Here is a 144,179-nt window from a genome sequence, read left to right as displayed (position 1 = left end):
TGAAGTTACCATATGTTGTTCTGTGGACTATTTTGACATTGCTTCATAATCTAGGTGTAACTTTCTGATGCGAAGTCCGATCGAGATAATTCAAATACTGTGGAAAGTTGAGGAATTTCTATACAATTTTTGTGTTTTGAGCTTTGAGAGTTACAGGCTATAGGAAGGTCAAAACTGAAAAAAAAAAAATGAGGGGAGAAACAAGAAAAGAAAAGAAAAAAAATAAAAAATAAAAAAATGATTTGATCCAGCCATGCAGCTAGGTCCTCTTGGTGGGCATACACTGGAGACATACAAAGGAAACACAAAGAAAAAGAAAGAAAAGAGAAAAGAAAGGAAAGGATTTGGAAAAGTCAAAGAAAGGAGGATTATTCTAAGGCTTCTTGGGGATGCCGCATCACACACTGAGAGGATTATAATAGTTTTTTTTTTTGGAGACACAAGGAGGCCGAACTGGGGAGCAGCTGCAACTCTGGGGAGGAATTATTTTTGGGACACATGCATAGGAGGCTGAGAGGAGCATCTGGGAGGTTTTCTTTTGGGGTGTTGCGCAGAAACAACACACGAACAGCAAGGGTGGTTGGCGGTACACTGAAAAGTTAAGATCTTTGCGAGCACCGATAAGCGGCGAACAATGGCGGTGCTCGAGGTGTTCGTGGCATGCGACAGCGGTGCTGTGGTTGTTGTTTTGTCTTTTACTCTCCAAATAAAAGAAAACATGGTGAAATCGTTTATGTTTGATTTAATTTTCAGCATGAACTAATTATTGTATTCTAGGAAAACGTTGTAGCCCAGTTTTAAACTATACTTGCTCTACAATGTTAATCTGAAGTAGTTTTCTTTAATGTTTGTCTGAGTTATTTTGCACTTAATTCTTTTAATTAACTGGCCATTAATTAGATGATGTTGGTATTGTGATTTGCTATCGAAACGGGGAATTATAGGATAGATCTTGGATAATTTAGTGTAGGTGAATATAGAGATCGAAAGACTTGTATGAACTTATGTAGTATTAAAAAAATTGAGGGTCTAATTGCGTTCTTGCATTATTAATTAGCATATTCTTATGTTAGATAATAAACAAGAATAGGTTCTGATTGACTATCAAAAGAGACTTTTGGAAAAATTGGAGATTTGCTAACAAATAAAGAAAACGAAGTCAAATTAGCTAGATGAGTAAAGCATAGTGAGAAACTAGGTGAAATTGGTTTCCTAGAAGTTTTCATCCTTATTAATTTAATATGTGGCAACCAGCTTTATTTTCCCTTAAATAGTTTATTTAAAGTAGCCTTATTTCAATTTCGCATTCTAAAATTATTAATCTTTCTAAATAAAATCAAGGTTAGTACAATTTCGGTACTTGGTAAAATTAAGACATCAAACCCTGAGGATGTTACTCTTCACATCACTATATTATAAAACTATGACACTGTGCACTTACAGTTTTGCACCGATCAAGTTTTTGGCATCATTGTAGGGGATTGAGTTTTTCTTATTTTTTCCAATATCGATATAAAGTAATCTTGCTTTTAATTTAAAATTTTATTTTTTATATTTTTTTATTTTATTTTTTTATTTTATTTTATTTTATTTTTACTCTTCTTTATTTCAGGTGTGTTTTTATGTTGGATGCGTCGTGCTAGAACCTGTGCCATTATTCCTTTTGATCTAGAGATTGAAAGAACGCTCAGAGCACTAAGGAAAAGGAGAGTACTAGCTATTGATAACGGGCAACAAATGTGCAGTCATGCACCTTAAAGGATTATGTACGGCCAGTTGTGAATGACAACTATTCAAGTATCAAACACCAATCCATTAATGGCAAAAATTTTGAGCTCAAACCTGCATTAACCAGCATGGTGCAGCAGGCCCAATTCGGTGGATCACCACTTGATGATCCCAATATCCATCCGGCGATATTTTGGAATACTTGTGACATTGTAAAGATCAATGGTGTTACTGAAGACACCATTAGACTGAGACTGTTTCCTTTTTCTTTGGGGGACAAGGCAAGAGGTTGGCTACAATCTTTACAACCAGTAAGTATCACTAGTTGGCAGGACATAACAGAAAAATTTCTAGCTAAATTCTTTCTACCTACAAAAACAGCTCAACTCAGGAGTGAGATTGGTCAATTCAAGCAACATGATTTTGAGTCACTCTATGAAGCATGGGAAAGGTATAAGGATTTGATTCGGCGCTACCCTCAACATGGATTATCGGATTGGTTGCAAATTAATATGTTTTATAATGGGTTAAACAGGCAAACTCAGACTTTAGTTGATGTTGCGTCTGGGAGAACTTTGATGCCAAAGACACCTGAGGATGCTACTACTGTTTTGGAAGAAATGGCCTCAAATAACTATCAATGGCCAATCGAAAGAACTATGGCTAAGAAAGTGCTGGGATTCATGAATTGGAGCCGCTTGCTACACTTTTAGCTCAAGTTGCTTCTCTATCTCATCAAATTTAAGCTTTGACAACCCAAAGGATACCACAAAGTGTAGAATATGTGGCAGCAACAAGTAGGACAAATCCGAGCAACAAGCGAGTTAAGAACAAGTTCAATACATCAACAATCGGAACTATAATTATCGTGGTGATCCTTTGCCACAATATTACCATCCAAGGCATCAAAATCATGAGAATTTGTCTTATGGAAATACAAGGAATGTGCTACAACCTCCTCCAAGACTTGAAAGTCAACAAAGTGGAAACAAGATGTCAATTGAGGAAGCCATGGTATCATTTTTTGAGGAGACAAAACAAGGTTTAAAAAGAATGATTCATGGTTGGATAACATTGAGACTCATTGCAGCAATATGGGAGCCACTATGAAGAATCTTGAAACGCAAATCAGGCAACTAGCCACGACCATAAATTCCCAACAAAGAGGAACTTTTCCCAGCAACACAGAGGAGAACCCAAAGGAAGAATGCAAGGCCATCACACTTAGGAGTGGAAGAGAAATTGAGAAGTCACCAACAAAGGAAACCATGTCCACACCTACAACTGAAAATAATGGCTGAAGCAAGAATAAAGGGAAGAAAAGGAGATTGTGGATGATACACCAGGAAAGACTGACACACCACTAGAAATTTCATTTCCTGACAATCCTCCTATTCTCTCTACTCCACTTCCTTATCCTCAACTTTTTCAAAAGAAAAAATTAGATAAGTAATTTTCTAAGTTTTTGGAAATTTTTAAGAAAATTCACATAAACATTCCTTTTGTAGATGCCTTGGAACAAATGTCAAACTATGTCAAATTCCCGAAGGACATCATTTCAAATAAAATAAAATTGGAGGAGTTTGAAACAGTGAAGCTTACCAAGGAATGTAGTGTTATTCTTCAAAAGAAATTATCTCAAAAATTAAAAGATCCAGGGAGTTTCACTTTGCCTTCCATTATTGGAAATTCATTTTTTGATAAAGTTTAATGTGATCTTGGTGCTAACATTAATCTTATGCCACTTTCTATTTGCTGGAAATTGGGACTTGGAGAGATGAAACAAACAACCATTTCTTTACAACTAGAAGACCAATCCATCAAGTATCCATGTGGAATCATAGAAGACGTATTGGTAAAGGTGGACAAATTAAATTTTCCTACAGATTTTGTGGTGTTAGATATAGAGGAAGACCAAGAAGTTCTACTAATTCTTGGCTGACCATTCTTGGCCACTGAAAGGGCTTTAATTGATGTTCAAAAGGGTGAGTTAACATTGAGAGTTGACAAGGAAGAGGTTATGTTCAACATCTACCAAGACATGAGATTTCTAGAAGATCCAAGCACTTGCTTTTGAGTAGATGTCATTTAGCAAGGTGTAGAAAAAGCCTTTCAAAAATATGTACTAGCTCCTAAAATGATCCTTGCAGAAAATTAAAACACACTAGTGCGTAGGGAGGCTAGAACTTATGGTAGTAAAGATGGATTCTATAATCTCTAAAGAAAAGATGCAGAAACCTATATCTCTAGAGTTGAAGCAATTCCCTGAGCATCTTCGTTATGCGTTCTCAGGTGATGCATATGAAAATGCAAAAATCTACAAAGAGCGGACGAAGAAGTGGCATGACAAACATATTCTTAGGCATTAGTTTGCTCCAGCACAATAGATTCTACTCTTTAACTCAAGATTAAAACTCTTCCCAGGTAAGTTGAGGTCAAGATGGACAAGTCCTCGTACAATTGACAAAGTTTTTCATTTTGGAGCAATAGACTTGAAGGACAAGACAGGGAATATATTCAGAGTTAATGGTCAGAGACTAAAGCACTACTATGGAGAACAAATGGAGAGGAACTGTGCATTTATTCCTCTTGGAGATCCTGGTTGATGAAGATTGAAAAGACTGGCTGGTGACGTTAAAACAAGCGCTTATAGGAGGCAACCCAAAGAGTTTTTCTTTTATTTTTTTCTTTTATCTTTATTACTTTATTTATTTATCTATTCACTTTTGAATAATTTAGATTTTTTATGCAGCTTTATTTGGCACGAGTATAAAGCTGAAAATTTAATTCCTCGACGGATTCACCAAGAAGTCAGGGAAGTTTCTTTATTTTCTTCAATCTTTCTCATATTTTAATAACATTGAAAAAAAATGTGAATATGGAGGATTAGGCCATGAGTGACACTACTTATGCCCTTCACATACTTGCATATAACCTAGGAGTACACACTTGGGTCATTTATGTGTAGTTTCTCTTTATATGGCTAAACTAGGAAGTGTAACTCATTGAAGGTTGATTGGTAGTTCAATTGTGTTAATCTGGCTATATAAACTCTTGTATCTACATGGTATCTCTTGAAGCCAAAAAAATACATATTCACGTGACTTGTAGCACTTAGGGTTCCTTGTGAACACTGAGAGAACGCCCTGGCGACTTTGACACCTTGTGAGGTACTGTTGAGCCATTTATCATTCTTTTGAGTTTTTGACGTCAACTCATAGTTCATGAAACTCAAATTTCCCTATTTTTCTAGATACACTTTGTGCACTAGTCTTGGTTTTTGACTTGCCAGCCTAGGGGTGGCATCTAGTAGGGAGATAGAAACCAAGGTCCTGTAGCCTAATCAAGATGTGAAGGCTGAGTCACCCCTAGAAATAGACTTATTTCATGGACTCTTATTCGAGCTTAATGCACATAGGTGGTATGAAAACAATAGAAGAAGTGTTATGATTGTCCTAACTGACCATGAAAAGAAAGAAATTAAAAATTGAGTAGAAGAAAGAAAAAGAGAAATAGAAATACCCCAAAAGAGGTGAAAGATTAATACCTGCTCCACACAACTACAACAAAATTTAGGGACATGACACATGTTCTCCAAATATGAAGACTCTTCACCCGCCTAATGCCTCAGATGTATTCACGCCTAGTTTGTGAATAAGTTGATCTAGGGTGATCTTAGTTGGATATGGCGAGTAGGTGAGAAGATGCTAAGGTGAAGAACCTGACACCTCGTAAATAGGCTGGATCCTTTCTAGACTAGTCCACTCTGTACATTGAGCATTTGTTCCTTGCAATATGTGGGATGTTTGATCATGACACTCCTCCTCACATACGACAAATGAAACCATCCTTTTTTAGTGTTTTTTAGGGTATACCAGTTAGGTCGAGTCAAAATGACCGTTCTGTAGGTGTCCATGGATATTTTGGGTGTAATGAGTCATCCACATTACACATTTCTTGAGAGTTTTCCTATTTATACTTAAATTTATATGGCTACATTAACTCTGAATTGTGATTGCTGGTTAATTTTATGTGAGTATACTGCTCTTAATGGCTATACAGTGATGAAACTTGTATGAGCGACTTGTTTCCAAATTGCGAGTTAATTTTGGTGTACAAATGAGCTTGTGTGTAATTTGGTGATATTCCTATATATGAAAAGGTATGGTTGTGTTGCATGTGCGTTCATTCACTGAAATTGATATGGCACCACCTTGGATTGCATTCACGTTATTTGCTAGAGACTAACAAAAAACTAGTTAGGGGGTGTGACTACGTATCAAAATTGTGTAATTAGGTATTTAAATTTATGCATTAAAGATCATAATCTTAATTCAATGACCGATTTTGTCTAATATTTTAATCATTAAGCTCGCCCGATAATTTTAAGATAATTACCCTATTTGTTGCCGAACATTTATGGAAACTCGTGTTTTATTATTGCAGGATAATTTTTTAACATTAAATCCAAGATTAGAATGTTCGTGGGTTGTGAGCATAAAGAGGTGACGTGTATGTGAGGCAGAGTCCAAATCAAAGACCGTGAGCATCCGGGATTTTCATGAACATTTAAAGGATAATTTTCGGAAGCTGAGCTATGCACGCAAAGAGAGGTTGTTTTTGACACTACTTTGTAATCTATGTGTAACTCTCTCATATGATCTCTGATTCATATGATTCAAAATGATATAAAAACTAAGAGAATCCTCAACAACTTTCATGTTTTATGTTTTGAGAAATACTAACTACATCAAGGTCGAAATTGGATGTGAAGTTACCGTACGTTGTTTTATGGACTATTTCGACATTACTTCGTAATCTGGGCATAACATTCTCGTCCGAGTTTCGATTAAGATATATCAAAATATTGTGAAAATCTAAGGAATTTCTCTACAATTTTTATGTTTTGAGCTTTGAGAGTTATAGGTAGTAGGAAGGTAAAAATCAGGCTTCTACGCTGAAAAAAAAAAAAAAAAAGGAAGAAACAAGAAAAGAAAAGAAAAAAAATAAAAAATAATATATGATTTAACCCGACCATGCAGCTGGGTCCTCTTGGTAGGCATGCGCTAGAGACATATAGAAGAAACACAAAGAAAAAGAAAGAAAGGAAAGAAAAGAAAGGATTTAAAAAAGTCAAAGAAATGAGGATTATTCTAGGGCTTCTTGTGGAGGCTGCACCACACACGGAGAGGATCATAATATTTTTTTTTTTTTTTGGGAGACACAAGGAGGCCGAACTGGGGAGTAGCTGCAACTCTGGGGAGGGATTATTTTTGGGACACATGCAAAGTAGGCCATGAGGAGCATCTGGGAGGTTTTCTTTTGGGGTGTTGCACAGACACAACACACGAACAGCAAGGTGGTTGGCAGTATGCTAAAAAGTTAAGATCTTTTCGAGAACTGGTAAGCGCCAGACAACAATGGTGCTCGGGGTGTTCACGGCGCGCGACATCGGTACTGTGGGTGTTGTTTTGTCTTCTACTCTCCAAATAAAAGAAAGCATGGTGAAATTGTTTATGTTTGATTTAATTTTCGACATGAACTAATTCTTTTATTCTAGGAAAATGATGTAACCCAGTTTTAAACTATGTTTGCTCTCTTATGCTAATCTGAAGTAGTTTTCTTTAATGTTTGTCTGAGTTATTCTGTACTTAATGGTTTTAATTAACTGACCATTAATTAGATGATGTTGGTCTTGTGATTTCCTACCGAAAGAGCGAATTATAGGATAGATCTTGGATAATTCAGCGTAGGTGAATATAGACATTGAAATACTTGTATGAACTTACATGGTATTAAAAAAATTGAGGGTCTTACTGCGTTCTTGTGTTGTTAATTTTCATATTTTTATGTTAAATAATAAACAAGAATAAGTTCTGATTGACTATCGAAAGAGGCTTTTAAAAAATTGGAGATTTGCTAATAAATAGAGAAAACGGAATCGAATTAGCTAGATGAGTAAAGTATAGTGAGAAACTAGGTGAAATCAGTTTCCTAGAAGTTTTCACCCTCATTAATTTGATACGTGGCAACCAGTTTTATTTTCCCTTAAATAGTTTATTTAAAGTAGCCTTATTTCAATTTCGCATTCTAAAATTATTAAATTTTCTAAATAAAATCAAGATTAGTACAATTTTGGCACTTGGTAAAATTAAGACATAATCCCTGAGGACGATACTCTTCACATCACTATATTATAAAACTATGACACTGTGCACTTGCAGTTTTGCACCAATCAAGTGCAAAGGCAATTTGGGAAGAATTATAATATACATATGAAGGAACTGAAGAGAAGAAGGCTACCACTTGGGATGATTTGGACTCAAGTGATCAAGAAGTAGCAAATTGTTGCTTGATAGCATTAGATGATGAAGAGGTACACGTCTCTCCCTCTACCTCATTTTGTTAGCTTTGGTGCAATCCCAAGAGGGGGGTGAATTGGAGATTTAAAAATTATGCCTAGGTTTTACTAATTCAACAATCATTATTACGCAACCTAGGAGGCAGTCTAAACAGTTTCAAACCCAAGCATATATTTAACCAATAAACATCCAGGTGTAGAAAATAAAGTGTGAAAAATAGACTGACACCAGATATGTTATCGGGGTTCGGCCAAAGTGCCTACGTCCCCGTCTTGGCTCACCAGCATAAGGATTCCACTACGGCTCACTTAACGGGTGGAGCGGCACCTGTTACAACCAATTCAATTAGTGGGACTGACCTCAACCTTCACCTTACCAAGATGGTGTACCTAACTTTCCTAACCAAATCTAAGCCAATCCAGGACTATTCCACAAGGCTAGTTGATTACGCGCATAAACTACGTAATTAGGTGCTTTAATTCATGCATTGAGGCTTATATTTTAAATTAAATACCTAAGTACTCTAAATATTTTAAATTTGTGTCCTATTTATGATATTTGGGTTTTATTGAATACTTTATAAATTTTTGGTATATTTTATTGTAGGGCAACTATTGGAAGCTAAAAATTGACGGTACTTTATAATCTGTGCATAACTCTTTCATCCGACCTTCGATTCAAATGATTCAAGATGAAATAGAAAGCTAAGAAAACTCTCTACAATTTTTGTGTCTTGAATTTTGAGAAATACTAGCTGCAGCAAGGTCTAAATTAGATGTGAAGTTACCATACGCTATTTTTATGGACTATTCCGGCACTACTTTGTAATCTGAGCGTAACTTTCTCGTCCGAACTCCAATCGAGACAATTCAAAATTATGGGGAAAACTGATGAAGAGCTCTACAACTTTTGTGTTTTGATCTTTGAGAAATACGGACTTAATTATGGCGAAATTGGACTTAAAATAGGAGGGCAGATCAGGTGCTTTTGAAAAAAGAAAATAAAATAAAAATATACATAAAAAGTGATGTGACCCGGCCATGTAGCCAGGTCCTCTTAAGGGCGTGGGTGATACGCTGGGTGAAGGAAGAAAGGAAAGAAAGAAAAGAGAAAGGAAAGGAAAGAAAGAATGAGGTTGAAAAGTCAAGGGGGAAAGTAGGATATAGGTTTTGGGGTAGGGTTTTTTTCTTTTTGTTTTTTGTTCATGCACAAGACACGGCTGGGGGGCTGGAGGAGGCAACTCTCTCTCTCTCTCTCTTTCTTCTTTTCTTTTTCCTTCTCCTCTTGTTCTCTAGTTTTTTTTATTGCATTTAAATACTTGGTTGATCATTGTTAATTTTTAGTTAAATTTTAATTAAAGTTTTGAACTTTTAAATTTTTGTTGGGTTCTTATTATTAAATTCATTTTTTTTCTCTTCTTATTTAATATCATTATTAGAATTAATTTTGGTTGAGTTATTTTTCATTGTTAAAGTTCGGTTTGGTCTCTTAAAAAAAAATTCTTCTTTAGGATTTAAATTTTGTTTGGTTCTATTTATTTTAAGTTCCATTTAATTAAAGTCTAAGTTTTTATTGCATTTTAGTTTATTAAGTTCGATAAGTTTTGTTAATCTTTTATTTAAGTTTAGGTTATTTTATTTTTGTTTGAATCTATTATAGGATTAAGTTTAATTTTGTTTACTTTAATTAATTAGGTTAAGTTCAATTGTTTAGTTGGTGTTTAATTTTATGATTGAATGCTTTAGTTAATTAATAAAGTTTTCATCTTTAGGCTTTTGTCCAGAATTTCATACTTAGGATTTATTTATTATCTAAATAGGATTTAATTACCGTCATTTGTTTCTTGTTATTCTAAGTGTATTAGGTTCTTATTTTATGTTTTAATTTTAAGCTCATAAATAAAAGTTCACATTGTTTTATTTCCATTACAAAATCTCAAAAATCTCAAGAAACTGAATTTGAACTATGTTCAGTAAATTTTTCTTTTCTTAATTTCTTTGGGAATTACACAAGTTTGGAATAAAATGCATTCTCAGAGGAATTATTACACGACTAAACTCCTATACTTGAGATAGCCTTTGCGCTACTCATTTTTCAAGTAAGTCAAGTTTTTGGCGCCGTTACCAAGGAATGTCAGTTTTAGTTTCAAACTAGTGTTTTTTTTCTCATTATTTTAATTTTTCTCATGAAAAATAAAAATAAAAAAAATAAAAAAAAAATTTGAGTTTTGAAAAAAAGTATGACTGTACCTGCACCACGCATGCTTATGGATTTTTTGCAGCCCACACAAACCATACAACCATCTCACATCATATTGTCTGAGAATGCACAGAACTTTTACATTAAGTCTAGAATGATATATGTGATACCTCAATTTTATGGGATGGAGTATGAAAATTCGTATAAGCATTAAACTGATTTTGAGCTTGCATGTGTTACATTCATAGACGAGACTACTACTAATCAAGCAATTAGATTGCGTCTATTTCCTTTTTCATTGAAAGACAAGGCTAAGACGTGATTTAGTTCTCTTAGGCCTAATTCTATCTCTAGTTGGGCTAAATTTTTTCCGTTACAGATAACTCAATTTTTGCAGGAACAGATCAGTTAATTCATGCAAAAAGGTGACAAGACGTTCTAGGCTTGCTAAGAGAGATTCAAGGACCTGATGAATATATGTATACATCACGGATTCGAATCTTGGAGGTTAGTGAATTATTTTTATACTGCTCTAACCCTTGAATGTAAACAGTTTGTCCAGACTATGTGCAACAGGAAGTTTTTCAGCAAGGAACTGGATGAGGTTTTATCATTCTTCGATTATTTAGCTGAGAGTGTCCAACAATGGAACACAAGACATGAACAGGAACCAATGGCAGTACAACCACTCAGAGTGATCAGTGGTGAAGGCAGATACGAGGTCAAAAAGGAAACTAGTCTATAGTCTCTTATTGCTTCGTTGTCTAAGAAATTAGAGGTTATGGATCCAGAGAAAGTGAAAGCTAAGGATTGCTCTATCTGTGAGACCTCAGACCACAGAATTCAGGATTGTCATTTACTACCAGTTTGGCAAGAAAGTAGATCTGATCGGGTACAGTCAGTAAATTGGATCAACAAATCCCAAAATCAGCCATTCTCAAACACTTATAATCATGGATGGAGAAATCACCCGAGCCTCTCATGGAGGAATGATCAGTCTAGTCCATCTTCCTCACAGTATTAGCAAGTTCCTCAATCTTATGTAGCCCCTCCATAGCAGTTGCAGTATTAGCCACAATAGGTCTCTCAAAGCTACACACCTCTGTGATTTCAACCAAATTTAGCTCCTATTCCAGCAAAGAAATCTCCTAATGATAGCATGACACAGATGGAAAATATGTTTCAACAATTCATGCCGATTCACGTCACAACTAACAATCAGTACACTCATGCTATACATGAATTGCAGGACACCATTAATGAGATAAGCATGCAATTGAATATCTTAGAAAAAAGGGGAATTTCTGGTAGAACCTCAGCTTAATCCTCAAGAATACTAGCACCAACAGCAACAAGTACATCATGTTTCTCTTGAGACAGTGGAGGCTATTATTACTTCGAGAAGTGGAAAAAAAGTTTCCCAACCTGAGATACTAATCGACAAACTAACAGTTGTCCCGACACTTGAAGTTACAACTAAGATATATGAGGTCAAAGAAAAATCAAAGGAAGCGAGCCCAGAATTGAAAAATTCAGTTAACATGGAGACCAAGACCAGTATAGAGTACTAACCTATGGTACCTTACCCTTAGAGATTGACAGTCGTGAAACCATCATTCCCTACTGGAGTAAATGTCAAGGAGTGCAATCTCAAAGCAAATCCCCACAGTGGTAAGGTGATGGGTACACCCAAAAAAGAGGGTAAGCAGAATGGTGAATGTTTAAGGGAACCAGGTTAAAATTTAAATGTTAATTCTTCTGAAGAACCAAAGGTAACTGCTCTGATAACTTTGCCTCAAAGACCGGTTCTTAAAGAAGTGAATTTCCTGGAAAATATGCTGAATAAAGATCCTTTCTTGTTAAAACAAGGAAGGCAATCTGCACATATTTTTTCTGGTACCTTAGAATGTATTGATTTATTTAAGGCTAACTTTTGTATAGGTAACAAGATAGATTCATTGTGGCGACTCAAATTTGAAGACTCGCCGGTTCAATTTATAGAGCTACACCCACCAGATGAAATACCTCTAAAGCCTCCGCCAGACAAACTGTGATATTTTTCTTTCCTTTATTTTTATTTTGTTTTACCTTGTTTTATTTTTAGTTAATTTTTAGGTACATTTTTCCTTAGTTTCAGTTTTTCTTTCCCCTTACTTCTCCACCCAGGTATGCTCCACTTCCCCCGTGCACATATTTTCTATTTCCCCTATGCTTTCACATTGAGGACAATGTTCCCTTTAGTAGGGGGAATGATAAATTACATTGAATTTTTTGTTTCAATATGGATGATTAGTCCATGATTAACACTGACTGATACCCTTTACATACTTGCATATAACCTAAGAGTTACACACTTAAGTTGTATAGTGGGTTATTTATGTGTAGTTTCTCTTTATATGGCTAATCTAGGAATTGTAACTCTATATACGTTGACTAGTAGTTCATTCGTGTTAATCTGGCTGTATAAACTCCTGTATTACATGGTATCTTATGAGACTGAAAATGCACGTTCACGTGACTTGTAGCACTTAGGGTTCCTTGTGAGTACTGAGAGAGTGCCTATGACGACTATGACACCTTATGAGGTATTGTTGAGCCATTTATCATTCTTTTGAGCTTTTAACGTCAGAGTTCATAAAACTCAACTTTCCTTTTTTTTTTTTTGGATACTCTTTGTACACTAGTCTCTGTTTTTTACTTGCTAGCCTAGAGGTGACATTCAGTGGGGAGATAGAAACCTAGGTCTTATAGCCTACTCTAGATGTGAAGGCTGAACCACCCCTAGAGATAAAGTTAGTTCATGGACTACTATTCGAGTTTAATTCCAATTGGTGATATGAAGACAATAAAAGAAGTGTAATGATTGTCCTAATTGACCAAGAAAAGAAAGAAACTGAAGAATGAGCAAAAGAAAAAAAAATACAAAAGAAATAGAAATACACATGAATGAAGTGAAAGATTAATTCCTGCTCCACACAAATACAACAAAAGGTCAGGGACACGACACACGTTATCCACATATGAAGACTCTTCAACCGCTTAATGCCTCATATGTACTCATGCCTAGTTTGTGAATAAGTTGATCTAGGGTGGTCTTGGTTGGATATAGCGACTAGGCGAGAAGATGTTAGGGTGAAGGACCTGACACCTCATAAATAGGCTAGACCCTTTTCAGACTAGTCCACTCCATACATCTAGCGTTATTCCTTACAATATGTGGGATGTTTGATCGCAACACTCCTCCTCACATATGATGAGTGAACCTATCCTTTTTGAGTGTTTTGAGGGTATACTAGTTAGGTCAAATCAAAACGACCGTTCTATAGGTGTCCACTAATATCCTGGGTGTAATGAGTCATACACATTACACATACCTTGAGACTTCACCTATTTATACTCGAATTTATATGGCTACATTAACTCTGAATTGTATTGCTGGTTAACTTCATGTGAGTATATTGTTCTTAATTACTATATAACGATGAAACCTGCATGAATGACTTACTTCGGAGCTATGTGCATTGTATATGATGAGCTTGTGTGAAATTTGGTTATATTTCTGTATGTGAAATGATATGATTTTTTTGCATGGGCATTAATTTCATGTTAACTAGAATTAGTATTTGTGAATACCGCTCTGGAGTTCATTCACGTTATTTGTTAGAGACTAGCAAAATGTTAGTTGGGGGTGTGATTACGCACTTAAAATGCATAGTTAGGTGCTTTAACTCATGCATTGAAGCTTATATTTTTAATTAAATACCTAATTACTCTTAATATTTTAACATTGTGTTCTATTTATGATATTTGGGTTTTATAGAGTAATTTTTAAATTTTTGGTATTTTTTATTACAGGGCAACTATTGGAAGCTAAAAACCAACAGTACTTCATAATCTGTGCGTAAATCTTTCATCCGACCTCCAATTTAGATGATTCAAGATGCTATAGAAAGCTAAGAAAATGCTCTAAAATGTTAATTTTTGCACTTTTAGAAATACTGGTTGCATCAAGGTCTAAATTAGACATGAAGTTACCGTACACTGTTTTTATGGACTATTTTGGCATTACTCTGTAATATGGGCGTAACTTTCTCATCTAAGTTCCAATCTAGATGATTAAAAAATTTTGGGAAAGCTGAGGAAGATCTCTACAACTTTTATGTTTTGATCTTTGAGACATACAAGCTTTATTATGGTCGAAATCAAACTTGAAAGTGGAGGGAAGACTGGGTGCTTTTGAAAAAAGAAAAGGAAAAAAATAAAAAATATATATATAAAAGGTGATGTGACCCTACCATGCAGCCGGGTCCTCTTAGGGCCGTGGGTGATACGCTGGGTGAAGGAAGAAAGGAAAGAAAGAAAAGAAAAAAGAAAGGAAAGAAAGAATGAGGTTGAAAAGTCAGGGAGGAAAGTAGGATATAGGTTTTGGGGTAGGGTGTTTTTCTTTTTGTTTTTTGTTCATGCACAAGACACGGCTGGGGTTGGAGGAGGCAGCTCTCTCACAGCCACCCTCTCTCTCTCTCTCTCTCTCTCTCTCTCTCTCTCTCTCTCTCTCTTCTTTTCTTTTTCCTTCTCCTCTTGTTCTCTAGTTTTTTTTTTTTTTCTTGCATTTAAATACATAGTTGATCATTGTTAATTTTCAGTTAAATTTTAATTAAAGTTTTGAACTTTTAAATTTCTGTTGGGTTCTTATTATTATATTCAATTTATTTTTTTTTTCCCTTTTTATTTAATATCATTATTAGAATTAATTTTGGTGGGTTATTTTTCATTGTTAAAGTTCGGTTTGGTCATTTAACAAAAAATTCTTCTTTAGGATTTAAATTTTGTTTGGTTCTATTTATTTTAAGTTCCGTTTAATTAAATTCTGAGTTTTTATTGTGTTTCAGTTTATTAAGTTCGATAAGTTTTGTTAATCCGTAATTTTAAGTTTAGGTTAATTTATTTTTGTTTGAATCTATTATAGGATTAAGTTTAATTTTGTTTACATTAATTAATTGGGTTAAGTTCAATTGTTTAGTTGGTATTTAATTTTATGGTTGAATGTTTTAGTTAATTAATAAAGTTTTGATCTTTAGGCTTTTGTCAAGAATTTCATACGTATGATTTGTTAATTGTCTAAATAGGATTTAATTACCGTCATTTGTCTCTTGTTATTCTAAGTATATTAGGTTCTTATTTTATGTTTTAATTTTAAGTTCACAAATAAAAGTTAACATTGTTTTAATTTCATTGCAAAATCTCAAAAATCTTAGGAAACTGAATCTGAATTGTGTTTAGTAAATTTTTCTTTTCTTAATTTCTTTTGGAATTACACGAGTTTGGAATTAAAATGCATTCCCTGAAGAGTCGGTCTGGCCTTTGGGTTAATTATTACACGACTGAACTCCTATACTTGGGATAGACTTTGTGCTGCTCATTTTTCGAGTGAGTCACTAGTCTCCCTCTTTAGGCCCACGCCTGGAATACAACAAATGTATATGAAATTTTGTGTACATGGAAATATGCTTCTTCACAAGCAGATACGTACCACAGTATAGCTCAAATAATAATGCAAGCACGAATGATAGAAAATATGCTCAGTGCTTAATGATGTGTGCTAAACACTCAATCAAGTATAGATAAGCAATCAGGATCTAGAGTGTATATCTAAGTAAGCTTTGAAACACAATATTGAATATCACAATATCAGTTTAGGGCTTCAAAAGATGCTAGCAAGATGATTCAAACAACCTCAAAAATTTGTTTTCAATAAACTAAGCACAAGAGATGTTTGAATGCAAACTTGAAAACAATTTTTGCATACAAAAATACGGGCTATGGTAACTTGCAATGACAATGCAAGAACCGCAAGCCACTAAGTCTTCCCACACAAGATCTATTAAATAAAATCAGTGGGAGATCTTTAAGCTTTACTCTCAATGATAAAATCAATCAAAGAGCACAACAAATAAGAGTATTAAGCTAATGAGAATAGAGCACAAATACTCTAGCACACTCACAACTCTTGGATAATCAAGAAAAATGAGGTTTTTGAGTGTATGAGAGTAGTATAGGCTAAAATAGAATTTTGGAAATTTGAGAGAATTTGGCCTTAATTATTTTACTAATCGTTGCTAATTTTTGCAAATGAACTAGTATATATAGGCAAGGGGCAATTATAACCATTGGGAACATATAGGGTATTATTAATTTTGTTTGAAAACAAATTAAGAAAATTAACCCTGTTTACCCCTCTTTAATCTCGGTAAAAATAAAAACAACTTAAGAGTTTCGGGTGCCTGGTTCATGGTTCGAGTGCCTGAATAGACACAGTGCAAAAAGGTATTTTTATGGTTTGGGCACCTGAATAATAGTTTGGTTTGCTGAATCAAGTGATTCCTCAAAAAGATTGCGTTCTGAGTGCACGGTCTAAAGTTTGGTTAACCGAACTTGCAAGTTCGGTTCCCTGACGCTATTTTGAACGCTAAGGTTTGGGTGCTCGACTTGGTGAAAAGTGACTTGACACAGGTTCGGTCGACCATGGAAGATGTGTACAATATAGTTCAATTTGCCAAATACAGGTCAACATGTTGACCAGTCCACGATTCGGTTGACCGAGGCAATTTGAACTGCCAGGTTCAGTCACCCAACCACTCACAAAATTTGGCCTTTCAATCCAATTTTTCTCCAGTTAATTTTCCTAATAAATTATGTGATATTGGGGACTCAGTGCACTATGTGTAGGAACCTAAAGTCCAACTAAGGTTGTTTTAAGCGTACCTACCTATCATGCATGATGCAACTTATTATAAGTCATATTGAGGTACAGTTCATAATTAAATTACATCCTAGAATGAAGAAAATGAAAGTAATTACAACTACAACACAATTTTCTTCAATCTTCTGCTTGATCACCGTATACCATCATGATATGGCTTTCTGTTCGAATACACGTGTAAGGTGAACCTACATGCAAGCCTCAGTACAATCATTAGTACCAAATGTATTTGTCATTATCAAAACTGGGATATAACCAACTAGGTCAATAATCTCCTCCTTTTTTTATGATGACAAATACTTTATGCAAAAGTGGGTACGGCCAAGAAGGGGTCCCCCTCACTATATGCAAAAGAGAATTAAAGTTCAATTTAAATTTAATTTTAATTTATCAAATCAATGTACCCAATTTTGCTCTTCTCCCCCTTTTGGCAACAACAAAAATGGCTAAGAAATATAGTGTGAAGGCAAAAATAAGCATTAGATACAAAAGATATATTGGGAAGATTTTTGAAAAAATTCGGCAGCATGTCATTCGAAAATAGAGCATTCCGAAAATAACTTTGTACTTAAGTGACCTGTTTTGAGTTGCAACAAACAATATATAGCAAATTTCATTCAATCAACACAGTACATAAGTCAAAGAGCTAATATTATCATGCAACACAAAAGACTTAGGACATCAACTGATACCAATTATGAGTTGTTACCACTTTGTTTAAGTGCCTTTTCTTCCCCAATTGATGATTATGTAAGGATGAAGATTATTTTTCATTTAACTTTCACTCATCCTTTCAAAGGATTTTAATATTTAATCTATCATAATCATCTTTGATTTCTGCTTGTCAGGAAAAATATGTATGCCCACAAGATTTAAAGCAAGAAGAGAGATGTGGGACTAATTTATACCACTTATTAGAAAAATATGATACCAATTGTTACAGTTTACAAATGTACGCATTGATACCAATTATTAATATATTTCCACAAGATATAGAATTATAGTACTGAATACATTTCATTTTATTAGAGCTGTATGTTTTAAAGTAAAGTCGCTCCCCCTAAGATTGTGCATTTTCTTTAAGCTTATACCTTGAACACAATACAAGTATGTTATTCTAGAAGAACAACATAAGTTTTAAAATATTCAGTATTTATAAAAGATGTAGGATATGTGCAGTGATTTTGAAAAATTTCAGTAGCATTTTGTCTAAAAACGTGATTTATCCCATAAAAATCTGTCAATTTCAAAACATTTAAATATGTATGCACAAGCAACTGCAGATGATTCAAATTAAATGAGCTAAGTGTAGAAATTTTAAAATCGAAAAATGGATTTTTCATGCATATCCATTTTTATTTTAGAAAATATTTCAATATATTTAGGAAAATGTCTACCAAAAATCTGGCAGTATGCCGTTTGTAAACAGGGCATTTCCCATATTAAACATGCACAAAAATATTCTCAACCAGACATTATATCGTAAGTTTTGAGCATGCAAGAACCTAATATATCTACCAGCAGACAATTTCACATCAACTGCATCCTTCATGCAGGAGGCTTTCAATTAGATAAGCATGTGTATATATATATATCAAAGCATGCAAGCCAATAAACTATCAGATATATATAAATATAAGCAAAATGACAATCACCACAAGATAGTATCTGTATGTATCTATGTATGTGTGTGGTGAGTGTGTACGGCTGAAAAACAAAAATAAAAAGCTGTTTTAGGTATTACAAACCCCAAATATAAATGTATGTAAATAAAGTATAAGATAAATAATATATAAAGCAGCTGAACTCTAAGGACTCCTCTAAGTCTCACCATCATTGTGATCATCGTCCTCATCACCACTCACCTCCATCTGATCCTCGTCGATGTCCTCATCATTCATCTCTCTTGGGCGTTCACCGAGGATATGGAAGTTCGCCTGCATATCAGACTAAAACTCTGAGAACTCGCCATAAAGAGCATCAAGTTTGGCTGAGGAGGAGGATGCCTACTCTGTCATGGAGGTTTCAAACTCTTGAAATGATGCTGTGAAACCAGTGATGGCCACCATGATCTCAGCATTTGATGGCACATGGGGCTGCTCCTATGGAATCTCCTGAGCCCCTAGACCTCTCTCAAGAATAGTAGGTAACCACATATTACCTGCGAGCTCGTACCCCATCAATTTCAGAGTAATGGAGGAGAAGACGTCAATGCTCTTTATCTTCTTTAATACTGCATATGGAGTCCTCGTGACTCTCTCTCTCTAACAAACATCCTAGATAGGATGCCTCTATATGGCAGTATGATCCTCTTTCCTACAGTCTTCACAAACATCCACCCAAGGATTGGTCTAGGAAGATCCAGCTTCTACCTCGTAAATAAACACCACATGACAAAGCAGTCCAAGTATAAGACATGATCCCTAGACCCCAACTTCGGCAAGATATTATATGAAATCAAGTGGTGTACCACCTTTGCTTCCAAAGTCAATGATTTGTAACTAGGGGTGTGTGCCAGATCTACCACGGGATGAGACATCACAAGATACAAGAAAGTGCTCACGATGAAGTCCTACTCATTTATCCAGATCGAGGTGGAGTCAGGATTGTCAAAGTTGCCTTGTTGGATATCAAACACCTCAGGTAGGTATGCGTCATTAAACTGGATGTCTGTATCAAACACTCTGGACTAGCAACCCTGGTCATCCTACCTGATGTTGGCATAGAATAGCCTAACAAGTATGGGGTAGATCCCCCTGGGCTGGAAACTTATAAACTCATACCATCCCTGGTATCAGAACATGTCTAACACATTATTAAAATACGTCTACATAAATTGAATGTCCAGTACCTTACCAAGGATAGGATCCTTGAGCGGGAAAACTTTATCATACTTGATCTGTCTCTCAGGCATGCGGAACCACTGATCAAGCACAATGCCTACCTCGGTGCATCTCTGGTCTTTAGACATGGTGGGAAGAAGTTTTTCTAAGAGATACTAGGTTAAGAATAAAAATGGAGTGGTTGAAAGTGAGGAAAACTGAATGAGCTCTCAAGAGTGGAGTGAAAATGAAGCCTTTTCCGTGGGTGAAAATATTTATACAGCATGGTTTGAGTGCCTGAATAGGAATTCGGTTGCCTGAAGTGCAATGATTATCCCTGGCACTGAGTCTGTTCGGCTGACTCAACAAAGATTTGGTTAGCTAAATTTCAAGCATCTTTTCAGTTTTCCAATGTTCTATAGCCCGAACTCATTTGTTCATCAAAGTTCGGTTGGCTAAAATACAAATTCGATTACCCAAACTGTGTTCGGTTGCCCGAATGATTTTGAACTAAAAAGTTTAGCAACCCGAGTAACATCAACACGCTGGTCAACATTCTAAATTCGGTCACCCAATGAGAATAAGCTGAAATGGTTCAGCCGACCAAACTATGTTGATTTCTCTTCCTTTGACCTTTTCTTAATATATATGACCCCCTATGATTTAGATATAAGACCTAACATTTATGGAGTCTTCCTATTCTATTCAATTGGCACTTAGAATAGCTTCAGATCAAGAGGGGATGGAATTGGATTCTTCTTTTACTCTCCACACTTATTTCATTTTAACCCCTTTCCTTTTGAACAAACAATCAAACTTGGTATGTCCCTTCTTTTTACACAACGCACAGTAGATAAGGGTATAAGTACCGGAGGAGGTACTAGCATAACAATCAAATTCTCTCACAAAGTACCCCATATACGGATTTTTCTTCTTTCTATTTCTAATTCTGTTGTATCCTATACCTTCCCTATCTAAGGTCATCTTCTGTGATCCTAGAAACTTATCAAAGTTGTCCTTACCTTTAGTGAATGTGTGGATGATCTTAGACTGGTCTTCTATTTTCTTTTCTAGCTCTTGCATTTTTAAATTTTTAGGACCCTTGCAAACATCTTGTAATTTAATGAACTCTTTAGTCATATTGTTTGCTTTTTATTCAAGTTCTGCAATCGAAAGATCTTTATTATTATCACTAGAGATTTTGGATTTCAAGAAAAACATTTCTTTTTCTAATGATTCATTCTTGTTCACTAATCTTTTGATTTTTTGGTCATTTTCTCTTTCAGCAAGAACTTTATATTCTCATTCTTTCATACATGACTCATATTTGTTCTCCAAAACAGTATATTTCTTATTAGATTTAACAAGTGACTTATGAATTCTAACATAATCAATTTGAAGTTCTTCATAAGTAGGCATACTTTCACTATCATTACTATCACATGATTCAGAATCAAATACATCATTCAAATCATCACATGAATCATTTTCATATTTGTCTAATAAAATGGAAGGAGTCGAGATTACCTCATTATTAGTCAAAACAACAAGGCACGGGTTACCTCCTTCAAGATTTGTAGATCTTGAGTCACAAGGAGTGATCACTTTATTTTGCATGGATGCTCCATATCTCCTCTCAAGTTCATCCCAGATCTCTTTAACACTGCTACATGCCATAAGCTCACATAAAATATCATATTCTAAAGCATGCAGTAAGGTATTCATAGCATCAAAATTCACTTGCACTAAGTTCCTATCATTATCATCCAACTCATATTCAGATTTAGGAACATTAACACAATCAATGGTTTTTACATGAACAATATCACCCTATTCAATGACTTTCCAAAACTTCCAATTTAAAACTTTCACAAATACAATCATTCTAAATTCCCATGCAGCATAATTTTCACCACAGAATACTGGAGGGTGCGTAACTAACATTCCCTCGCATGAAAGCGATGCACTAACACGAGTCATCATGATCTTTTACTAAGTAATGTTTAAGTCTAAGTGACGAGGCTCTGATACCAAATGTTAGCTTTGCTGCAATCCTAAGAGGGGGTGAATTGAAGATTTAAAAATTATGCCTAGGTTTTACTAATTCAACAATCAATATTACGCAACCTAGGAGGCATTCTAAACAGTTTCAAACCCAAGCAAATATTTAACCAATAAACATATAGGTGTATAAAATAAAGTGCGGAAAATAAACCGACACCGGATATGTTATTGGGGTTCGGCCAAAGTGTCTACATCCCCTCCTTGGCTCACCAGCACAAGGATTCCACTACGGCTCACTTAACTGGTGGAGCGGCACTGGTTACAATCAAGACAATCGGGGCTGACCTCAACCTACACCTCACCAGGATGGTGCACCTAACTTTCCTTACCGGGTCTAAGATATTCCGGGACTATTCCACAAGGCTAGTCTCTCTCTTCAAGCCCACGCCTAGAATACAACAAATGTATATGAAATTTTGTGTACACGAAAATATGCTTCTTCACAAGCAGATATGTACCATAGTATAGCTCAAACAATAACGCAAGCTCGAATGATAGAAAATATGCTCAGTACTTAATGATGTGTGCTAAACACTCAATCAAGTATAGATAAGCAATCAGGATCTAGAGTGTATATCTAAGCAAGCTTTGAAACACAATATTGAATATCACAATATTAGTTTAGGGTTTCAAAAGATGCTAACAAAATGATTCAAACAATCTCAAAAATATGTTCTCAATAAACTAAGCACAAGAGATGTTTGAATGCAAACTTGAAAATAATTTTTGCACACAAAAATATGGGCTAAGGTAACTTGCAATGACAATGCAAGAACCACAAGCATCTAAATCTTCCCACACAAAATCTATTAAATAAAATCAGTGGGAAAACCTTAAGCTTTACTCTCAATGGTAAAATCAATCAAAGAGCACAACAAATGAGAGTATTAAACTAATGAGAATGAAGCACAAATACTCTAGCACACTCACAACTATTGGATAATCAAGAAAAATGAAGTTTTTGAGTGTATGGGAGTAGTATAGACCAAAATAGAATTTGGGAAATTTTAGAGAATTTGGCCTTAATGATTTTGCTAATCATTGCTAATTTTTGCAAATGAGCTAGTATATATAGGCAAGGGGCAAATTATGACCGTTGGGAACATATAGGGTATTATTAGTTTTGTTTGAAAACCAATTAAGAAAATTAACCCTGTTTACCCCTCTTTAATCTCAATAATAATAAAAACAACCAGAGAGTTTCGAGTGCCCGATTCATGGTTCGGGTGCCCGAATAGACATAGTGCAAAAAGGTATTTTTATGGTTCGGGCCCTTGAATAATAGCTTGGTTTGCTGAATCAAGTGATTCCTCAAAAGACCGCGTTTTGGGTGCCCAGTCTGAAGTTCGGTTAACCGAACTCACAAGTTTGGTCGCCTGAGGCTATTTTAAACGTTAAGGTTTGGGCAACAGGGTTGGTGAAAAGTGACCTAACATAGGTTCGGTCGGCCGTGGAAGATGTGTGCAATTTGGTTCAATTTGCCGAACACAGGTCAACATGTTGATCAGTCCACGGTTCAGTCAATTGAGGCAATTCGAACTGCCAGGTTTAGTCGCCCGACCACTCACAAAATTTGGCCTTTCAGTACAATTTTTCTCTAGTTAATTCCCCTAATAAATTATGGGATATTGGGGACTTAGTGCACTATATGTAGGAACCTAAAGTCCAACTAAGGTCATTTTGAGCATACCTACCTATCATGCATGATACAACTTATTACAAGTCATATTGATGTACAGTCCATAATTAAATTACATCCCAGAATGAAGAAAATGAAAATAATTACAACTATTACACAATTTTCTTCAATCTTCTTCTTGATCACCGTACGCCATCATGATATAGCTTTCTGTTCGAATACACACGTAAAGTGAACCTGCATGCAAGCCTCAGTACAATCATTAGTACCAAATGTATTTTTCATTATCAAAACCAGGATATGATCAACTAGGTTAATACATTTAACTATTGAAATGAATTCAGTGATGAATCATATGACGATTCTTGTGATGAAAGCATGTCTTCTTATGAAGAACTGCAAAAAGAGTTATTTCAAGTGCATAAGATTCTAGTAAAATAGTCTAAAAAGAATATTATTCCGAAAAATGTAAATGAAAAGTTAGCAAAGGAATTAGTAGATTTGAAAGAATCTCATGCCGCTCGTGAAAAAGAAAAGGATTTGAAAATCACTAGTTTAGAAAGTAAAGTGAAAGACTAGTCTGAAATAGTTTGTAAATTGACAAGTGAAAACGATAACTCAAAGAAATCCTTTGGAATTAAAAGAAATATCAATTTCGGGTTCCTCATCTAAATCCTATGGTCATAATTATTTTTATAAAAATAGGATTAACAAATCAAATCTCTCAAGCAAAACATGTCTATATTGTGAAAAGAAAGGGCACATTCATTATGTACACTTGCTCATTTAGATGTACTAGAGGCAAAGAAAGAAAGACAGTATGGGTTGTCAAGAAAACAAACCCCTTAGGACCCAAGGAAGAATGGGTACCAAAAATAATTACATATTTTTTTAGAATAGTTCTTCCTTAGATGTTAGGATTAGTTATTTAAAAAGAATTAAAGTAAAAGGGGATAGTAATGACTAAGCACTTGGATAATGGATAGCACGAGATGGCAAACAAAGTCTCCCTGCAGTTCTGTCCACAAAGCCTCCCTGAGATAACACCAATCTCCCTACAACTCTATCCACAAAGCCACCTTTGAGATAACACTAATTTCCCTACAGCTCTGTCCTTGCGAATCTTCAAACCAAGACCCTTCTTGGTCGTACCCAAAACCTTCATGTCAAATACACTTGTCAATAGATTTCCCAGCTGATAAACCTCAGTTAAAGCCTTCTCAAGCAATAACATGTCATTCACACATAACAGATACATCACTGACTCGCATCCTATCACCCTCTTCCATCCTGAAATTTCCACCAACTCCCATACCTAGCTCTTATGCAATACCTCCATTTCCTCCACCATAACACTCGTCCATCTTTTTTTAACGTTGTTGTGCACTGCAACTTGAAAAATAGTAGGAACCTTGCTGGTAGTAATGAATTCATAAAACACCAGAACGCCAAATTTATACCTAAGTGGTGGTCTGATAATGCATCTAGCCTCTCCGTGATCCCGCTAGTCTCCTAAGCTAAAACTCCCTGCAATATGATCAATGTCATCTCTGCCCTGATTTTATAGCTCCACCTGCATCACATACCCATTTATACTATAATACCGTTGACCCAAGATAGAACTCCCTGCATTTCTGCCCTAAGTATCTAACTCCACTTAAACCACATGTTCATTGTTGTTATAGTTTTCTAGCATTTGTTTCTCTTCCTTTACCTGAGTACGCTTGTAACACCCCGACCCCGAGGGGGCTGGGATATTAACTTTTTGCTACTAATTTACAGCGGAAGTAAATAAACTCAATTATTATTAAACCAGAGCACTAATTATCCATATTACACTCATTTATTTCAAAAAAAATAAAAATTTCATAAGCATAAATATCTGGCATCATACTAATATTTCTAAACAGTCTTTATTTTTCTATCTCCACCCGCATGCTTGCTAAGCCTGATTTCGAACATGCTCTTCAGAGTTATCTGAAATAAAAATATGATTGGAGTGAGACGACGCTCAGTAAGTAAATAAGATTATTATTAGTGTGTGGCAAAAATGAGCTTTTTAAAAATTTCGTAAAATGATATTTAATATTATAACTTCAAAACTAACTCTAGAATAAATATAAATTTAAAAATTTCTGCATAAAACTTTTGTCATCAATTTCAACAGTAAAATTTTATAATCATATACTACAACTGTTAAATTAAATTTTTAACTTTAATACTGTATAAATATTTAATGTTAAATATACATATACTTTTCCTTATACGTTTTCTTTAGATCGTCATTTAAGCACTAAAATGATCATTTTCATGTAAACTTATACTTTTCCTTCAAATCATCAGTAACTTTGTACACGTAATTAAATATGTATAAACATATATTGTAAAAACCACCCTTATGCCTATTTGCCGTAAGTCATGTTTACCCCCATGACTGGGTTGTGCGGTCCGAAGACTGGACTTAGCTAGCTGGCCGACCAAACTAAATCAACGTACGTAAACTTTAAGTGAGATTTTCCTTATTAAGTCCTGGTCCGAAACCAGGTGTGCACTCAGGAGAAATCCACTAACATAAATAACCACTCTGTAAACAGTGTGGGTGCACTCTGATCCGTATAAACTTTAAGCTACGGTACCGAGTATCTATAACTTTGAACTTTCGTTGCCATAAGGGGTTTGAAAATCATCTTATTATAATTTATGCAATTTAAAATAATATCGTGAAAATCTCATCTTTACTCATATTTACATAAAAAAAAATGTAACGTAAATAAACTCATGCCACACAATTTTTTGTGTTAAAAATATATATAATTTTATTTTTGAATAGAAAGAAATGCTGAAAATTTACCCAAGGGGATTGGAACATTTCTTAACCCAAAAATAGATGCAAGTATATTAAAGATAGAACTGGTATAATTAAATATGCGTAAAAATAAACTCATGGAAATTTTGTGGAACTAAGTAACATAATTAAAATTTACGTACAAAATAAGCTCGGGTATGAATTTAAAATAAAAAGAAACTAACATAATCAAAATTTACTTACCTTCTTCCTTACGAACACTATAACTATCTTTAAGAAATGAGATCGGAAAGAGTGGGTGATTGAGAACTTACTCAAAAATTTTCTCTCCACCACAATTTCTTTCACTCACTAATTCTTCTCTTCCTTGAAAAATTGTTGTGAAAAATGAAGGTTGAGAGCTTCCTATTTATAGGAAAATTTTGGGGAAGAAATGAAATTTATAAAAGTGTGGGGAGATGGGTGAAATTATAATTTTTAAAAATTAAAGAATGGGCAAGGTATGGGTTGTGTATGGGATAGGGATGGAGGCCATGTGGGAGTGCTTGCCACCATTCCCACTAAATAATTTTTTAATTAATTACTTACCTACTTAATTAATCAATTACTTAATTAATTATTTTATTATCTTATTATTTTTTTTTCCTAATCATTATTATCATTATTATTATCATTGTTATTAATTTTAAACTACTTTTAGTATTTATTTATTTTATTATTTATTTTTGAACAAGAATTAAATTTAAATTTTGAAAACTCATGTGGGCCCCACATGGTCTTGTGGGCCCCACACGGTCTTGTGCGCCCCACACAACTTCGAGACCCGAATGGATTCTACATAACTCGAATAACTCTTATACGATTTTATGCATCGTACATAGCTTTGAGACTTGTGTAAACCTCCATACGGCTTCCGGACTCATGTGGGCCCCACACAGTCTTGTGGGCCCCGCATAGGATACCTATATTATTATTATTTTATCATATATTTTTTCAAATTATATCAGTTAAAACATTATTTTATGTACTTATTTACGTATATAAACAATGTCTTGTGGCTCCGGGACTCATGTGGACCCCACATAGTCTTGTGGGCCCCACATATGATACCTATATTATTATCATCTTATGATGTATTTCTACAAATTATGTCTGTCAAAACACTATTTTATGTATATATACTTATTTACGTGTACAAACAGTGTCTATCCTGTTTATCCTATGAAATTCCATTTTGACCAGGCCGACCTCCAGGGAGCGACTGAGCCGCAATGGTCTCTGAGCACTCGCTAAGACAAGGTCTTTCTTAGGCATCAAACATGGAATCAAGGATCCTACAGAAAAACACTTCTGTATTGATATTACTATTTTTATTATTTTATTATTATTGTACTTTAATCATATATATATATATATATATATATTTTTGGGTCATCACAACGCTACTACCTCATGGCTTTCTCACCAAAAACCATGTCTCTACTGATCACCACCTTGTTTTCCATAGGATCACCTAACTAGAACCTACCTTTCTTATACCCTAAAAAGATGTACTATCTGGACATTACACCAAGCCTAGATCCCACCTCACTAGAAAAGTGCATTTGTGGACATCCACTCAAACCTAAGTAGTATACCGAAAAACCTGCCCACAATTCTCCTGCAACTCTACCATCTAGTGATACCTTTGGCGATTGACCAAACGAGAAACACGACATACTCACTAACTTCACCAAGAAGTCCCTTGTTGTCCTACTCACAAAACTCTTTGAACTGAACTAGCGTACTCAGTCCCAATGTCGGAATTGAGGATTTCTCTCCCAATCTGGTTTTCTACCTCAACCACAAGTTAAACCTGGCAAACACCTCAGATTTGTGCCATATGAGATACACCAAGACCTTTAGTGATAAACTCATGAAATACATATGTCTACCTCGTGATGCTATCGTCACCGGTTCCCAAACATCTGAATACATGTAGTCACCTATATGCCCTAACTGCATATGCCACAAAACATCTAACTCAAATTCTACAATTGGAGCTCCACCTACAACTATGATACCCTGCAGAGTATAGATATTTCCTGCTACCTTTTGTCCTTTCATCACCATCAAGTCACCTTCACAAACTTTCATTTCCCCACTTTCAAACTTGTAAGTATACCTATTACAATCTAAAGCACTCAATGAAATTACATTCTTCCTTAGATCAGGTACATGTGTTACATCATATAAGGTTCTCACAAAACCATTATTCATTTTGATTTTGACATTTCCAATACCAATTATTTTGCATGAAGTATCATTTCTCATCAAAACAAAACTAGTATTAATTGACCTATAGGTGTTGAACCATTTTCTATTTGATGTCATGTGATAAGAGCGTCCAGAATCTAGGATCCAAGAATTCATGAGGCACTCTGAACCCGATGAAACATATAGCATATCACCATCACTGCTACCTGAGTCTCCTTCCACTACATTTGTAGATTTTGATTAACCTTCGTGATTTCCAGCATTCCCTTTCTTCCATTCTGGACATTTCAGTTTTATGTGCCTAATTTTACCACACCTAAAACACTTTATGTCCTTCTTCTTCCCGAACTGCAATCGAGATCCGCTCCGGGAGTTACATCTCCCACGTTCCTAGATACCCTTCACCACAAGCCCTTCACCATGTAAAATTTCATCGTTGGCCATCTTTCTTTGATGAAAACCGAGCAATATGCTTGTCACCTCTTCCAAATTCAGGTTTTATTTGCCCTATGTCAAAGTGGTAACCAAATTCTTATACGTGTGAGACGCAAGTAGGGAATTCAATCAGCGTCTTATCTTCCTCCTCAAACTTTACATCAACATGCATCAAATCACTTACAATCTAATTTAATGCATTGATTTGTTGGTTCAAATTCAAACCCTCCACCATCTTAAACCAATGCAACTTTTTCTTAAGAAATAATTTGTTCAATAAAGACTTAGACATATACTGGCTTTCTAGTTTTTGCAAAACTACAGTCAGAGAATCCTCATCCATGACATGACACAACACGTCATCAGCTAAACAAAGTCAGATGTTTGATATATACTTCCTTTGCCTCCAATTCATTCAAACTCGCATCATCCATGCCTTCTAGTTGAATTCCATATAAGGCCTTCACCATACCTTGCTACACTAAGAGATCCTTCACCCTTCTTTACCATAAACCGAAACTTCCAATTCTATCAAACTTGACAATGTCAAATTTCATGGACAAAGTACCATAAGTCATTACAACATTGCTCTGATACCAATTTTTTGTATAAAATCGAATGCACAGTGGAATAAGTAATCATACAAGCATAGCACTTAATAGTGAATAATTCAAAAATAACAATCACAATGACTGTAATGAAAGCAATAGAAATAAAACAAGAAATTACGTGGTTCGGCACTTACATCCACAGGAGCAAACAACAATAATTCACTATCTTCTTGTCCAAAGGACATGAATAATACATCAACCCTCTGTACAACCATCCTCTACAAATAAATCACAAATGACATATAAATAGAGTTCCCAAAGGTTTTCCCTCCAAATCTCAACCAACTTAACATCCCTCTTTCAAAATTTGAAAATCTGCGATAGGTTCTCGAGCCAAACCGTCGATGATTTGCCTTGCTACACCCTGATTTCCTTCATGCTTTCCCTTTGTACATGCTTTCCACTCAATATGTGAGCCACATATCACAAGATGTGCCAACCTTTTTCTATAAATTATCCCCAACCAAGATTCTATTCCTAACTGCTAACCACATGAAAGTTGACACCTTAGTCGAAATGAATTTGTTCCAAATCATTTTGTGATCCAATCCTGAATGTCTACTCAAGCTAGCACACTAGATAGCATTATAGATGCTCTCCATTGTGAATCACTTACTTCTGGATGGTTTCAAACTACAGATGTCTTGCCTGCTTTGAACAAGATTGACATTTTTAAACATATCAAGCAATCCGTCCAGATCCACTGTATGATCACCTCTGAGTCTTCTATAAAAATAACATTCCAAGTTGGGTATTTTGGCTTGTCTCTGACCATAGTGGCAGCCTTGGCCTCTTTGTGAATGGCCCAATTAAACAAATTTAGGAACAAATATTTCATAGGTTTATCATCCACCCAAATATCTTACCAAAAGGATGTTTTGTGACCGTTTCCAATAGATATCTCCACTTAACTCCATAAAAACTCACTGTTCCTGATAATTCCCTTCCATAGACCATTGACATGTTTCTTCTTGCTAACTAACGGGTTCCAAGACTCAAGCCCATACCCATGTTTTAAACAAAACATGTTTCTCCACATTGTGTTTGCTTCGGAGCAAAAGCACCAACTCTATTTACTTAGAATAGCCACATTCATCCACTTCAAGTTTTTGATACCCAACCCTCCTTGCTGCAACTTCGAGTAAACCTGGTTCCATTTGATTATCATATATTTGAAGGACTCTGAGTTACCTTTCCAAAGGAAGTTGCGATGGAGTTTTACAATTCTTTCAGTAACACTTGGAGGCAAAGGCAGTAGAGAGAGAAAATAAATAGGTAGGTTAGACAAAGAAGATTTAATCAAAGTTATTCTACCTCCTAGTGATAGATATCTAGCCTTCCATTAGGTAACTTAGACTCTAATTTTTCTAACACTGGGTCCCATATATCTTTAGCTCCCTCCTTGTGGCCAAGAGGAAGTCCCAGATAAGTCAAGGGGAAACTACTAAGTCTATACTTGAGAATTTTAACACAATTTTAACGACCCAAAGAATTTTTCAGCTCCTCATCAACGAACACAAAGGATTCGTCGATGAGGGTATAAGAGGAGCTCATCGACGAGGACAAGATTCGTCGACGAGAAGATGCCGAGAGAGGATTTGTGAAAACCTGAAATTCGTCGATGAGGGTTGAAGTTCATTGACGAACTTCCTACAGGACTCGTCGACGAGGTGACGTGGCTCGTCAATGAATCCCGCTATATAAATAGGGTTAAACGAGAATTTTCAATCATTTTTCTGCGCCGAATCTCTCTCTCTCTCTCTCCTTATACGGTTTCTCCTCCTTCTCTCTAAGATTTTGGGCTGGATTTTTGTCGATTCGAGGATCTGAAGCTACCACGATGCTCCTAGAAAAGTTCTTTGCAAATCTATCGAAGCGGATCATCGGTGGGGTTGTGGTAGAAACCATCCCAAATCCAGGATAAGGTTTTCTACTCAATATTTGGATTTTTGACAGATGAAGAAAGCGTAGTACGCATAGAAATACAGATTTTAGTTCTGGGAAATTTCATTTTTAGGGTGTTGAACGGGGAACCCTGTGGGTGCAGGACATATTTTCTTAGGGGCTTTTCAAGAATCAAGTAAGGGGATAAACTAAGCTAGTATTTTATGAAAAATACGTATATTCTTATAGCATTTGATTTCAGGAAAATAAATATATTTATATATGATTTATATTTGGGAAAATACTGTTAAAAATGATGGTATGTTAAATATGCGAAAAACCTTTTAGTGCGGCATGAGTAGAAATTGTTAAGAAATTCTGTTTTCTGGGAATGTGTTAATGATACGGATTTTTATAATGGAAAACTGGCGTACGGGCCGAGATTTTTATATGTTTCGCCGCCGTACGGGTTGTGCTATGGATGTGATTTGCCAGCATATGGGCTAAGCTATGTATATGATTTGCCGGCGTATGGGCCGAGCTATGGATGTGATTTGCCAGCGTACGGGCTGAGCTATGTATATGATTTTCCAGTGTACGGGTCATGCTATGGATGTGATTTTCCAACATATGGGCTGAGCTATGTATATGATTTTCTGGCGTACGGGCTAAGCTATGGATGTGATTTGTCAGCGTATGGGCTGAGTTATGGATGTGATTTGCCAGCGTACGAGCTGTGCTATGATATGATTTGCCAGCATACGGGTCGAGTTATGGTAAAATGTGTAATATCGGCGTACGGGCTAATGATTTTCATGATATACGTATATATGCAAAGTGATATGATTGATTTGATAATTAATGATATGAAATATCCATGTATCATAGTTTCAGTATATGGTATATGATATCAGAACCTGCTTAGCTTGGTCTAGGCTAGCACTTGCACGGTACCGTTGCTATGTGTCCATGGTCATCATGATCATGATATCTGTGTTAACGTCGATGTACAAAGTGCTGTGAGATTGGATGGTCGATGTGGTTTTTAGGAAGGTGTGAGTGCCCCTAGTGTACGGACCAAGTCTGGTAGACCCATCATACTTACAGACTGTACTTTTGACTTGACAGTGGTCAGCCAACCATTATCAAGTCCCACCTTCGAGCCACACAACCCAGTCATGTGGGGGTGATACATGACAACATCCAGTTAACCTACCAGGAATGTTTTTGTATTATTATTGTATGAAATGAAATATGTTTATGAAAATGCAGTATGTTCCGCCATGTTTTTGATGATATATATGCTTTCCCAAATTTGACATAACAGTTACTGAATATGTTTTGTATGGTATATGTATAATACGGAATACTCATGTTGCCACACACTGATATTAGTTTATTTCCCTTACTGAGAGGTGTCTCACCCCAAAATTTTATAAACTTTTCAAGAGCCCCAGATAGGAGAGTGGGAAAAGCCCCGCTGATCTAGTGTTGTTTGTCTGCCCTCTTTGAAAGGTAAGTTTTAGTAGGGACAGTTGGATTTTGTGGGAAGTGTCCCTAGATCTTGTTCTTGGGATGTATATACTGAAATACAATAGATATAGTGACGCTGGTATTTATGGTAATGTGATGGATGTTTTCGTATTTATAATATTGTGATTGTATGTTTCCTGCTACTTAAGCTTCCGTTATGTGTTCTGATGTAACCCTGGTAGCCATGGGTCCAGGTGGAATATGATCTGCTGAGTTGAGTTTTGTGATTTTGTAATATGGAAAAAAATGTAAAAATTAAGCAGGTCGCCACAGTTTGGTATCAGAGCCTAGGTTGCTATAGACTTTAGAATGCAGCAGAAACAATACCAGAGTTTAGGAAATGATTTGAGGTTTTGTTCTACAGTCTAAAGGCAGGGCTTTCGTGGTAGTTTCTGTGTTTTCCCTAGGGTGATGATTTCAAGAAAACCATAGTAAGCTATTGTCGGGTTTTGTTCCTAGAATGTAGGACTAGGGATTAGAAATAAGTTGAAAATGTTGAGATAAGTGGTGAGGAAAGGTTAAGTTAGATAAGGATAGGATTTCTAAGTTGCGTTTGTTGTTTTCAGGATGGATCCAGGAGGCAGTAGTGCCCATGCGAGTGGCAGTGATGGAGCAATGCCTTCGGGTGCAGCTGGGACCGACTTTGATGCAGTATTATGTGGCGTGGCTCAGCAGGTTCTAGCTGAGATCGCTAGGAGCTCGAGGGAGCAGGGCGGTCCATCTGCAAGCCATGGGTGAACCATAGAGAAATTTACAAAGATGAATCCTCTAACATTCTCAGGTGGAGTCGATCCTGCAGCCGCTGAGAATTGGATGCAACAGACTGAGAAAGTTTTGGTTGTGTTGCAGTGTACCAAGGAACAGAGGGTCCTCTTTGCCACTTATAGATTGACAGGAGAGGCCGAGAGGTGGTGGACTTCGATGAGACTGCTAGAGCAGCAGAGGGTGACTCCTATAGCCATGACATGGGACCAGTTTAAGGAGTTGTTCTTCGATAGATATTTTCCAACTACTGTCAGGGAGGCTAAAGTGGAAGAGTTCCTGTGTTTGAAACAGAGAGAGTTATTAGTTCAGCAGTATGCGGCACGTTTCATCGAGCTCTCTCCTTTCACCCCGTACATTGTTCCTGATGAAGTGAAGAAGGCTAGGCAGTTTGAGATAGGCTTGAGGTGGAGTATATTCAAGTAGGTGGTGGTGCTGCGGATCTAGGACTTTGCTTAGTTAGTCGACAAGCCAGCCTTGGCAGAGATTGGTGAGCGTCTCGATGCAAAGGAGCAGGGACAGAGGAAGAGATTTGCATCTACAGGCTACTAGCAGGGTCATAAACCGGGTCAATGGAGGAGAGGAAATCATGGCAGAAGGTGGAGACAGGAGACTGAAGGACATGAGGTTCAAGCAGTGCAGGGTCCTCTAGTCTTCTAGACTTGTGGTAGGAGGCACTGGGGAGAGTGTCAAGCAGGAGGGGTGGTGTGCTATCGCTGTGGTAGATCAAGGCATATGGTGTGAGACTGCCTTATCCCACCAGATGCAGTTCCAACTCCCAAACCATACCAGGGAGGTTATCAGGCGCCACGTGAGGGCCAGCAGAGGAATATGGCTCCAGCCAAGGTGTTTACTCTGACGCCGGGTGAGACTGAGATGGCAGGTGATGTGGTGACAGGTATGGTTATTATGCTTTCTTTTAAAGTTATTGCATTGTTTGATTTAGGAGCTACACACTCGTTCATGTCTTTAGGGTGTGTTAAATTATGTGGGGCTGAAACACAATAATTAGATGTTGAATTGTTGGTATCTACACCGACTGGGTCAGCAGTGAGGTGTAGAGGGTGCTCAGAGGTTGTCCAGTTGATGTTCAAGGAAAGACTTTGTCTGCTGATTTGATAGTGTTGGACATGCATAGGTTTGATATTATTTATGGCATGGATTGGCTAGCAACTAATTTTACCAGCATAGATTGTCGAGCACGAGAAGTGACATTTAGACCTCTGGGGAAAGCGGAATTCAAGTTCGAAGGGTTGCAGGTGCAATCCTTGCCTCAGCTAGTTTCAGCTATCCAAACCAAGAGACTACTACTAAGTGGTTGTCAGGAGTTTGTGGCAATTTTGAAGGAGATGTTAGAGAATGAATTGAAATTTGCTAGCACGACTGTAGTAAAGGAATTTACAGATGTTTTCCCAGATGAGTTACTAGGCTTGCCACCTGATTATGAGGTAGATTTCCCTATTGATCTACTTCCAGGTATAGTACCGATTTCTAAAGTACCGTACCGGATGGTGCCAGCACAGTTGGCAGAATTGAAGAATCAGTTGCAAGATCTACTTGATAAGGGCTTCATACGACCCAGTGTATCTCTATGGGGAGCTCCAGTATTATTTGTGAAGAAGAAGGAGGGTAAAATGAGGATGTGTATAGACTATAGGGATATTAATAAAGTGACAATCAAGAATAAATATTCTCTACCCCGTATAGATGATTTTTTTACCAGCTCCAGGGTACATGGGTGTATTCAAAGATTGACCTCAGATCTGACTATCATCAAGTGAAAGTGAAAGCAAAAGACGTCTTGAAAATGACCTTCAGGACCAGGTACGGGCATTACAAGTTTCTTGTTATACCGTTTGGTTTGACGAATGCTCCTTCAGTATTTATAGACATGATGAACAGAGTCTTCCACCAATACCTAGACCAATTTTTTGTTGTTTTTATTGACGATGTACTGGTCTATTCGAGGAGCTATAGGGAGCACGAGATACATTTAAGGCAGGTTTGCAGACGCTTTGGGAAAAGAAGTTGTATGCCAAGTTCAGTAAATGTGAATTTTGGCTTGAAAAGGTCGTGTTCTTGGGGCATATTGTATCTGGAGACAGTATTTCTATGGATCCTAGTAAGGTTGAGGCTGTAGTGAATTGGGCTAGACCGAGAAATGTCTAAGAGATCAGAAGTTTCTTAGGGCTAGCTAGATATTACCGTCATTTCGTTGATGGATTCTTAGCTTTGTTAGGACCTTTGACACGACTGACGAGGAAGAATGTCATATTTGAGTGGGACGACAGTTATGAGCAGAGTTTTCAAGAACTGAAACAAAGATTAGTCATAGCACCAGTATTGGTTATCCCATCAAGGGGTGAGGGGTATGTCATTTACAATGATGCATCCTTAAAGGGACTTAGCTGCGTATTGATGCAACATGGCAAGGTAGTGGCCTATGCTTCCAGACAATTGAAAGAATATGAAAAGAACTACCCTACACATGATCTTCAATTGGCTACAGTAGTACACACATTGAAATTTTGGAGGCATTATCTGTACAGTGAACAGTGCGAGATTTTCTTCAACCATAAGAGGTTAAAATATTTCTTCACCCAGAAGGAATTAAATATGAGGCAGAGAAGGTGGTTAGAGTTGATTAAGGATTTTGTTTGTACCATCAGTTATCACCCAGGGAAAGCAAACGTGGTAGCTGATGCGTTGAGCAAGAAATCACGGAAACCAATGTTGGTGGTTATAGAGATCCAGTATCTGATCATGATAGATCTAGAGAGACTTGGCATAGAGTTGGTAGAGAGTGATCTTCCAATGTGTATTGCCAGCCTAGTAGTATAGCCTACTTTGCAAGAAAGAATTAAAGTCGCTCAAAAGGAAGACCCAGAATTAGCAGAGGTGATGGATAGAGTGCAAAATGGTCAGGGGGAGGAATTCAATATTGCAGATGACGGAGTTTTGCGGTTCCGTTCCAGATTATGCGTTCCTGCTGATACAGAGATCAGAAAGACTATTTTAGAGGAGGCTCACAGATCTTTGTATACAGTTCATCCCGGTAGTATGAAGATGTACAGAGATCTGCGAGAGTCATACTAGTGGAGTGGTATGAAGAGAGAGATCGTCGAGTATGTAGCCCAGTGTTTGACGTGCTAGCAGGTAAAGGCTGAGCACTAGAGGCTGACAGGGCAGTTGTAGCAGTTATTTATTCATGAGTGGAAATGGGATCATATATCCATGGACTTCGTGTCAGGACTGCCGATGGCGTTACATGGCCAGAATGTCATCTGGGTGATTGTTGATCATTTGACTAAGACCACTCACTTTTTACCTATCAAGATCAGCTACTCCCACAACCGTTTAGCGGAGATCTACATTCAGGAGATAGTTCATTCTTATGGGGTGCCAGTATCGATTGTGTCAAATCAAGACCCGCGTTTTACGTCACATTTTTGGAGAAGTCTGCAAGAAGCACTAGGGTCTCAATTGTCTTTTAGCATAGCATTCCATCCTCAATCAGATGGGCAGAATGAGAGGATAATACAGATATTAGAGGATATGCTCCGAGCATGTGTATTAGATTTTCGAGGTAGTTGGACTTAGTTCATGCTGCTGGTGGAATTTGCATATAATAACAGTTATCATACCAGTATTGGCATGGCATCGTTTGAGGCTTTATACGGTAGGAGATGTCATTCTCCTTTATTTTGGGATGAAGTGGGTAAGCGACGAGTAGTGGGGTCAAAGCTTGTGCAGCAAGCGCATGATAAGGTTCCGCTTATCAGAGATAGGTCAGTGCAGCTTAGAGCCAACAGAAAAGTTATGTTGATAATCACTGCAGGAATCTGGAATTTGATGTGGATAATCATGTGTTTTTGAAGATAGCTCCATTGAAAGGGGTTATACTATTTGGGAAGAAGGGTAAACTTAGTCTTAGGTTTATCGATCCATTTGAGATTCTAGATAAAGTAGGACCGGTAGCCTACAAGCTAGCTTTACCACCTCTATTGTCCAGGATCCACGACGTATTCCATGTTGCTATGTTGAGGAAATATGTCTCATATTCTTCTCATATCTTCAGTTATGGTGAATTAGAGCTCAGTGATTCACTGGTGTATGAGGAGGTACCAGTACAGATTCTGGATAGGAAAGTACAAGAGCTACGTAACAAGAAGATTCCTCAGGTAAAAGTTTTGTAAAGGAATCATGCAATTGAAGAGGCTTATTGGGAATCCAATGAGCAGATGAGGCAGAGGTATCTGCATTTATCCCAAGAAGTTTTATTGGGTAAAATGTAAGTAGTTAGGTAGTATTTCTTTTTCAAGTACATGTAATGGTTTAATTAGTGTAGCATTTTAGTTTTGGGAGAATTTTTCTTTTGTATATGTAATCTCCCAGGACTCAAAATGTAACCACGGTATTCCTCCGCCATAAGTGAGGGCAAGTAACAAAATAAGTAGACCCTTTTTCCTGTTAAGGGATGATGAGTTACGTGAACAGTAAATTTTGAGGACAAAATTTTATAAGAAGAAGAGAATGTAACGACCCGAGGAATTTTTCAGCTCCTCGTTGATGAACACAGGGGATTCGTCGACAAGGGTATAAGAGGAGCTCGTTGATGAGGACAGGATTCATCGACAAGAAGATGCCGAGAGAGGATTCGTGAAAACCTGAAATTCATCATCGAGGGTTGAAGTTCGTTGACGAACTTCCTATAGGACTCATCGACGAGGTGACGTGGCTCGTTGACGAATCTCGCAGTATAAATAGGGTTAAACGAGAATTTTCAGTCATTTTCCTGCGCCAAATCTCTCTCTCTATCTCTCTCCTCATTCGGTTTCTCCTCCTTCTCTCTAAGATTTTGGGCTGGATTTTCGCCAGTTCGAGGATTTGAAGCCACCACGACGCTCCTAGGAAAGTTCTCTGTAAATCTATCGGAACGGATCGTCAATAGGGCTGAGGTGGAAACCATCCCAAATCCAGAGTAAGGCTTTCTGCTCAATATTCGGATTTTTGACAGTTGAAAAAAGTGTAGTACGCGTAAAAATACTGAACTTTAGTTCTGGGAAATATCGTTTTCAGGGTGTTGAACGGGGAACCCTGTGGGTGCAGGACAGATTTTCTTATGAGCTTTTCAAAAATCGGGTAAGGGGATAAACTAAGCAAGTATTTTAAGAAAAATAAGTATATTGTTATAGCATTTGATTTCAAGAAAATAAATATATTTATATATGATTTATATTTGGGAAAATACTGTTAAAAATGATGGTATGTTAAATACGCGGAAAACCTGTTAGTATGGTATGTGTAGAAATTGTTGTGAAATATTGTTTTCTGGGAATGTGTTAATAATACGGATTTTTATAATGGAAAATCGGCATACGGACCGAGATTTTTATATGTTTTGTCGGCATATAGGTCATGCTATGGATGTGATTTGCTAGCGTACGAGCTGAGCTATGTATATGATTTGTCGGCGTACAGGCTGAGCTATGGATGTGATTTGCCAACGTACGAGCTGAGCTATGTATATGATTTTCCGACATATGGGTCGAGTTATGGATGTGATTTGCCAACGTACGGGTTGTGCTATGATATGATTTGTCAGCACGGTCCAAGCTATGGTAAAATGTGTAATATCGGCGTACGGGCCAATGATTTTCATGATATACGTATATATGCAAAATGATATGATTGATTTGATAATTAATGATATGAAATATTCATGTATCATAGTTTCAGTATATGTTATATGATATCAAAACTTGGTTGGTTTGGTCTAGGCTAGCACTTGCACGGTACCGTTGCTATGTGTCCATGGTCATCATGATCATGATATATGTGTTAACGCCACTATACAGAGTGGTATGAGATTGGATGGTAGAAGTGGATTTTAAGAAGGTGTGAGAGCTCCTGGTGTATAGACCAGGTCTGGCAGACCCATCAGACTTACAGACTGTACTTTTGACTTGGCAGTGGTCGGCCAACCATTGTCAGGTCCTGCCTTCGGGCCACACAACCCAATCTTGTGGGGGTAACACATGACAACAACCAGCTAACCTACCAGGAATGTTTTTTTATTATTATTATATGAGATGAAATATGTTTATGAAAATGCAGTATGTTCTGCCATGTTTTTGATGATATATATGTTTTCCCATATTTGACATAACAGTTACTAAATATGTTCTGTATGGTATATGTATAACACGGAATACTCATGTTGCCACACACTGGTATTAGTTTATTTCCCTTACTGAGAGGTGTCTCACCCCAAAATTTTATAAAATTTTCAAGAGCCCCAGATAAAAGAGCGGGAAAAGCCCCGCTGATCTAGTGTTGTTTGTCTGCCCTCTTTGAAGGGAAAGTTTTAGTAAGGACAGTTGGATTTTGTGGGAAGTGTCCCTAGATCTTGTTTTTGGGATGTATATACTGAAATACAGTGGATATAGTTACTCTGGTATTTATGGTAATGTGATGGATGTTTTCATATTTATAATATTGTGATTGTATGTTTCCTGCTGCTTAGGCTTCCGTTATGTGTTTTAATGTATACCTGGTACCCACAGGTCTAAGTGGATTATGATCTGCTGAGTTGAGCTTTGTGATTTTGTAATATGGAAAAAAAATGTTGAAATTAAGCAGGTCGCCACAAATATCACGTAATAAAACAAACAAAAGATAAACAACATAAAGCATTGACCAAAACCCACAGGAAATCAGCTAAACAAACCTCATATAAGCCATATCCATCTTCTCCAATTTATATAACTCATTGATAACTCTAGGGAGTTGACTACTGTTTGTAAATAACCTATTCCTCCCCCTAGCACCTTGACAAGCCAAGGCATCTGCCACTTTATATCCTTCTCTATACCAATGCTTTATCGAAAAGTCTACTCTCTCCAATAAACCAATTAGCTGCTCCCAAAAATCTCATAAATACCACAAGGAGCACCTACTTGATCTTATCCAATTTACAACAATCTTCGAATCACATTCAATATCAATACTAGTATGGTCTAAATGTTTGCAAATCTTTATTCCCTCCTACGCGGCTCTCAATTCACCTTCATTTTTTGAACAAAAATCAAAATATTTTGAAAAACCAAACACGGAAGAACCTGTATGATCTCTAAGGATGCCACCACCACCCGCTGGCCCTGGGTTTAGTTGCCTTGAGAATCATTTATGATAAAGCCTCCATAATTAGGATTAATAAAAAAAGGCAATAGTGGGTCGCCTTGTCATAGCCCTTTGGTGTTGTTAAAGCATCTTGTCGCTCCTCCATTAACCAAAATAGAGAATAAGGTGAAAGAAATGCAATAATATATCCTACCAATCCCTTTTTGCCCAAACCCTGTAATCTCCATTATGTTTGCAAGACACTGCCAATTCACATGATCAAAAGCTTTTTTCAAGTCTAATTTGCAAAGTAAGCCTTTCTATTTTGTCTTCCTCCAAAATTCAATGCATTCATTTTCCATTTAAGAAGCATCAAGAATATGTTAATTGCTCACAAACATCAATTGATTCTATGAAATTATAGAAAGCAGAACCTTTCTGAGTCGGATAGCTAAGGTTTTGGTCATAATTTTGTAGAAAATGTTGAGGAGATTGATAGGCCTGAAGCCTTTCACATTTTGTGCACCCCTTTTTTGGGAATGAGTACAATGAAAGCAGCATTTAAGATTTTTACGAAGCAACCCGCCAAATCGAACTCCCTAAAGGCTTCTATGGAATCATTTTTAAAAGATTCTCAAAAACTCAAAATGAGAGCAATGGACGTGCCATCAAGTATCGAGGCTTTGTCTCTCTTCAAGGATTTAATTGAATTCAACACATTTTCCTCTAAAAAATCCTTTCCTAATGACCTCCTCTCCTCCGCTGAGATTTTATTAAAGCTCTTGGCATCCAGTTTCCGTTTCCACGAGCTATTCTCCTTGCACAATGACTGATAATATTCAACTACCCATTTTTCATCTCCTCATAAGACTCACAAGACTTATCATTAACAACAATGTTGGAGATGTAGTTTACCTTTCTTCTAAAGGAATCCATATTGTGGAAGAACTTTGTATTTTTATTCCCTACTTTAAGCCAAATTTCTCTTGGTTTAAGTCTCCAAGAGGACTCTGCTTGATCGAGAATGAGCAGCAACTTCTTCATTAAATTATTCCTGGCATCTCTATCAGTTGCATTTAGTTGATTGCATTCTACCAAACCATTCCACCAGTCAATATCTTGTAAGAAAATTTTTATAAATATGTTGCAGTCAATGATTTTCAATTATCATGATCTTCACATCAATAACCTTTATGTAGGAAAATAAATAAATCATAAACTATAAACTTTACATACCGGAATCGGTCATATCGAACCTATCGAGAAGAACACCCGGAGAATCCGAAGAAATCGTTTCTCCCACTTTTCCTCTTTCTCTTTCCTTCCTTCACCAGATTTATGGGATCTCCTAATGATTAGAGAAGTAGAGGAAGAGAGAGGACAATCTCTTTCTTCCTATCTTTTCTTCGCAGCTAACACCACCATGTAACTATCCCTTTAGAGCTTATGAGCTTAACTCTTCCTTTCTCTTCTTTTGCTCTCTTTTTTACTCTTAGAGCTTAACTTGATGTATAACATGCCCTTCTAGCTACTCCCCATAATAGTAACTACTATATATATATAATATTATATACACATATATCTATATGTATTTATGTATAGGAATCTCTTCAAACTTCCACCATTAATTACTTATATTAAATAAGTTAACCCTTTAGTTAATCCATACAACCATTAATTATATTCTTATCATATGGGACACATACCCTACATGTGAGACCCATATCATTCATGTGGGACATATCCTTTGGGATATAAATCCTACATATCTTTCATTAACTTTTTTTTTTCTTTTTTTGGCAAAACTTTTTCTTTCTAAAATGAGGTCTTCCAACGTTTCATCTTGTACTTGAGAAACTTTAACTTTTGAGCCAAAATGTACGAAGTAAGTTCCTTCCACCAAAGATGGATGCTTTTTCGAAAATCTTATAGCTGGAGCCATGAATTGTCAAATTTAAATGGGGATTTTCCCCACATCATTCCCCCACAGTCAAGAAGTAACAAGTTATGATCAGAGATGCCCCTGGTGAGAGCTTTTTGGCACAAATTTGGATATGTTAATAGCCATTCCATTTTCCTGATTGTTTGACCATGTAAATGAAGCTCCACAAACTCCAATTTTTGTATCAACTCATTGAAACTATCCGTGCTTCTGTTTGATTTATGCGAGCCTACTCTCTCATGTGCAAATCTTACCTCACTAAAATCGCGGCAGATACACCAAGGCCCTACCATATTTTTTCTCTCTGACACCATATTTCACCCGAGCATAGGTTCTTCGATTTTATTGAAATTGAAAATTTGCCTTTAAAACAGCCTAAGAGAACAAACAGCTGAGATTATTATACCCACCACGTGAAACAGTCCATTTGAGTATGGCGAGCTTGGCTGAATCCTCAAATGTTGAATCAGTAAACTAATTTAATCTTAATTATGGGTTTCTTTAATGATTAAGACAAAACTTAATTGTCAAAGGCTAGCTTGCCATTAATTAAGACAAAACTTAATGATTGTTAAATGACTTTATGATAATTAAGATTGAAATTAAACAGTGATAGCTACATTGATTATTACAAAACATAATTGCTCAATAATTACTGAACATTAACTTGTTAAGCTTTTTATGCAGCACCGAAAGCAAAACAAAGCTCAAAAAATCCCCAACACAAGCTTGCAAACAGAAGCAAAACAGACGCAACTGATTAAAGCACGCACCTAAGTTTTAATCCAGAACCCTGCAACTTCTGCTCAGTAATTTGATCAAGACGTTCAATCATCTCATCTGTCAGATAGTTCATCCAATCCCCGACCACCCCTCGCCGGAAAAACGTATTATTTTCCTCGCCGGACGACAGCTTCGCTATTCTATTCACCTCCAGATTACTCAAATTGTCAAAACTACAGAGCTTCAAGATTTCATCCACCACCCCCTCTGTCTCTTCCTCTGCTGAGAATGGGCACCCCAAAAACTCAGCCAGACGCCTCAAGTTCACATCTGGTTTCTCTTTCAGGTCTTCATACTTCAAGAAAAACACCTTGTGAGGCATCTCCAAACTCTCTCTCCAGTACCCCAACACATGATCCCAAAAGGGTCCGTAAATGCTCACTCCCCTGCAGAACTTGTCGTACACCTCGTCGAGCGAGTTGGTGCCCATGTTGTGGAGCCTTAGCTTGTTGGTAAAGTGCCAGAAGGAAACAAAGACGTCCCTTGGATTCCTACACAGATACACAAGCTTGCAAGAGGAGGCAGTAACGGACTCCGGCAGCGACACGGTCGGCAAGTGCGTCGAGAAGAGCCTCGGCGACCCAAAGGGCGCGAGGTCGGGGCACTGGCCTTCGACATAGAGCTTGAGCTCCAAGAAGGGGACAAGATCATGAGGGTTGGCTGTGAGCAAAGGGTGGTTTTGGGTAGTGTCAGGGTAGTTTTCCCTGTTGAGTAGGGCGAAGGTGATGGCCTTTAACCAGGTTGTGCCTGATTTGGGAGTGGTGACAAGGAGGATGTCAGTGTCATGAGCTTTGAAGTGTTTTTGACATGAAAGGACTCCTTGCATATGCCTGGTCGCATACCAGAAGCCCTGGTATTGGTGCAAATGGGTTGAGAGCCAGCCCTTTTCTGTAGGAAGGATGGAGAGTAAGTCTCTGCATTCTTGGGTGAGTTGAGAATCTTGCAGATACTTGGGAAGATCAAGAGGAGGAGGAGGAGGAGGAGGAGGAGGAAGAGATTGGCTTGTTGGTGCGGCTGTGGAAAGAGTTGGGCTCATTGTCAGTAGTTTGGAATGTATGCAGTGGTTCAAGTTTCTGTATTGAGTTATTGTTTGTTTGATCCTTCTACAATATATATATATTTGTGATGTATGCAGTGGTTCAAGTGTCTGAATTGAGTTACTGTTTGTTTGATCCTTCAACAATATATATATATATATATATATATATATATATATATAGAGAGAGAGAGAGAGAGAGTAGGGGTGGCAAACGGGTTAGCGGGTCGTAAATGGGTTGGGATCAAATGGGTTCGATTTTGACTAACATATAAACCTAAATTTGCCTATTTAATAAATAAGTCATAAACGTGTACCCGTTAAGAATCCGTTTAAAATATAATTTTTTTATTTTTTATTTTTTATAACATTTCATATAAAGTGACATAATTTAAAAAAAAACAATACTTTTTATTTTATTTTTTAATATCTTAACAAAAAATAAAAAATGTAGAAAATAGTTTATCTCTTTAATTGATATTTTTTAATGTAATATACATACATACATATATATATCAAATTAAATGGGTCACCCAGTGGGTGTCCAACCTAAACCCGCCTAACCCATTTATTAAACAGGTTAGGTTCGAGTTGATCCGTTTCGTAAATGGGTCGCCTTCTACTAAACTCAAACTCGATTTAAACAGGCGAGTTATGGGTTACCCACCAAGTTGTGACCTATTTTGCCAACCCTAAGAGAGAGAGAGTTTAATTAGTTACTCTCATCCTTTCTTCTTTTCACGACCTCATTTTACCCTAATGAGAAGATTAACTTGCTCATTGACTTCAAATGGAGTATTTGCTTTGAATTATCTTAAATATCATTACAAAATTTCTTTCTTAATTATATATTTTAAGTCCACAAAAACTTATAACCAAAGATTTTTCCATATGAAATTTGGAACCCAAAAATTATAGGATGTCATGTTAGTACTTGATCTCATTCCCAAACAAATGAGAGATTTAATTTATTGTGGAATCTAGTGATGTGGATCCAATTATACTTTAATAGGTCCAAATATCTTGTGAATATTGGTGATTTTAAATTTCACATGAAGAAACCATTCTTTACAAGTAATTCTCTCTTATGTCTAGATTAGGATTACAAAATTATATATGATATTTGGTATGAATATTATTTCACACACACACACACACATATAAAGTAAGGGCGGAAAAGTTTCTGTTTGGGGCAAGAAAAAAACGCAAGAGGTTCTTGCTGAGGCTAAAAGACTCATCGATGTGGATTGCTGCAAGGTGCAAGCAGACTCGACGGCAAAAGCAGATATCCAGCCCCTACGCCTTGATTCGAAGCTGCAGGTTGCAAAGGAGTTGATTGAAAAACCTGAATGCAGTACAGTTCAGGAGTTGGTAGATGACAATGAGGTAAGCCTCGGAAAGAGTGAGGTAAGGCCTGAAGACCAACTACTTGCTTCTGAAACGTTGGGTTCTGAGGATACTGTGGAGTCTTTAGGGGACTTAGATGGTGAAAAGTCTGTTCGGGATCACCTTGATAGCATCGAACAGAACCCTGTTTTTGAGGAACAGGATCCCCTTGCAGCTCCGACAAGAAAAGGGCTCACGAAAGAGGAAAGTAAGGCCCCGTGGGTCAACCTGTTTGCTGGTAATAGGAATAAGGAAAGCTGTGGGGTTGTCCCAATGTTCTTTTCTGATCGTGCTGGTGCAAAAGTTGAAGATTTTGATTTGGAAAACCCTTCAGGTCTTGGTGATAACTGCTTGGTTGGGTATTTTGCTGGGAAGTTTCCGAGAAAAGCTGCTCTTCACCAGATTGTTGGGTCATGGAATGTTCAAACAGAGGTCTCTCATCATAGTAATAGTTGGATCATATTTAAGTTTATCAATGAGAAAGACATGGGCCAAAGGGGGCTGATGGGTCTCTGAAATGAATGATTATAAACTCTCATCTACCTTTGTTTATCCTTATTTTATTAAGTATTTACCATGGTTTTAAATAAAGGCCATGACCGTTACGTAACACCGTTACGTAAAGGTTTTTTGGGTTACCGATACCGTTACACACCGCAAAATCGGTGGGAAGAAAAATCACGGCCGTAGCGGCCATTACGGACCGCGACCGTTACGTAAAGGCCGCTACAGCCGTTACGTAACCGCTACAGGACTGTTACACCAAAAAAATATTTTATTTTTTACTTTTTCTTCTCACTTTTTCTCTCTCTTTCATATAGCATTCTCAATATACCAAGTGGCAAGAGGGAGAAAAGATTATAATGAGGATGACAATGATACAAAATTTACTTTTTCTTTAAATACTCACAATAGATGCATTAATTAACAATTTCAAAATACTAACTTGTTAGGAATTTTTTTTTTTTAATAATATTAGTAATGTGATATTTATGTTCTTTATTTTTCAACTTCAACCTTCTTTCTTTTCTAGCTATTTTATATTTATATTATTCGTATGTCTTATGTGTCTAATAGATTAATGGAGTGTATAGTGTATTTTATTTTATTAATTCATTTAGCACACATAAGAATTTATCACAGATAAGAACAATGAGAAGTATAAATATGCGCACACGTAATTTTCTATCAATGATGGTTTAAAACAAATGTAAACTTGTTGCCCTTACCAAATAACTTAGTTACTCGAACTAAAGGGTCCAAAATACACTAAAACCCTTTCTAAGAATGGCCAAAAGCTTAAAACATGCAAGTACACTAATATGCACAAGGTTGTGCGTGCATAAAAAAAATTCACGGCCGTTACACCCGCTTCCTGTTATGTAACATCCGCTACTCCTGCTTCCCGTTACACTTGTTACCGTTACGTTATGCTACCCGCTACCGCGATTTAAAACCATGGTATTTACCCATTATTATCATTGTTCGGAGTTATGCAATGTTTGTTGGTCTTTATAGAAAAAATAGGTTAAAACTAAGGAGTTAGGCATACAAAAAGTTTAAGGAATATTTGGAATACACAAAACTTGAAGTCAAATGCTCAGTCAAACTCCCAAAGCATCAAATCATCAGAGAAGAGGAAGTCTTTGTTCGAAGTGACCTAGTCTTCCACTGTAGACTTCGAAGTTCATAATGAGATTGAAATGCTACAAGGGTCGACCAAGTGGTCAACCATAAGACCTTCAGGGGCAACTAAGGTGAGATAATGAAGTCTCCTAAGCCTAGAAATACCGAGAGCATCAACCAAGCGGTCGACCAAGAGACCTTGAGGAGCGACTATGTTGAGTCCCTGAGAATTCTTGAAGATCGAGATCCTGCAAGTCTTAACCATCAACTCAACGAGTAAGACCCTGAAGTGCGACTTAGTCGAAAACACTGAAGATTCGAATTCCTGATTTCTTGCGAGTCTAGACCAAGGCGCGCACAAAGGGAGCATGGGAGCGACTTGGTCGACAACGATGATCTTCTATGCAAGATATGCTGCAGACTTTCCAAAACTGTGAAACAAACTTTGTAAACCCTAGAGCCTATAAGTATTTGCTACGATCATGAGCTCTAGGTTCCTTTTTGGCCTCTCTTAGGTTAGTGAGAAACCTAAGACATCATTGAGAGCCAAGTTAGAGTAGGAGTAGATTAAATTTCAATTCCTATTTTCAGTCTGTACATGAAGTGTTCGATGGCCCGTGACAACCGGTGGCGTTTATGTGCTCTCTGTTTATATTGTACGATCATTCTCTTGTACCTTCTGGCGTTAGTGACAGACATTCTGAATACTAAAGGGATGATCTTTTTACTTTATTTCTCCCTTACTGCTTTCCATTTACTTGCTTTGATTTGTTGCTTTTTTTATGATGAAAGGCTACATATAAGGATAAGCACTACTACAATTTCAGTCAGGTACAAGTGTTGGTTGTCCGAGCCCGGGAGTATATAGTCTAGAGGGGGGTGAATAGACTCTTTTCACGGAATACGTATTTTTCTACAAAATAAAAACTCTTGGCAAGATACAAGAAATTATATCACAATATAAATATAAATCATGCACAAGATATAAAATAAAGAGTGTAAGGAAGAGAAAGAATAACATCGGTATTTTTACGTGGTTTGGCACCAAGCCTACGTCCACGCCTTAGCACCAAGCCAAGGATTCTTTAATCCACTATAATCGCTCCTTCCACAGCGAAGCAAACCTTACAAACTTGGGAACAAATCCCTACCACTCACAAAGAGCCTTTACTGATTCGGTTCACAAAGAACCTTACAACTTGGTTCACAAAGAACCTTTCACAAGAAGATGGAAGATTACAAAGAATGCCCCTTACAATGAGCAAATATGATTTACAACTCAAAGTTCACACTATTCTCTCAAGAATTGAATCAAACACAATAAGTGAGCAAGAGAGAATGAGCACATGTAATGAAGAACTAATATGCAATGTGCTAAGTTTTGTATAAAATGATGTTTTTTACTAACAATGATCAAAGACATTCAAAACCACGTTAATACAAGTCTAATAGCTTGTATTTATAGCCCAAGAACCAAAGGAGCCGTTAACTAGCCGTTGGGAGGAAGAAAAACTATTTTATTTGGTAAACTAGCCGTTTTCCGCCCGTTGGAGCGCTTCTGCCCGTTGAATTCGTCCACTAAGCCCTGCACTCGTCGACTAATTTTACACTGCACTCATCGACGAATACCCTGTATTCGTTGACGAGGTCCCTGAATCAGAAAAAGTGATCAACATGAAAGTTGTGTAATTTTGTCTTATCTTTCCAGGGACACCAAGATCGTCTCATTTTGACTTTTTTAGAAAAAGTTATGTTCAAAATACCAAAAGGTATTTAGGACTCAAGATTGCACTACGGTAGTGACGATTGTTTTGTTTTTCCTTATCAAAAAGCATTTTAATGACTTAAAACATTCTTGAACAAAAATATATGAAATATATTGAGTTTAATGAAGATTAAAACTTGTGCAAGTGAGTTTCCCCATAAATATAAGATATCTTGTTTTATGAAAACATATTTGAAAACTTGTTTCGATATCTTATATGCTTAGTATGTCCTTTATTAAATATACTTGACTTTCTTTGAACCTTTAGGACATTAAACTTGTTTTAACACAATCGGAACTAAGTATAAAAATGTTCTTAAAACTAGAATGTTAAAAACTTGTCCCTTTGAAAACATATTTGAGTTTTAAGATTCATTTGATAAACTCTTGTTTTAACTTAGAAAGCCATGAAAGGTGAGTTTGCGTTTATGTCTTTAGTGCAATCCTATAAACTCATGTGTCCTAGTATGCATGTGCCTTGCTCAACTCTTACTCAGAAATCATGCAAGAAATACACTCACAAGAGTTACAAAACGTACTACCTCACACAACCCTTATTACAAATAATTCTACAATTAAGCTTCCTTTGGTTGTGCTTGGGTCATTTCGAGTACGTGTCTATTTGATCTTTCCTTCTTAACGTCTACTCGGTCCAATCTTTGCCTTCAATCCAATAATTCATGTACGAGTACCTATAGTAAACATGATATGCAAAGATAGGAAAACACTAGGAACAACATATAGGTTAATATCATCAAAACACATTAAACAATGATGGTGTAGCCACTAAGGCTAACAAGAAGTATTTGGCTATAGATCCGCGAAGGTGCTTGTGTGATCGTTGAGATAGGGTATACTCTGGTTCCCGACCGTACTCTGGACAATTAGTGCACCCTAGCACCCTGTGCCCTCAAATGACCCTCTCCTGCTTTGGCCTGAGAATCTCAAGTTAGTACTCTTATGTATATCTGGTTGAACGTAGTCAAAGGCAAGATGTCCAGCGTCTGATTCATGTCTAAGCATCGCTTTGTAGGAGTAATGTAACGTAGATTTTGTTTTCTTTCCCATAGTTGTTAGCACACTCATTGCAAAATGCCACCTTTTTACTTTTCTTTTACACAAGGCTACAATAAACTAATTTGGAAGTGGTTTGATAAATGCACTTTAAGTCCCAATGGATTGACACCCGACTCCCCCACTTTCTACTGAACTTGGGATTAGTTAGGTTTTATAAATATTTTTTTTGGTAGTTAAGGACCCAAGCCTTGGCGAGCCTACCAAATTTTGGCGTCGTTGCCGGGGACTTAGCTAGAGTTATAAGCAAATTTCCATTTTAGAGTATTGTTGCCATGTTTTCTGATTTTGTAATGACCTCAAAATTTACATCATTTTTTTTTATGAACTACTCTGATACCTCCTGCTATGAAACTCGAGCTTCGAAAGGCACCTGGGTAAATTTGAATATAAAATCATACCTATGCAACAGAAACGTAATCCATACATCCATACACATCATACAATACCAGGAATCTGTATTTCTAAACCATAACTATATAATACATCTCTCTCCAGAAATATCTGTCCCAAAACACAAAACCATGCACAAACTTACCCTCTAATCCAGGGTAATCAAATAAACTCTCTACCCGCGAGTCTGATCTGCTCGCCCAGCTGGCTCACCTGAAAAATGTTAAAGTCATGGGGTGAGTCAATGCTCAGTAAGTGGAAATAAGCTATTACTAGTGTGTGGCAACTAAGTATCATACTGTTAAAATAACAATTGAACTGTAATAACATAGTAAATCTGTAAAGCATGTCTTTCATTTTCACAATTTAAAATATAACTGTATCATCTGTATTTTCTACTTTTCATACTACTAATATCATACTGTACTCATCAAATACTGTAAAACTGTATACATATACTTAACTGTCCTTTATCCCTGGAACTCTGTATATCATGATTTGACTCCTCATTACAGGGTTGTGCGGCCCGTAGGCGGGACTTAATATGGTCGGCCCTCCAGATAAGTCAATATACTCTACACTACCTCAACCCAACCAAACTGCACACTCTCCTAGGCACGGGACTGACTGCTACCTCATCAAAATGGCCCCCTCAATTCAGCGAACTGGGGAGCTGCATCCTCTCCGAGCACAGTTGACGATACCCACACTATCTGAGATATATGGTTGCACTCTATCTGTATTAGCAATGATACTGTTCTCTGTATACTTTATATGTATCTGTCTGTAATCATTCCTCAAAGATCCGATACTATATATATACATATATACTTTTTTACTGTTTTCATCATGTTTCCAAAATTACCATAACGCTATCTTTTGTATTGTTAATACTGTAATATTTGTATTCTATATCTGTAGCATCTTGATGTTATCTCTATATATCTGTCTGTATACTCTGTCTATATACTCTATTTGTATACTCTTAATGTTATGGTAATAGGAAACATGGCATACTATAAATACTGTATATATTGTTCTGAATAAAGCTGTAATATACTGATTTGAGTAAAATTGTTATATACTATTCTAGATAAATATTTGTGATATACTAATCTGTATAAAACTATAACATACTGATTTGAGTAAAATTGTAATATATTATCTATATCAGTGTATTTTGTATAGTATGATATACTATAAAAACTATATAAGTTTTTCATCGCATAAATATCTACTCAGGCCACACAAGCATTTAAAACTCATATTCTGTAAAACTGGGTAATAAGCTAGTATATACATACGTGTAAAATCTCTGTTAATATTATCAAAATTCCTAGCATAGCATATTTCCCTTACCTAGTTTCTGAAAAGCCCTCACTGAGCTCTGACCCTACACCCGCAGGGTTCTCCACTCAACACCCTGAAAATGACATCCCCCAGAACAAAGCATCTGTATTTTCTCACATACAACATTTCCTATAACTGCAGGGCAAGCATATTCTGAATAGAATACCTTACCCTGAGTTTGGGATGAATTTCAAACTAACTCCGCCAATGATCAGCTCCAGCAGGCTTGTAGAGAACTTCGCTAGGAGCGTCGTGGTGACTTCAGATCATCGATCCGGCGTGACACGGAGCCGGGATTCAAGAGAGAAGGTGAGAGGTGCATTTTATATATATATTTATATATATATATATATATATATATAGAGAGAGAGAGAGAGAGAGAGAGAGAGAGAGAGAGAGTTTGCGCTGAAAATTCATCCAAAAATCTAGGTTTTCACTATTTATAGAGCTAGATTCGTCAATGAGACACGTCATCTCGTCGACGAGTCCTTAAGTACTTTCATCAACGAACCCTACCTCCTTGTCAACGAAATTCAGACTGCCCAAAAACCCCTCTCGGTATCTTCTCATCAATGAGGCCTACTTATGCGCTCGTCGACAAACTCCCTGTGTTGGTCGACAAGGCCCTGTGTAAAAATCTTTCAAGTTATTATCTTCAAAGTGCTTCACGTTCGTCAACAAAGCCTGCTGCTTCCTTCTGTTTTTGTTTCCATTTTCCTCCCTCTTTATTATTTAAATACCATTATTCTTCGGGTCGTTACAGATTTGCTCTCCTTTTTATTTTAATTTTTTTTTATTTTTTACTTTTGTTTACTATTTCTGAAGTCTTTAATCTATGTGCTTCAAGTGTGTATGTTTGGTTTGCATTCTCGGGACCCTGAGATAGTTCCTATAGATCCTAATATTGAAAGATCTCGTGGGTCCTTTAGGAAACTTACTTCTAATCCATAGATTGCTAAGTTGTCTGAGCCAAAAGTCATGGCCGAACAAGACCCACCAGTTGCCACTGATCAACTCCCGAAACCCAAGCTCCCCACCTACCTATGGTGGGAGAGCAACCACTTTGGCTGCTTAGGGACTACTTTGTGCCTAATGCATACACATCGTTGTCCTACATCTGGTTCCCAGATGTTCAGGTGACACATTTTGAGATTAAGACTTCAATCATCTTGATGCTGCCCACCTTTTATGGGAACTCCACAAAAAATCCTTATTAGCATCTAAATGAGTTCTTGGGGATCTGCTCCACCATCCGAATACCTAATTTTAGTGATGACCTTCGTCTTAGGCTCTTTCGGTTCTCTCTAAAGAATAAGGCCAAGTATTGGCTAACATCCTTAAAGCCAAACTCGATGCCAACTAGGCCATCATGTAGCATGAATTCCTAAAAAAGTACTTCCCAATTGGGAAGACTAACCAGCTACAAAGGGCAATCACGAGTTTCACACAAACAGATAGGGAATTTTCTTTGAGACCTGGGAGCATTTTAGGGACCTACTCCATAAATGCCCACACCATTAGGTCCCTAAGTGGCAATTGATGTAAACCTTTTACGAAAGGGTTAGCTAAGAGAGATAGGTCCATGGTAGAGGCCTCGTGCGGAGGTACTTTCCTCACAAAGCATGAGAATGAGGCATGGGTTCTCTTCGAGAATCTTGCTGAGAATTCTCAACAGCACACTGCTTCTACTCATAGACCCCCTAACCCATCCACTTCCAAACCTAAGGGAGTCTACAAGTTGGCTAAGAGCCATGAACTAGCCCTTACCCTACACTCCATATCCAAAAAGTTAGACCAATGCTTGTCCTTAGGACCAAAATCACAGACAATGGCCGGTGCAGAGGTTTGTGCAATCTGCTCAGACCCTTTCCATACATGTTACAATTGCCTATACGCGCCTTCCTAGCCTGAGCATGTGCAGGAGAAAGTGAAAGCCACCTACAATCGGTATAATAGGCCATTAAACGACCCCTACTCTAATACCTACAACCCCGGGTGGACACAACATCCCAACTTCTCCTGGTGGCCGCAAGTTTCGGGTTTTCAATCCCAAAGAACTCCACAAGCCCCTAATGCTCCACCTCCTTGCCTATACCAAAATTTTCAAAATCATCCTGATTCATCCCCTAGATCCTCACCCTTTCCACATTTTTCTCCCCCTCAAATTAAGTATAACACATTTTAGGAGACAGTGTCGAAAGCCCTTAAAAGCAATGAGGCTAATCGTCAAATGGATCGACAACTTCTTCATTCCCACTCCCAATCCATCGCAATGTTAGAAGCCACCCTAGGGCAACTAGCTACTTCTTTGATACGAAGAGACTAAGGAAAATTTCCAAGTCAGCCCTTAGTGAACCCAAAGGGACAATACAGGGTGGAATGTGAACTAGACGCTGGCCCCTCATCATATCCTGAGCAAGCCTAGGTAGTGACGACTTTACAAAGTGGTAAGATGATAGATAATGCAACCAAGGAGCAATCGAGTGAGGGAGAGAATAGGGAAGAAAAGAGGGTAATACCCCAAGCTGATTCTTGCACCCTATCTTCCTATAGTTTAGTACATAAACCCCTTAATCCCACATCTGCCACTGGAAGGACCAAACCTCACTTCACCCCTCATAGGGCATTTCATGTCCCTCCAGTAACTCATCCTGCAGCTTCTCTTGCACCTTTTATATTTAGGAAAGAGGCCTTAACTAAGTCCATTTGGGACATGTTTAAACAAGTAAGGGTTGACAAGTCACTCTAGATGGTATCAAGCAATCGCCTATGTTCACCAAGTTCCTTAAGGACTTGTCAACACAGGAACAAGAGTCAATAGTGCATATGGATGGATTAGTTAAGCAGACTGAGCACATGGGCTCAATGATATTAGGGCACCTCGTCCCTAAGCTAAATGATCTCGGCTCACCCACTATTTCACGTGTAATTGGCGATTATGCCATTGATGGGGCTCTTTTAGATTTAAGGGCAAGTGTGAACATCCTCCTGTACTTGGCCTACCAACAACTTAAACTCAGGAACCCCGGTCATATTGTGCTTTGCTGATCAATCTCTAAAAAAACTTCGGGGTGTGGTCAAGGATGTAGTGGTCAAGGTGGAAGAGTTCCATTACCCTATTGATTTTATTATCTTAAATATGGAGTCTTCCAAGAATCTGATCCCTGTCCTTTTGGGATGACCATTCTTAGCCATGGCTAACACTTGCATTCAATGTAGGATAGGGATTATGGACATCTCCTTGGGCCACAAGCAACATAGGTTGAACATATTAAATTCTCCCCAACATCCACTTAAAGTCATCCAAGTTGTGGACGAAGATGTGATCGATAAAATTGTTGGGGAAGCGGCTCCCTCAATTATATGGAGGAACCCTTTGGATAGTGCACTTCATCTTGAGAACCACCGCTGAACTAGGGGACCCTTTTAAGCAACCTTCTGCACATCATAACTCAGTCTCCTGTCTAGTGAACAAGTTGGGGGTAAGCAAGAACGGGTGTGACAAGGAAAAGGTGGTGGACAACTTTAACCTGAAACCAAGATGAGTTCGAAATGAGCTTAAGTGCGTCTGGCTGAAGACGATAAACTTAGTGCTTTCGAGAGGCAACCCGAAGCATCTAGCTGAAGATGGTAAACTTAGCGCTTCCAATAGGCAACCCAAGAATTTTTATTTTCTTCTTGAGTCCATATGTAATAACTCAGATAATTATTGGAATTAAATAATAAAAAAAAGAGAAGGGGAAAGAATTTTAAAAGGGAATGTGGCGGGGCCTTGTCGACGAATAGGGAGCATTCGTCAACGAACTGTCTGCTTCGGCCTGTCGACAAGAATTTATCGGGAGACTATTTTCAGGGCCTAAAATTTGTCAACGAGGGCACCATCTTCTTCTACGAACCACCTTCATGGACTCTTCTACGAGGTAACGTAGCTCATCGACGTGGCCACACGGACAGCATTTTTATATATAGCCTAAAACGAATTTTTTACGAGAAATTCATTTTATAACTTTACTTTCTCTCTCTAAAATGATTTCTCTCCCTTCTCTCTATATTTCTGGCACCAATTCTCCCCGGTTCGATGATCAGAAGCTACCACGATGATCTTGGGGAGATTCTCTACAACCTAACTCAAGCGGAAATTCAATTTAAGCAGTTTAGGAATCATTCCAAAATTAGGGTAAGTAGATTTTAGGTATTTTTAGTATTACCAATATTATTTGAGGCCAGATTTTATATACTATGAGAATATACTGGTACTTTGTGGAATAAATTTGGGGTGTCATATTTTCAGGAGTTGAGGATCCTAGCAAGTATCTATTCGGGAATCCAGGTAAATTATAGGTTAAGAAATTTATGAGTAGGCAATTTTTAGGAATTATGGGTGTGTTAATTTACTAAAGAATTTGTATATGTAAATGCAGGTTTTAGGGTTGGTACACCTAGGGTGCGAGAGTTGAGTGGAGGTCAACTACCCAGTAAATAGGTAAGGGAAATATGTTATGCTAAGGATTTTAGAAAGTATATCAGAAGATTATGTATGTGTATATATATTTATATCAGCTTATTATTCAGTTTTTCCAGAATGCTATTATTATTATAATTATAGCAGGAGTTACATATTTTAGAACATGAGAATCTAACTGCTTAAATGTGTGGCATGAGTCATAATAGTTTAGTAAAGTATTAATATAGATTTACAAATATCATGTTTTACAGTATAGTAGCCGAAGATATCAGTATGCAGTTCTCAGAAAATATAGTTTATAGTATTTTTCATAATGTCATGACTACATAACGATAACATTGAGTTATTCAGATATTCAAATATTCAGTTATTTAGTTATTCAGTCAGATATACAGATTATGCAGAACAGTTTTAAAATGTTATGGTTATTTCAATATTATGGTAAAAACAGTAATATAATTATATATATCATTACTAAATAGTATCAGACCTTGTGGAAATAGTCAGATTCAGATAACAGACCATGGTACCATTGTTATTTCATATCAAAATGCAACGACATATCTCATATAGTGTGTGGGTTACCATCTACCGTGCTTGGAAAGATTGCAGTCTCCCCAGCATTCTAGGTTAAGGAGGTCGGTTTGATGAGATAGAGGCTAGCTATTGTGCCCGGAGAGATTGCAGTGGGCCGAATTGTTGATTAGTAGAGTTTCAGTTTGACTTACCTGGTAGGCCAACCAGGGTTAAGTCCCTCCTACGGGCAGCACAAACTTGTTATGAGGGGTTAAATCATGACATTTAGATCCCAGGGCATTATCACAATCATTCATATATATATATATACAGATTTATAGTACAGCAGCAGATTTGTTATAATATTAGAACTATGTGTAACTAGAAAACCCAAATATACTGTTGTATTTTAAACTATAATAAATGTAATCTGTACAGTATACTAGACAATCAGTTTTACAGTTTCAGTATTATATCAGTACATTAAATGTGTAACTCAGTTGCCACACACTAGTGATAGCATATCTTCTCTTACTGAGCGTCGCCTCATCCCAGCGACTTAATGTTTTTTAGGTGATCCAGCTAGGTGAGCAGATCAGGCTCACAGGTAGAGAGGTTCTTACACTGCCCTCTTTAAAGGGTGAGTGTTTGCTGGGTGGTTGTTGTTTGGGTAGATCCCAGGGTTTTTGATGCTGTCACTGGGTACCTTGTGATGTATATTTTGAGATTTTAAATTTTTGGTATTGTAAATATTGTTTACAATTTATGTTTACCGCTGCTTAGGAATGTAATGTGAATAGTTTTTCCTCAATGCTCCCTTGGGCCTAAGATGTTTTCAGTAGGTAGTACAGAGAGATTTGCTATATATTTAGAAAAAAAAAATTTGCCTAAAAATCAAGTCGTTATAGTTTGGCATCAGAGCCTAGGTTGTTAGATTCTGTAGACTTTAAAAAATGCAGCGGAAACAATACTAGAATATAAGAAAAATCATTTGAGGTTTTTTTCAATGGTCTGGGCACAAGATTTTCGTGGTGGTTTCTGTGTCTTTCCTAGGGTGACGATTTCAGAAAAGTCATAGTAAACTATTGACGAGTCGTGTGTCTTGGTTACAAGATTAGATTTTGAGTAAAGAACAGGGGGCGATAGTTAATAGTGAATCTGAGGTTTTAGTTAAATGAAATAAATTAGATCTATGCGAGAGATGGATCCTTAAATAGTGTTCTTTGTATTTTGAAGATAGACCCAAGGAGCAGTGGTACCAATGTTAGAGGCGATAGAGCAGGACCCTCCAGTATAGGAGGTGGAGATACAGATGTTGTAGTGACCCGAAGAATAATAGTATTTAAATAATAAAGAGGGAGAGAAATGGAAACAGTAACAGAAGGAGGCAGCCAACTTTGTCGACGAATGTGACATTGCATTTTGGAGGTAAAATTTCCAAGAAAATTTCCTAGGCCTCGTCGACGAACACAGGGATTTCATCGACGAGGGTACTTCGGGAACTCGTCGACGAGGTACCGTCTTGTCAACGAGAAGATACCAAGAAGGATTTTTGAGAAGTCTGATGTTCGCCGAAAAAGGTGCAGGTTCGTCAACAAACTTTCTATAGGACTCGTCGACGAGGTGACGTGGCTCGTTGATGAATCCTACAGTATAAATAGCTTTAAACTGATTTTAATAGCAGAAATTCGGCTACAAACTCTCTCTCTTCTTTCCCTACGGCTTCTTACTTTCCTTTCTTCGATTTAGGCTCCATCAGTGGCCAGATTGATGATTTGAGTCCACCACGACGCTCCTGGCGGAGTTCTCTTCAAGTTTGCTGGGGCGGATCGTCGGTGGGATCGAATCGAATTTCTTCCCAAAATTAGGGTAAGGCCTTTTAGTCAATTTTTGGCCTTCCAAGTGTTGTAGGAAATTATGTAGGCAAAGAAATATTAATATTCTATTCTGGCGAATGTTGTTTTTAGGGTATTGAGTGGAGAACCCTGCGAGCGTAGGACCCGTTACAGTAGGAGGGTTTTAGCAGAAATCAGGTAAGGGAAGTATGCTATGCTAGGTTATTTGAGTATGATTTCAGTATAAAATTAGAAATGTTCCATCAAAGTATTGTTCATAGCAGAGATTTATACGGTTTATCAAGTATGATTAATATGTTTTAAAATTACTGTGTGGCTTAAGAATATAGTTATAGTACAGAAATACGTTCTATAGTATTTTCCTAAGTTATGTTTTACAGAATATATAAACAATGGATATGTTTTATAGTAATTTACAGACTACCATGATTATATAGTTGATACAGATACAATTTATAGTACCATGACATATAGTTTTACAGTTTATTTTAGAAAATGCAGTCGATACAGATACAGTTCATCACAGTGTCATGGTTTATACAGTTATTACAGAATCATGGTAAAATAGATAGTTGTATATAGAGATGTATTATATAGTGTCAGATCCTGTTGAACCATACAGTTTACAGAGCACAGTACCATAACTACATACAGTTTATAGAGTGCAACCACCTATTCAGATAATACGTGGTATAAAGGTCGATCACATAGAGCCCACGAGTGGACAGGCTCCCCATCCGATATTGGTAGAGAAGGGCTGATCAGACCTATCAAGTATAGTGATTTATTCCTGGTTGGCCAGCCAAGGTAGATCCCGCCTACGGGCTGCACAACCCTGTTATGAGGGGTTAAATCATGACGCACAGTTATCCATAGGGAAGATTTCAGTTATTACTATGTTTATACAAATTTACAGAGATAGAAAATATATATATATTTATTAGAAGTATTTTGAGTAGAAGCCTAAAGTATAGAAATGTTAAGCAACAGATAAAAGATGATGATTTATATTACTGGTATTGTACTTTACATATTCAGTGATACATGATTATATAGTAATAGATTTTCATAGTACTGTAACTCATTTGTCACACACTAACAATAGCATATTTCGTGTTACTGTGCGTTGGCTCATCCCAATTAATTTAACATTTTTCAGGTGATCCAAGTAAGCGAGCATATCAGGCTCGCAGGTAGAGGGTCTTCAATACTGACCTGTCAGTAAAGAATGAGTATTTGGTTTTGAAGTCTTTCTGTATAGTCCTAGCCAGTTAAGGGTATTTTGGGGAACAGTCGTGCATGTATATTTTGGGAAACATTTTAGTACTCTAGTATTGTATATAATTACATTTGGTTATGTTTATTTGATTTCTGCTTCTCGCTGCTTAGGTTGATGATTGGGTTTAATCCAGTATGGTATCGGGACATTTTAAATGTTATAGTATAAATAAATAAATAAATAATTAAGTTAAATAGCAGGTCACTACAATTTGGTATCAGAGCCTAGGTTGCTAGGTTCTGTAGACTTTAGAGTGCAGCGGAAGCAATACCAAAGTACAGGAAAAGGATTTAAGGTCTGTTTGGTCGTCTAGATACGGGATTTCTGTGGTGGTTTCTGCGTTTTTCCTGGGGTGATGATTTCAAGAAAACCATAGTAAACTATTGTCGGGTCATGTGTTTAGGTGACAGAACTGGATTTTGAGTTAAGGTCAAGGAAGGAAGTTAATTTTGAATATGTATAGGATAGGTCCGTGTAGGAGATGAGGTACTTAAGTGTGTTTCTTGTTTTCAGGATGGACCCAGGAAGCAGTGGCATGAATGTTGGGGAGGATAGGCCAGGACTTTCCAGCATGGGTGGAGGAGATATAGATGCTGTACTGCGTAACATTACTCAGCAGGTGATGGTTGAGATGGCCAGGAGCTCTGGGGAGCGTGGCTGTTCGATCGAGCAGTTTACGCGGATGAAGCCCCCATCCTTTACTAGAGGAGATGACCTGATCGTAGCTGAAAATTGGATCCAAGATATAGAAGAGGCACTGGTTGTGCTTCCTTATACGGATGAGTAGAAGGTAGTATTTGCAGCATTTAAGTTGATAGGAGAGGCGAAGCGCTGGTGGAGATCAGCGTGGCTGACAGAGGAGCAAAGGCCAGTTCCAGTACCAGTGACGTGGGATCGATTCAAGGAGCTATTCTTCGAGCTGTATTTCCCTGCTATCGTTCGAAGCGTGAAGGCAACAGAGTTTATGCATCTGGTACAGGGGCAGATGACCGTATCCCAATACACGGCTGGATTTATCGAGTTGTCGCATTTTACTCCGCATCTAGCACCTAATGAAGAGAAAAAAGCAAGGAAGTTTGAGGAGGGACTGAGACAGAATTTTTTTGAGCTAGTGATTGGCTTCAGAGCTCAGACATTTACGGAGGTTGTAGATAGAGCTACATTCATTGAGAGTGGTGTAGCAGCTCAGAGTCAGAGGAAGAGACCTGCGCCACAGGATTTTCAGGCTGGCTCCAATAGGGGTCCATGGAGAAGAGGTCGCGATAGGGGAGATCAGAGGCAGATGGCAGGATCTTGGGGGAACCAAGGTACACCAATCGTCCCGGTATGTCAGACATGTGGGAGACATCATTCAGAGGAGTGCCGGGTAGGGAGAGATGTATGTTATCATTGTGGGAGACCCGGCCACATGGCACGTGCATGCCCAGGTCCGCTAGACCAGGTCCCAACTCCCAGGCCCTATTGAGGAGGATATCAAGCACCTCGTGGAGGACAACAGAGGAATGTAGCCCCAGCGAGGGTTTATGCGTTGACGCCGGGTGATGCTGAGGCTATCGCAGATGTGGTGACAGGTACTTTTACTATTTTATCACATTCCATTATTGTTTTATTTGATTCAGATGCTACTCATTCCTTTGTCTCTACATCATACGTTAGATTATCTGGAAGTGAGACTCGGATATTAGATAGAGAACTGTCAGTAGCTACACCGTCTGGGTTAATGTTGAGGTGTAAAAGGGTGCTCAGAGGTTATCCTATAGAAATTCAGGGGAGAGTGCTATCAGCGGACTTGATTGTGTTTGAGATTTGCGGGTTTGATATAATACTAGGTATGGATTGGTTGGCTGCCAATCACACCAGCATTGATTGTCGTCAGAAATAGGTAATTTTCAGACCCCATGATACACAGGAATTTAGATTCGTTGGTTCACGGGTACGTGCTCCAACGCAGATGGTGTCAGCCGTGCAGGCAAGCAAATTAATCCTGGGCAAAGGTTAGGGGTTTATAACGTTTGTGAAAGAAGTACCCAAAAATGAATTAAAGATTGAAAATACCCCAGTGGTATGGGAATTTCCAAATGTTTTTCCAAAGGAGTTACCTAGGTTGCCTCTTGTGCACGATGTGGATTTTCCTATAGATTTACCTCCAGGGAACGCGCCGATTCTAAGGTTCCTTACCGTATGGCTCTAGCTGAATTGTGAGAATTAAAGGAATAGTTGCAAGGCTTGCCGAACAAGAGGTTTATACGAGCCATTGTATCACCATAGGGAGCTCCAGCGTTGTTCGTAAATAAGAAAGATGGGTCTATGAGGATGTGTATCGATTACAGAGAAATCAACAAGGTTACTATTAATAAATATCCTCTACCCCGTATAGACGATTTGTTTGATCAGCTCCAAGGTACACGAGTATATTTCAAGATCGACCTCATATACGAGTATCATCAAGTGAGAGTAAAAGCAGAGGACATTGTGAAGACAGCCTTTAGGACTAAGTATGGGCACTATGAGTTCCTCGTTATGCCTTTTGGTTTGACGAATGCCCTAGCCATGCTCATGGACTTGATGAATAGAATTTTTCACCAGTATCTAGATCAGTTTTTTGTAGTTTTCATTGATGATATACTGGTGTACTCGAGGAGTTTTGAGGATCATGAGATGCATTTGAGGCAGGTACGGCAGACACTCAAGCAAGAGAAGCTCTATGTCAATTTTAGAAAGTGTGAGTTCTCGCTTGAGAAGGTAGCATTTTTAGGTCACGTGATCTCAAGGGACGGTATTTCAGTGGATCCTAGCAAGATCGATGCAGTGGTAAGTTGGGCCAAGCCGAGGAATGTGTAGGAAGTTAGGAGTTTCTTAGGGCTAGTAGGTTATTACCGTCAATTTGTGGAGGGATTTTTAGCTTTATCAAAACCTCCCACGCGTTTGACCAGGAAGAATGCCAGATTTATGCGGGATGAAGAGTGCGAGCAAAGCTTCCAGGAATTAAAGCAGCGGCCCGTCACTGCACCAGTTCTTACGATTCCATCAGGAGGTAATTGGTATGTGATTTATAGTGACTTGTCTTTGAAAGGGCTCTGTTGTGTATTGATACAACATGGTAGAGTGGTAGCATATGCGTCTAGGCAGTTGAAAGAATATGAAAAGAACTATCCTACTCACGATTTGGAATTGGCTGCAGTTGTACACGCACTAAAGATCTAGAGACATTACTTATATGGTGAGAGGTGTGAGATATTCTTTAACCATAAGAGCCTAAAGTATTTCTTCACACAAAAAGGGTTGAACATGCGGCAGAGGAGGTGGTTGAAACTTATCAAGGATTATGATTGTACCATCAGTTACCACCCAGGTAAAGCAAATGTGGTGGCTGATGCTTTGAGCCGTAAATCAAGAGACACAACATAGCTAACAGTGGTAGTTCAGCATCCAATTCAGATGGACTTGGAAAGACTCGATGTGAAGTTAGTGAGAGATGATCCTCAAACGCTTATTGCCAGTTTGGTTGCACATCCTACACTTTATGAGAGAATTAAAGCTGCTCAGAGGGATGATCCGGAATTGGTAGAAGTGATAGCCAGAATACAAGATGGTCAAGGGGAAGAATTTAGCATTTCTGATGATGGGGCTTTAAGATTTCGTATTAAATTGTGTGTGCCTGTAGATGACAGCATCAAAAGGACGTTTCTAGAGGAGGCACACAGATCTCTATACACTGTTCATCCTAGTAGTATGAAAATATATAGGGATCTGCGAGAGTATTTTTGGTGGAGTGGCATGAAAAGGGAAATAGCAGAGTTTGTGCACTAGTATTTGACGTGCCAGCAGGTTAAGGCTGAGCACTAGAGGTCGCTGTCCATTTGCAGCACTTTTCATTCCTGAATGGAAGTGGGACACGTATCCATGGATTTTTTTACGGGGCTACCATCGGCGCCGCATGGTCAGAATGTCATATGGGTAATAGTTGATAGGTTGACGAAGACAGCGCACTTTCTGCCTATTAAGGTTAGCTACCCTATGAAAAGGTTAGCAGAGATTTAAATACAGGAGATTGTTCGACCCCATGGAGTGCTAGTATCCATAGTCTCGAACCGTGATCCACGCTTTACATTGCTGTTCTAGAGAAGCATACAGGAGGCATTGGGGACTCAACTAGTATTCAACACCGCTTTCCATCCTTAGACTGACGGTCAGACAGAGAGGACCATTCAGGTACTCAAGGATATGTTGTGAGCATGTGTTTTGGATTTTGGGGGTAGTTGGACTCAGTACATGTCATTGGTGGAATTTACTTACAACAACAGCTATCAGGCAAGCATAGGTATGGCTCCTTATGAGGCACTTTATGGTAGGAAGTGTCGTTCCCCTTTATACTGGAGTGAGCGGGTGAGAGGCGAGTAGTGGGGCCAGAAATAATACAATAGGCATACAATAAAGTTCGACTTATTCGAGACAAGATTAGTGTAGCGCAGAGTCGACAGAAAAGCTACGTGGATACTCGCCGCCGAGAATTGAAATTTGAAGTGGGTGATCATGTATTTCTGAGAATAACTCCACTGAAGGGGATCTTGAAATTTGGGAAGAATGGTAAGTTGAGCCCTAGGTTTATTGGCCCATTTGAGATACTTGAGAAGATTGGGTCAATAGCCTATCGGTTGGCTTTACCGCCATCTCTATTTCGAGTTCATGACGTATTTCATGTTTCTATACTAAGGAAATGTGTCCTAGATCCTTCCCATATCATCAGCCATGCAGAACTGGAAGTCAGTAAGGCTTTAGCATATGAAGAAGTTCCAAAACAGATCCTAGATAGTAAAGAATAGGAATTGCGCAATAAGAAGATACAGTTGGTAAAAGTCCTATGGAGGAATCACATAATAAAAAAAGTTTCGTGGGAGCTTGAAAGCGAGATTAGACAGAAATATCCCCATTTGTTTAGTGGGTCATAGCAGTGATGTGTAATTAAAATAGTGATAGTCTGGTTTTGTATAATGTAAATGTAATTTAGAGTATAGGATAGGTAATATTTCGGTTTTGAGAGAATTTTCTTTTATATTTGTGATCTCCTAGAACTATCCATGTAACCACGGTATTCCTCCGCCATAAGTAAGGGCAGGTAATAAAATAAGTAAACCATTTGCCTTTATGGGATAATAGAAGGTAATACAGATAGTAAATTTCAAGGACGAAATTTTATAAGGAGGGGAGAATGTAGTGACCCAAAGAAAAATAGTATTTAAATAATAAAGAGGGAGGGAAATGGAAATAGTAATAGAAGGAGGCAGCTGACTTCGTCGATGAATGCTTCGCGTTCATCAACGACATTGCATTTTGGAGGTAAAATTTCCATGAAAATTTCCCAGGCCTCGTCGACGAACACAAGGATTTCGTCGACGAGGGTACTTCAAGAACTCGTCGACGAGGTCCCGTCTCATCGACGAGAAGATACCGAGAATGATTTTTTAGAAGTCTAAAATTCATCGACGAAGGTGTAGGTTCATCGACAAACTTTCTACAGGACTCGTCAACGAGATGATGTGGCTCGTCAACAAATCCCGTAGTATAAATAGCTCTAAATTGATTTTAATCGCAGAAATTTAGCCGCAGACTTTCTCTCTTCTTTCCCTGTGATTTCTTCCTTTTCTTTCTTCAATTTCAGCTCCGTCAGTCATCAGATCGACAATCTGAGGCCACCACAACGCTCCTGGCGGAGTTCTCTTCAAGTCTGCTGGGGCGGATTTTCTGTGGGATCGAATCGAATTTCTTCCCAAAATTAGGGTAAGGCCTTTTAGTCAATTTTTGGCCTTCCGTCAGTTGTAGGAAATTATGTAGGTAAAGAAATATTGATATTTTGTTCTGGAGAATGTTGTTTACAGAGTGTTGAGTGGAGAACCCTACGGGTATAGGACCCATTACAGTAAGAGGGTTTTAATAGAAATCAGGTAAGGGAAGTATGCTATGCTAGGTTATTTGAGTATGATTTCAGTATAAAATTATAAATGTTCCATCAGAGTATTATTCACAGCAAAGATTTATATGGTTTATCAAGTATGATTAATATGTTTTAAAATTACTGTGTGGCTTGAGAATATAGTTATAGTACAGAAATATGTTCTACAGTATTTTCCTGAGTTATGTTTTACAGAATATATAGACAGTGGATATGTTTTATAGTAATTTATAGAATACCATGATTATATAGTTGATACAGATACAGTTTATAGTGCCATAACATATAGTTTTACAATTTATTTCAGAAAATGCAGTCGATACAGATACAGTTCATCACAGCATCATGGTTTATACTATTATTACAGAATCACGGTAAAACAGATAGTTGTATATAGAGTTGCATTATATAGTATCAGACCATATTGAACTATACAGTTTACAGAGCACGGTACCGTAGCTACATACAGTTTATAGAGTGCAACCACCTATTCAGATAATACGTGGTATAAAGGTCGATCACATAGAGCCCATGAGTGGACAGGCTCCCCATCAGATATGGGTAGAGGAGGGCTGATCAGACCTATCGAGTATAGTGATTTATTCCTGGTTGGCCAACCAGGGTAGATCCCGCCTACGGGCCACACAACCCTGTCATGAGGGATTAAATCATGACACACAATTATCCACATAGAAGATTTCAGTTATTATTATGTTTATACATATTTACAAAGATAGAAAATATATATATTTATTAGAAGTATTTTGAGTAAAAGCCTAAAGTATAGAAATGTTTAGCAACAAATAAAAGATAATGATTTATATTACTGGTATTGTACTTTACATATTCAGTGATACATGATTATATAGTAATAGATTTTCACAGTATTGTAACTCATTTGCCACACACTAGCAATAGCATATTTTGTCTTACTGAGCGTTGGCTCATCCCAATTAATTTAACATTTTTCAGGTGATCCAGGTAGGCAAGCAGATCAGGCTCGCAGGTAGAGGGGCTTCAATACTAACCTGTCAGTAGAGAGTGAGTATTTGGTTTTGAAGTATTTCTGTATAGTCCTAACCAGTTAAGGGTATTTTGGGGAACAGTCGTGCATGTATATTTTGGGAAACATTTTAGTACTCTGGTATTTTATATAATTACATATGGTTATGTTTATTTGATTTCTGCTTCTCGTTGCTTTGGTTAATGATTGGGTTTAATCTAATATGGTATCAGGGCATTTTAAATGTTATAGTATTAAAAAAAAAAAAACCCAAGTTAAATAGCAGATCGCTACAAATGCAGTATTGTGCAGCGTCACCCAACAGGTGATGGCTGAGATAACTAGGAGCTCGGGGGAGCGTGGCTACACGATCAAGCAGTTTAAGTGAATGAAGCCCCCATCCTTTGCTAGAGGAGCTGACCCGATAATGGCTGATAATTGGGTTCAGGACATTGAGGATGGCAGTGCTTTTACGTACAAATGAACAAAAGGTTTCATTTGTGACATTTAAACTGACAGGAGAGGCAAAATGCTGGTGAAGATCAGTGTGATTGATTAAGGAACAGAGGTCTGATCCCGTGCTAGTGACGTGGAGTCTATTCAAGGAGCTGTTCTTTTGAGCGATATTTCTCTACTGTCATTCGGAGTGCAAAGGCAGCGAAATTCCTACATTTAGCTCTGGGGTAGATGGTAGTGTCACAGTATGCAACACAATTTATTGAGTTGTCTTGATTTGCCCCACACTTGGCACCAGATGAGGAGAAGAAAGCAAGGAAATTTGAGGAAGGCCTGAGGCAGAATTTGTTGAGCAAGTCATCAGTTTTTGGGCTCAGACATTCGTGAAGGTGGTGGATAGAGTTGTCGTTATCGAGAGTGGCATGCGGAGGGGTGTCGCAACTCAGAGTTAGAGGAAGAGGCCCACGCCTTAGGATTTTCAGGCGGGTTCTAGCCGGAGGCCATGGAGGGGAGACCGATATGGATCTAGTGAGGGACGAATGATGGAGCACAGTGGTCCTCAAAGTGGACGAATTATTCCTCTTTGTCCTATATGTGGCCGGAGGCATCCAAGTGAATGTAGGATAGGAGAGGGCATCTTCTACCGTTGTGGGAGACCCGGGCACACTTCTTGATTATGTCAGGGATTGCAGACCTAGGCACTAGCTCCCAGACCGTTTCGGGGTGGTTACCAGGCGCCCCGTGGAGGCCAGCGAAGGAACACTGCACCGAAGAGGGTCTATGCGTTGACATCAGGTGATGCCAAGGTAGCTGGAGATGCAGTTAGAGGTACCTTTACCATTTTTTCATATAAAGTTGTTGTTTTATTTGACACAGGTGCCACCCATTCTTTTATTTCGTCGGGTATGCTAAATTGACTAGGTATGAGGCACGGATGTTAGATGTCAAGTTGGTTATGGCTTCATCTACTGGATCAGTGGTGAGATGTAGGAAGGTACTTAGGGACTTTCCAGTGACCATTCAGGGAAAGGTATTGCCAGCTGATCTTGTGATATTAAACATACAAGGGTTTGATGTAATTTTGGGTATGAATTGGTTAGCAGTTAATCATACTAGTGTTGATTGTCATTTGAAAGAGGTATTTTCAGACCTCCTAGTGAGCAAGAATACAAATTTATTGGTACACGTGTGCGCGCTTCGCCACAGCTTATGTTAGTTATTCAGATGAGGAAACTAATTCAAGATGGTTGTCAGTGAGTTGTTGCCTACATAAAAGAATTTCCAAAAGAAGAACTAAAACAAGTTGATATTTCTGTGGTTAGAGAATTTTCAGACGTTTTTCTAGAAGAATTACCTAACTTACCACTAAACCATAAGGTTGAATTTACTGTGGATCTTCCACTGGAGTCAACACTGGTATCTAAAGCACCTTACCGAATGGCTCCAGCCGAGTTAAAGGAACTAAAAGATCAATTGCAAGAATTGCTGGATAAAGGATTTATCAGACCTAGTGTGTCGCCCTGGGGAGCACCAATTCTATTCATGAAGAAGAAAGATGGGACCATGAGGATGTGCATAGATTATAGGGAAATAAATAAACTGACAGTCAAGAATAAATATCCTCTTCCTAGGATCGATGATTTATTTGATCAGCTCCAGGGGACCCAGGTCTATTCTAAAATTGACCTTCGGTTAAGTTACTATCAGGTGAAAGTTAGGGCAGAAGACATTTCGAAGACGACGTTCCAAACTTAATACGGGCATTACGAGTTTCTAGTGATTACATTTGGGTTGACTAACGCTCTAGCAGTATTTATGGATTTAATGAATCGAGTGGTCCATCAGTTTTTGGATCAATTCATTATAGTTTTTATAGATGATATACTGGTTTACTTGAGAAGCTTTAAGGAGCACAAGTATCATTTGAGGCTGGTTTCTTTTCTTGGCCATGTGATCTCTGAGGTGGGTGTATCAATTGACCCGAGTAAGATAGAGGCAATGGTGAGTTGGGTGAGACCAGGGAATGTCCAAGAGATTAGAAGTTTTCTGGGTTTGGCAGGCTACTACCGACACTTTGTTGACGGTTTCTCCAGATTATCGGGTCCTCTGACGCGACTCACGAGGAAAAATGTGAGATTTTAATGGACCGATGATTGTGAACAGAGCTTTCAGGAGTTGAAGCAGTAGTTGATCACCGCTCCAATGTTAGCTATTCCTTTAGGAGAGGACGGATTCGTGATATACAGTGACGCATCCCTAAAAGGACTTGGGTGTGTATTGATGCAGCACAACAAGGTCATCGCATACACTTCTAGGCAGTTTAAAGAATATGAGAAGAACTATCTTGTGCATGATTTGGAACTAGCTGCAGTAGTGTATGCTCTCAAGATTTGGAGGCATTATCTGTATGGAGGGAAATGTAAAATTTTTACGGACCATAAAAGTTTAAAATATTTCTTCACTCAGAAAGAGCTAAATATGAGGCAAAGAAGATGGTTGGAACTTATTAAAGATTATGACTGCACTATTGGCTACCATCTAGGGAAAGCAAACGTGGTAGCTGATGCATTAAGCCAAAAGTTAATGGGAGCAGTAGTATCAACAGTAGAGATTTAGCTCCCTATTCTAATGGATTTGGAGAGATAAGGCATGGAGCTGATAGAGGATGATCACTAGTCATTCATTGCTAACTTGGTAATTCATCCTACGTTACAAGAAAGGATTAAAGCTGGCCAGAATTTTGACCCAAAGTTAGTGGCATTGATAGAGAAAGTGCAAGACGGACAGGAGAAGGATTTCAGCATATCAGATGACAGAGCCCTGTAGTTTAATATTAGATTCCTGTAGATGCCGAGATCAAGAGAATTATATTGGAGGAAGCTCACAGATCTCTATACACCATTCCTCCAGGCAATACTAAAATGTATCGAGATCTACGAAAATCCTTTTGGTGAAGCGGTATAAAGAAGGATATTGTTGAATTTGTAAAGCAGTGTTAGATGTGCTAGCAGATAAAAGCTGAGCACCAGAGACCCACAGGGCAGTAGCAGCCATGCTTCATTCCAAAGTGGAAATGGGACCATGTTTCAATGGATTTTGTTACTAGGCTACCACCAGTGCGACAGGGGTTGAATGTTATTTAGGTGATCGTTAATCGTCTGATGAAGACCGCTCACTTCATCCCTATTAAAGTTAGCTATTCCATGGACATACTGGTAGAGATATATGTCTAGGAAATTGTTTGCGTCCATGGTGTACCGGTATCCATAGTCTCAAACCGAGACCCTTGGTTTACTTCACGATTTTGGAAAAGCTTTCAGGAGGCTGTGGGGACACAGTTAGCATTCAACACTGCTTTTCACCCTCAAACAGATGGTCAGACTGAGAGAATGATTCAGATATTAAAGGATATGCTTTGAGCATGTGTGCTAGATTTTGGGGGTGGCTAGACGCAGTTTATGTCGTCGGTTGAGTTTGCCTACAATAACAGCTATCAAGCCAGCATTGGCATGGCACCTTATGAGGCGCTTTATGGTAGGAGGTGTTATTCTTCTCTTTTCTGGGATGAAGAAGGTGAGAGGCGAATTTTGGGTCCGGAGATGGTACAGTAGGCGTATGATAAAGTCTGACTAATTAAAGAAAGAATCGATACAACTCAGAGTCGGCAAGCTACGCAGACACTCACCGCCTGGAGTTAGAATTTGATGTGGGGGATTGGGTATTCATGATGGTAGCTCCTCTGAGAGGGGTTATAAGGTTTGGAAAGAAGGGCAAGCTGAGCCATAAGTTTATTAGCCCTTTTGAGATACTAGAGAGAGTGGGGTCAATTGCATACAAGCTAGCTTTGCCACTAGCTTTGTCTAGAATACACAACGTATTCTATGTTACTATGCTAAGGAAATACATTCTAGACCCGTCCCATATAATCAGTTATGCAGAAATAGAGCTTAGAGATTCACTAACTTATGAGGAAGTACCAGTACAGGTCTTAGACTGAAAGACACAAGAATTGCGCACCAAGGAAATTCAGCTAGTGAAAGTTTTGTAAAGAAACCATGCTATACAAGAAACTTCGTGAGAACTTGAGGGAGAAATTAGACAGAAGTACCCACATTTATTTAATGAATTATAGTAGCAGACAGTGTTGTTTAGATAAAAATAAAGTGTGTTTAGTGTAGAGTGATATATATATATATATATATATATATATATGGTTGTGTTTTAAATTATAGGATAGGTAATGTTTTGGTTTTTGGAGAATTTTCTTTCTTTTTTTTTTTTTGAGTACATTTTTAATCTCCCATGACCTTGAATGTAACCACGGTATTCCCCCACCACAAGTGAGAGTAAGTAATAAAATAAGTAGACAATTTTCTTCAAAAAGTGGTGTATGGTACAGATAGTAAATTTCGAGGACGAAATTTTATAAGGAGGGAAGAATGTAATAACCCGGATAATTATTAGAATTAAATAGTAAAGAAAAGAGAAGGGGAAAGAATTTTAAAAGGGAATATGGCGGGGCCTCGTCGACAAACAGGGAGCGTTCGGCGACGAACCATCTGCTTGGGCTTGTTTATGTGGACGAGTGTCTCGTCGATGAGATTTTACTGAGAGACTGTTTTTCAAGGCCTAAAATTTGTTGATGAAGGCACCATCTTTGTCAACGAACTACCTTCATGGACTCGTCGATGAGGTAATGTGGCTTATCGACGAGGCCACGTGGACAGCATTTTTCTATATAGCCTAAAACAAAATTTTGATAGGAAATTCATTTTATAACTTTACTTTCTCTTTCTAAAATGGTTTCTCTCCCTTCTCTTTAGATTTATGGCTCCGATTCTCCCCAGTTCAACGATCAGAAGCTATCATGATTATCCTAGGGAGATTCTCTACAACCTAACTGGAGCGGAAATTCAATTTGAACAGTTTGAGAATCATTCCAAAATTAGGGTAAGTATTTAACAGCATTATTTGAGGCCAGATTTTGTATACTATAAGAATATACTAGTGTTTTGTGGAATAAAATTGGGGTGTCATATTTTCAAGAATATGGTGTTTTGGGTCCCTATAGTCGTGAGTTGAGGACCCTAGAGAAATATGCTATGCTAGGGATTTTAGAAAGTATATCAGAAGATTGTGTGTGTGTGTGTGTGTGTGTGTGTGTGTGTGTGTGTGTGTGTGTGTGTATATATATATATTTATATCAGCTTATTATTCAGTTTTTCCAGAATGCTATTATTATTATAATTACAGCAGGAGTTACAGATTTTAGAACATGAGAATCTAACTGCTTAAATGTGTGGCATGAGTCATAACAGTTTAGTAAAGTATTAATATAATTTTACAAATATCATGTTTTACAATATAGTAGCAGAAGATATCAGTATGCAGTTCTTAGAAAATATAGTTTATAGTATTTTTCATAATGCCATGACTACAAAACCATAACACCTAGTTGTTCAGATATTCAGATATTCAATTATTCAGTTATTCAGCCAGATATACAGATTATGCAGATCAGTTTTGAAATGTTATGGTTATTTCAATATCATGGTAAAAATAGTAAGATAATTATATATATTAGTACTAAATAGTATCAGGCCCTTTGAAAATATTCAATCAGATTCAAACAACAGAGTACGGTACCATTGCTATTTTAGTTTAGAGTGTAACCACATATCTCAGATAGTGTGTGGGTAACCGTCTACCTTGCTTGGAGAGATTGCAGTCTCCCCAGCATTCTGGGTTAAGGAGGCCGGTTTGACGAGATAGGGGCTAGTTATTGTGCCTGGAGAGATTGCAGTGGGCTAGATTGTTGATTGGTAGAGTTTTAGTTTGACTTACCTGGTAGGCCAACCAGGGTTAACTCCCGCCTACGGGCCGCACAACCCTGTCATGAGGGGTTAAATCATGACATTCAGATCCCAGGGTATTATCACAATCATGTATATATATACAGATTTATAGTACAGCAGTAGATTTGTTATAATATTAGAACTATGAGTAACTAGAAAACCCAGATATACAGTTGTATTTTAAATTATAATAAATGTAATCTGTACAGTATACCAGACTATCAGTTTTACAGTTTCAGTATTATATCAGTACATTAAATGTATAACTTAATTGCCACACACTAGTGATAACATATCTTCTCCTACTGAGCGTCACCTCATCTCAGCGACTTCATGTTTTTCAGGTGATCCAGCTAGGCGAGTAGATCAAGCTCGCAAGTAGAGAGGTTCTCGCGCTGCCCTCTCTAAAGGGTGAGTGTTTCCCGGGTGTTGGTTGTTTCGGTAGATCCGAGGGTTTTTGATTCTGTCACTGGGTACCATGTGATGTATATTTTGAGATTTTAGATTTCTGGTATTGTAAATATTGTTTACAGTTTATGTTTACTGCTGCTTAGGAATGTAATGTGAACAGTGTTTCCTTAGTGCTCCCTTGGGGCCTAAGATGTTTTCAGGAGATAGAACAGAGAGATTTGTTATATATGCAGAAAAAAAAAAATTGCATGAAAAAACAGGTCGTTACACCATAGGTTGTAGATAGTAGATTAAGTATGATTAGAGTGTTTAGGGTAAATTTGGCGAGGCGACTAAAGGGGCGACCAGCACGACACGGGTGACCTAGTCTAGCCCTTAATCTGTTATAAGATTGTAAAATACCGAGAGACTCGACCATGGTCGCAACCATCACTTAGATGGCATGCAACTTGGTCGAAAGTTAGTAGCTCCCTGGACACAATTTCAAAAAGCGACAAACACTAATTGGCATGCAACTAGGTCTTAGATTTTTTTTGTTAAGGAGAAAATTTTCAATAAGACGTGGTACTATTGAATTATATATAAAAAAATATTATTCATAAAATTCTCCAAAATAAAGTTAACCTCTAAACACTCATATATTTAAGTATTTTAATGTCGAGAACAAACTGCAAATCAAAGATAAATAATAAAGCAAATAATTCAAGTAAAAAAAAGTAACTATCGAATTTATATATCCAGTTTAGCTTTGAACTTTACATCCATGATTTAGGAAGAAGAAATTTTTTACCGCAAATCAAAAAAAAAAGATACAAATAGAGATCAAGATCTCTAGTCCTCAAACCCTATTTTAATTAATTGAAACTTACACATACAAATAAAAAAATCATTCAAAAATTTATAAACAAATTACATATACCCACAAATTGAAAGAAAACAAATCATCAAGTGGAGTCATTGGAGTCGGTCTTCAATTCTGCTCCCCTAATACGCCAAAGAATATTTTTCTAAACAACATCTATGGATGCTGACAAAATATACTAAAGGAGGAATGGTCAGATCAACCTTGCTATTGCTATCAAAAGCTTTAGTAAAATCTTTTTGTCATTTTACGTGGGACATTATGGGAATATATTAAGGACTCTGTTTGGTATTGATATAAAAAATTATATGAAGGAAAATGAGAATTGAGAAATAAGAATTAAAAATTATGTAACATATGTTTGGAAGCTTGAAATTCAAACTAAAAGTTTGATTCGCATGGATTTAGATAGAATAAAAATACAAAATTATAGTGATTGTTGTTTACATCCACACAAATTTAAATTCAAACCTAAAATTCATACTTCCAAACATAACTTTAGAATAAATGTCTATGTGCATAACACTCCTAATCCTCCAATAATAAGATATGTCAAAATGTAGGTCAGTTCAAATGAGGTACGAAATATATTAAAATATATCTCTTACTGGTACGATTTTAAAGGCACTATATAATACCATTTTTTAAGTAAAAGGGCAATTTTTATAAATATTTCTCACATAAAACACAAGCAAAGTTGCCTAAAGAAATTTTGATTTCTCACCTACATTAATCTTATGTGTAGACACCGTTCATTTTTTCCTCAAATGTAATGGAATAACCAATCACATTTTGCTTTATACACTATACCTAAAAGCAAAACACAAAAGAAGGCATGAAGAAAATTCAAGTCACCCCCTGAGGGGTCTTGTATGACCACAATAATTACTAGCTATAGGGCAAAAGAACTAATTAAGTTTTTTATATATAGAAAAGCATATAATATAATCCTGAATTGAACATGTATAATAAAAATTGAGATTTTTGGCTAGCATAACTTCTTGTCAAACTCCTAATTAATGCTTTCCAAGATTAACAAGCATGTTGTTGGGCGGTCAAGGGTCTTCTCAACCCTAAAAGCTAACTCATGGGGTGAGACTTTTTCCTCACATTTAATAACTAACCACCAGCCCCTTCCACAACCGATGTAAGATAACCCCAACAATCACCCCCTCATACATTGGGCTCCAAATCGGCGGCATCACATACCCGACATACCAGGGAGAATGTTGAACCATGAGTCGGACGGTCAAGAGTCTTCTCAACTCCAAAAGTTAGCTCATGGTGTGAGACTTTCTCTCACACTTAATAACTGATCACCAGTCCCTTCTATGGCCGATGTGGGATAATTCCAACACATGTGATTAGCATGTAGGGGTTTTGGGTGATATTTCATATTTGCAAGTGCTTTTGGTGATTTTCTCCTGGCCATACAGGGTACTAAAGATCTCAAATAACCTCAACTTTTGTTTTTTTGTTGTTGCTTTAGAAACTAGGAAAAACTTGAGAGTGGGTGTTTCAATTTGATATACCTTTTGTTGGCTAAAATTGACATTGCATGTGCCACATTATTCAAGAGACTAGCCATTTCCCAACCATATCTAAAGATCCTTTTTACGTGTTTTCACAAAACAGACTACACATAGCCTCTGCCTTTCTCTTTTTGCTTTTTATAATAATAGCTTTTGGAGCCGAGCGAGAAGCAGGCCTGGCTCTGTTCTTTAGCAGCAGCTGTCTACTCCTTGTCCTCCTCTCCTCGTAGCCAGGCATTGTCATTACGCCCTTGTCCCTTAAGTTCTTAACTCATACACGTGAACTTTTCACTAACACGCACATCAAAGAGTAATCCGACAAACATTACCGCCATCATCATCAACAGCTCACATGATACTAAGAAAGGAGGGATGCACCAGTGTAAATATCCCTCTCATCCAATTTCCTGCTACTATATGAGTCCGTAATGATATAAGTATGTGATGGAAAATATTTTCCCCAGTTTAAACATTAACCTATCTAAATGTTTCACAAAAAATTTATTGATTTTAACTATTTATCAACTTCGCCTAATTGCCACATGCCAAATGCTTTGTCAAAAAATTATTCCTTCTTACTGCGTTTGAGAGCATGGTGTTTGGATCTTGAATTTGAATTTGACATGCCCTTTTATTTTTCTATAAGCTTCTGGTTTTGTTCACGTTTTTAAAAATGTACTGCTTATTGCATGTGGGAGAACATTTATTTGATAGAGAAACTGATGGAAAAGGTGGATGGTCTGCTCATTGATTACTGATGGTCATTGAGTTGAATGTCATTGCTAACTGCGTACTGTTTGGCTGGAAAGAAAACATGTGAAGAAAAGAAAAATAAGTAAACCTCCATCAACGATGCAAGAGAAAAGATGTAGCTTGCTTTTATAAAGAGAAACGATGAGAGACGAGGGGTTAAACTTGTGTGAGGACCAAATATCATAAAATTATTTTGGCAACAATTATTGACTCACTGTTGATGCATTTAGTTGAAAAAGTCGCACTCAACTAGAGCTAAATAATTTTCCAAGGAAAAGTTGCACTAAACGATAAAAACCCATTAAAGATTCTCCATTGCTTTCAAAAAGCACATGGTAAAAAAACGTTTTAAAGGACAAAGAAATATGAACACTGATCGAAGAAAAAATCATCAGGCATATCGCATGGCCGCAGCCCATGGTACTCTCAGACATCTGGGTTCTGTGAAGTATTAGATCATTGCAATAGGTAGGCCGGCATGCAAACTTCGAACTGACGTTTTAAAAATGAGAGTCACTGCAGCCAAAAATTCAAACAAAATTATGGTGAAGAGCAACAGCTGAATTACACAGGTAACATTCTTTTTGGAGATGCAGAAGTTACCTATAGATCAATGCTTGACATCCCTAACAATGAGTAATTTGGATCACTGGATCCAAGCAATGGTATATACTCGGATCCTCTCACATGGACACCGAAGCAAGCTGCAAGAACACAAAAAGGTTAAAAATGGGATTCATCATTCAAGCAACTGTAGAAGTCCACGAACTCTTGGTTAACTAAATTCAAGTATGGATGCAGATCAAAGTTGCATATTACAACAGAATCCTAAAGAATGCACATCAACAAAGATGCAGGAGCATATCTGCACAAACATGCAATCCAGCCAGCAACTAGGGTTCACAGTGTTAGCAACTGTATTCAGTTAAAAATTCAAAAAGCCTTATGTGAAACTCAGAATTATTCAGTGTCACACACACCGTCCCCACATCAAACCACACCAAATAGGGCATAGATCACCCTGAATTTTGAGAATTTTGGTATTTCCTATCCCTAAATGAAGCTCCATAGTAAAATTCAGTCTCTTCCAACAACACCTCAAAGAATTTTATAGATCCTGTCCTGGGAATTGAAAGAAAATTAAATTAAGAGTGTTGTATTGTCCGTAATGAGTTGCATTTATCATTCTTTGCATGTTAAATATATGAGAAATACTAAACCATGCTTGCAACATTTGAAATTGAACAGAATCAACATCATATACCGTTCTCTATTTTCACCACACTTTGAGAAATACTAAACCATGCTTGCAACATTAGAAATTGAATAGCGTCAACATCATACCATTCTCTATTTTCACCACACTTTGAAGCATCGTATCCATCTTCGTCTTCATCTCAGAACTCTCATCCATATGAGGGACAAGAAGGATGAGCTCCCTATAGATATCACGTACAAAGCTGCATATCTTCTCAGCATATTCAAGTTCACCATCTGATATTCGACCAATGGCTAACCTCATCAGCTCTCCTGTCAAATCCGCAAGCTAAAGAAGAAGAAATGAGCAGAGTTTCCAATGTGTGTACACGTCTGTGAGAATTCACGCACGTGTGTGTATGTGTGTGTATAAGTACATATACGCATATAAACATGTATGAAAAAAATCCACACATATAGACACATGTTATGGACAGTACGGTGTTTCTTAAAACATAAAATCAAATGGATGACATCACAAGGGAAATTGAGCATTTGATAATTATAACAGATTCACTTTGTCAAAGATAACGAGTATAGGATAGCTAATTATCTAACCTTCCTTGCAAGCAGGCACCACCCACTGATGAACTGCAATTTGCCAGTAAGACAATCGCATTCACATTTGTTTTATCCAAATTCATATGATAGAACAAAATTTTGACTATTTTGATATCCACCCCCTTTATGCACTATCCACAACACTGGATCTCTAACCTTCACCCATTTACTGATGCACTGATGGTTTGATATTCAGACAATACTATTCATAACACCAGCAGTAGATTGTTGGGCAAAGGGCCTAGCCAAAAAGCTCACTCGTCATTTAGGATATTTAAGAAATTTAAATTTAAATTTCTTTTTTTTTTAACTTCCCAGTAATATATTTTGAGGATATCAAAGTTCGGTAATTTGAATGCATTTATCTGTGGTAACCAGTTGGTGTGGTCAAAGAGAAGTCAGAAAATGTTGAAAATCTGGTAAATTCAGTCGCTGTGTATCCATAATGCAAATGATGAGGATAGATTGAGCTGGAAACTCTCAAATCTGGTAGTTTTACATTCAGCTTGGGACTATAGCAGGGATAAATATCCAGTGGTTTCATAGTCTGGAGCAATTTGGTTCAAGCAAGCTATACTAAAACATGCTTCTAACGCTGGTTAGCAATAAAAAACAGAATGCCCACTCTTGATAAAGTGTTTGCATGGAAAATATGTTAAAATCCCAATCCCGAGTATCATTGTAAATAATATACAAATTAGGGAAGTGGGTAAATATGGGGGATTTGATATTATTCAGTAAGGAAATTGTTTCCTTGTTTAGAATAGCTAATTGTATTATATATTGGGATGTACATATGAACAAAGATATGAAGAAAATATTCAATAGCTTCTTCTTTCATGGTATCAGAGCTAGGTTTTCTTAACCTTAGCTAAACGATGGCCAACAGCACCGTCAACAGCAGACACTCTACCTCTTCTGCAAATATCAACGGTGACTCAGAGGCCACATCCATTGGGGATTCGAATGGGCTGGATAACACAGCCTTTCCACTCTCATTGGAAAAATTAAACGGAAAAAATTCCGTGAATGGGCTCAATCCATGAAATTGGTGATTGAGGGAAAAGGGAAGCTAAGTTATCTTACCGATGAGCAGAGGAAACCAGACCCTATCGGCGTTGTAGCCTTGCAAAGACAAAGGTCTAAAAACTCCATGGTCACAGCTTGGCTCGTCAACTCGATGCAGCCATCAATCGGAAAAGTCTACTTGTTCTTGCCAACGGCGAAGGAAGTCCGGGAAGCCATACGTGAGACATACTCCGACGTCAAAAGCTACTCACAAATCTTCGAAATCAAGACCCAATTGTGGCAGATGAGGCAAGGTGAGAGAGGTGTTACCGAGTATTTCATGGAGATGACTCATCTCTGTCAGGAGCTCGATCTGAGCATCGACGAGGAGTGGGAGTGCTCCGGCGACAGCACACGATACCGAAGGAGGCTCGAAAACGAGAGGGTCTTTGAGTTCCTTGCCAGCCTGAATCGAGAGCTCGACGACGTGAGGGGACGGATCCTTGGCCGACGACCTCTTTCTTCAACCCAAGAGGTCTTCGCAGAGGTCAGGAGGGAGGAGAATAGGAGGCGTGTGATGCTGAGGCCTCAAAATGAACCTGCTAGGCTGGACCTCCCTATACCCGTATCCCCCCAAAAATTAGATAGGCACGCTGGACACGCTGGGCTGGATGTTTCGGCTCTTGTATCAAAAGGCCCAGGGGGACCTAGTCAACGACCACAAAAAGGTAAATTATGGTGCAAACAATGCCGAAAAACAGGTCATTTAAAAAATACCTGCTGGGAGATTCATGGAAAACCGGCAGATTGGAAACCGAGACAATACCAAAAAAAATCGTGGGTACCAGGCCAGCACTGATGGATCAACTGAAAGATTACAAGGAGAAAACACCAATAACTCTCCCAGTAGTGCATTCAATCCTGAACAGTTGGATCAGCTATATAAGAGGATTTTGTCAATTCAAACATCGGGTCAGTCTTCCCCTAGTTCCCTAGCTCACCGAGGTAATTATCTGTCAGCTTTAAATACTACATCTTGTTACAAATCTCCATGGATAATTGATTCGGATGCATCCGATCATATGACTGGGTCTTATCAATGTTTTTCATCTTACTCACCATATGCCGAGAATTTGAGGGTAAAAATTGCAGATGGCTCTCTCTCACCAGTTGCTGGAAAAGGAAGTATTCACATATGTGATTCTTTAACTTTAAAATTTGTCCTACATGTCCCCAAGTTATCTTGCAACCTGTTATCCATCAGTCAGTTAACAAAAGACTCAAATTGTTCTGCTAAATTTGTTTCCTCTCATTGTGTTTTTCAGGACCTATCATCGGGGAAGACGATTGGCACTGCTAAAGCGTATGAGGGACTCTACTACTTTGAGGAGGCAAGTTTGAGTGAACTATGTAATACTGCAATTTGTGATTCTGCATCTACTTCTAAAAATAGTGAACTTTTGTTATGGCATTCACAGATGGGTCATCCCAATTTTCAATATTTAAAACGTTTGTTTCCTTCCATTTGTTCAAATAAAATGGCTTCTGAGTTTCAATGTGAAGTGTGTGAGCTTGCCAAACATCGTCGAACTTCTTTTCCATCATCCATATACAAACCATCTCGCCCATTTACTATGTTTTATAGTGATGTATGGGGTCCCTCACGTTCCCTCAATCGCACCAATACAAAATGGTTTGTTACCTTTATTAATGACCATACTCGTCTTTGTTGGGTCTACTTATTAAAAGACAAAACTGAAGTCCGCTCCATTTTCATCCGTTTCCATTCCATGATTCATACATAGTTCCAAACTCATATTCAGATTTTACGTACTGATAATGATACGGAATATTTTAATACTATCTTGGGAACTTATCTTCAAGATAATAGGATTGTTCATCAAAGTTCTTGTGTGGATACCCTGCAACAAAATGGGGTTGCTGAACGAAAAAATAGACATATACTTGAAGTAGCCCAGGCATTAATGTTTACTGCCAACATGAAACATTATTTTTGGAGCGATGTCATCTTAACAGCCACACATCTCATTAATTGAATGCCGAGTCGAGCACTTTCATTTGTCACTCCTCTTCAGAAATTCCAGGAACACTTTCCTACCTCTCTACTCCCCTCCTGTCTCCCGCTAAAAATCTTTGGTTGTACTACTTTTGTTCATGTTCATGCACACCATCGCGATAAAATGGATCCTCGTGCCATTAAATGTGTCTTCCTTGGTTATTCGCCTACCCAGAAAGGCTACAAATGCTATGATCTAGTCTCAAAATGACTGTTCGTTAGTCTTGATGTCACTTTCTTTGAAACCACTCCTTATTTTCCAAAGCCCTCTCTTCAGGGGGAGAAATGGAGTGAAGATCGGTTCTTTGACCTCTTTACTACTAAATCTACGTCATTCTCTCCGGTTACTCCATTCCCTGACCCATCTATCGAGCCTTCTATTGCTTTACTTCCTGACTTGCCAAACACAACAAGACACTTGCCCTTAGGGGGAGATATAGGAGAGCAAAACAACGCAGACATACTTGTTTACTCAAGAAAGCCGAAAACAAAGGATAGGGAGAATCTCATATCTAAGGCACCAAGAAAGTTGGAACCGGTGATGGCTCTGAATAACCATGAGCCCATGCCCAATTCCGATCTGGTAATTGAGTCTTCCTCTAATAATCCTACACCTGATGATATCAATTTACCTATTGCAATCAGAAAACAAACCAGGTCATGTACTCAATACCCTTGGTCTAAATACATGTCTTATAAAAGTTTGCCTACAGGATATCATGCGTTTGTCTCTAACCTTGACAAGATGAAAATGCCAAAGAACATGCAGGAAGCTCTAGAAATACCGAAATGGAGAGAGGCAGTCATGGAAGAAATGCGAGCCCAAGAAAAAAATGGAACTTGGAAGTTGACAAATCTACCGAAAGGGAAGAAGCCAGTGGGTTGTAAATGGGTCTTCACAGTGAAATATAAATCTGATGGAACAGTTGAAAGATATAAAGCAAGACTTATTGCAAAAGGTTTTACACAGACTTACGACATTGACTATACTGAAACATTTGCACCAGTGGCAAACTTAAATACAGTTCGGATTCTCTTGTCCTTGGCAGCCAATTTAGATTGGCCACTACAACAACTTGATATTAAAAATACTTTCTTAAATGGAGAATTAGAAAAGGAAGTATACATGACTATACCACGAGGATTCAGTGAAACAGGTGAGAAAACAGAGTGTGTAAACTCAAAAAATCCTTACATGGCTTCAAACAATCTCCTAGAGCGTGGTTCGACAGATTCGCAAAAGTACTAAAGAATCAAGGTTATCGACAAGGGCAATCAGACCATACACAATTCTACCAACAGTCAGAAGGAGGTAAGAGAACAATTCTAATAGTGTATGTTGATGATATAATCCTTACTGGTGATGATACTGTAGAAATGGAAAGATTGAAGGTTCTGGCTACTGAATTTGAAGTTAAAGATTTGGGATAGATGCGGTATTTTTTGGGCATGGAAGTGGCAAGAACGAAAAAGGGAATTAGTGTTTCTCAGCGAAAGTATGTTACTGACCTCCTAGTTAAAACTAGCATGCTGGGATGCAAACCCAGCGAAACCCTGATGGAGACAGTAAAGAGGGTTGAAGACTGTGGAAAACCAGTAGAAAAGGAGAGGTATCAGAGATTGGTTGGCAAGCTAATCTACCTATCACATACTAGACCAGATATTGCGTTTGCAGTCAGTGTAGTAAGTCAACACATGCATTCACCAAAAAGAAGTTTACTTAAATGTTGTATACAAGATCCTAAGATATCTCAAGGGATCCCCGGGAAGAGGACTCTTCTTTAAAAAATGTGAAAGTAAGAGAGTAGAGATCTTTACAGATGCAGATTGGGTAGAATCAGTGGAAGATAGAAGGTCCACCACAGGTTATTGTACATTCGTCTGGGGAAACCTAGTAACTTGGAGAAGCAAAAAACAGAATGTGGTGGCTCGTAGTAGTGTTGAAGCTGAATTTAGGGCAGTCGCTCAAGGGATATGTGAAGGATTGTGGTTACGAAAACTCTTGGAGGAATTACAGGTCCCGGTGAACTTTCCTATCAAACTCTACAGTGACAATAATGCAGCTATCAGCATCTCTCTCAATCCAATTCAATACGACAGGACTAAACATGTGGAAGTAGACAGACATTTCATCAAAGAGAAAATTGAAGAAGGAATTATATGTATGACTTATGTACCAACCAAGGAACAAACTGCATATATTCTCACTAAAGGGTTGGGACAACAGAGCTTTGATGATCTTATTAGCAAGTTGGAGATGATTAATATTTATGATCCAACTTGAGGGAGAGTGTTAAAATCCCAATCTCGAGTATCATTGTAAATAATATACAAATTAGGGAAGTGGGTAAATATGGGGGATTTGATATTATTCAGTAAGGAAATTGTTTCCTTGTTTAGAATAGCTAATCGTATTATATATTGGGATGTACATATGAACAAAGATATGAAGTAAATATTCAATAGCTTCTTCTTTCAAAATAACAAATGATTTTGAATGAAAGAATTGTTACAGCAGTATTGAAAATATAAATCTTTTGTTTTTAGAATGTGGTGTCACAAAGCTAATATGTAAAAGGATTTTTACAGATCTGGAAATTCAGTATTCAGCTAGAAGCTGGGAGGTAGATTTGCAGTAATTAACTTGGTAACTCAAAATCAGATCACATAGCAAGGACGGCTTGGACTTTGGCTTTTTTTTCCTCTTGGAAGTGAGTGAATTCAAATGTCTTTGCTGGGAACACACTAAATCAGTACACAGTTATAAAACAGGCTTTGCTAGATATAAGACCCAAACGTATGATAGATTAGGATGGCTGTGTTTCATTCTTTTTAGGGAGTTGTTCTAGACTGTACATTTAAGGATTTTAGCCTAATCCTCCATTGGTAATATATGATGCTTATCTTTAACCCAAAAACTAAAAGTATTATGAGGATATAATTGTTTTAGCTTCATATAGGGCTTTATTTTTTATATTGAGTGGTAATCACTTCTGGGAAGCAGTTTTACTGGAATTGTGAATTTAAGAATTTAAGGAGTCGTTTGGTATTACTGTCAAAAATTAGAAAAACAAAAAACCAGAAACGAAAACCAAAAACAAGAATCAGAAACTAAAAGCTAGAAACTAGCAACCTATTTGGTTAACATTTATAAAACTGATACAAATTAAAATTTTAATCAAAAAAATGTTCAATTTCATCCTTAAATCAAAATATTATAAAAATATAATTAAAATAATAAAATTACAAAAAATATACATTAAAAAATTACTATAATAAAAAAAATTATTATAATTATTTTACTTAATTGTTCTATTTTCAAAATTTACTTTACAATAAAAATTTTATTGGACATCATGAAAAATAGTAAAAGTATTTTGTAATTGGCTTTATTATTATTTTTTAAAATTTATGTATATTTTTATTTTAATTATATTTAAATTTTTATGATCACTTAATTTTGATTTTAATTTAAAAGTGTATAAAATAAATAATTTAATTAAAAAAAACTATTTTGAATATTAAAATTTTTGGCAAACAACTTAGCAACAACAAAAAAAAACTAACAATAGAAACAAACACGTTTTTATAATCTATTTTTTCACTGTGGAGAAACAGTAACAAAAAACAGGAAACAGCAATGATACCAAACAAATACTTAAGAGTTTTATCATTCATGCATCGGATGCATGCATCCGCCATCAACTTACCTCCCGTTTAATTTTAAAAATCACAATCAAATAAAATAAAATTCAGGCAATTACCCCCAAGAGATAGTCAAGGATATTAATCTGCAAAGGTTCAAGAGACGGATCACTGAGTGGTAACAAAGTGGTGTTTATGTCATCAAGATGCAGAAGAGTCCCAGTTCTGCAGAATTTACAGAGTGTTGCAGCTTCAACGTATTCTTGTACCTGTGGGGAGGCAAGCATATGAAATATGTCAGCTTCAACTGTTCTTTTCTACTCTTAACAGGTAAGGTCACAGAGAGACAACCCCAGGTGAGTATGCTCGTCTCAGCTTCCAAAAATCTGTCCCCTGCAGTTCTTTTACTAGTCGAGCCAAATACTGATTTGTCACTGCCGCTAAATCCTTTTCTGCCTTCTCTAGAACTTCCTCTCTGTTATATTTACTAATTCTGTTATTAGAAAAGAAAAATCAGAACATCAACATTCTCAGAAATTTTTCCATGTTTTTTCAGAGCAAGAACAATAAATAAAAGCTTTTCGCCAGTTGCCATGCCAAAAAATAATAATAAATAAATAATAAGTCCAAGCTAATGGGGCAGAATAGGCTAAGAAGGGTATTAACAAATGAAAGCCTTAAAAAGCATACAGCCATGACGAGAAAAGAAGTGAAAAACTTAAGTTTAATCATCCAATGCGTTGATAGCCAATAAATTTTGAAATGAACAAGTAACCACATGAAAGATCTTACAGGAAAGTATTTTACAGAGTCTACCAGCAGATACACAAGACGTTAAAAAAAGATTTGGGGAGACTTAGTAGAAAGGAAGAGCTTCATGTCACCTATGCACTTGAAAGATGACCTTTTTGCTGTTCATCGTGATATCCCTACTGGCTTTAACCACCCTTTCCCGTTTGTCATTCTGCAACACATCATATGATAAAACAATAAAAATAAGAGATAGGACTAATTAACGCAAGGGCATGTACCAAACCACAACTTGGAAACATCAAAATATTTTACAAAATACATAAATATTTATGCAATATCCATACATAATATTCATATATGTTGTTATTCTCAGTCAAATTTCTATTGATTCGTATCCCCCAATCATACATCTCTTTGGAGATATATGACCAAAAATTCCCGATCACACAGCTGGATTGTTAAGGACTAACAAAGGCTAGACACTAGGGATATGACAAGCCATTTTTTCACCACGAGCACCCTACTCTTGCTCAATTACACAATGCAATGTCTCAGCCCATGTATTACACATGTTAATAATGAGGATCACAAAAAAAATCAGGCTACACCCCTGGGTCAAAGCCTCCTTCCATGACACTTTTCGTCGGGCTAATCCCATGCTGCTTTAAACATGCCAAAAAAAACCCACAAAATCAGAGGTCAGTGGTGCACCGATATGCCTCAACATAAAATAGATTTGTGGCTTTGATATTCCAAGTAGGAATTCCAAATCAATTATTTGGTTCCCAAAATGCCAGTGCATTTAAATTCCAAATCCATCTTAAATGACACACAGGGCCTCACAATAACAGAACGCAGTATCGCTTACCTAAATAGAAAAACATTTTTTGGTACTCTTTCCATTTGAGGAACAGAGAATTTGAGTCTCTAAGCAAGCCAAACTACAATCCCAAGTTTCAAACCCTGGCATCCCACAAGGCTGCCATGACATGACCAGACTCACCCTAGGGCCTTCGTCAAGTAGAGAAATTTCCCTTAACTTGGAATGTAGACTACTCCAATCTACTACTGAAAATTAGAAATAAAAGCTACGTTTGGTTCAAGGAATGCCTAATTCTTGGAATAAAATGGCTTAAGATGAAAAGTTATAAAAAAAGCCATTCATACACGAGCTCGTCTTATTCCATCCAACATCGAGTAGGATATGAGTAAGCACTCCCATGTAGACTAGGCAAATGGATAAAAATTCATTAATTCAAACCAAATCCACTCCATTTATATCGACTCATATCCGATCTGCTTGTTAAATGAGTTGGATATAGATTGCAATTAGGTCATCCGATTATCCGTCTAATCTACCACGAGTTATCCGATCTGATCTGCCTTGCTAGGTTTAGGCAGATGCTACGATATGAATCAAAATATTACAATTAATTGTAGAGATTTTTAAGGCTTAAAGTTATTAAGAAACAACTAGTGGTCAATTTGTTTAAGTAGTTTTTAAAATAGCTACGCACTTTATATTTAAATTTATACAAAAAAAAAAAATTACATTTAGAATAATAAGTTTTCATCAATTTTTTAAGAATTATGTTTTAAGAATAGTTATATTTTTTATTTAAATTTAGATGGATTTTAAATTTATGATTATAGTTTTAAGAGTAGTTATGTGTCCTATCTAGAAAATGATTTACAATTTACCAATAATAAATTTAAAAATAATTTAAATTATTATGTTTGAAATAAGTTATTGATCAAATTATACAACACACTACTAAAAATGTCACGTGCAACACACGTGATTGTATGTGAATAAAAGTGCACAAGTATTTTTATAATTTCTATTGAATTTTAGATATATTTTTAAAATAAATTAACATTATATTGTCATAATTTAATTTATAAATATTAAAATGTGAATATTCAAATTTATTTATAAAAATTAATACTTATTTTAAAATTATAAAATACAAACAACATGTAATACTATTATGACGCCATATAAATATTGGGCAATAAAAATTTTTAAAAATATAAGTAATGATGTCACACTAATACTCTAATTAAAATTATGAAAAATATTGAATTTTAATAATTACATAACTTTACAAATAAAAATTAATAAATAAATTTTTCATTATTTCTAAATTGTGGTTTGGTACCTAAACTTTTAATTACTGTTATTTTTCTGTTACTTAACAAACAATTAATGAATTTTTAAAATTTTAAAACAATTTAAAATTTATTATTTGAAGGGCACTTCTAGGTCTACAGTTCCATTTATAAACCTTTGGAAATTGTATTATTATTTATCCAAATGACATTAGCTAGATACTTGACAATAATTTTAGAAGATATAAGATGAATTTACCAATTTTATTTGAAGATGTGCATTTTATTCAACACTAATAATACCTTTGTATTTGTTTCATTTTTTTTGAATGAAATGGATTTATTTTAAATGTAGATTTATTTGATGCTATTGAATTTAACATTTCGAAATAATTTTTTATTTCTAAATATGATAATATTTTTCCTACAAAATTATTTAAATGTACTTTTACATATGATATTATATATATATATATATATATATATATACTTCCATTTTTTTTTTGGCTAAATAGAGTTTCTTTTTAGGTTCAAACTTTAACATATCTAAGATAGATTTTATAAAATGTAATTATATTTTATTTTGATTGAATTTATTTTCTTTTGAAAATGTTTTGTATTGTTTTTAAATAGGGATATTTTTGCCACAAAACATTTTACTTTCTTCATACTTTTATTAATTTATTACAGTACAAATATAGATGTAGATATCAAAATATATAATGTTAGTTTATTTTATTTTTTAACCTAATAAATTTTTTTCTTTAAGTTCAAACATTAGCTTTTAGACCTTCTAAATGTGATTTTATCAAATTTTGGTTCATTTACTTTCTATATATATTATAGAAATTTACTTCTTTTATGAATATTTGGTCTTACTTTCAAAAATAAGAATATTTTTATCAATAAGATGATTTATAGAACCATACTTCTAAAAAAAATTTTTTTTTTTTAGGAATGCTGGTTTTATGGAAATTTTCTTTTAAAAATAAAATGCTTTTGCCCAAATTTTGATTTACAATTATATCTTTTAGGAGTTTTTAGTCTTTCTTTTGAAAGACAAGGATATTTTTGTTCACAAATGATTTACACTATTCATACTTTTACGCATAGATAGAAGTATAGATTATATTATAAGGAAAGAAATATCATCCGCCAACCAACATAGATTATTCATCAACCGCTAGGGATTACCCAATCCAAACCATCACTTAATTGAGTCGAATATGGATTGTAATTTGCTTAATGATAACTTGGCCAATTCAATATGATCTGCTTTGCCAAGTCTACTCCCATGATGAAATTTTGACTAATAACTCCTTTTCTATTCCATGTTATGAATTAATAAATTTTTTGCATTGTTGTTTAAGCTATGATGATCATTTTTTTTTTTTTTTTCGTAAGCTGTTAAGTCCTTATATTATGATTGTTTTATTCCTAGTGATAGACATTCCACAAACCAAACGTCCCATAAGTCCCAAATAATCATCACTAAAACAGCCTCAAAAAAACTTAGAAAGGGGAGAAGGAAAAACTTACATAAACGATAGAAACAAAAATGACCCAAATTGGCTAAATAATCCATCACTCTAGTTGCCTTTTGATAAACAGGAGATACTTTTAAAGCACTAAATATTGAATGCTACATGGAACACGAACTTCCAGAGGCATGTTTTGGTGGGTGAGGATTCTTTGAGCAAAGGTGTCTTGGTTTTGTCTCTCCACAATGCACCTATGAGCTCATTCTTCCTTCTAAGAGGGGCTCTCTCTAGTGGGATTTTCACTTTTTTCAAGAATCTCAAGGAAAGAGAGGTTGATGAGCTTACCACTTTGCTTTCCATGTTGGACTTCTTCGTTCCTTCCAATTGGAAGGATGAGAGAGTTTGGAAGGGTGTTCTTCGGAGTTGTTCTCTTCTAAATCATTTTTCTCACATCGTTCAAAAACCCCTTCCCTCGGAGCCATATAATTTTTCTCTCTCTTTCCCTTGGAGCCATATAATTTGGAAGGCTAAGTTTCAATTAATAGGCATGACATGTTACAGATAAGAATGATCAAAATTTCTCTCAATCTTAACATGTACTTGATTTGTTACAAATACGCTCACATTTTTCTTCATTTTAAGGCAACACCATATCTTTGGAATGCTCCCTTCTCTCATCTCAAAGAAGCTTGGGTGGCACCTTGGAATGTGAGAGATCTCTTGCTCATGAGTTACTGGGTTTCGACTCGAGCACAAAGGCCTGCATTATATGGGACGGCAGTTTTCACTATCATATGGACTGTCTTAAGAGGAACACGAGAACTTTTGTAGGGTGCTCAACTTGTCCATGTTTATTATGGGATAAAGTGGTGTTCTTGGCCTCTTTTTGGGCCCATTCTATTGGCTTTTGGGGGGATCATCACTGTACAGCCTTCAAAGGGATTGAGGGGCAGCACTTTTGCTATCTTTTTGGATGTCCATCACTGTTCTTTGTGGACACTTTGTCCTTATCCTATTTGTACTTAGTTTTGGTTCTTAATAAAATTTTCTCCTTATCAAAAAAAGTAAAAAAAAAAAAAAAATTCTAAGATAATGAAGGATTTTCCTAATATATTGAAATAAAGACTACAACTTTCAAGGAGCCTTGATCCTATCCAACATCAAACCATCATATATTAGTATCTTTTCAATGTGAATGTCCAAAAATCCCATTTTCCCTTCACTGTAATCAACCCAATCTCAAAATGCTTTACACTCTACAGAAGGAAACACTTCTCGCCTGACCTTCACCTGCACAAATAGGGTTCCCATGATAGACCAATAATAATAAAACCTGTAGCTGCACTAGAAAAAAATGTTCTGTCATAAGCCATCAAAATTCAACTCCCAGAGATGATTATGCAGTGAGTGGTCACCAACTAATATTAGTCCATTTCAGTATGCCCTCCTTTGAACCCAAACTCGTCATGTTGGCTAAAGTTACTCCCTGCAACAGTCATATCAGTTCCAATGAATGGATTAGCAAACCTATTTAAGATCTTAGAGAATTAGTACCAATAATATGAGGATCCTTGAGAACTTCCTGGAAAAAAAAAAACAAAACAAAAAAGAACTTTGTTTTTCCTTCCAAAGCCAAATGAAACTTTTCTTCAATGGAAGACCAAAAATAGAAGCATGCAGCTTTTCTGAGCTCTAATGGAATCTGACCAATCAACAATATTAACAGTATCATCCGGACAAAGGCAGAACTAACACACCCACATCCATCTACTCTTCATAAAGGGACAAGAAACAAATAAAGATCAAGAGATTCAATAGCATCATTGCAAAACACATTCTTGATTAATTTTCGCATCGAATCTACAAAACTTATCCTTCTGTGATCCTAAAAATCATTACCCTGAATCCAAAAGGCAAATATAAACCCAAAAAAACACAAGTAGAAGAAACCTTTCAACAAAAATCATTACAATCATAGAAAGGAATACAAATGCATGTAACAACATTGACCAGATTACTAAGAAGAGGCTCTCTCAATTCACGCAGATACCAAGCATTGCCATTAGTAATTAAGTCCTGAACTTTTAAATCCCAATAATCATATCCCATATAATGGTTTTTTAGTGCCCCTTTAAAAACCCAAAAATTGGTAAACTTACAATTCTACACAATCCCATCAGCATCTTTAGGGATAATATCCTAAATAGCTAAAATATTTTACCAAGAAACAGAATCATTTTTTTTAGGTTTAACTTCAAAAAAATTATCAAAACTGCTAAAACTAACACACTACTTCTCCACAATTTTTCAAAAAATCCATATATTTTACATATTGTTGCTGCCAAAAATCGAACAACTTTTGTGAATTATCCTTCGACCACGACCACCGGAAAAGAATCAAATGTAAATGGCTTAGAGGACCCAGGGTGTACTCCGGGGGATTACTCCAATGCTTAAGTTAGAGACTTGTGGGAGGCTTTAGATTGCAACAGTAGAAAAAAATAGATAAGAATGATATACTTACCTCCTCCAAAGATCCCCTTTTTATATTGGTGAAGGCAGACTCCCATTCAGATTGGCATTTATAAGCGTGCAATTATGCTTAGAGGGGTTATGGGTGACTCACCATTATACTTAGGAGGGTTATGGGTGACTCAAGGCAGTTATGCAGGACATCAATAGTAGCTCTTGTAACCGCATCGTGGGTTATGGATAACCTGAAGGCAATTATGCGAGACATCAAATGTTGCCCTATGTTAGCCTTACAACTATTCGCCCATATGGGCATGCTGGTCAATTTTGGGTGTATTAGTTCCCCCCCCCCCCCAAAACCCCCAACCCCCACTACTCCTGAATATTCAAAATAAATTTCTCTTATTCGAGGGTAGTAATAAATTTTTGGGCAGGTATACGGGGCCTCGCAAGCTCTGCTCATCAGATGGGCCAATATAGGTGAGTCGTGCTCATCATGTGGGCAAGTTTTCAGGGCCTCATGAGCTGCACTCAGCAAATGGGCCATTATGGGTGAGTCGTGCTCACTCCTTTGTTGCCTCATGAGCAATGCTCATCGGATTGGCCATTATGGGTGAGCCTTGCTCACTCCTTTGTTGCTTCATGAGCTATGCTCATCAGATGGGTCATTATGGGTGATTCATGCCCACTCCTTTGTCCCTTATGAGCTGTGTTCATCAAACGAGTCATTATGGGTGAGCCATGCTCACTCCTTTGCTGCCGCATGAGCAGTGTTCATCAAGTGAGCAAGTCTTTAGGGCCTCATGAGTTGTGCTCATCAGATGGGCCATTATGGGTGAGCCGTGCTCACTCCTTTGTTGCCTCATGAGCAATGCTCATCAAATGGGCCATTATGGGTGAGTCATGTTCACTCCTTTGTTGCTTCATGAGTTGTACTCATCAGACGGATCACTATGGGTGAGTCGTGCCCACTCCTTTGCACCTCATGAGTTGTGCTCATCAAATGAACCATTATGGGTGAGTCATGCTCACTCCTTTGTTGCCTCATTAGCTACGTTCATCAGATGGGCCATTATGGGTAAGTGTTCATCAACTTGTAAAACTCACTAACTATTGTCAACATGTTTAGCCAACTTGCCTCCCTCGCTATACACACCATGTTAACGGACGTATTGTTAATGAATTACGTTGCTTCAATGTTTCCTACTTACATGTCACTGCTTTCATAACTTGCTTACTGCTTCTGCTTATGTTCAATTAAATGACAATGAAAGTGTTTTGTGGATGAATTGTGGTAAACGATAGGATGGCTAGTTAAATAAGAGGGTTTTAGCCAGCGTTGCATGGTCTATTCACAAAGGTGTGAAATTTTCAGCCCGTGACACCTAGTATTAGAGTTCAATTAGTTGCTACGTGAATTCAGTTGCCGTCAGTGTGGGATTGGTAAAGCTTTGGTAAATGACCGTGCCAACCACTGCTGAGAGAATTAGTATGCTAGAAGCACAGGCTGAGACAGCAACCAACAATGTGGTCATAGAGATGGCTCGACTGACGAAATGTGTTGATGAATTGGAGGGATCACAAAAGCATCAACAGAATTCGATGGGTGAAATGTGGGACGACTTTCACCATACGGTGGAAACTTTGCAAGCTCAGATGGCTAATTTGACTACAAAGGTGAATGTGATAGTTCTTGTTATGGGAAACTCTAGCACTCCAGGGTTTAGCAAGACCAAGGTGCCAGAACCTAGGACTTATGGGGGTGCCCGTGATGCCAAGGAGTTGGAGAACTTCTTGTTTGATATGGAGCAGTACTTTCGCACTTTGAGGACAGACTCAAAACAAGTGGAAGTGGATACTGTGACAATGTACTTGGTTGGTGACGCAAAACTATGGTGGCGTACTAAGTACAATGAAATTGAAAATGGATGTTGTGTTGTGGATTGTTGTGCAAACTTAAAGAAAGAGCTCAAGTTCCAATTCTTTCCTGAAAATGTTAAGCACAATGCTAGGAAGAAACTGAGAGACCTCAAGCATACTAGGTCAATCAGGGAATACATGAAACAATTTTCTTCTTTGATGTTGGATATCAAGGACATGTCAGAAAAAGATAAGCTATTCTATTTTCTTGAGGGGAGGGTGAGTGTTCATCAACTTGTAAAACTCACTAGCTATTGTCAACATATTTAGCCTACTTGCCTCCCTCGCTAGACACACCATGTTAATGGAGGTGTTGTGAATGAATTATGTTTCTTTAATGTTTACTGCTTACGTGCCACTGCTTTCATAACTTGCTTACTGCTTCCGCTTATGTTTGGTTGAATGAAAATGAAAGTGTTTTGTGGATGGATTGTGGTAAACGATAGGCTAGCTAGTTAAACAATAGGGTTTTAGCTAGCGCCAAAAATCGAACGGCTTTTGTGAATTATCCTTCAATCGCAACTGAAAAGAATCAAATGTGAATCACTTGGAGGACCCAGGGTGTACTCTGGGAGATCACTCTAATGCTTATGCTAGAGACTTGTGGGAGGCTTTGGATTGCAACAGTAGAAAGAAGTAGTTGAGAATGAGATGCTTACCTCCTCCTAAGCTCCCCTTTTTATAGTGGTGAAGGCAAACTCCCCTTCAGTTTAGCATTTATGAGTGTACCATTATGCTTAGGGGGGCTATGGTCGACTCAAGGTGGTTATGCAAGACATCAATAGTAGCTCTTGTAACCGCATCGGATGTCATGGATAACCTGAAGGCGGTTATGCGAGACATCAAATATTGTCCTATGTTGGCCTTACAACTATCAGCCCCTATAGGGATACCCGTCAATTTTGGGTGTATCAATTCCCCCCCCCCCCCTCGAATATTTGAAATAAATTTCTCTTATTTGAGAGTAGTAATAAATTTTTGGACAGGTCTACAGGGTCTCGCGAGCTCTGCTCATCAAATAGGTCAATACAGGTGAGTCGTGCTCACTCCTCTATGCCTCATGAGGCGTACTCATCAAGTGGGCAAGTTTTCAAGGCTTCATGAGTGGTGCTCATCATATGGGCCATTATGGATGAGCCGTGCTCACTCCTTTGTTGCCTTATGAGCAGTGCTCATCAAATGGGCCATAATGGGTGAGTCGTGCTCACTCCTTTATTGCCTTATAAGTTTTGCTCATCAAATGGGTCATTATGGGTGAATCATGCCCACTCCTTTGTTGCCTCATGAGCAATGCTCATCAAGTGGGCAAGTCTTCAGGGCCTCATGAGTTGTACTCATCAAATGGGCCATTATGTGTGACCCAGTGCTCACTCCTTTATGCCTCATGAGCCGTGCTCATCAAGTGGACAAGTCTTCAGGGCCGCAAGAGTTGTGCTCATCAGATGAGCCACTATAGGTCTAGGCATGTTGATCCGCGTTGTTCAGATTCGCGCCACTGGGGTTCGCTTGTCGTGAGTTTATAAGTTACTTCCTTCCCCTCCTTAGCCACTTCATCCTGGTTCCTCAAACTCTTCCTTTTGAGATCACTCCTTCTTATAGTCATGACTTCTTCTAGATTGATGTATTTTTGGGCTCGTGTGACTAGTTCCCCCATATTGGTGAAGGGTTTTTTCCTTAGAGAGTTTAAGAAGTCCCCCGATTAAAGAGTTGTTATCAGAGCTGCTACTGCTACCCCATGATCCAAGTTTCGAATCTCTAAAGTGGCGTTGACAAAGCGACGCATGAACTCCTTAAGTGTCTCCTTTTCCCCTTAGACAAGACTCATCAAATGAGCCGAGGTTTTTGCCATTTTTTGGCTACTAACAAAGTGCCCAACAAACTATTGCTCCATTTCAGAAAAGGATCCAATAGATCCAAGCTTTAGGGTTCGATACCACGCCCTAGCATTCCCAATCAGTGTGGCTACAAATGCTCGGCACATGATTCCATTGGGCATGCCTTGCGATTGCATCAACACCCTAAAGGTGTCCAGGTGGTCCAAAGGATCGGTAAAGCCATCATACCCTTCGATACTTGGCAATTTGAAATTACTTGGCAAAGGGATCTCCATTACCTCTTCGGTAAAAGGAGGGTCCAAATTTTTAGTTAATGATTCCCCCACGAGGTCGTCGTGTACTTCCTTCACCAGCTTTTCCAATTGGTCAATTTTTTCCTCTAGCACACAAGACCGTTGTTCATAGATGCCTACACCATTTTCATTTTCTAACTTCTTTACTGGATCTGAGACCTTCACAGCAACTTCTTGTGGGGCAGCTGCCTTCCCGTTAGACATTGCTTCTATCCAGTTAGCCCTCAGACCATGCTCCCCATGATCCTTCTTTTTATGCAAGACCATAGTGAACATGTCTTCTACCCTTTTTCTGAAAGGCTAGAAAGTCACTCAGTGGCACACTTGAGTTATCTATTGGAGTGGAATGAATTGACTAGGGTGATTGGATTCCCCCAGCAGGTTCTAACTTGGAGTTATGCGATGTGGTCATGATCAAGGATAGAAAACCTCCCAAGGATTCCTACAAACGATGCCAACTATTGCTGCCGAAAATCGAACGATTTTTGTGAATTATCCTTCAACCGCAACCACTTGAAAAGAATCAAATGTGAATGGCTTGGAGGACCCAGGGTGTACTCTGAGGAACCACTCTGATGCTTAAGTTAGAGGGGTTATGAGTGACTCAAGGCGATTATGCAGGACATCAATAGTAGCTCTTGTAACCGCATTGGGGGTCATGGACAGCCTCCTCCTAAAATCCCCTCTTTAGAGCGGTGAAGGTAGACTCCCCTTCAACTTGGCATCTATGAGTGTGTCATTATGCTTAGGGGGGTTCACGCCACTGGGGTTCACGTGCCGTGAGTTTATAAGTTACTTCTCCTCCTTAGCCGCTTCATCCAGGTCCCTCAAACTCTTCTTCACTCCTTGTGGTAACGACTTCTTCTAAATTGATGTATTTTTGGGCTCGTGTGACCAGTTCCCCCATATTGGTTGGGGCTCTTTTCCCTAGATATTTTAAGAATTTCCCCCGGTTGAAGAGTTGTTGTAAGAGCTACTACCGCTACCTCATGATCCACGGTTCAAATCTCTAAAGTGGTGCTAACAAAGCGGTGCATGAACTCCTTAAGTATCTCTTTTTCCCCTTAGACAATACTCATTAGATAAGTGGAGGTTTTTGCCATTTTTCGGCTACTAACAATGTCCAACAAACTACTGCTCCATCTCAGAAAAGGATCCAATAGAGCAAGGCTTTAGGATTCAATACCATGCCCTAACATTCCCCTTTAGGGTGGCTACAAAAGCTCGGCACATGATTGCATCAGGCACGCCTTGCAATTGCATCAGGCACGCCTTGCAATTGCATCAACACTTTAAAGGTGTCCAGGTGGTCCAAAGGATCGGTCAAGTCATCATACACTTCAATACTTGGCATTTTGAAATTACTTGGCGAAGGGATCTCCATTACCTCTTTGGTAAAGGAGGGTCCAAAGATTTAGTTGATATATCCCCCACGGAGGGGTAGTTGCGTATTTCTTCACCAACTTTTCCAATTGGTTAATTTTTTCCTCCAGCTCGCGAGAACGCTGTTCATAGATGCCCACACCATTTGCATCTTCTACCTTTTTTACTGGATAACAGCAACTTCTTGTGGGGCAGCTACCTTCCCGTCAGACACTGCTTCTATCCGGTTAGACCCCGGACCATACTCCCCATGATCAATTTTTTTATGCAAGATCATAGTGAACATGTCTTCTACCCTTTTCTGAAAGGCTAGAAAGTCACTCAGTGGCACACTTGGGTTATCTATTGAAGTGGAATGAATTGACCAGGGTGATTGGTTTCCCCCAGTGGTTTCTGACTTGGAGTTATGCGATGTGGTCAGGCTCAAGGATAAAAAACATCCCAAGGATTCCCATAAATGACGCCAATTGTTGTTACCAAAAATCAAACGGCTTTTGTGAATTATCCTTCGACAGTGACCACCTGAAAAGAATCAAATGTGAATGGCTTGGAGGACCCAAAGTGTACTCCAGGGGATTACTACAATGCTTAAGTTAGAAACTTGTGGGAGGCTTTGGATTGCAATAGTAGCAAGAAGTAGTTGAGAATGAGATGCTTACCTCCACCTGAGATCACCTTTTTATAGTGGTGAAGGCAAACTCCCCTTTAGCTTGGTATTTATGAGCGTGTCATTATGCTTAGGGGGGTTATGGGTGACTCGCCATTATGCTTAGAAGAGTTATGGGTGACTCAAGGCGGTTATGCAGGACATCAATAGTAGCTCTTGTAACCGCATCAAGGGTTATGGATAACCTAAAGGCGATTATGCGAGACATCAAATGTTGGCCATACAACTATCCGCCCCTATGGGCATACCCGTCAATTTTGGGTGTAACATATATGAATCTATTAAATGAGGATTTTGAGGTGGATTTTGAAAAAGATAAAAGGACAATGAAGAATCCTTCAAACGTAAGTACTAGGAAGAGTAGACAAGTACCGTTCAGCTCATATTCTAGACAAATGTTGGATGACAGGATACTTAAACGAAGCAAAACACTAAAAGGACCTCATGTAGAAAAATTCAACAAGGTCATCACCTACCCCTTCTTTTCATTTTGATGCAGAGAGAGAGAGAGAGAGCTTGAAACAGGAAATGTTGCTCCAACACCCAACCCTAAGACCACTTCGGTACCAATAAAAAAGACAATTGTTGCTACTGGACAACAAAATTGATTTGGAATTTATTAACACGGTCCAAAAAAGAAAGGTACAGTTGATAATCCCACAGGTCTAGAGAGCAATCATTGTGGCATCATAAAGAGGTTGATTGGCCGCAAGAGAACTATCCATGGCCAATACAAGCTTGAAGTCATGCTGATAACATGCATTTAATTTGCACATCTGCACTAGGAAAGAAATGACAAGTGATATTGAAGCAAAAGATGATAAGTAAAACACGAATTCATACTAAGGACAATAAGGTGCAAGTGACATTGAAGCGGAAGATGATAAGTAAAACACGAATTCATACTAAGGACAATAAGGTGCAAGTGACATCCTTGTCCAAGGCATCACTAGTTTGAATAGTGATGAACTCTTTGTTGGGGGGTTGGGGGGGGGGGGGGGAGGGGGGAATTTGGGGTGGTCTACTTAGGATCAAAACATGAGCCTTTAGTTGTAGGATCACTTATGAGAGTGCCTCAGTAGTCAGTACCTCCCTCAGTGTCACAAGCCAAGCCTATTTAAGGTATTATGCTTGCCTGTGATCACTTGTCTTGTGCTTAGGATGGGTTACCATCAAGTAAATACTAGTATAGGTTTTATGCTTTGAGTGTGTTTATGTCTTAGTATAAAGTGGGAGTATCGCTCCTTGAACAATTTGATGTTTCCTAGTGTCAAAGTTAAAATAGCATATGAAACTCTTGAAGGAAGAGTGAACGTTCATTAATCTTGTAAAACTCACTAGCAATTGTTAAACGTGTTTAGCCTATTTGCCTCCCTCGCTAAACACAATAACACACATTGCTTACAAATGTGTTTTTAATGAATTACGTTGCTTCAATATCTACTACTTGTTTGCCATTACTTTCATGAATTGCATTACTGCTTCCACTTACTTTTCATTCAAGAGTTGTGAATGTGTTCTTGTGGTAAACTATGACAATCTTTGGCCGATTAGTTAAGCAAAAGTGCTTTAGTCAGTGCCTTACGACCCTTCATGAGGTATGAAATATTTGGCCCATGACAATTGGTATCAAAACTTGGTTACTTGCTACGTGAATTCAATTGCAACTATATTGTGAGATTGTGTTAAGCATTGGTATGAGACCATGCCAACCAATACCAAGAAAATTGAAGCACTAGAAGTGCAAGCTGAAACAACCAATAATGTGACCATGGAGATGGTCAAACTTGCTAAACGTGTTGATGCTTTGGAAGGATCACAAAAACATCAACAAATTTCTATAATGGAGATATCAAAGACATCCACTATATGATAGAAACTTTACAAACTCAAATGACAGAGTTGACTGCCAAAATGTTGAGTACTATGTTTGATGTAAACTGAGAAACTTTAAGCACAATGGTTCAACCAAGAAGTATGTGAAACAATTCTCTGCTTTGATGTTGGATGTCTGGGACATGTCAGAGAACGACGAGTTGCATAACCCAAAAAGCGGAGGAACTGACAGCAAGACATCAACTTCAAAGGAAGCTTTGTCGTCTAGATCATTCAACACACCTAGTAGTAAGGGTAAGATGACAAATGCTTCTTATGTCGAGATCCTCACAAAATTGCCAAGTACCCTCACAAGTCATCGTTTAATGCCTTACAAGCTTTCATTGCGAAAGGGGCACTACAAGTGGATGAGGATGAGAAGGAAACCCCAAGGACAGGTGCAATGTAGTTAGTCAAGATGTTGGAAAGGCAGACAAAAGAGACAAAAGTTACAAAAGCTAAAGGGTTGATGTTTGTGGATCTACGAATCACTTGGAAGAGCCCCCGTCCAACGTTTGATGCTAGTCCACCCATAATTTTGTTTCACGGGCATAAGCGTAGAGACTCAACTTTTCCTTGGAGAAGGATTTAGAATCGTGAAAGCAATTAACTCCATAACTTAGCCTACTCTAGAGTATCCAAGCAAGTGAGGTGAAGCTTGGATGGTAAGCAAAACATGCGAATTTTGTAGTTGTGTCGTTGGATGATTTTCAAGTGATTATTGGAATGAAATTCTCAACGAAGACTAAAGTGGCCAATGTCGTTTGCTAGTTCCCTTTGTCTGATGGGAGACCACCTTTGCATAGTGCAAGCAGTTGCAAAGAAAGGAAACAATGAGAAGTTTCTTTTAGTCATGCAACTCAAGAAGGATTTGAAAAGTGAACAAAAATATCTTACCATGCTGCTGGTAGATGAAGATGTGGCCAAAAGCGGGTGCCTACTACCATCCAAACTATGTTGGATGAGTATAAAGTTGCGATGTCAGACAAGCAACCTCAACTTGCCTCCACGACAGGGCATTAAGCATGAAATTAAGTTGTTACCAGCGGTGAAGAGCTTCCTAAAGGTCCATATCTGATGGCGCCTCAAAAGTTAGCAAAGTTAAGGAAACAACTTAATTTGTTATTGAAAACGGGCCACATACGTCCTTCCAAAGCACCGTTTGGAGCACCGTTATTGTTTCGAAGGAAACATAATGGGAGCATGCGAATGTGTGTGGACTACCACGCACTCAACTAGGTGACTATGCACAACAAGTATCCCAATCCACTAATTGCTATTTGTTTGATCAACTAAGTCAAGCAAAGTACATCACCAAACTAGACTTAGAATCAAGCTACTATCAGGTGAGGATAGCAAATGGGAACGTGCTGAAGACAACTTGTATGACGTAGTATAGGGCATATGAATTCTTGGTGATGCCATTTGGGTTGACAAATGCACCAACTACATTCTATACCTTGATGAACCAAGTATTTTGTAAGTACCTCGACAAGTTTGTCATGGTATACCTAGATGACATTGTTGTCTACAAATCCACTCCAGAGGAACATAAAGAGCATCCACGGAAGGCGTTTGACAAGTTGAAGGAGAACAATCTGTATGTAAAAAGAAAAAGGTGTTCTTTCGCTCAACGGAACATCAAATTCATTGGTCATGTGATCAAGCAAGGTCATATCCAGATGCATATGGAGAAGGTGAGAGCTATTCAAGATTGGAAGATCCCAACAATAGTGAAAGAGCTGCATTCCTTTCTTAGGCTTGCCAATTACTATCGAAAGTTCATAGAGGGGTACTCAAGGAGAACTGCCCCCATCAACAGAATTACTGAAAAAAGGGTCATAGGTGGATCTGTATGGAGAAGTTTCAGGAAGCCTTTGACAACTTGAAGAATTCCATGATGCGAGATCTGGTACTTACTCTTTCGGACATCACAAAACACTTCAAGGTACAAGCAAATGCATCAAACTATGCCCTTAGGGGAGTCTAGTTACAGAATGGACATCCTGTTGCGTACGAGAATCGTAAGCTTAGTGAAGTTGAACAGAGGTACACAGCGCAAAAGAAAGAGATGCTACTGGTGATGCACTGTCTTTGCATAAGGCAACATTACCTACTTGGGTCAAAGTTTATGGTAAAAACAAATAACTCGACTCTTAGTCACTTCTTTATACAGCCAAAGTTATCGCCCAAGCACGCCCATTGGTAGGGATTACTAATGGAGTTTGATTTCTTATTTGAGCATAAAGCGGGGGCAAATGACCCAAGTCGTAGATGCATTGAGCAAGAAGGCCAACCTTGCGACCTTACAGATGGTAACACGCTTGACAGTAAGTAAAGTTACCACGACAACACAGGCACTCATTAAGGATAACCTTGCCAAAGATCTAGTTGTCCAAAACCTCATAAAGTTGACAAAAGTGGACAAAGCACACTAGTTCTAGTTAGAAGACAGTTTACTGATGAAACATGGTAATCGGCTCTTGTTGCCCCGAGTAGGAGATCTACCACAGAAGCTATATGTACTTTAAGAAGATTAATGGAAAAGAAAATTTTTGGGAAAAGAAGAGCGACTTGCATATGGTATTTATTGACTTAGAGAAAGCGTATAATAGGGTACCTAGGAAAGTTCTATAGTGAATTTTAGGAAAAAAAAACATGTATGTAATAGGTATACTGATGTCATTAATGATATGTATGATGGAGTAATGACTAGCGTTCAAACTACAGGTGAAAAGACTAGGGAATTTCCATCAAGGATCTGCTTTTGAGTCCTTATCATTTTGGTCTATTGGTGGATGAACTTACTAGGAGTATCCAAAATGAGGTTCTATGGTGTATGTTGTTTACACATGATATTGTCTTGATTGATGAAACTAGGGATGGAGTAGAATCTAAGTTAGAATTATGAAGAGAAGCTTTAGAATCTACAACTTTGGGATAAGTAGAAATAATAATATGTGAAATGTAAGCTCAGTCATATTAGGAGGAATATTGGAGAAAAAACTAAACTTGATGGTGTCGAAATCAAAAACACTAGTAGTTTTTGATACCTTAGATCTATCATGCAAGTTGAAGGAGAAATTGAAAAAAATGTAATGCATAGAGTTAAAACAAGTTGCGTAAAATGGAGAAGCGCTTAGAGCATGTTGTGTGATAGTAGAATACCCTTAAAATTAAAAGGGAAGTTTTATAGGATGGTTGTAAGACCAGTTATGTTATATGGATCAAAATGTTAGGCAACTAAGAAACAACATATCCAAAAAGTAAAAGTTACTGAGATGAGAAAGCTAAGATGGATGAGTTGGTATAATATTAAAAGATAAATTAAGGAATGAATATGTTCATAATAAGTCGGGCATAGGTGCAGCAGAAGATAAGAGATAAGGGAGGGGCAACTCAGATGGTTTGTGCAGCGGCAACATAGGTCATATAGTGCACTAGTGAGGACGAGTGAATTAGCTACTGTGAAAGGTAGTGGACGAGGTAGAGGTAGACCTAAAATAACTTAAAATGAGATAGAGAGTAAGGATTTTAGAACCCTAAATTTATCAAAGAAAATTGTCCATGATCGCATAAATTGGCAAAAGAGAATTCGTGTAGTCGACTTCACCTAGTGGACTTATGGCTTGATTTGTTGTTGTTGATGATTTTTTATTAAAATATAAGCTAAAGTTTTATAGTTATGCAAGACAGGTTGTAGAGCGCATACAGGTATTTACACTAGCCATGGTAAAGGTAGGAACTATGGGATTCGTGCCACCCGATACAAGTGATGGGTCAAAGGCAGACATGGGGATTTAACAAGTGTATCGAGTGTAGGATGGAGATCCATACATAACAAAGGTGCAAAAAGAACCTCCAACTGAAAAAGAATCACCCAAAAGTTCCACATTGTCTAAACCATGTTCCACATGTAACAAATGGCAGCAGCACTAGACTGCTCAATCAAGAGAAATACTAACCACTTTCATACCTAGGCACATTTTACAAGATTTGGATAAAGAACATGTAAGAGAAAGAGAGAGAGAGAGAGAGAGAGAGAGAGAGAGAGAGAGAGATGGAGACATAGATGCAATGGAGGAAAGGAAAAGCATTTTAGAGGTATCCTTGACAACAAGTTCAATATCAAAGAGAAAATGAGCAAGCTCAAGAGCAAGCGGCTATGATTCTAAATCAAGACATTGACAAACACTCAATCCCTACCTAGCTGGCAACTCATCCCATGGTTGTGGATCATCGATCACTAGAAGTTTCAAATTCAGAATCCTGCAAGGTGGACAAAATATTGGATCATTTTATATTCAAAAAATATATCAACGTCATCATGAGCTACTATCAGTCCTAAAGTCTCATCCTAAAGATCTATGCCTAATACATTGGAAAAATCTTAAAAGTTCTAGTGCACTGAAGGATCAGAAAACTGTGCACTGACAAAACAAAAAATCATTAACATAGTCATGATACTAAATTAAGCAAAAACTAGAAATGAGGATTAATAAAAGTTGAGTGCCTATCCTCAATAATTTCAGTCCTCCCATGAACTGACCATAACTGTATTCTTTAGCCCTCATAAAAAAATTGACAAAGATTGGTGAGACTCTAGAGCCTAAGAAATGATACTCTTGTAGTTGGAGGACTCAAAAAATATCTCGCTTCTAAGACCAATTGGTAGACCTCACATAAAATGGTTGGGGTTTTTGAAGTTGCCTCCTAATTTATTGTCTTAATCCTTGTTTTCTAGCCTAGGTCACACACTCACGCCTAAGCATTATATGTCATTGAAGTTGGGAAAAATATCTAGACACAACCGCAGTGACACTTAACAACCATCTTAACTAAGTCACAAGTCGGGTTGTTAGAATTGAGATCCTACATAGGATCGTTGGGAGGGTCCGTAGGATCGAATCGTAGGATTGGATTGTGGATCGTAAGATTCTACTTATAATGTAAAATAAATTAAAAATTTACATATTTTGCAATTTATGACAACTCTCAATAAAATAATCCTAAAAAGTTGGAAGTAAAGTTCAAGAAATTAAAGCAAATTTCAGGAATGTAGCTAGCTTGCTAGCTAGCACTTTGCAAGCTTTTCCTTCAACAATTTTAATGTGAAAAAAAAAATCTAAATAGCCTAAATTGCAAAGTGCTCCGTAAAGGGCAGACTATTGCTAGCTTATTTATTTAATAATTATAATTAAAAGAAAAGCAAAAAACAATGAAGGGAAGAAGGAAGAAAAAATTGCTAATCTTAATTCAATGAACTAATGTAAATTTCTCAGTTTCCACGGTTTTGTCATCAGACCATAAGAAGAAGAAGGAAAAAAACGAAGGAACAGGAAGAACTTTTTGTTAGTCGCAAAGAAAAGAAGAGGAAAAAAAAAGCTATGTGCTCTTTGCTTTGGGGACAAAGATACGTCTCTGGCTTGTCAATAATAAAAAGGGGGGGGAGGGGAATAAGAGGAAGAAAGTAAAAAGACCTACAAAAATAATGCTTAACTACTACAGGCCTACAACTTTAAGCTCTCAGTCTGACTGTGCAACTCTCTATTTGTTGAAGCTCTCTGCTGATCTCAAAGCTATCAGCTGACCTCTACTATTGCTGGAAGAAGGAACAGTCCAAGCCTACTGATAGACAACCTAGGATCTATCTATCAAGAACTCTAAGCTCTTAAGGAACTTTCAATTTTGAAGGAAGAGAGCTTTCAAGAGATGTTCATCTGCCCTCTTGACTTGGATTGAACAAATCCTAGAACATGCTGGTTATGTCACCTTAATTTTGATGCATTTAACCAACTAGACCAAATTTTGTGTCTATTGCAAAAGTGTTTGGGCCAATAAAAATATATATTGGGCCTTTTTCCATTAAAATCCTAAATAGGAAAAATTCATATTCCATTGTCATAGTAGGATCGGTAGGATCGAAAGCAGGACCGAGATCCTAAGATCCTAAGGTTCCATATAAGACCCTACTAGGATCCTACTTTATTAAGATCAAGATCTAGATCGATTAGACAAGTACGGATCGTAGGACCGTAGAATAGCACGATAGGGACCGGGATTTTGATAACCATGGTCACAAGTACCACCAACTAAAGTGACTACTACTACCACAGCAGCACCAACTATAGTAACTAACTCTACCACAGTACCACATGGGTCTACGAAGGCAGAAGGGATATTTTTCCCAGTCAATTTTTTTAATAAAATCCTTATGTCTCAAACCACCAATACAAATTCACCATCATCATAAGTAACTGACCACCATCACTCTTACAAGTACATTATCCCAATTCCGAACTGCCACAGCCAAGGCACGGATACAGGGATTTAGGGGCCCAATCCCCTCAAATATTTAAAAGGATTATATATATGTATAAAGAAAGAGAGATAGAAAAAACAAATATACAATATGGAGGATTAGAAGTCCGTCCACAAAAGAAAAACTAAATATAGACAACAAAGCAAGCACTCAGTATATCTTCATTTGCACAAAATATGGGTCAAAGGAATTCCTACACAAGCACCATCCAATCAAGACAACAATGAGATTAAGAAAACCACCTTATCCCAAAGCAAACGAAGAGGAAGAGAAGTGTCCCCAAAGATCCTCAAATTTCTCTCTAACTAATGCACCGCACGATAAAAACCCCAAAATCTTGAAAGAAACAATTCCCCCATAAAAAGTCGAGCACCCCCAACATCCTCACCAATGATAAAGTAGAAGTTTCACAATCTCCAAAAAAGAAATGAAAAGAAGAAGAATGAGAAGAAGAAGAGGAATAGGAATAGCCTCATCAATCTGCTTACAATGAACACACATATCAGATGATAAAGCCTTATTTAGGCCTCCTCCCGTGCAAATAACCAGTGGTATATATCCTATTGAGAATCATGCACCACATATCAGATGATAAAGCCCCATTTAGGTCTCCTCCCGTGCAAATAACCATTGGTATATATCCTATTGAGAATCATACACCAAACAAAAGCCTAACTTTGAAAGGAACCTTGACCTTCTAAATAACTTTTCTAGGAGAGAACCACCTGTCAAGGTCCTGAGTTTAGACAATATGTTATAGGAAAGATTACCAAAGAAGAGTCACTTGCAATGCCCTTTTCATGGAATATTTAGAATAACTTATTTGGAATCATTGGTGAAAATTGCACTTGTCCTCCTTTTACTAACCTCTATACTAAGGAGAGTAAAAATTTCTTGGATGTATATTCTCACCATTGTTTGGTCCATTTGGTTGAAGAGGAATGCCAAAATTTTTAAGGATAGTGTTACTACTCAGACTTTCGTCTGGATCAAAGTGATTTTCCTTGCATCACTTTGGTGTTCTGCAAATAGTTTTCTTAAGGGTGTTTTCCTAGACAACCTGTGGCAAGAATGGTTTGTGTCGCTCCACTAGCATTGTTTTGTACATATTTTAATTTTTTCTTTTTCTTTTGTTATTTCCTAGCATTGTTAGAAAATTCTTTATTTTCCTTGTATTTCATTCCTTATTTCTGACATTGAAATGTATAAAATTGCCACATGCAAACAATCAAACTTATTCAAGAAATCATTTTTATTGAATTATCGGGAAAAAGATCAAACATAGATAAATAAACTTCTTCTCCCTCCATTTCCACCCCCTGCACTACAAGATAGAAATAGTCAAGCGAAAAAAATTTGCCCCACCATTAGCCCCTGGCAACCTGCCCCTGGCACTACCATCCCCATTCACCAAGATATCAACACTCCCAAGACTCTTGTGCTATCATTGCAACCAAAATTTAAAAAACAGAACAAAATAAAACAAAACAAAAACAAAAACAAAAGCGAAAAACAAAAATAAAATCCACTTTTGAGTTGTACCTTGTGCAATACTAAACACAACACATGAAAAATAGTAATATTACCACTACTCCAATTTCACTGTTAGGTTCAACACTAATTCCAAGATAGTTATAACATAGTTGTTAGAACCTTAAGATTAGCGATTCAATTCATACAAGTCATAATTTCATATCAATTCCACACGATTCAAATCTTACAAGCTAATCTAAAAACAACTGAATTGTTGTTGAATCTATTGATTCGCCTCATGAATCCATCGAATCAATTTGAATCCATCGATTCACACAATTATAGACCTATCATATCCTAACAGACCAAACTATTATAAAACCCAAAAATAGCATTTTCTTTTTTTTTTATTGCTTTTATTTTTACATGATTACCTTTTATTCCTTGTCCACATCAATTTCTGCTAAAAAAGAGGAGAAAATAGGACTTTGGGCCTTATGTTGCCTTCACAAAACCATTCTTCACTTCTAGAGAAGTACAGTACTGTACTGCCACTATTCTTTGAATTAGGCCTTCAAATTGGGTCAAAATTATCCATCCAAATACCCACTTCCCGTCTTACATCAATTGCCTACTTCTGGAAAGAATTTAACTCCAACAAGTTGGAGAAAGTATCAAGGAGTCCATCACCATGAATAGAATCATCTCACTTCATAAGAAAGGAAGCAGCAGTGTGCTTCAATTTGGTGAGTGGAAGAGCTTGAGATGGCATCAACTTGTACTTCTTCTGGATGATGGTGAAGGAACAAGAATTTTCATATCCATCCTGTGTAACCCTCCTATCAAAGAAATATGGACAGCCCAAAAAAGGATATAACAAATCTTGAGAGGAAGGATATCACATTGCACTGTCTCTACATTGAAGCAATCTTGAAGGTAAGTGAGCAACGATCATGGGCCTTCAAGTTGGTATTGTTCATCCAAGCTATTATGGGCAGGTTCGACTTCCAAATCCAACTTCTTCACAACTTTTTCAGGAACTACATTGATACAACTACCATGATCAACAACCAAAGTAAAAAGTTGCTCATGACAAATCACTTGAGTCTAAAAAACACGCTTCTTTTTCTCAACTTAGTGGGAATGGGGAAGAGAGCATATTCAAAGGACTAAATATATTTTCATGTTGGCATCATCATCTAAGTCACTTGGGATTTCCATTTCAGCGTCAACTATTTAAATGCCATTAACATCATCATCTTCTTTTTGAACAACAGCTATGACTAGGTTAGGACATTGTGCAGCTCGATGCCCAAAAATTTGAATATCGAAGCACTTGATTAATGCTCAGACCTAAGAAGTTGTTTTGGAATGCTCAAAAGTCCTCAAAGTGGTATTATTTTGAACTCCTTTACCTAATTTCTCAGCTAACTTCTCTCATGCAACTCCAATAATATTCTTCTCAAAAATCAAGGTAGCTATCAGAGGATTATGCTGCATATACTTCTCCATCTGAGTGGTAACATGGTACTGCATCCCCAACTGTATGAGACAACATGCAACAAGCTTGGACGCAATAGTTGGCTAAGGGTTCAACCCTTTCCTATACAAAGCTATATCATCACATCCTCTTTCTATTCTATGTCAGCACGAGTAGCCAAATGACAGAATCTAGTAGTATACCCTGTTGCAATCTTTTCTTCTTGCTTCAAATAAATAAATAAAAATTGTAGATGAACACACTACTAGCAATTGGAAGGTACAAACTGCTCCTTCATTGCTCACTTCATCTCATCCCATGCTGTAATCTCACCAATTCTCCTTCTTAAAATTTCTTGTTGTTTAATCCACCAAATTAAAGCATTTCCCTTCAATTTTTATTCAAACAAATACAAATATCTAACCTCATTCATGTCATACCATCAGAAATAGTACTCCAAAGAATACACCCAATCATGAAATTCATCAAACGAACCATCACCATTAAAATCTAAAACTTCTAGTTTAATTCCCTTACTCAAATCATCATTTCGGCCTTCACAAGTACAAGGGACAGTGGCTACCCACTTCAAATCATCATTTCGGCCTTCACAAGTACAAGGGACAGTGGCTACCCACTTTCCTGTTTTTTTTTTTCGATAAAGAAGATTTATTAAAGCAGTGAAAAAGTACAAAATAAAAGACAAGGAGTCCTATAGGTGGCCCCGAGAAAGGACCTCTTAACCCAAGGCTGCAACTTCAGTTGTTAGCCTTCAAAGCATTAGTGATGGTCTTCAAGATATTCTTCATAGTTTGTACCCTACTGGACAATAGTTCCACCTTTGCAGACAATTCAACATTAGTCACCATGCTATTATACATAAAAAATTTGCTAACAATCCTCAATCTATTCAGGCAAACCACAAACTTGACTCTCGGTTTCTAACAATCTTCTAATAAAACAAATGCTCATAAACAACTTACAAATGGCAACAATTTGATCTGATTTTGATGTTGGCAGCCCTGGTGGATCCATCAAAATGTGCACCAAACTTGAGAATCAACCCTTCCATCAAATAACTTCACAAAATTGCAGGTTTTTGTTGGAAAAATTAAAAACACAGAGGCTGGAAGCAATATCATACAGTTTTGGAAGTTGCAGAACAGGGGGGGAAATTCCACAGGGACGCCGCCGGCGCATGAGCTGCTGGTGGAAGAGTTTCCAGCAATGAAACTTCAGGCAAAGTTAGATCAGGGGGTGATGATTGAAATAGTGGTGGTGGTGTAATAAGAAAAGCACAAGAAGTTAGTGATTTAGAGGGGCAACGGCTAGAAATTTTTTTGACTGGCACATGGGACTTCACTGGTGACCGGACGGTGATGAAATCTCAGGGGATGGGGTTCATGGGTTCTGTTTTTAATGGTATGGGTGGGGTTGTGAAAAGTTGACTAGAAATTAGGGTTTGAATTCAAAGGGCACAGTTGTAATTTTTGAAAATTTGTAGAACAGTGCAAACACACTGGTCTTCAATAGCTGCAGGATTTTGTTGGCTGCAAGGGGAACATTACAGGGCTAACATGAGCAGGGGGGAAAAGGAGGAAGAAGAAGAATGAGTGATATGGAAATAGAATTATGGGATTCAAGAAAGAAAGAGGAAAGAATTAAGAGAAGAAGAGTGATAAAAAATGGGAGATAGAAAGTGGAAGAATAGAGATCGTTGTTGGGCTATCATACCAAATGATGCAGGACAGCGTCGAAGAATTACAGCAATGAGAGAAATCAGAAGAAACCGAGGAGAGAAGAGGAAGGAAAGAACAAGAAGAAGGTAGAAAAAAAGAGAGGAGGAAGAGATACAATTGGGGAAAATTCATGAGTACTTCTCAATTCAAATTCATCAATAACCACCTCTTACATGGCTTTTACACACTATATACAAGAAAGCCTATAATACAAGAAATTATATACATACCCCTGAACATACATGAAATTATACACCCTCCCTGGAAATACACAAATATTACTAAAAAGACCCCAAAACACATAATCCTACTACAATCAAACCAAACACACATAATCAACTACTAATTAACTATGCACATTTGGGTTTAGGACCCAATAATCCAATGACGCTATTATTTGAAATTAGGCCTCCAAATTGGGTAAAAACGATCATCCAACACCCGCTTCCCATCCTACATCAAAGGTAATGGTGTTTTCCTTTAGAACCTAACTATCATTAGCATAAGGTAGTTTGAAGCAAGTTTGGGCTTAAACATACAGGGTTACTTGCTCAAATTGAAGTTCATATTGCCAATGGAAGTCCTTGAAATTTTGTTTCATCGATAAATCATCACCTTTTCCCACATGTTCCTTATAAGATTGATAATGGAGGAAGAAGCCATTTTTGGGAAGATCATTAGGTTGGGGATGTTATAATCCATTCCCTGCGATATTCCAATTTCTAATTTATCCATTTTGTGAAGCTCCAAAATTTTCACTTTGTGAAAATTTTGAATATAGAGGCAACTTGTCCTATTGTTGTTAAATGTGTTTTATTCTTTTGACGATTCTTTGGGGAGAGGCAAAAGCATTTGGGTTCTAGATTCCTGGGGGTTATACTTGGAAGTCATTTTTGTTCAACTAATTCATGCTCCTAATGTTAATCCTTTCTTCTTACATTTTAGTTGGAAAGCTAAAGTTCCTTGAAAACTAAAGGGTTTTAGTTAAACTATGATCCTAAATAAAACCAATGCTAATGATTTGCTTAGGAAATGGCCAAAAGTTTTCATCATCAAATATATGTGGCTTTTTTCTAGGAGCAGGAAGACTTGTTGATATATGTTTTCTTACATTGCTTTTCTTCATGGAATATGTGGAACAACTTGTTTGGACTTCTTGGTGACAACCGGGTTCCTCCTTCTTTCAATGATGCTCATGCTACTAATTTTAAAGGCTTTGGGAGGGAAAACAGGAGGAAGGGTTTGTCAAGGTGTATGATTGTATAGTTCTTGCCATTATTTTGTGTATTTAGCTGGAAAGGAATGCCTGAATCTCTAGAGATGTTGTTACATCTCATAATTTGGTTTGACATAGAATGGTTTTTCTTGTGTCACTTTGGTGCTTCTCTAGATGACTTAAAACAATATTGGATTACTTTGCATCATTAGTGCAGTTCTACAGATATTTCTCCTATTTTTTCTTTCATTGTTTTCAATGAATTATTGGAGGATGCCTGTTCTTTATGCTGTAATTCTTTCCTTACTAATTCTTACTAAGTTTCTTAGTTTAAAATAGAAATAAATGAGGTGTTATCATCTAACACTTTTGAAGCTATATTCTTATTTATTTATGAACACCTGGTAATATGAGGGGAACAAAAAGGTAAAATCAGGAGAAGCATGACTTGACCAGTGCAACAATAAGTCAGAGCATGTTGACTTGTTATGGAGCTTAAATTGTTTTCCACAAAATTACGATAAGTTATTGTCAATCTTAAACATTTGAACTTCGATAATTTTTTCAACATGGTGGGGCATGCCACACTCATGAGTAAAAGCAATTCTGACTATCAATCAATCATTGTGAATACAAAATGGGGAAGAAGAAAAATTAAAAAATAAAAAATAACTACCGTTGCATTTGATTTCATAATACCTGGTTTCCTTTGAAGTTCCAATTTCAAAAGATTTCTATGTTTTTATTTTACAGCAAATGATTACTACAATCATTTCTATTACCACACTCTGTAGTACTGACAATGATAATATTGATAACTACTCCTGCTGCTGCTACCATGTGAGTGAAAGCTGCACAGTTAGAATTGGGATCTACAAACTTATGCGTACAGAGATCATATAAATTGTGGAAATGGAATTTAAGCCTTCAAATAAACTTATAAGGCTGCAATAATGTGCAATGAAGCACAGAACAAGAATGAATATTAGCTTGCCCACATGCCACGCCCATTCATGATTTATCCATTGTCATTATCAGACTCCTAGCATAATAATAATAGTAATAACAACGTGATATCAAGATGGAAATAAAGCAATTTTTAAAAAGGTACAAGCGGGAAGGGGGTGGTCAGACTGTTGGAAGTGTCCAAGAGGAGCATTGGTTCGTTCAAGCAACGGTTCACAAAATGCAAACAGAAAAGATTAAATTAAATTGCTCATAAGCCAAAGATAAGACCAAAACGAGACTTGAAATTATAAGATTTTCTCATGTTGCTTCTCTTCACCCAAATAAAGCTTGGTAAATGATGGTAAGTGCTCGAACACCAGCAGAAGAACAAAATACTGACAATTAGAAAAAGGGGGCAAGTATGAGAAGCTTACAAGTTCATTGAGGAATTCAGCGTATTTCCCAAAAGCATCTTTCATGGAGGATTCAGTGGCTATTGTCCTGACCCTTTTTGCAGAACTCTGCAACGTCGTCTCTGCAACTATTGATATGAAGAGAGAGAGAGAGAGAGAGAGAGAGAGAGAGAGAGAGAGAGAGAGAGAGAGGGCAGAATTAGAAATGAAGCTGCAAAGCAACGGAAAACACAAAGAAGGTTCTGGGTGAAACTCTGAGCCAGAAGAGGGAGGGAGGGAGGGAGAAAGAGTACTTTGATGGAGGCGTTGATGGGGTTTGGCAGCCATTAGAGACAACCTGTGGATGGCAGAAGGGTAGAACATGTATGACGTGTCCCACCGCACAAATTTGAGACCCTAGGTCCTTGGAACGCCTCCGAGTTCTTAACCAATTGCGAATATGGTGAAAATCTATTTATTCGATTCGTATCTATACTAGGATTCCTTTGTACCATCTTTTTAAATTCTCATATTAATCTCTTACAAATAATTCTTTTATTTACTAAAAAAATTAACTAGTCCGAATATAAAACTAAAATTATATATAACTCACATTCAACAATTCAACGAAAAGCGGCGTTAGTTTCTTCTTTTCATTTTATTGTCCTTAGTTTCTTTTTTACAATTCACTTCTTCTTCTCTCCTCCAATTCCTCTTCTTCCCTTCTCCATTTTATGTATTCATCATTTTATAACAACTTCATAGATCTACTAGCATGTTTCTTTTATTTTTATATTTTTTCATCTATACTATTATAAAAAAGATTCCCTTTGGTGTCATCTTTCTGAATCCCCAACTTCATATAAATAATTATTTCATTTATTAAAAAATTACTTACTTGTGACAGGAAAGTAAAAAAGCATATAACACACCTCCAACAATCCTACTAAAAGTGAATTTAAATTTCATTTTTTCAGTTCAGTGTTCTTCTCTCCTCCAACTCAGTTCAGTGTTTTCTTCCATTTTTTATTTAAAAAATAATAATCAATATTGGCATCATTTGTTTTTTCTCTTTCCTGCCTCCACGTTGCCAATTCCCCTTCTCCCAGATTGCGTCGCCGGCACTTCCCCTCTCCTTCCCAATGTGATGGCCTCGACGGCATCACCATCGACAATCCAACCAAACTCTCTCCACTCACCGAAACCTCCTCCTTGCAAAAACCCCTATAATCTACTGAATTTTCATGTATTTCATTGAATCAGGTTACTATATGAACCTGTGCCTTTGTTAGGTTGAAGATTACTAGGATTTGGAATTCTGCGAAAATGCTTTTGGGAAGGAAAGAGACGTTTGGCATTCTTTCACGTGTTTTCTTATAGTCTTTACTTTCTTTCCATAAACTTTGAGGCAAAATCCCTTAAAGATCTTGAAAACCTTCTCATCGCAATGCCTCCAAAGCCCAAACACAAGCAATGAATGTTGTGATTTGTCTTTTCTCTTCAGTCACTCTCGAACTATTGGAGCATGAACCACAGCAATCCACACACACAACCATAGCTTTGAAGAAGGATGATTTTCATCCATTTGTTAGTGTATTTAGTTAGCATATTTTTCTATACTTTTATTCTTTGTTGTGCTGTATAAAAAAGGATATAAATGTAGTTATACTAGAGGAAGTTGTTAGTATATTCTTTTCAACAATTGTATATATACAAGTCCCCTGTATACAGAGAATTCAATTGAATATACAGAGAGTTTTTCTCCCTCTCCTGGGTTTCTCTTCTCTGCACATTCATCTTCTTCTTCATTTTCTTACATGGTATCAAAGCTCCCCTTGATCCTAAATCCAAGTCATGACAACCATTATTGAAGAAGCAGATTCTCCCAATTCACCTCACGATAAAAACCCAAATGAAAAGTTTTTCAATTTTTCAAATCCTTTCAATCATTTTCGCATTGACAATGGTGACACTCTCGCTGCTGCATTGGTTTCAGATTAATTGACTTTTGTTTACATTATTAATAGGATTTCCACCCCCTTACTTCATAACTAAACCTGTTGTGATATTAATTGAGTATAGGATACACACACACTCAGCGGAAGATGTAAACTTGCAACAAATCACCAATCCTCAACAACACACAACCAATATGGATGAGAAAACAACAATTTATCACATAAGAATAAAGTAAATGACACTCAATATTCACTATAATGTGAAGAACAACAATACAACAACAATACACTAGTCTTACAAAGTTCTCTATAAACAAAATACATTCAAAAGTACATAAATAGAAGTTTCTCGAAGGTTTCCCTCCAAATACCCAACTACCATAACGCCCAAATTCAAATTTTGAATTTCTCTTCGTGGCCCAGGCGAGTACAAGGATTCATCGACGATACGAAGAAGACCACTTGTCGAGATGTCCACACTCTCGTTGATGAGTCTTCAATTATGAGAAATTCTGACTCTCGATATCTACTCATCGGCGAGTTCACGGCACTCGTCGACGAGTGCCTGTTGTGCAACCCCTCCATGTTCTTCTTCTTTCCCTTGTTTATGAAACTTCAAGTATAAAAGTCACACCATAAACAACAATCTCCACCTTGGCAATTATACGCTCCTTTAGGAGAATACTGAAAAACATATGAACTGCTCCACCTTGAACTTGAATCGCCCAATAGGGTTATGTCTCCCTTCTAACACTTGGAGACAAATACCAAGTCCAAGCAATACCGCTTGAACTTACCGATGGCAGCTTTAGCTTCTACCATCAACCCCAATGTAGTTGTAGATTCATCACCTGAAGACTTCACCTTAGGCTTCCAACAAAGTCTTCCAACAATGATAAACAAACACTGCTGCAAGCCTTATATTACAAAAGCCCCCTACATAGTCTTCAATAGATCTCACAATTGACGGTCCACTCTGTTGCAACACCCCATTTACACAATCATGGAGGACCTTTGATATATCCCGAACATCACAGCCCATCCTTGGATACCGAGCAGTAGACATTTCACAACGATTCTCCATTGAACCCTTTTGAGATGGCAAACAAAGTCTCCTTACAGTTTCATCCACAAAGCACCATGAGATAATACCAATCTCCTTACAGCTTTGTCCATGTGAATCAACAAACCAAGACCCATCTTGGTCGTACCCGAACACATTCATGTCAAAACCTTCCAACAGAGTTTCTAACTGATTAAAGCCTCAGTTAAAGCATTTCCAGTCAATAACATGTCATTCATACACAATAGACATATCACCCCACTGCATCTTATCATCCTCTTCCATATTGGAAATCTCAGCACCTCACACACCTGAGTGGTGGTCTGATAGTGCACATGAGCTTACGATGATTTTGTGGTCTCCCAAGTTGAAACTCCCTACAATATGACCAATGTCATCTCTGCCCTGAGTCTGTTGCTCCACCTGCATCACAAGCCCATTTAATCTATGATCTTGTTAACATGAGTTAGAACTCCCCGCATTTCTACCTTGAATCCCTAACTCCACCTGAATAACATGATTGTTGCTACTGCAGTTTTCTGGCATTTCTGTTTCTCTTCCTTTACCTGAGTACGCTACCCTATGGCTTCATCAACAAAAAGTCATGTCCTCGATCACGCCTTTGTTTGCTACAGGATCACCCAGCTTGCACCCTCTTTTCTTATTGAATAAAGAAAGAGGTACTGTCCGGACAAAACACCAAGCCTAGATCCTCCATCACTAGAATAGTGCACCAGTGGACATTTACTCACAACCGAGTAGTCTATTGCAAAAACATGCCCACAATTCACTTGCAACTTTCCCATCTAGCGATACTTTTGGCGATCGACCATACGAGAAACGCACCATACTCCTGACTTTATAAAGAAGTAACTACATATAACCTGCCCTGCTCACAAAACTTATTGAACAAAACCAGCATGCTCAGTCCCCAATGTCTAACATAAGGATTTCTCTCTTAGTCTTGTTCTCCACCTTAGCCATTGCATGAAGTACACCAAGACCCTTCGTGATAAACTCACAAAATACATATGCCTCTCCTTTGATGCTATCATCATTGGTTCTCAAACATCTGAATATATGTAGTCACCCATATGCTTCAACTGCATATACCACAAAGTAACTGATTCAGATTCAATGGCTGCATCTCCACGGTTCCACCTACAACCGTAACACCCTGCAGTATATAAATATTTCCCTCTATCTTTTCTCCTTTCATCATTGTTGAATCGCCTTCACACACCTTCATTTCTCCTTTTTTTAGACTCGTGACTATACTCGTTACAGTCTAAAATACCCGATGAAATAACACTCTTTCCTAGACCCTTCACATGCCTTACATCATATATAGATCTAATGACACCATCATACATTTTTATTTTTACATCTCCAATACCAAGTATTTTGCATGAAATATGATTTCCCATCAAAACACAACCAGTATTGACTGACTTGTAGGTTTCAAACCATTTTTTGTTTTTTGTCATATGATAAGAGCATCTGGTATCAAGTATCCAAGAGTATTCTATGAGGCACTCCAAACCTGATGAAATACACAACATATCTCCATCACAGCATTATGAATCTCTTTCCACTACACAAGCAAATTTTGATGAACCTTGTTGATTTTCAGAATTCCCTTTCTTCCAATCCGGACATTCTGGCCTTATGTGCTCGATTTCACCGCACTTAAAGCATTTCACGTCCTTCTTCTTCTTCTCGAACTGCAACCGAGATTTTCCTTAGGACTTATGTCTCCCATGTTCTTGATTACCTTTTACAACAAGTCCTTCACCATGCGAAGCTTCATTGCTAATCACCATTCTTTGATGAAAACCAAACAATGCACTTGTTTCTTCTTCCAAATTCATATTATCTTTGCCCCATGTAAGAGTTGTAACCAAAATTTCATAAGTTTGAGACGTAGGAAGGGAATTTAATAGCATAAATGCTTTATCTTCCTCCTCGAATGTTATATCAACATGTTCCAAATCACTCACAATTTGATTAAAAATGTTGATATGTTGGATCAAATTTGAACCCTTGACCATCTTAAGCCAATACAATCTTTGCTTAAGAAAAAGTTTGTTCGACAAGGATTTAGACATATACCGGCTTTCAAGCTTTGACCACACAGCTGCTAGAGAATCCTCCTTCATCGCATGATAAAGAATTTCATTAGCCAAACACAAGCGTATTGTAGAAACTGCCTTTGCTTCCAATTCTCTCTATGTTGTCTCGTCCATTCCAATCGGTTGAACACCAAGTAGAGTCTTAGTCATTCCCTGTTGCACAAGAATGTCTTTTACTCTCCTTTGCCATAAACTAAAGTTTTCAGTTCCATCGAATTTGACAACGTCAAATCTTGCAAAAGATGATCTCGATGCCATAATAACAATCGCCCTCATACCATTTTTTTGTGATATTAATTGAGTATAGGATACACACACGCTCAGCGGAAGTTGTAAACTTGCAACAAATCACCAAGCCTCAACAACACACAACCAATATGGATGAGAAAATAATAATTTATCATATAAGAATAAAGCAAATAGCACTCAATATTCACTATAATGTGAAGAACAACAATACACTAGTCTACAAAGTTCTCTATAAACAAAATACATTCAGAAGTACATAAATAGAAGTTTCTCGAAGGTTTCCCTCCAAATACCCAGCTACCATAATGTCCAAATTCAAATTTTGAATTTCTCTTCACGGCCCAGGTGACACTCATCGACGAGTACGAGGATTTGTCGACGATACGAAGAAGACCACTCGTCAACATGTCCATACTCTCGTCGACGAGTCTTCAATTCTGGGAAATTCTAACTCTCGGTATCTATTCGTCAATGAGCTCAGGGCACTTGTTGATGAGTGTCTGCTGTGCAGCCCCTCCATTTTCTTCTTCCTTCCCTTGTTTATGAAACTCCAAGTATAAGAGCCACACCATAAACAACAAAACCCCTTACAAAAGCCTTTTTCATAAGCTTCCCACGTACCACCACATTAGAATTTTCGGTTGCCTTTGTTTTTCCTCCACTTTAACCCATGGGAGAAAGAAATTTGCTCCATGAGGGAGAAGGTGTATTTTTCTAGGTTACTCCTTTGGAGTAAAAGGTTATAAACTATTAGACTTGGAAACTGAACAAAATTTTCTTTCTTGAGATGTTGTGTTTCATGAAAGTGTCTTTCCTTTCAATAAAAGTCTCCCCAGCATCAATTCACGTCATACTTCTTCTATCCCTCTTATTCCTCCTACTCCATTCACATTTCCTTCCCAGAACCCCCTACTTCCCCACCTACTTCATCTCAAGATTCCTCTACTTCTAGTTTTGTCCCATCTTGTCTCAAGATGTCCTATACTGCTCCTTCTGATTCCCCTTCTTCTTCACATTCTCACCATTCTCCTCTTCCCTTTTCACCCCACAACCTCCCCCCTTCCTCACAGATCAACCAGAGCTAGGAATGCACCCAAATACTTGCAAGATTTTCATTGTCAACAAACATCTCTCACTTCTTCCATCCAATTGTTGCATAAGCAACTCGACTATTTATCTGGTACTTCATTTCCATTTGCTAATACTTTATCTTATCAAGCTTTTTCAGCTACCTACCGAGCATTCTCCATAGCTATTTCCACACACTTTGAACCACAAACCTATCAACAAGCCCTCAAACACCCAAGTCGGTGTCAAGCCATAGAAAGCAAACTTGCTACCTTAGAGGCCAATAATACTTGGGAACTTACAAATTTACCTCCTAGCAAAGTGCCAATTAACTGTAAGTATGTTTATAAAGTGAAATATCACTCCAATGAGTTCGTTGAAAGATTGAAGGCCCATTTAGTAGCCAAGGGCTACACACAACTTGAAGGGGTAGACTCTTATGAGACATTCTCACCTGTTGCCAAATTGGTAACCATGAGACGTCTCTTGGCCATTGCTTCACTTAAGGGTTGGCATTTACATCAGTTTGATGTCAACAATGCCTTTTTATATGGGGACTTAAATAAGGAAATTTACATGAGAAAACCCCCTGGCTACACGAAAGGGACTCCAACCCAAGTATGTAAATTACTTAAGAGTTTATAGGGCCTCAAACAAGTTTCGAGGCAATGGTATTCTAAGTTCTCTAACTCCTTGCTTGAATTTGGTTTCTCTCAATCAAAGGCTGACTACAACCTTTTCACCAAGGAAAATAATGGTTCATTCACAGCTTTACTTGTGTATATTGAAGACATACTTGTGGCTAGCAATGATCTCAATATTCTATGACCTAGTTAAAAGCTTTCCCGGACAGCAAATTTAACATAAAGGATCTCGGTTCTTTAAGGTACTTTCTTGGTATTGAGATTGCAAGATCTTCAAAAGGTATTCATTTATGCCAAAGAAAATACACTTTGGACATATTGGCAGATTCTGGAACTTTGGGTTGTAAACTTACTAACGTTCCTATGGAACAAAATCTCAAAATAACTCAGTCTACATGCAACTTCTTATCAGACCCTAGTGTGTATAGAAGGTTAGTTGGTCACCTTTTGTACCTCACAATCACTTAGTCTGACATCTACTATAGTGTTCAAACACTAAGCCAATTTATGGCTAAATCCACTAATATGCATCTGTTAGCTGCTCAAGAAATTCTCAGATATCTCAAGGTTGCGTTTGGTCAAGGGTTAATTCTTTCTAGCTCATCCTCTCTTCAACTTGCAACATATTGCGATTTGGATTAGGCCTCCTACCCAGATACCAGACATTCTATCACCGGGTACTACATCTTCCTTGGTTCATCCTTGATTTCTTGGAAATCAAAGAAGCAGTCTGTTGTGTCTCAATCCTTGGCCAAAGCAGAGTATCAATCAATGCCAGTCACTTGCTTTAAACTAACTTGGTTGCACTCTATTCTATCTACACTACAAGTGCCTTATCCCCAAGCTGCTTTATTGCACTATAATAACAAGGCTACCATCCATATAGCTGCCAACCCTATTTTCCACAAAAGAACTAAACACATTGCACTTGATTGCCACTTAATCCGTGACAAAATTCAAGAGGGTAGTGTCTCCACATGCTATGTTCCAAGTTATCTTCAGTTAGTTGATCTTCTCACAAAGGCTCTGCCCTTCATTGTCCTTCATCATCACTTATCCAAGATGGGACTTCTCAACCTCCACTCTCTATCTTGCTGGGGGGGGAGGGGGTATTGAAGCATGAACCACAACAATCCACACACAACCACAACTTTGAAGAAGGATGAGTTTCATCCATTTGTTAGTGTGTTCAGTTAGCATATTTTTCTGTACTTTTATTCTTTGTTGTGCTACACAAATAGGGTAGAAATGTAGTTATACTACAGGAGGTTATTAGTAGATTCTTTTCAGCAATTGTATATATACAGGTCCCCTATATATAGAGAATTCAATTGAATATACAAAGAGCTTTTCTCCCTCTCTTGGGTTTCTTATAAAGACCTGAACCTAGAAAATAAAAGAAAAATAAATAAAGGAAAGGAAAAATAAGAAAAATGAAGGAAAAAGGGTTAGGCTAGGACCAAACCATTGACGGTTTCGTGGGACTCAGAAAAATCGTCGATGGTTTTCCTGCAGGGCAAACTACCAAGAGCGTTTAAGTGCCAAACTGTCGACGGTTTCATCAAGTACAGAAAAATCATCGATGGTTTTCTACGAGGACAACCTACTTATAAATAGACATTAGGTCATTTTTTTTAGAAAAACTAGTTCCCTCTCTCTCAGCTCCGAAGCTCTCTTTCTCTATCATCTATCTCTCTCTATCTCTCTCTCTCTCTCCTCTAAGCCTCTTAGAACACTCCCGGGTGCTCCACGATCCTCTCTCCCTCCTCTTGGCATGTAGATCGTCGATCCTTGGTAGATTTGAGCGGCTAGGTTTTAGGGTTTTGGAAAGTTTTAGGTAGAACTTCGAGGAACAGGTAAGGGGAATAAATTATGCTAGCTTTTTATTAAGTTTGAATCGGCTAAATTCGAGTCTATAAGCTTGTGTATATATGTATGATTTTCTGAACAAATTAGGCATTTGAAAATGATGTTTTTTTTTTTATTATAATTCATATTTTGGGGCAAAACCAATGTGAGTGGGGTATATTATTTATTAATAGTATATAACAGTATGGTTGACATCCAAACTGTGTGGCATAAGATTAACTCTTTATAATAAACTGGTTGTGAGTCACTATGGTATCTAATCTTGTGTATTTGGGTGATTACTATGGTGAATGAATTGATATGTGTTGATGATTTGTTTTGTGTGGTTATTCGTGTATATCACATTATAACGTTGGCAGGCCTAATGAGTTCGTTATATTACCTGGATATGAATCACAATATAACGTTGGCAGCTTAAGGAGTTCGTTATATTGTCATTTATATAAATGGGGTAAAACATTGGCATGCCTGAGGAGTTTGTTTTACTAATATACTAAAAATAGGTCATTGTGAAAGTGTAACAATGAATGTAAATTGTGAGAAACTTGTGCAGTATCCCATGTGGAAGTGAAAATTGTGCAGTATCCTGTGTGGATGTGAGACTTGTACAGTATCCTACGTGGATGTGAAAGTTGTGCAGTATCTTGTGTGGATGTGAAACTCGTGCAGTATCTTGTGTGGATGTGATTGAAATGTGTGATTGATGTTGAATGTGTGTGGGTACATATATGTGAATTTAAATGCATGAATATTTATGGCGAAGTAAAACTCTCCGTCTGAGAGCTTACTGAATAAGGTGAGTGCCCTGATAAGTATCAGTTGTAGCAACACCCAAATTGAAAAGGGTAAAGTTACAAATGATATAAGAGCAAAAGAGGCGTTACATGTATGGGCGTGTAATCTCCCCAATTCTCGGGAACTCTCGCTTATAATTAATTATGTATGTGTGAGTACAGTCTGCATGTGTCTTGTCAGTTGATGTTGATTAACAAATGAATATATTTTTGTATACACTAATACTCATCTGCCACGCACTGTTATAATTTATTCCATCCTTATTAAGAGGTGTCTCACCCTAGCGAATTGTTAACGTTTCAAGTCCTTCAAGTGATTAAGCTTAGTCAGCTCCAGGGTAGGGTTTAGTTTTTGGTAATTATGAGTGGTTGTAAGATATGAAGTATTTAAAAGTTATGTTTAAATTCCTGGTTATGGAATATAAAGTGAATGGATATACTTTTTGAGATGTATAGTTTAGAATTCTGGTATTTTATTTGGAGAATGTTTAATTATTTTTCATTGCGTGAATGACATTTATGGTATCAGAAATAGGTGAATGGAACACATAATACCCAGGACCCCACTTGGCGGGTTCGGGCGTTACATTTCTCTTCTTTGCACATTCATCTCCTTCTTCATTTTCTTACACGATCTGTTGTTTTATCTCCTTTGCTCCTGCTTCGTTATCACTTCTTCAATTTTGGTATTTCTTTTAATGTTTTTTTTGACTTTGTAGTAATTATTCGTTTTAGCTACTATTAATCAAAGACTCTTTTGGGGTAAAATCACGTCATTCTCAAATTTTCTGTGAGTTGACTTTTTTAAGGCTTTCATTTTCCCCCCTTTCTTCTATATGTTTATGTTGTTTTTTTTTTCCTCAATGAAAATTTAGCTAACAGTAAGTATTGTGACAACAAGGAAGAGGAAGAAACCATCCAGTGGGCAAACTTTTTATTTCAACTAGCCATAATATCCACTACATGCTCTCTAATTTTTAAAACTTAAAAAAATAAAAAGGAAAAAAATAAATAGTATAACAATATTTTGAGATAATTGTAGATAGTTCTAAGGGTATTATAGATCGTAGATTAGAGATAAGAGATTAAATAGTATAAGAGTATTTTAGGATAGTTGTAGATAGTTATATGGAGAATAAAATGCTCTTGATCAAGTGATTTGGCAAAGAAGGATTCATGTAGCCGACTCTACTGGCCTAGTGGGGCTAAAAGCTTATTGTTGTTGTTATTGTTGTCATGTAGATAGTTATAAGGGGTATTTTGAAATAATTATGAGTAGTTATAGGGATAAATTTGACATAATTATAATGATGGTACAATGATTAGTAATAGTAATGGTAAATTTAACATTTTTTAAAGAAGACACGAAAGGGACAATTCCATTTATACTAATAGAGATTTAGAGATTAGAGATTAGAGATTAGAGATTAGAGATTAGAGAATAGAGATGTTGCATTTAGAGGCATTGATTTCGTATCTTAAATTTATTTTTCGTGGATTTGCATAAATTTCAATGCAATTTTATATTAGTACATCTACACCAAATTCATTATGTTATTACATCTATACCAAATTCAATACAAATCCAAATTGAAGGTCTCTTTAAATATAGGGTAACTATTTTTTATTAACTGTGTTCATTTATTACAATATGTCTTTTCTCCTACTATATTTTGTAATGTAGAGAATTGGTCTCGAAAACCCCTTTAATTCAGCATTTTTTTTCTCAATTATAATTTAACATCATACATGTAAATTTTATTTATTTTTTAATTCTGTAACATTTACAATCCATTTGGTTCTAAAGAACTTTAATACTTCATGTAGAAATGAGTTCATGAAATTCAACCAAACGGTTAAATTTGTAAAGAGAGTGCTTGTGAGAAAGATGGAAAATTAAAGTTAGATGCCAAAGACAATCAATGACTGCTAAATGTAAACAAGTTGAACTAATTAGGCGTCGTGCAGTGTACATAAATCGTAAACAACTAATTACAGAATTATCATATTGAAGCTCAACTTAACAATGTTTAGATATCAAATTTATCTACGAAGAATGTGATCCAAATTAATCATCAACTTAATATTTCGTCTCTTACAAATATCAAACGAATTGCTAGAACAATAACAACACCAACAACTATTACAAATAGTGATTTCCCTCAAATGCAATATGATATTACTCTACAACATTTGGACAATCTAAGTGATATTTTTATAAAGAATTTATGTAGTAATTATAAAAGACACACAAGCACACACAAGCACAATATAAACAACAATGCTTTCAAACATCAGGTAGAGATGTAAAATCATGTAAAGAAAGATCACCAAAAGTCAAAACATACTGAAAAATGGTCAAAAATAGATGTGAAATGTCCATTAATTTTTAATCTATTTTTTGGTGGTCAATTTTTAATGTTTAAAGGATTTTTATAATATTTTATATTTTATATTTTATGAATTTTTGTTTTTTTTTTGTTGAATTTTTTGTACCTTTTCTTTGCTATTTATTTGTACTTTAAATAATTATTTATGATTTTAAAGTATTTTCATTTTTTTTTCTTCAATTTCTTATGATTTATTATTGTTTTATTGTTATCCTTCTTTTTGTTTTTTTACTTTTCTAAAGTTTTACACTCATAGTCAATTTTATGAAAGTTTTTTTTCTATATTTTAATGATTTTTCAATTAATTTTTATGTTTTTAATTTAAAAATTATATTTATTATTATTTAAAAATAAATAAATAAATTTGAAACCCCTTTTTTCATTGGCCCCATGGCAATTGCCACGTAGTAGAAAGTAGCCTTCCCCTAAAAATATTATTTAAATTTTTTTACTTTTTTGTTTTTTTATATTTTACTATTGATAAAAAAAAAAAAAAAAAAGATCACTCAACGGTCTGAATATGATTCAGGATGATAGTAGCTAAGAAAAAGGTCAACCTTAAACCAACCAGGTCAACCCACCAAATTTGGATCACTATTGGGGGGGAAAAATTTGCCAAACCACAAACCGACACATGGCATGTGCTTGGTTTCGCTAGCTAGGGCCTCCCTCCTCATTTTTCTATTCTCTTACATGCAACTTTCACTCAAAGAAAAGGGGGGGCAATCATCGTTACTTTTGCCAACATGCCACAACCACTGATAGTCTTCCTTTGTTGTTGATCAATCCTGCTAACCACCACCGAAGTTTTTTTCAACAACTTTGCCTCTCTCTCTCTCTCTCTCTCTCTCTCTCTCTCTCTCTCTCTCATCTGTCTCTCTCCTTATTTTTCTCTCTCTCCCTCCTTGTTCTCTCTCCTCTCCGTCTTTGCGTTTTTTTCTTCTCTTCTGTGCAGTATTTTTTTCTCTTCTGCAATTTCACTCTCTGTCTCTACATCTTTCTCTCATATGCTCCCTATAACTCTCCTCTCTTTTTCTACTATCTACAACTTTTCTCTCTCTTTACTTGCAGTTTCTGTATTGTTTCTCTTTGGTTTTTTGTCTTATCTTTGTTCTCAACTCTTTTTTATTGATTTCTTTCATTTTCTCTTTCTATTTTACATTATGTCTTCCCTTTAGGCTAAAGATAACCTCCTACAACTTCAATTTCGGCCTTGACACAATTGCTACCTCTCCCTCCAATTGAGCATGACACCAACAAACTACCCAAAACTTCTTGATATCAGAACATAAACTAATTTTGCAACACTATCATCTTACAGACTCTACTTTGCAACAAGCATGAGTACTCTAATGTCAATTCTCACAACACTAAACTTCACATACTTGAAACAGACACTTACTCTGATCCTATTCTTTTCAAAATTCAAATGTAGGGCACCATATATATCAAACACACTCATCAAACACTATTTCAAGCCATGACAATTTAAATTCCTCTATAAAATAATGTTCAAATCTTCTGCTAAATCAAGTATTATCTGTTAGTTTTTTTTAATCTTATATTATGAAAGTTGATTACGCATCTTGAAAATGATATGTACCTTGGAGTTAGATTTTGTTAATTTATCTTAATATATTATCAAAGTTGATTAATCATCTTAGAAATGACATGAATCTTGGAATTGTCTTTCTTTAATCGTGTCTTTGGAAAAAGCATGTATATTAGAGTTAAATTTTTATTCAATTGAGTCTTTGAAAAAAGCATATACATTAGAGTTAGATATTTATTTATTGACTTTTTGATTTTTTGCGTTTTTAAAATTCAAATATTAAGTGTACCTTACTTTTTGGCCTCGTATGCCTATAAATACCTTACAACATTGGCTCTAAAAAAAGTCTCTAAACACAATTCTCTTTAGATAACTCTTATCATACTATTTTATCATCAAAGTATAAAGAGTTTGACAACTTAAAAAAGGTGTTATTTGTGGAGCTTTAGACTCTTTTATTTGTGCATAATTGGAGAGAGTCGTACAATTCAAATTGAGTTGTTACATCCTGAGAGAGATAAGTCAAAAAAGTGAAAGTTTTACAACATTGGTACGTGAATTAAGCCAAAAAAATAACAGAGAGCTTGAATCTCTTTAAAGAGAGTTGGATCTCCGTCGACCCAATTGTAAATTATGCTTATGTTTAATTAATATTTAAATGTTTTTTGTTATATTTGTAGGATGTTCCTAACATTATCATATTGCAGTGAGAGTCCAGGACATTAAATTTACCAGTGAATAGTGGAACTGATGTTCTCAATTAACCCTTTCTAGATTTTGACTACACTTCCTCCTGGTCCCTTACCTATGGTCCTCAATACCTACACTCTTTAGTTCTCCAATTTTTATCTTCAATCAACTTTTCTATAGAGATTGAGTCATTCGTAGGGGTGATCTTGAAAATGCACCCCACCCTTGAAAAGTCAACTCCTAGGGTGATGGGGGATGATTCCCTCGCAACTAAAATTAATTATTTATATATTTTTGTTTGCTAGGTGGCTTAGAATTGGCTATGCAATTTCTAGTTTATTTTTTATTTATTTTCTAGCTTTTTATGGGACTACAAAAATGTCCAAGGCTGCGAGGAGAATATGCCATTGGTTGTTGGGCTTTCTAATGTGCTTGATTGGGTGAGGAAAGGTAGGGTAAGGGCTTGTTTGGATACAACTTAGCTTAATTATGGGATGGATTTATTAGCAACACACGTGAGTCCTCCACTGTAGCCACCAATCTCACCCCCAATCATTGGAGAGCCGTTGAGGGGTACTCTCCCCGCAATAAATTTCATCCACGAAAAAACTTCAGCAACTCCTACAAATTAGGATACTTCACACCAACAAGACAATAAACTTACACTCTCACCAAATAAGGAAGAATCCAATCAGCATGAAGATCGCTCCATTGACCATAAAATCAAACCAAAGAAGGAAGATTCTAATCAACACGTAGACCTAACACTTGATGGAAATCGTCGACAGTTTCATCAAACTGTCAACAGTTTAGACTCAACAAGGACCATTCCGTCGACGGTAACATTGACAGCTTCAAACAGTATGCAATTTTGAAGCAAACCATGGACGGTTACATCAACGATTTAAGGCAGAACTGAACTTCAGAAGCAAACCGTCAACGGTTTCATCACAAAACTTGACCGTTGCTGCATTTATTGAAGATTTGATTTCAATCGCCCAAAGACCCAATCTTAAGGAATTCAAAACATCACAACTGTATTATCCATCTCCTATAAATACTTCTATTTGTATAGCCTAAGTGTTCACATTGCCACTCTTTGAGATAATATTATTCTTTCTCCTAAATCCTTTGTTTTAGTTTTTCTCTGTGGTATCAGAGCCATTATGAACACTAGGCAAAAAATAAAATATCACAGTTCCTGCATCATTCAATCTTCTTGCTTACCTTCCGCTCCTTGTTTTTTTTTGTATCCTTCTTGCCCTTTTCCATGGCTACATTAGCCCTCAATGTTGACAACTTCATCACCCTTAGACTCACCCCAAACAATTATCCCTTGTGGCATGAGCAAGCATTGGATCTAGCCAAAAGCCAATAATTAGTGGGGCATCTCACAAATGAAGAGCATGCACCAAAAAAATACATCACACCAAATCCAAGCATTCCTACGAATGTAGAGGACACAAGTCCTCAATTAACAAATGCTTTCATAGCATGGCGAAAGTCTGATCGTCTCTCTCAAGGGTGGATCATTGGGGCATTGTCTGAGGAGACTCTTAGACTTGTTGTTGGCCTCGACACAACTCATGTAGTGTGGGAGGCTCTCAAAAATGCACATGCCCAAGACTCGCAAGAACGAGAACTAACTTTATGCCAACAAATTACATATCTTTGGAAAGAAGATCACACAACAATCGTAGACCACATTCGCACCTTCAAAGGTCTCTATGACAATTTAGCAACAATTGGGAAGCCTGTTCCAGATGAAAAAAATGTATTTTTTCTTTTCACTTGTCTTGGTCCACAATATGAAGTCTTCACAGCAACTATGTTAAAGTCCCTAAGACCATCCTATTATGAGTTGGTCTCTCAACTCCAAAATTTCAATCAAAGACGCAAATGGTTTTCTAGCCACACTGATGTTCAACCTACATCCCTCACCCATTAAGTGACATTTTATGGACAACAATAGTGACATCCCCAATCAAACTCTTTAGGCTATCCTGAACCAACACAAAAATTCACGTCAACCAGACATGGATTTCAGGCACAACAAAACAGCGACTCAAGGCAAGCCCACACAAAATATACCCCTCATTCAAATACACAGCAGCGTCCTCCACCACCAGGTGAACGCCACATGACACCTATCTTGAGGGACAAGTATTGTGACCAACAGTGTCAATATTGTGGCATGATGGGCCATATTGCAAAGATATGTTGGTGAGTACCAAAGAAATCATTTTCTCAAGATGACATTCCACAAGCACTTGCAGCATTAATGTTGGACACCATTGCAGACACATAATGGACTACAGACACCAGTGCTTTCAATCACATGACCAGTAAGTCGGGTATGTTAACTAACCTCCAAAAATATTCTAGTTCTAACTCAGTACTAATTGGAGATGGGTCTTCAATGCCCATTCTTGCCATTGGAGACTCTTATATAAAACAAAAAAAAATCTGTCTTATCTTTATATGATGTGTTATTAGTTCCCAACCTAATAAAGAACTTACTTTCTGTAAGTCAATTAACCACCCAATTTCCTGTTAATTGTGAATTTTCTAATGTTGATTTTTGTGTTAAGGAAAGGAAAACAGGACAAGCAATGATGACAGGGGAAACACAAGGGTGATATTTATGTCCTACCAACTTCACCATAATTATATTTCTCTCATCGACTTAGATCCAGCACTGCAAAAGTTTGGCATCAACGCCTTGGTCATCCCTAGTTTTTAGCTTTACAAAGGCTAAAAAATAAAGGATTAATTGATGTTGTATGGACAACAAAACCACAACATCTCTGTGATAGTTGTCACTAGGAAAACTTAGTCGGTTACCTTTTTCTTGTTCAGAACATTCAAGTTTGAAAAAATTCATTGTGATTTGTGGGGACTCGCTCCTACTCTTTCTATTTAAAAACTCAAATATTATGCTTGTTTGGTTGATGACTTCTTTAAATATACATGAATTATTCCTTTACGTCAGAAATCTGATTTTTTCAATGCATATATAGCCTTTGAAAATTATGTAGCAAGACAATTTAATAAGCAAATAGAATTTTTTTCATTTAGATGGAGGTTGTGAGTTCATACATACATGACAACTATGCAGCAAAAAACATGATTTCTTTAACCTCATATACAATACCAAAGTTCTACCATGGCCTATATATACACATATACATCCTAAAAGAACCATAAATATCCTAGGGTCATACCCCAAAAATCCATCCCGATCTCAACCCAACTACTTACCCTTCAACCACGGTAGCACTAACAGCCTCCTCTATCTCAAAGCTTGCTCCGCTCGTCTGTTTGGGTTTCCTAAAATGTTTGTATTACTGGGGTGAGACACCTCTCAGTAAGGGAGATAGACTAATATCAGTGTATGACAACATGAGTATTATTATGTTATAAACCTATATTGTTCGTGATAAACTGTATCTGATAAGTAAAGAAAAACTGTACATAGTTTAACTGCATTTGACGAGTCAGGTAAAATTGTTCTGTATAAATATGAATAAATCGTAAATCAACATAACATACTGTATCATATTAAATTTCTATATACATATAAATCATTTGCTATATCTTTATATTACTGAAATTATACCTTAGATGGAAGGCTGAAACAAGAATTGACCCTGCATGATCGAGTTATGCAGCTCGAGGGCTGGACTTAACTATGACTGGCCTACCAGGTTAAGTCAAACATGACATAACTATGCATGATTGCCCACCCAACCTGATTCGCCTATTTTACTCTCCACAACACTTCTAGGGGCTAATCGGCCTCTAACCCAACACTTTCTGAATAGTGTGGTTGTACCGTCGGCTAACACCAACCTAGTCCGCCCATCCTACTCTCCGTAACACTTCTCGGGTCGGCACACAGGGATTACACTGTCTGATTTAGCTAGCTAGCTATCTTACCATGCTCTGTAATCTGTTCTAGTCCATCAGGGATCTGATACTATATAATACTATGTCTATATATTATTGTTTTTACGATGATTCTATTTAGACTGAAATAACCATGATTCTGCTGAAATATCGTGATTCTATAATATCTGTAATAATACTATTTTATGACTCAATGTAAAATCTGTCATAATAATAATATCTCTGAATGTCTGTTATAAATATATCTAGTCACAACATCTGCGCCGGCTGAATATCATGGCATCCGTGTCGGCTGAATATCACGACATCTGCGCCGACTAAATATCAGAATATACTGAAAATATAATTTCTGTACTATTTATAGTTTTTTTTAAAAACTGTCGTCAATTCATGCTTGTACTGTGAATTCATAAAATATTCTGACATTCCATTATTTACAGTAAAATTTATACTCATGCCACACACAAGTGAGTACTACTCTATAATAATTTATCTGGTTTGGGAAAACATATTTTTCTGACAAAATAATATTAAATCTGTTTTCAAAGTTTCCTCAGTTCAACATCAATATTCCCAAAACTATACTAAATCATATATAAATTTTTCAATCAAATATTATACATTCAATAATTAATTTTCTATAAATATTTGACTTAATTTATCCTCTTACCTGTTTCCTGAGAAGCTTGCTAAAACCCTAAACCACGCCCGCGATGCTCAAAACTCCATACTCTAAAATCGCATAATCTCCAATTCAATCAATTCAACCCCAGTATATTTATCATCTAACGCATTTCCTGGGTTTACATATTCCAAATAATCATCTAAACCCAAAAATAACTCACTTACCCTAATTTTAGAGTGGTGCCCAAGGACTCCAAATCAACAATCCAGTCCGATCAACTTGTAGAGAATCACCCCTAGATCATCGTGGCGGTTCCTGATTGTTGAAACAAGCTAAAACAGAGCCGAAATCAAAGAAAGAAGGAGGCCGGGCCATAAGCTAGAGAGAGAAAGTGAGGGAGAGAATAAAATTCTTGTTGAAATCTGATTTTAGGCTATATATAGGCAACTGTCCATGTGATCTCGTCAACGAGACACGTGTACTCGTCGATGAGTCATGGAAGAGCATTCGTCGACAAAGGTAATGGGTTCGTCAATGAACCCTTAATGGCCTGAAATTCTCTACTCTCGGTATCTCCTCATCAACGAGACACGTGTACTCGTCGATGATACCAAGAAGGACGTTCGTTGATGAAGACAATGGGTTCGTCGATGAGTCCCTGCTAATGTCCCTTTTTAAATTTCTTTTCCCCTTATTTTTCTTTCTCTTTCCTTTCCTTTTTCCTTTTTCCTTTATTCTTTATTATGTTCATAAATTAAATTTTCCTGGTCTCCGCAATTTCTTCTTAAATTTGGTTTTTTTTTTTAGCCTGGCTGACCCTTCCCTATTTGTTTTTCACTCTGATTTTCACTCACTAATTTTACTTCTTTATGTAGATGATATATTACTCACTGGATCTACTCCAACACTTGTTACAAATTTCATTCAACTTCTAAGTAGCAAGTTCGCAATGAAAGAATTAGGGCCAATTCGTCACTTCCTTAGCATGGAAATCACCCCAACACCCAATGGGCTTCATCTATCTCAATCACACTATGCCCTCACTATCCTTGAACGCTCCAATATGATGGATTGTAAACCCACAAGTACACCACTTGAAGCTAAAACTAAATTTACTTCCAATGACACTCCCATAGACGACCCTAATTACTATGGGGGTCTTGTTGGTGCTTTACGATTCCTCACACTCACTCACCCTGACCTTTCCTTTAGTGTTAATTATGTCTCACAATTCATGCATGCTCCCACATTGACAAACTTACAAATGGTTCATCATATCCTACGACATGTCAAAGGATCAATTGGAATGGGGTTACATTTTTCTTCACAAACTCCACTTGATCTAGTTGCTTTTTCCGATGCAAATTGGGCAGGATGTCCTACAATGAGACGCTCAACCATGGGCTACTATACATTCCTTGGAGGAAATCTCATCTTGTGGTGTGCAAAGAAACAACACACCATTTCACATCCAAGCACGGAGGCTGAGTATCGTACAATGGCCAACACAGCAGTTGAACTCACCTGGATCACCTTTGTCCTCCAAGACCTTCGAATTACACTATCATAACCTCCAATACTTAACTGTGACAACCTTAGTGCACTTCACATTACCATTAATCCTATTTTCCACCCTCGCAACAAACATATTGAGTTGAATTATCATTTTGTGTGCAAATGTGTTGCACGTGGACTGCTAATCACTCAACACGTCTCAACCACTCACCAGGTCGCCGATCTCTTTACAAAGCCAATGTATAAGTCAACACATCATTATTTTCATACCAAACTTTGCCTCCAACCCCGAAAAATTTTGCGGGAGGGAATTAGCAATGCACATGAGTCCTCCATTGCAGCCACCAATCTCGCCAATCTCACCCCAATCACTGGAGAGCCGTTTAGGGGTGCTCTCCTGGCAATAAATTCCATCCACAAAGAAACCTCAGCAACTCCTACAAATCATGATACTTCACACCAACAATGCAATAGACTTACACTCTCACCAAATAAGGAAGAATCCAATGAGCATGAAGATCGCTCCAACAACCATAAAATCAAACCAAAGAAGCAAGATTCTAATCAAAACGTAGACCTAACACCTGTCGATGGTTTTGTAGAGACCCACAAAATTTAATATTAAAAATAAATAAGGAAAAGAGGAAAATGGTCTAGTGAGGAGAAAATCGCTAACAGTTTTTTGAAGAGTTAAGAAAATCATTGACGGTTATATCGTTTTACCGTAGTCAGGTAAAAGGGTAACGGTGAAAACTGGGTAAGGTTAAAGACAAAATCGGCGATGGTTTTCTAGGAGCCTAAGAAAACCATCGACAATTTTTGCCAGAGACAGAATGCTATATAAGGGTTGCATGTCATTTTTTTGTTTAAAAATTCAAAACCCTCTTTCTCTCTCTCCTCTGGAAGCTGCGAACCTCACTCACTCTCTCTCTCTCTCTCTCTAAATTGTGTGGCATGAGAAATATTAGATATAGTACAGAAATTTAATACAAAATTTTATATAGCTTTTACAGAACCATGATATACAACTTTTATAGAACCATGATATACAACTTTTATAGAATCATTATATACAGCTTTTATAGAATCATTATATACAGCTTTTACAGAATCATGATATATAGCTTTTATAGAATCATTATATACAGCTTTTTCAGAACCATGATTATATACAACTTTTACAAAATCATGATATACAGTAATTGCAGAGGAGAGACGAGGAGCTCCCTGGTGGGACTAGGTTGAGGGGGCCAATTGTACTCAGAGGTTTTTAGTTTGACTTAGCCTGGTAGGCCAGCCAGAGTTAAGTCTCGCCCACGAGCCACACGACCCAAGCATGCGGGGTTAATTCATGCATACAATTATCCATCCAAAGAAGCTTTCACAGTTATATAAATAAAGGTATATAGTTTTACAGAGAACGGGAACTATGGTATGAGTTATGGTATATTTTACATTGAAATGCTATTGCAGTTTTAGATGATTTAATAATTATGTTATTCAAGTAAAACTCATTTGCTACACACTGGTTGTAATTTATTCCGTCTTACTAAGAGGTGTCTCACCCTAGAATTCCAAATATTTCTGGTGATCCAAATAGGCGTGCGGAGCGTGCTCCAAGATAGAGGGGACTTTTGTATTGCCCTAGCTGCTGGGTGAGTTTTTGGGTAGGAAGTTGTATTTTGGGTATGCCTTAGGGCATTTTGTTTATTTTGGGAGATGTATACATATGTTTTGGGAAATACTGAAACTATGGTATTGTAAATAAGGTTATTGTATTTTTATGTTTTCCACTGCATAGGTGGTATGTTTTGTGAACAGATATCCTCGGTAATACTTGAGATCTGAGATGATATAGTGGATATTGTTATAGGTATTAGAGTAATGTTGTTTTGTATATATATATATATATATATATATATATATATATATATATATATATATATATAAAATAATAAAATGGTAGTAATTTTGGGGTCGTTACAAGTTTGGTATCACTGCCAAGTTTGTTAGGTTCTGTAGACTTTAGCGTACAGCGAAAAACAATACCAGAGTACAGGATTGGATTTTGATAAGGATAGGTAAAGGATGGACTGGGATTTTGGTAAAGTCAATGTAAGAGATTAATATGAGAATTTAGGGTTTTGCCTTGTAGTTTGGAGACAGGAACTTCGGGATGGTTTCTGTGATTTTCCTAGGGTGACGATTTCAGGAAAACCATGGTAAACTATTGTCGGTTCTGTTTCCGAATGGTAATATTGAGCCTTAAATTAGTGGATCGGTGGTATGAGGATATCTTATTTGTGTTAATGTAATAGTTGTATTATGAAGTTAGGATTCTCATATTATTCTCGGGTTATTGCAAGATGGACCCTGGAAATAGCAATGCACATGTCAGTGGTAGTAGTGGTGCAGGGCCTTCCAGTATGGGTGGCAGTGACTCTGACCAGGTACTGCGTAGTGTAGCACAGCAAGTGATGGTAAAAATTACCCGAAACAACAGAGAACATGGCTGCCTGTAAAGACCTGAAAAATTAAAATGATTAAAATAATTAGAAAATAATAATAATAAAAATAATAAATAAACAAATGAAAGGAATAGTATGAGAAAATATATATATATATATGAAATAAAATGAAATTAGACTAATTATTAATTAGTTAATTAATTAAATTAATAAATTAATTAAATGTTATTTAAATAAATTAATTAAGTAAATTATATGATGGGTATATATATATAAGGATGGAATATATATATGGTTAAAGTAATAAAAGTATATATATATACACATATATAATATAAAATAATATAAAGATAGAATTAAATGAATTAGATTTCAATTTGAAATCCAATTCTTCTCTCAAGTGCCTGATTCACCCCCCCTCTTTGCAAATTGCTTCCTGCGCCAGCTTCTCTTTGCGTCCATCCACAGTCTCCGTCTCTCTCTCTCTCTCTCTCTCTCTCTCTCTCTCTCTCTCTCTCTCTCTCTCTCTCAGCAGATTTGCAGCGAATCGGGAAACGGAAGGTGCCGTCGGATTCCTAGGTCAATTGCCGATATTTCTACTGGAGCAGATTTGTCGTGGGAACGGCTTAGACACTGCTCTTGGGGAAAGGTAATTTTTCCTTATATTCCTAATTTCTTTGTAAATATGTGGTTAAATCGACGATCGGTCACCACCACGTGGTCCTAATCACGGTTGTCGTCATTTTGGCGTGGGTAAACTTCCTATTGGGGTTTTCTAAGCCCCACTCCAAAGCGATAGTGGGATTTGGAAAAATTGACAAATTGATTATATTTGCGTGAATAACTGTTAATTTGAAAATTATGGCCCTAGAAAATATTTAAATAGTATTTTATTTAGGGTTAATTTAATGGAATTAGGAATTTAATTTTAAGGTCCGGGTGAGTGCCGCAGGCATCTTTTCGAGGTCCCTGTTGGCGTAGTGCAAGAAATCAGGTAAGGGAAAAAATATATATTAAATTAGAATTTTATAAATTAAATGAAAAATAAATTGTGTTATATGTACGTGTAAATTTTTTAGTATGGGTTTAAAATGCCAACCATTTAAATTATGTTTTTCTGAATTTAAGACTGTTTATTAGATACGTATATGTGAAATTGAACTGATGGAAGCGAAATATTTTTCAGAATAATTATGCAAGAAATTAAAAGTATTTTTCTAATATATGAATGTTAATTGTGGGTTGGCTTATTTTCAAGCAATGTATGAATTTTACTACTAAATTGTGTGGCATGAGTAAATAGGAATGTTGTGTGGAAATATATTATATGTATGAGATGCATGATATACAGGGAATGAACTGAGTATGAAAATATTAAATGAACTATGTTGCTTGTGTGTGTTAATGCAACCATGTAAACAGCTGAAATATGTTGGGTAAACAACTGAAATATGTTGGGTAAAACAGCTAAAATATACTGGGTAAATAACTGAAATATGCTGGATAAAACAGCTGAAATATGCTGGGTATGAAATGAAATGAAATGAAAAGGGAAATGAATAAAATGGAAATGAAATGTGAAATGTGAACAATGTAAAATGGGAAAGAGTCACTTAAAGTGAAATGCAATGCAATGTTAAGCCATGAATATGAACAGATGTGTATGATTGAATAATGATAGAAAGAATGATGTATTATGATATTAGAAGTATGTATGTACGTAGAACATGTTACTATTGAGTGAGGCGTACCTTTCGCCTGAGGGCTTGTTGAGTAAGACGAATGCACTAGTAGCTACAGATATGACATTAGCCGCATAATGTATTAGGGCAAAGGGAACCTACTTGTATGGGCGGGTAGATTTCCCTATCCTTAGGGCCTTCGCCGATAAACTTTTGTATGAATTGTGTGAGTACGAGATCAATTTATCACTTGAGGGCTTACTGAGTAAGTGGAGTGCCCTGGTATGCTTTAACTCCTTTGGGTTGCCTAAATATCAGAGCAGAGGGGCGCTACTTGTATGGGCGGGTAATCACTCCTATCCTCGGGTAATATCGTGGGTTAAACATTTGCATGTGTTTGATTAGGTTCAGGGAATGATTTCAGAAATTATGTTAACGATTTTCAAATGTCACCCGAATATGATTATTTATCTTTTTTAGGATTTCCTCGAGATCGAGCTTTGAGAGCTCGAGGTTTTTATAACATTATTGGGAAATAGAAAAAGAAAAGGGTATATTCCTATGTTAGTTTTGGGGAATGTAAAAATTTATGTTTTATGTCTTTATATTTTAAGGCTGTTGAGTAAGGAATGATTGTGAATATACTAAAATGTTTTGGGAGTTATGTTGATTTATGCAAATGCAGGTGATGGATAATTTATTATGGATTATAGTTAGAATTAGTAAACTCTGGTGTTATGTTATATGGAGATTATGATTATGTTTTCCGCTGCGTATGTTATGGATTATGATTTATCAAGATATGATCAAGTATAATGCAGCGGACCCGGGTTTAAGGGTTCGGGGCGTTACACTGCCAATTAGCTAATCAGGGTTGTATAATCCAATAGTTCACTGAAATGAATCCTCCGGCGTTCTAAGGGGGGAGCCGACCTTGTAGTTGCTGAAAATTGGATGCAGGAAGTTGAAAAAACATTGACGTTGTTGCACTATACTAATGAACAAAGGGTCCTCTTTGCTACATATAAGTTGACGAGTGAGGCTGAGAGGTGATGGACAGTCATGAAGTTGTTAGAGGAATAGAGACTTGTACCAGTAGCCATGACTTGGAGCCGGTTCAAGGAGGTGTTCTTCAACCGATATTTCCTTACCACTGTTAGAGAAGCTAAGGTAGAGGAATTCTTGAATTTGACGCAAGGGCATATGATATTCTAGCAATACGCGGCGAAATTTATTGAGCTATCGTGTTTTGCCCCATATATTGTCCCAGACGAGGCTAAGAAGGCGACGAAGTTCAAGAGGGGTTTAAAGCAAGAGATTTATGAACAAGTGGCAATTCTGAAGGAGCAGGACTTTTCAAAGTTAGTTGACAAATCTGATGTAGCAGAGGTGAGTAGGCAAAATGGTATTGGGATATTGAGCCAAAGAAAGACGCCCACGCCTCTTGGGTTTCAAGTAGGTACTAGTTAAGGCCCATGGAGGGGAGATCGGAACGGCGGAGGTTAGAGGCAAGTTTCGGGAAACCGTGGAAATCAAATTGGGCATACTTGTCCTATCTGCCCTAGTTGTGGCAAGAGGCATATAGGAGAATGCCATGTGTGAGGAAATAACTGCTATCGATGTGGGAGACCGGGACACATTACACGGGTATGTCATGGGCCGTTGATCAACGCACCATCTTTGAGAACATTTCGGGGAAATAACCAGGCACCTCGAGGAGGCCAGCAAAGGAACACAGTCTCGGTGAGAGTCTATGCGATGACACCGAGAGACACTGAGGCTGCGGGCAATGTCATGATAGGTACTATTACTGTTTTATTATATAAAGTTGTTGTTTTATTTGACTTAGAGACCGCACATTCTTTTGTGTCTATGGGGTACGTCAAATTATGTGGGATAGAACCCAGCTGTTAGACACCGAGTTGTTAGTGGCTACACCGACAGGGTCAGTAGTGAGGTGTCAAAAGGTGCTTAGAGACTATCCAGTGGACATTTAGGGAAGAGTATTACCAGTTGATCTCATAGTATTAGATATGCAGGGGTTTGATATGATTCTGGGTATGGACTGGCTAGCAGCTAACTATGCCAATATTGATTGTCATAAAAAAGAGGTGACATTTAGGCCTCTTAGAGAGCAGGAATTCAGTTTCGTGGATTCTTGTGTGCGCGCCTCACCACTGTTGGTGTCAGTTATTCAAGTAAGGAGATTACTCTGGGACTGTTGCTAAGGGTACATAGTTTGTATAAAAGAAATGTCAAATGGAGAATTGAAACTTACTGATATTCCAATAGTTAGGGAATTTTTAGATGTTTTTACAGAAAAGTTACCTGGTTTACCACCAGATGGTGAAATTGAGTTTGCTATCAATTTACTTCTAGGGTCAGCATCGATTTCTAAAACACCCTATGAATGGTTCCAGCTGAATTGAAAGAACTAAAAGATCAGTTGTAAGAATTATTAAATAAAGGATTTATCAAGCCTAGTGTGTTGCCCTGGGGAGTGCCAATTTTATTTGTAAAGAAGAAAGATGGGACGATGAGGATTTGTATTGACTACAGAGAGATAAATAAAGTGATAGTAAAGAAAAAGTATCCTCTACCCCGTATTGATGATTTATTTGATCAGCTCCAGGGAACTCGGGTCTACTCTAAGATTGATCTTCAGTCTAGATACCATCAAGTAAAAAATTAAAGCAGAGGATGTTCCGAAGATAGCTTTCTGAACTAGGTATGGCCATTATGAGTTTTTGGTCATGCCCTTCGGATTGACCAATGCACTGGCAGCGTTTATGGACCTAATGAATAGGGTATTCCACTAGTATTTAAATCAGTTTGTTGTTATTTTTATTGATGATATTCTGGTCTACTCAAAGAGTTTTGAGGAGCACGAAGATCATCTAAGGATGGTGCTACAGGTGTTAAGAGAAAAGAAGTTGTACGCTAAGTTCAAGAAATGTGAATTCAGACTGAGGGAAGTAACGTTCCTTGGACATGTGATTTTCGGGAATGGTATTTCAGTAGATCCGAGCAAGATAGAAGCGGTGGTGAATTGAATGAGGCCAAGTAATGTTCAGGAGATTCGAGGTTTCTTGGGTCTAGCGGGATACTATTGGTGGTTTATAGAGGGTTTCTCTAGATTATCAGGTCCTCTGACATAGCTCAAGAGGAAAAATGTGAAATTTGAGTGGGTCGATGAATGTAAGTAAAGCTTTCAGGAGTTGAAAGAGCAACTCATCACCGCACCAGTTTTGACCATTCCATTAGGGGATGGAGATTATGTGATCTATAGTGATGCGTCTCTAAGAGGACTTGAGTATGTATTGATGCAACAAGGAAAGGTTGTGGCATACACTTCTTGGCAACTCAAGGAATATGAAAAGAACTACCCGACACATGATAAAGAGTTGGATGTAGTAGTGCATGCCTTAAAGATCTGGAAGCATTATCTGTATGGTGGGAAATGTGAGATCTTCACAGATTATAAGAGTTTGAAATATTTCTTCACACAGAAAGAGTTGAATATGAGGTAGAGGAGATGGTTGTAGTTAATTAAAGATTACGATTGTACCATCAATTACCACCCAGGGAAAGCAAATGTAGTAGTTGATGCCTTGAGTCGGAAATTGGGGAATACCTCTACGTCAATAGTGGTGATGCAGCATCAGATCAGAATGGATTTGGAAAGGCTTGGGGTAGAGGTGGTAGAGGGAGATCACCAAACATTTATTGCTAGCTTGGTTCTTCAGCCAACTTTGTTGGAGATAATTAAGACCGCACAGATGCAAGATACAAAATTATTAAAGATCAGAGATAAAGAACAACGTGGATAGGAAACCGATTTTACTATTTTAGATGATGGTGCTTTGAGGTTTGGTACTAAACTGTGCATACCTACAAATACTGAAATTAAAAGAACCATCTTGGAGGAGGCGCATCGATCCTTGTATACAGTGCACCCAGGAAGCACTAAAATGTATAGGGATCTTCGGGAATCCTTTTGGTGGAATAATATGAAGAAAGAGATAGTTAAGTACGTAGGGCAATGTTTGATATGCCAGCAAGTAAAAGCTGAGCACCAGTCACTCCACATTCCTGAGTGGAAGTGAGAACATATTTCTAATGATTTCGTTACAGGATTGTCGTAACTACTTCATGGTCCGGATGCTATCTAGGTAGTCGTAGACTGGTTAACAAAGACTGCCCACTTTCTTCCTATTAGAGTTGGCTACTCCATGAGTAAATTGGCAGATATATATATATATATATATATATATATATATGTATGTATATGTATAGGAGATAATAAGACTACATGGAGTGCATGTGTTCATCATCTTTGACCAGGATCCACGGTTCAGATCGTAGTTTTAGAAAAGTTTGCAAAGAGCCATGGATACACAGCTAACACTCAGTACAACCTTTCATTCTCAGATCGATGGACAGACAGAGAGGACGATTCAAATATTAGAGGATATGTTGCGAGCCTATGTATTAGATTTTGGTGGTAGGTGGATCCAGTACATGCCACTAGTCGAATTTGCTTATAATAATAGTTATCAGGCTACCATTGGGATGCCACTATATAAGGCATTATATGGCAAGAGGTGTTGATCTCCATTGTATTGGGATGAAATTGGGGAGAGACAGATTTTGGGGTCGGAGTTGGTTCAACAAACTTCAGAGAAAATCAAACTCATCAAAGATAGAATTCGAACAGCTCAGAGTTGGTAGAAAAGTTATGTAAATACTCGTCAGCGAGAGTTGGAATTTGGTGTAGAAGATCATGTATTTTTGAAAATTGCACTGATGAAAGGAGTGATGAGGTTCGGGAGGAAGGGTAAGCTGAGCCCTAGGTACATTGGACCATTCGAAATACTTGAAGGAGTGGGTCTGGTTGCCTACAGGTTAGCCTTACCGCCAGTTCTATCCAAAATTCATGACGTGTTCCATGTATCAATGTTGAGAAAATATGTCTCAGATCCCTCTCATGTAATTAGTTATGAGGCACTGGAACTTGGAAATGCCTTGTCTTATGAAGAAGTGCTTGTACAGATTCTAGATCGTAAGGAACAAGAGTTACGCACAAAGAAAATTCCACTAGTGAAAATACTATGGCGCAATCATGTAGTCGAGGAGGTTTCGTGGGATTAGAGGAACAAATATGTCAGCGATATCCACATTTGTTTAGTGGAGATCAGAGATGAGATGTTATGAGTAGAATAAATAACAGTGTTTGTATTTCTTTGATTTGTATAGTACATGGTAGGATAGTTAGTGTTTTTGGTTTTAGGTTATAAATAGTTTTGGGAAAGTTTTCTTTTTCTTTAAATGATTGTAATCTCTCAGAACTCTTTCTTGTAACCACGATATTCCTCTATCATAAGTG

At 37.3% G+C, this 144,179-nt stretch overlaps 2 protein-coding genes and 2 non-coding genes across 4 annotated transcripts; all 4 read right to left on the bottom strand.

The window, feature by feature from the left end:
- Window positions 1–2,111: 2,111 nt before the first annotated feature.
- LOC131154752 (small nucleolar RNA R71) lies at window positions 2,112–2,218 on the bottom strand. The gene has a single exon (XR_009136660.1). It is a non-coding gene; the product is annotated as a small nucleolar RNA R71 (small nucleolar RNA).
- A 41,272-nt stretch (window positions 2,219–43,490) lies between these two features.
- LOC131154079 (cytosolic sulfotransferase 5-like) lies at window positions 43,491–44,888 on the bottom strand. Its single transcript, XM_058106583.1, has one exon. It carries the CDS (start codon window positions 44,742–44,744, stop codon window positions 43,686–43,688), a length of 1,059 nt encoding a protein of 352 aa, XP_057962566.1. The 5' UTR covers window positions 44,745–44,888; the 3' UTR covers window positions 43,491–43,685.
- An 8,868-nt stretch (window positions 44,889–53,756) lies between these two features.
- LOC131154661 (small nucleolar RNA R71) lies at window positions 53,757–53,861 on the bottom strand. The gene has a single exon (XR_009136577.1). It is a non-coding gene; the product is annotated as a small nucleolar RNA R71 (small nucleolar RNA).
- Window positions 53,862–77,376: 23,515 nt separating this feature from the next.
- LOC131153163 (uncharacterized) lies at window positions 77,377–114,692 on the bottom strand. Its single transcript, XM_058105285.1, has 8 exons — window positions 114,500–114,692; window positions 114,228–114,334; window positions 86,709–86,788; window positions 86,176–86,317; window positions 85,944–86,093; window positions 78,621–78,822; window positions 77,880–77,980; window positions 77,377–77,792 (listed from the first exon to the last, which is right to left on the bottom strand). The coding sequence occupies exons 1-7, from the start codon at window positions 114,567–114,569 to the stop codon at window positions 77,880–77,882; spliced, it is 852 nt and encodes a 283-aa protein (XP_057961268.1). The 5' UTR covers window positions 114,570–114,692; the 3' UTR covers window positions 77,377–77,792.
- Window positions 114,693–144,179: the final 29,487 nt, after the last annotated feature.

The sequence above is a fragment of the Malania oleifera genome, chromosome 4, assembly GCF_029873635.1.
Source record: "Malania oleifera isolate guangnan ecotype guangnan chromosome 4, ASM2987363v1, whole genome shotgun sequence".
Lineage (NCBI taxonomy): Eukaryota > Viridiplantae > Streptophyta > Magnoliopsida > Santalales > Ximeniaceae > Malania > Malania oleifera.
Note: the sequence above shows the minus strand (reverse complement) of the source record. Positions and strands in the feature narration are given on the sequence as shown.

Coding starts and splice junctions, on each gene's coding strand:
- LOC131154079 (XM_058106583.1), bottom strand. CDS start 44,744: ATGAGCCCAACTCTTTCCACAGCCGCACCAACAAGCCAATCTCTTCCT.
- LOC131153163 (XM_058105285.1), bottom strand. CDS start 114,569: ATGTTCTACCCTTCTGCCATCCACAGGTTGTCTCTAATGGCTGCCAAA. Junction 86,318..86,708: donor GTCATCTTTCAAGTGCATAG/GTGACATGAAGC, acceptor TTCTAATAACAG/AATTAGTAAATATAACAGAG. Junction 86,094..86,175: donor GACGAGCATACTCACCTGGG/GTTGTCTCTCTG, acceptor GCCTCCCCACAG/GTACAAGAATACGTTGAAGC.